Below are 121896 nucleotides of genomic sequence, written 5' to 3'. Positions count from 1 at the left end.
TGATAGTGGCAGAGGGAGACTCTCTGCTTTTAGTTTACAGAATAGGTACAGCTTTCTAATTGTAGGGCAGACAGTAAACTTAATATCTTCCCAGCTGATTCCTGTTCCTGCATCTAATTAGATGGTGTCAGCTCGCAGTGCTCATTGTCAAAGGCTGCAAATGCAGTAAAGGTGTACCTACCTTTAATCACACCCAACACAGGGAATTGGAGCTTTTTCAAAATAATAAAGGGTAATGGCTTTATGAAAAAATTACTTAAGTTTTCTTAGTTTTAAAATTTATTCAACTTTTACAAATATTAATTTGAATTCCTTTTTGGGAATATAAGGGAAAAAAGTTTTCTTCTAGGTGAGATTTAGCCTCATTATGGGGAGGAATGTGATTTTTGTTAAAACAATATTTTTAAATAAAATTTATCTAATGTTATATAGTTTTATCTTTTCAAGACATTAGAGTAGGAAAGATATATAGCTAAATTTTCCCCTGGGGTGAAAAATATGATGCATAAAGTTAATTTTTTTATTATCAAGGTTAATTCCAAAATATATGATCAGTATACAATAGTTTTCATGGCGATTAAAGGAGTGACAATTTCCTTTGTACCTATTTAGATATGAGGCTAAACTACCATGTTTTTGTAAACCTTAATGTAATTATAATGGTTTTAGCTTTCAGGAAAGTTGGTCTGCATTTGCCTTAAACAAGAAAAAAAAGAAACTTTATTTAAAATTGAAAAAACTGGTTTCTTTAATTTGAATTATTAGACTAAATGTAAAATAAAATACTTTTAATGTTGTAGATATGGAAATACCTATAAGAGTTGAAAATCGACACTGCTGCCATTCTTAAATTTGAGTGAACAGGAACCAGCTAAAAATTGGTTTGTATTTGCTTTTGGTTTTCTAATCAATTGATTGACCTAAGCCATTTTCAAAGAGAGATGGCAATGTCTTATCCCTTCTTTAAGGAAGATTCCAGTAATTTAAACTTAGAAATGACACTACATTTGAACTACTGGTGGCTTATGTTCTTGAACAATAAGAAAGACAGCTAAAGATTCCTTCTCTCTAATGCATGAGAAATGAATCAAATGCAAGCACTATTAAATGCTAATAATTTTTCAAAGGGTTTTAAACTTTAAAATGCCAGTAACTTTCTCCATTATAGATACATCACTGCAGTAGCAAAAATAACAACAAATCAAGTTATCTATTTGCAAATTAAAAATGAACATAACTGATTGTAGGACCCTAAAAATTGGATATTAGTTCTTCTTGAGGAATATGAGTGAGAGTACTATTCTAGGTGACATTTATCCCCATATGGAAGAGTGTAGATTTTAAAAAATTATTATTACAATAGCATTTTAAGCCACATTAAATTTGTCTAGTGTTTTCATACTATTAACACTTTAAGATCTTTGATAGTGGGATGTCCAGATAAAATTCCCAGTGTAGTTTTGGATTATACCTAGTAGAGTGTAAACTATCTCTAAGTGTACAAAGTTTAGGAAGAAACTTTGACTCTTGGATATTTTTTTAAAAAATCCATATTGTTTATTTAATCTCAAGTATTTTTAAAAATTACCATCATGCTATTTTCTGCAGTCCTAGCTGATGTTCTTTTGGGAGATGGTACACTGGCCCATTCTTTGAAACAAATATATAATTTAGCAAGGCATGTGTCTTTAGGTTGGAGCCAGGCCTGGAAAATATTTTTCAAATGATTCTATCTCCATCCTTTCAGTCTGAGGTGAAACTATTGAGAGTGTGATGGGAAAATTGCATCGAGTGGGATGTTGGATCCTGTAAGGTTCTACTACTCTCAGATTCTGTGAATAGAAGGGGTGGGAAGATTAGTACAGCCTTCAGGTAGTAGCTATAGGTGCTAAAGCCTCCCATAACCTCCTTCAGTGAGCTTCCTAATGTTAGAGTCCGGCCTCTGCCACCCTCAGGGGCAGCTGGGACCAGGCCTTGCTAGTGATAGCCACAGAGGGCGGTGAGGCTCAGCTGATCATCACTGGGTGAGGAAGTGTCAGGATCACTGTAGATCTGAGTCAGGGCTAAACTCAGGATTTCTTTCTTTTCTTTGTAAAACCGTAGTTCTTGTCCTGCTTTCCTGGCTTCCTCCAACTCCCTCAGGGCCATTCGTAGCTCTTGAGAGAGAATTCCTGGCGACTCCCGCTCCTTCATGATCCAGTCCAGGGCCATGTGGCTGCGCATCTTTTCATCTAGGGAGTACTGGGAATAGTAGGAGATGACTTCCTGGGAGCCAAGAAACAAAGTCCAGAGTGTCAGTAAAGAGCCACAAAGGCACCTGTGCTCATGGCCTTTCAATACCTTGCTTCCTTTGCCTTCACCACTCCTGACATGCATGGGGGTTTTACCAACAACCAAACCTCTCTGATGTTCACAAACTGAAGCCAAATCCCACAACATACCTCTTAAAGGAAATGAAGGGCTAAGCTGGTACACCAAACCAAGGTCACTCCAGGTTGAGTCAAAACAGTACCACCAGGAGTGACTCAGTAATGTTCATATAACAGAGCTCTGACCTCACTAGTGTGGGAGATCAAAATTGGCCACCCTGAAATATGTCTCTTTACCTTGATTATTTTCTCTGACAGACATTTGACCTCCCCCAAACTGCCTAAAGAATTTAACATAGAAGACCTGTTCCAGGAAGGAGCCACTACCATATGATGGCTGTAATATAATGTAAAATAGATGTTACAATAGGAAAGGCACCACAAACCCATCTTATCAAAAATTCTGTCTCTTCCTGGCCACATTCTCTAGGTGGCCCTGTAAAAGGGTTGTCAGACAAATGTTTACATTTGTAAAGGTATCTCCCTCTGTGTACTTGGGAGGGCAGGATGACCTTATCTCTGGAAACTCTTATCAGGACAGAAGGAGAGGACTTAAATCTACATACCCTTGATTGCTATGCTTTCTGGTAATCTCCCATAGCTGTCTCCTTCCCCACCCCCCCAACATCCTCCTTTGTCTTTAGCTGAAGATAGTATTTAAGATGAGAATCTCTGCCATTTTGTTGAGAAACTCAGTTTCCCTGGTTTCTCCCATGTATACATGTTATTAAACTTGGTATTATTTTATTCTGCTAACCTGTCTTTTAATTATTTGGCCAGCCATAAGAACCTTAAGGGAAAGGGCAGAGGGGGATTCTCCCTCTTCCCTGATACTAGAAAATAGGTCTTCCTATTTTGCATTCCTATAACTATTGTTATATATAACTAAATGAGGTATGAGCATTACCTCATTTATTCATTGAACTCTTCTGCCCAGCATTATCTCCTTTGGCAAGGCAGAGAGAGGGAAACAACTATATGGAAGGATTTGGGCAGAACTGGGTTTGATCACACCCATTGCAGAAAACAGGAAGCTTTGAGTCAAGAGAACCTCAGGGCAAGACTTAGAAACCAAGAGAGTCAACTTCCTAACTGCTGTGTTGTTAACATAAGCAAGATGACAGTCCAAATGGCTCACAGAAACTACAGGAAGAACTTTAAAAATGTATTATAGAATGTAGGGATTATTGTTTTTGATATCGTTATGGTACCTTCATGGTACATTGTCTCTTACTTCTGCAAACAATTAAAAATTAGTCACTACCTGTCAATTCTTGTGTGCAAAATTTGCCAATACACTGTAACGTCATGTATAGGTTTGGTGGATACACTTTAAGAATATTGTGTGGAGTGGATGCATTGCTTATTTTTATTTTCAAGGACATAATGGTATTGGGGCCAGCCCCGTGGCTTAGCGGTTAAGTGTGCGTGCTCTGCTGCTGGCGGCCCGGGTTCAGATCTGGCCATGCTGAGGCCGCGTCCCACATACAGCAACTAGAAGGATGTGCACCTATGACATACAACTATCTACTGGGGCTTTGGGGGAAAAATAAATAAATTAAAAAAAAATTAAAAAAAAAAAAAGAACATATGGTATTTATTTATGACCCTAACAAATTAAAAACAATCATGGAAAAGTGTTTATAACCAACCCGGCATATTTCAAAGGCCTTTTATAAAATCAAAGGAAAAGAAAAAAAATAGCCAAAGCCATTGTCAGCTACTCATTTCTTTTCCATCTTCAACATTTTGAAAGCCAGACTTTCTAAGCAAAGAACAACTAAAAACTCTGGGGCTGCAGAGCATGGAGGACTCTAACATCCACCCTCATCTTGCTGACTAGTCGAGGCTTTGATCCTCATACAAATCTCCCCGTTAGCAAATACTGGAAAATAAACTACCATCTTTCAACGTCTCTTGGTGGGTAAAGGAAGGATTAATCTTGGAGGGTAGGAGGTGAAAACCATCAACTACACAGGAGAGGGTTGGCCTTTGCCATTAAACCGGGGAGAGGGTGCTTCTCATAGGTAACAAAGCAATAGTGAGACCCTGTCTCTGAAAAATAAAGAAGAAACTTCCAAGCCAAAAAATTGGGGTGATTGAATGCCAGCTTGCCCACCTTTATAATCATTCCTGTTGTCGGTTAGGCACTTTTGGTGGGGTTGAGAAAAATCCTCCCACTACAACTACCTTTATGTCTTCTCAGTGAGGAGGTCCAGAAGCAATGCATTCTCAGTTTCTTTCTGCACCGGAGAGTGGAAGAGGGCACAAATTCCAGCAGGCAGGGCAGATGCATGGAGTGGATTCAGCGTTTGCCTTAGAAACTAAGTCTGTCTTAATGATCCCTCCATTCTGGCATTGAGTACAGGTGGTATCTAAACCAATCCCATGCCCAGTCAATGTTCTGCTTAGTGTGCATATTGGTCAGTCCTTGACTCAACTGGACTGTTATATATTTTTTTTCATGTGTCCTCTGCTCTTACTCGGTAAATATGGTACCAAATTTAAACAGAGAAAAATCCAATAAAGGAAATCTCCTAGGAAGATGATGAGCCATCTGCTCAGTCCATACAACACAAACCCATTCTTGATTGGAAAATCTCACCTGTCGGGAACACTTTGTTTCACGAAGGGCTTTCAGGCTTCCATTCCAGTGCAATAGTTGGAAAATGGTCATCAGCTCCTACAAAACCCAAAAGGCTGTCATTAGTCTCAAAGCAGAAATGTGAAAGAAAGTGCCTCAATGAGGGCTGAGCAGGGCATAACTCTCATCCCCAAATATATCAGGGGAATAGAATATACCATATTGTCAGAGCACTTTGAGACTTTTCAAAGACCAGAGTCCCCAGACTTCTGGGGCATTCTTCCTCCCCCCAACCCTGGCTGTATCCATACTTGCACAATAAAATGACTAAATGATTGACAAATATCTTAAACATTAAAAATGGATGTGCTCTAACAATTCTACACCCAAGAAGTGATGTAAATATACCAGCACATCTGAGAATAACGTATAGGCAAGGTTATTCATTGCATCACTTTTTGAAATTGCTCAAGACTGGGAATATTTTAAATGTTCATTTTTTTTTAATTGATGTTTTAATAGTTTTTAACATTGTGAAATTTTGGGTTGTACATTTTTGTTTATCCATCACCATATATATGACTCCCTTCACCCCTTGTGCCCACCCCCCACCCCCATTGCCCCTGGTAACCACAATATAGTTTTCTCTGTCCATGTGTTGGTTTCTATTCCACATATGAGTGAGATCATACAGTGTTTGTCTTTCTCCTTCTGGCTTACTTCACTTAACATAGTACCCTCCAGACCCATCCATGTTGTTGCAAATGGGACGATTTTGTCTTTTTTTATGGCTGAGTAGTATTCCATTGTATATATATACCACATTAAATGTTCATTTTTAAAGGCGTGGTTAAATAGAGTCTGATAATGAAGAGTAGCAGAATATGCCACCTCGAAATGTGACTGTGGAAGTTCAGAACATACCACTTCAAACTATGCCACTTTGGGATATTGATTATTTTGAGCTATAGGCACTTGAAAACAACAAATGCAGAGAGAGGCTTTCTCTGAACTCCCCTTTATCTGCCTAAAGACAGATCCTCCAAAAGGAACTCAACTGTCATAATCCCCTCCTGAGGAATTTCATCAACCAGGGAAGAGGGACTCTTTTCACAGGAGAGGGAACTAGAAGTCCACACCACACCTGGACACACTTTGTCACAAACTGTCATACCTCCCATCTATTCTTCTAAGGACTCACTCATCTTTCCTAAAAAATTATTTACCCTCCCCTAAGAGGCCTACACCCTCTCTCCTCTTTCCCTATTAAGATGGTATTTAATCCTGAATTCTAAGCCACCTCAGGGAGTTACTCATTTTCCCGAGTCTCTCTCGTGTATACATAAAGTATACGTTAATAAATTTCTGTTTTTCTCTTATTAATCTGTCTTTTATTACAGATTATTTATGACTGTAGAAGTTCAGGACATGCCACTTCAAACTATGCCACTTTGCGATATAACTCAGAAGAGTAGAGGGAAAATTATTTTTCCTCCCTTACAATACATTTATACTATTGCTGAATACCTTGCAGTCATAAAGAAAGCATGAGAGGGCTCTCTATGTTCTAATATAAAGAATCTCTATGATGTGTTGTTAAAATAAAAGCAAGGTACACAACAGTGTATGCTGTGTGCTACGACTGGATTTAAAAAGGATAGAAGATCACTATAAATATTTACTTGTAAATGCCTAGGATAGTTCTGGCGAGATACAAAAGAATCGGCTAACATTAGTTGCCTCTGGGGACAGAAAAGGAAAGCCTGGGGGGGCAGGAATGGGACATTCTTTTGCACCTTTTGAGTTTTGAATATGTGATAATATTACATATTAAAGAAAACAATTTAAATTACAAAAATTTAAGCCAAAAGATACATATATAAATATAAAACATATAATGGACAAACTACAGAAACGGTAAAATACTCCTAAATTTATATATTCAGTTAAGAAAATGTCTTAAAATGTGGACAATGAGGTTGAATTGACATTAAAACCCACCCATAGTCTCCACATCCAATGGTCTGGGCTGGGCACAGCGTGAAGCCTTTCTATCAGCACCATCCTTTCCTTGCGTGATAGCAAGAGCAGGCTAAGTGTGTCAACATACTGAAGATTTAATTTTCCTAATGTGATTAGAGCTAGCAGTCATCCACTGACATTATCTGCATTTCTTTTTTTTTTTTTTCTTTTTTGGTGAGAGTGAGGTTTATTGTAGATTAATAGCACAAACCACAACCACATATTATTAGAAAATAATACAATTAAGGAAATTCTTGATCATGAAACTAGTTATGAAAACTTAACATTTAGACAAATGTCCTACTGCCCATTCAAAAAAGCTGACTTTTATTAACTGGCTTTACCTCCGCTTGCTCAGAAAAAAGTTTTCATTATGAAAACCAGGAGACTCAAAGTCACTCTGAGTTTTCAGATATCTTAAAATTATTAGGTAAATTTTAAAGCTATAAGATTATCAGAAGAGCAAATGACACTCTTCTCATGTCTAAAATTGCCATTAGAAGGTAATGTTTTTCTTTTTTTCAGTGTGGGATCCACTTTGAGATTCTGTCTGTGTTCTAATGCACAGTAAGCACCCCGAGAGCCCACAGGCACCTCAGTAAAAGCAAAACCATTTGTTTCCACCAATTAAAATAAGACATAGATACCAGCTGAATTACTCTCGCTGCCCCAAATGGAGACCCACCGTCTGCCAAGGGTCCTGGGTCCAGTGCCCAGGGAAGCCACCCCTCTCATGCCCTCTTTCCTCCACTTCTTCCCGCCCTTCCACCCAGATTTGCACTCTCACATCACTATGCTAATTTGGAAAAGTGGAAGTGGTCTGTTCTATAACCAAATCTTGCCTAATCGGCTGTCACCGCTGAGCCCCAGCGGCCTAGGAGGGTAAATTTGTGCTGCGTTTCTCATCATACCCTCAAACCTACCCCATGAACACTTTGCAGCCATAAAAATAAGTAGGAACACTCTTTACAGCCTGATATGAAACAGTCTCTTTGGTGTTTCAGGAGGGCCAATACTTACAAATAAGACATTTCTTTTCGTTTCATATTTTATCTTAAGACCCCACTTGAATTTTGTATTCTATTGTATACGCCCATTTTTTAAAAAAAGAAAATAAATACCACCTCCACTCCTCTACCTGGCCCCTTCTGCCCCCAATCTTCATGCAAAGTTGACAACCAGGAAGATACACTGAGTTTGTTCTGCGGTTTCCAGTAGTCCTCTTGCCATTGTCCTTGTGTCATTGTGGTCCAGTTTGAGAAACAGCCTATTGTTAATGGGGCTCTCAATTCCATCCGCTGACAGTTGTTCCCTTAGCAAAATACTCTTCTTCCTCCAAGGTCTTCTAGGCTCTCATTTTTACCTATACTCTAACCCCCTTCCAGAGCAACTCCTGTCATTCCACCCTGCAACCCCTCTAAGACTTTAGAACTCACATTTCTGCTGTGAACAGAACCAGAAACCTTTCTCATGTCTCCTGGCAACCCACATCTCTCAAAAACATCCCCAGAGAGACTTGAACTGTTTTGGCCCACAGGAGAGGATCATCCTCCTGCCCGCTCTGGTTTGTCTAAATTTCTATTCCATCACCAAGCAGTTTTTTTCTCTGAAGTAACACAACTGCTGCTTCCTCAGTGTTGCTTTTGTTCCTAAAATCTCCCAGGGAAGATGACCTGCTTTCCGCCTTCTTCCATTATGTCCTGGTCTAGTTCTTGCTCTCTTTGGGAGAGATATTAATCTTGCCATCATTATGTAAAGTATATTGAGATATTTCCACATTCTTCCCATCCCACTTGTTTGTTTCCATTCATAAGACTAAATTCCATATCTTCAGATCTTCCTGAAGCTGAATGAACAACTGGCCCAGCCCCAGGAAATCCTGTCAGGCTCTCGCAGATTCCATGGGAAATCCTTGCGTTACTGCAGACCAGACTTCTGTGAGGATTTGCTTCCTAGTTTCACCATGATTCCTCGCTGTCTGGTCTTTCCAGTCCCGTTTTCTCCCTGTCGAAGCCCTGTCGCTTTAATTCCTTAAAGTGAGCTCTCTGTCCTGCTCTCACTAAAGTCCTTGTGCTGGGTTGTTCTGTGGGCTGATCTAAAAGCCTGGGGAGTCTGGCTGGGCTGACAGAAAAACAAGAAGCTGGCCTTACAGGTTGGGCTGGGACTAGGGTGAGGTGAGTGAGGCAAGATTTAAGGTGAGTCATGCAAGTTCAGCATCTTTTATTTCAAGTTCTGTCTTTATTTAAAATTTCAATTTTGATCGTCATGACTTTTTGCACATTAATTTAGAGTTTTAAAAATATTGCATTATAATATTGTTTGTCTTGATTATGGAGTTTTTTGGAGCTCCTTTAAATGTTGTGCCTGAGGTGAAGGCCTAACTCTGCTCACCCTAGTCTCGGGCCTTCTCGTGGGTCTGTCTCAGGGACAAGGTGGCTTCATGAGCTTGTGATCTGTGCAGTCACACAGGGCCCTGTGCTTGGTTAATGCTCTGCTGTCTTGAAACCCTTAGTAATTTTTGAACAAAAAGCCTTGCATATTTTCCTTTTTTTTTTTTTTTTTTGCTGAGGAAGATCAGCCCTGAGCTAACATCAGTGCCCATCTTCCTCTACTTTATATGGGACACTGCCACAGCATGGCTTGACAAGCGGTGCATTGGTGCGCGCCCAGGCTCCTAACCCACGAATACTGGGCCACGGAAGGGGACTGCTTGTCAACCGCTTGTACCACCGGGCAGGCCAAGCCTTGCATTTTCGTTTTGCACCAAATTGTGTAGCCAGTCCCAGTCAGCAAAGTAAATTTAAAATCGAATGGCGAATCGAGCCCTGTGCTTTCTTTCTCTTCAGGAAAAATTGCCGCTGTAGCTTTCATTCTACAGCTCTCCTGGTTCATTTTGCCATTCATTCAATTTAAACCAATAACTGGGAGCCGGCTTCGTGGAGTAGTGGTTAAGTGTGTGCGCTCTGCTGCTGGCAGCCCGGGTTCGGATCCCGGGGGGTGCACTGACGCACCGCTTGTCAGGCCATGCTGTGGCGGTGTCCCACATAAAAGTGGAGGAAGATGGGCACAGACGTTAGCTCAGGGCCAGTCTTCCTTGGCAAAAAGAGGAGGATTGGCATGGATGTTATCTCAGGTCTGATCTTCCTCACAAAAAAAAAAAAACAAAAAACAACCCAACAACTGGGCTCTGTCCTCACGGTGCTTCCTGGTGTTGCCTCCTATTAGAAACAATGTTTGTCCTTTTAGCTACTTTGTGGGGAGAAAATGCACACAGCTTCCCTCTGGAACTATGTCTGGGAGACTGGCTTGGTTGGTTCTGTGATTCATCAGAAATAAGAAAAACAAACACTGTAAACGGAGAACTTGAAAAACAGGTGGGCACCATCTCCCCACCCAAGAGAATGGATTTAAGAGGAAATTTGTTTATGGGACGAGGTTTTAAAAGTCGACCTGGAGAATTTAGCAAAGATGTAAATAAACAACTCTTTCTTGGATTGCATTAGGCTTCAGAATAAATATATTAACCAGCTTCAGTCAAAGTCTGCCTCGAATCTGACCTTGACAAGACCCAGTGGCTAGTGCTGTCGCCATCCCTCCCCCCAAACAGCAGGCAGTTTTCTGTATGGCACCCCAGCTTCCCTCCCACGAAGTGAAGGTAAGCAGAGGCCTATCACATTTCCTCTGAGCGCTGCCTCCTTGACGGCTCCCCTGGAAAGGCTGCGGGCAGTCAGGAGACACCAGCCTTGTTTTTATATGGTATAGTCATCCATAACCAGATACAAACACACATCTACTACCCACCAGGGGTACTCAATTGCTGTGTCGGCTGCAAACAACCCAGGTCTGTGGTCAATTCCCATCATGTGCAAAAACAAGCTGATGCATTTAACCCAGGCCACCAAGGAATGTGCCCAGACCCAGCAGGCAGCCCAGAGCTGGGGGAAGGAAAAGGGATGTGCTCCACAGCCCTCCTCCTGGGTCGCCAGCATCCCTACCGCGAGGAAGGAGTTTGGATTTTTCCTGCCCTCACATCTTCCTCTTCCTTTGTCCACCATCCTGCACTCAGCCTCCATTATGAGAATTTATGAAGCACTTCCACAGTATGATTCAACTATTATTTCACATATATAAATACCTTACTACATACACCACACAGAAAACATACAGCCCATAGCAAGGCAATTAATGTACCACTAAAAGGTGGTTGAATACAGCCTTTCACAGTACTTGAATGGAATTTTAAGAATTTTTTAAAAAAAATCTTGTCCTCCTCATCTTTGACAGACTAACACAATTGCACTCAAAAATCATTTGTAATTTTCTGAAAAAGGCTACTAAATCACATATAAGCTACTATGTATGGGGGCTGGCAATGTTCATTGTATAATAAAAGAAGCACAATATTCTTTTGTTGGGGTTGAGAGGGGAGGAATTAAAATACATGAGGTTCTTGCTTGGAGAAATTGCTGTGCTAGAGGCTTTATAAATGTCATATTATGTAAGTCCCACAAAAGTCCTATACAATGGGCATTATGATTCTTATCTTATAGATGGGAGAACTGAGTCTCAGAATGGTTCCGTTCCCAGGTGGCATTTGGTAGAGCAGGTTTCACGCATGGGTCTGTATGATTTTTTAAAGTTTGTGTTCTTTCTCTTGTGTTATGCTCCTCTCTTTAATTTGTTTTGTCTGTTTGACTTTAGATTGTTATGGAAAAATAAATAAAAGGACCTTTACATTTCCACTCCTTTATGCTACAGCAATAGCCCCGAAGCGTTTAGTGTAGGGAGCTACCATGTCCTCATCTGAAACCTTAGGTTAGATCAAGTTGTCAAGGGAACCCATCCGGTAGCCTCTGGCATTTCAAGTAAAGCCCTTCTTCAGAAATATAGATAATAACAGTTGTTAACATTCACTGAGCATTTACCACATGCCAGGAACTGTTCTGGACTCTTTCTACATTGCCCCGTTTAATCCTCACAATGGCACTGCAAGGGGCGCCACTACAGTGATTCTCCCTGATTTGCATACAAATGAGGAATCGGATTTAGAGGTGAGGAGCAGAGCCAGGATGAAACGGACCAGCCCACTGCAGCCTGGGCTCAGAACCCCGGGCTGAGGCCTGCCCCTGTCCACTCCAGACGGGAGGCTTTAAGGATGCCCGGTCCCTTCCAAACCAAGACACACAACATCAAAGCTCAGAGAGACCACGGCCACTTAAGGAGAAAACCAGATGACCGAGATCTTCCCAGGATAGGGGGAAGAAAGAGTATTTTTGTCTCAATCAAACCAAGGACTGATGAGGAAAAATGTTGATTTTTAAAAATGGGCAGGAGGGACGTATCCACCTGAGAAGGGGCTATGCTATTGCAGTCAGGAAAAGAGTCTGAAAGGTACCAAGAAAGGTATTTGAAAGTTGGTGGCTTCAGGCCTCAGCTGTAACACCATTGTAACTTATACCACGATGAACATTTTTGTCCATAAAACTTTATATGTCTGATTGCTTCTTGGAATCTAACTGTAATCTCCACTTACTTCTTGGAATCTAACCTAAAAAATTGAAATACTGGGGGTAAAGGCTCCTCATTCTAACAATTGATTCTTACTAGCATTCCACATATATGGATGTTCAGGTACATTTCCATTTAGTTTTTTAGAAGGCACACGTTTCATGCCCAATCACTACTGAATTTTCATCTGCCTGACCCAATATAGGATAATAGTCGGGAGTGTGAGCTCAGAGATTAGACTGCCTAATCTGAACCTTGGCTGTGCCGTGTGCTGAGTGATATGGCATACTTCCTCCAGTAAGGACATGGGGATAATGAATACTCATATGTTCACTGTGAGGGTTAAGTTATGATAATATTTGTTAAATGCTTAGCACAGTGCCAGACAAAGTAAGCATCCAGTAAGTGTCAGCTATTATTATTCTTATTGTTATTAACGTAATTATTTAATTTGCAAATAATAGGTAATATAGTTCTTCAGCTGTACTATCGCTTGTCAGCAGCAGATGAAAAAGGGGTTACAGCTTGCTAAATTTTTGGATTTAGTTAACCATAGGAGGTGGCAGATCGTGTTTAACAGAAATACCAGAACTGAGGGGGGCGTTGTTTAACGCACATTGCAGGCACCTTCATCTATGACTTCCGAAAATTAAGAACCAAATGGTCACAACCAATACCTCAAACTGTTTGATTTGGTTTAAAGGGGGATTTTGTACTGAAAAGCGGGTGTAATGTTACAGGATCATAAGACGGTGGTCTTTCCCACTTGTTTCTTAGACTAAGTCTTTTACTTCCCTTTAAGAAAGCACAGATTGTGTCTTATTTGCTTGTTTGCTCTCACCTTCTGAGATGGGGCTAAGACAGAGCTTACCATGCTGGATTCTAAGAGGGTTAAATTAAAATGACCAAAACAAAAAAAGAGTGGATTATTGGGACAGGAGATGTTAGTGATAAGAGTGGCATTCCCCCAGGCCTCTGGATTGTGTAGCAAAATAAACATGTGGCAGGAAGTCGGGTACCTGAAATTCCAGCATGGTCTTCCCCATGTTCGACTCCAACATGTAGTGATAGGCTCCGATGCTGGTGCTGGGGTCGTCCGCGTCATCCAAAGTGCCCTTGGGAAGGAAGCAGAAAAGGAAAATATGACAGATTTTTCCTCCTCTTCTTTGGGTGGTTCCTGAATTGATCCTGTGGCCCCACAGTCAGCCTTCTATAGCTGTGCTAACCCTTCAGGTGTGCATTCTACAACGGAGTCTCCAGTTGATATGGGGTAAAATCCTTAATCTCACCTCAGAGTAAAGAGGATTTTGCAATCAATTTGAATCTAGCTTTTGATTAGAATGTTAACTGATTCTATGCTCACTAAAAGAATAACTATCTCAAAGCAGAAATTCCTGTATCCTTGCACAGGGTTTTTGTTGGTGGTGGCATTAGTGTTTGAGTGGTTGCCCTCTAAGGCTGCCTTCATCTGTCGTTGCAATCTTGAAACGCTGACCTTGCTCCATCCGATTCCAACGATAACCAGGCAAGATTATGTAACTGACAGGGAAAGAATTCCCCAGTTGTATGGAGCATTCATATTTTACTGCCATGACTCTTAATGGGAACTTTTCATCATATGCTGGTGTTCGGCCTGGAGACATGGATCTTAGTTTATATTTTTTCGCTTCTGGACCACTTAATCTTTAGGAAACAAGGTGGGTGGGTGATGGGTAGAAATGAAATACCCCTCCCAGTTGGTTAGGGGGAATGGCAGTAAAAAAGCTAACACAAGCTCTGGAATGGCACTAGGGCCTGCCCTCCCATATCCCGTGGCCTTGGATTCCTGGGAAGGTGGGCAATGGCTTCGTGAGACTGAACAAACAACTGCCAGCATCAGATAGCAGCAAATTTATGGCTTTTGAATGCAATAACATTAACACACTGCTGCTGAAATATTTATGTTGGCTTTGTAAATATCCCAGAGGAAATCCATCCAGAAGCCTGCAAACCATATATATTCTCTTTCCTTAGAAATTTCCATGAAGAAATAATAAATTACATTTACACGGAGGGCCCCTCCCTCCTCCTGAGTAAATTCCACACATATAAATCAGGCATCATTTTCCTAACTTCTCTTCCTCAAATGCACTTGAAATTTACAGGGGAGGAAAATAAAGGCTTCCTTTCATCCTCAGAGCAGATATAGAACAGTCTCCCCGCCAGGTCAAACACTCTCTGTCCCCTGCGCCTTCCCTTATCTCTCCTCTGGGTGATAAGAGCATTTATGAGGGGAAAAGAGGCAAAAAGGCCACTGCTAGCGTGATAATGTCTCCTTCGTTATCAGCATCTTCTCCAGAGTGACAGAACCTTTCTAGTCAGATTAAGGGAATCAGAGAATGAAAATCTCAGATGGGGTTTATCCATGCTATGATGAAGCTGGGAGATGGCTAATCCCTTTGGTGCTGCTACCTTCCCGCCCTTGGAGGTCACACAAGGAGACACCTGCCACAGTGAGGACCCGAGGCTTCCTCCGTGGTTTATAGTTTGGAAGTAACAAGGATCAGGAGCTCCCAATAATTCAGGGGGCATATCATCTACTCCTGGATTGCTGAGGAAATGCCTATGTAAATTTTTAAGCCAGAGGTTTTTGCTTTTAAAGCACTTTGTATTTAATTGTGTCCATTACAGAAATTTTCAAAGCTCTCTGAAAGGAGTAATTGATATTAAGCATGATAATTCTAATAGCTAACAAATATTGGGCATACGGCTTTTCCCATATCTAAGCAGTCAGTGTTGCCTTAAAAATACAGATTGCAGGACCCCAGCCTGGCTGGGGAATTGGCACTTTTAATAAGCCCTTCAGATAATTTTTATGATTAGTCAAGTTCAGGAGAAAATGAATTAGTTTATCTCTAGATTAAAGCAGTATTCAATTTCATGCATTCTCAGGCCCTAAAAGAATCAATGCTCCTCAAACAGCAAACATTCAAATAAACAAATCAAGGTGGATAATTTGATCCACCTTGATGTAAAGCTTGATTAACTGTGATCCAGGGAGGCTAAAGAACATTACTGAGATGTGGAATAGGGAGCCAGCTCCAATTTTGTGATTTCCAATCCGAGTGGTTTTTTTGCTGGAAATTAATGATTTAATAGGTAGAAATTAAACTTGCGATTCTTTAAAAATTTGCTCATTTAGCATCTCCCAAGATTTGAATGCCTCAGTACTCTCATTGCAGCCAGCTCCTCCCTTCCCTGGCGGGTACTCACGCTGGTGGAGGCGACCGCTTCCTGCACACTCTCCACAATGAATTCCTTGGTGATCCTGCGAGAGGGCAGCTCATTGAAAAGGGAGTTGATTAGGGCCACTTTAGCTGCGTCCCGTCTGGCCTCGGCTCTGCTTAAGCAGCACTTCAGAAGGAAAGGAGAAAAGGAGTCATTAAAGGATTCAGCATCTCACCATTTCATCCCTGCCTCAATGGGTCTCTGGACATTTCTGTTCATACATTTATTGTCTGCACCTATTTTCATACCCACTGCTAATCCCCTGCAGATCATGCAGATTTTCTTTCAGCCCTAGAGCCCATGCAAATGTCTTCGTTGGTCTTCAAATGCTTTCTGTCTTATTTCACAGTCGTGGACTATCTACTGTGCACCAGAGGCTTTGCATACTCTGTTCATAAATAATAATGAAAGTAATAAGGGCTACTAGCCTGTGCTAGGTGATTACACTCATTATCAGAGCCTTCCTCAAATCTTTATTTCAGAGAAAAAAAGGTAAGGAAAGAAGGAAAATGGGAGATACTTTTAACACAATAATTAAGAACACAGGTCTGGAGGCAGGCCGCTTGGGTTCAGATCCCAGCTCTGGCGCTTACAATGAAGGACCTTGGGCAAGTTCGTCTTACTGTGCCTCAATTTCCCCCTCTGTGAATGAGAATAATGGTAGTCCCTACGCCATAGGACTGAGGATGGGGTCGATCAGCTAATAGAGACAAAGCCCCGAGAATACCTGGCACAAGGTAACACTGTGAGAACATCCTGGTCTTAGACTTCTCTACCTCCAGGTTAGGACGAGGGGGCTGCTGTCAAAATCTATTGTTTTTGCTTTTCCAGTATTTATCCCCCTTCCTCTAATAAAAGTTCTCTGAGTTGCTTGAGGACCACCCTTCCCACCTTGTTCTCAGTGCACGCAGTTTGGGTGGGACACACTCCACGTGGCCTTCCTGAAGTTAGGGGCCTTCAGCAGCCTACAATCGGTAACTCATAAAAAAATTTCATTTCTTCCAAATGTAATATTGCTCTGCATCCTCCTAGCCTGGCTTTGCTGTGGCTCACACGGGTCTGTTCAGTGTATCCTGATTCTTTTCTGTCCTCTCTGTGTCTTTTCTCATCAGCCACAACTCCTCTTATTCAAGTTCTGACCTGGTGTGGCCCCTGGGGGTCCAGATAGAGGGCTGAAGCCCTATGAGAACTGCGCTGTCCCTGGAGCCACACCTGTTGGAAGACCCCCAGGTGTGATGGTGTCTCTCCTACAGGCTGTTGTGAACTGTCTAGCGTCCTAGACTCTACTCTAGGACTCCTAGTGGGAAAGAAACCCCATGAAGAGAAGCCCAGGCCAGGGTCCTGGTCAACGGGGTGGCCGGGCACCCTGGGCCCTGCCACTCAGTGACTGAGACCTGGGCTGCCCGAACTTTGGGGCTTATTTCCTCACTGGACAAATGGGGAGGCTAGGCTTTCTTATCTCCAAGTCTCCTCCAACATAAAATACATGACTCTCAGAATCAATAGTGCTTGGTGACCAATGTGAAAGAACAGGGAAAGCGCCAAAGATCCCACTTCATTTTGCAGTTTCACACCCTCAATGGCTTGGTAGCACCACTGGGAAAAGCCAAACCCCTTCAGTTTGCTTTCAGCACATCCCTGCCTCTACCTCATCTGTGCCACGCTGACCATCCCTGCACCAACCCAGGAACACTCCAAACTCACTCTTGTGTCCTCCAGAGGCCGGCTTCTCCTCTCCATCTCCACAAACCCAGTCTGAGTCCCCTGAGGTCAGGCCCCAGACTCCTCTCCTTTTCCCTCTGAGACCTCCCTCCTAGAACAGTTGTGACTACTATTGTAATGATCCTGTACTTGACTACAGATTACTTCTTCCTGCCCCCTCCCAACCTCCAGGCCTGAGAAGGGCCCCTTGTATACTTCTTGAGCATCTTCCAGACTCCCAGGGTCAGCTCTTGGTAGTACTCCCACTTTGGTTAGTATGTGGATGAAATAATGACAAGACTTTTGAAATGCTGGGAACATGACACCATGGAGGATGGAAAAACACGTGTCTGGAGCCTACCAAAATAGAACCATCAAAGGCAGCTATTTTCACATACAACACGAGGAGATTTCCCGTATCTCCTTTAAATGAAGAATGGAGCTGAAGTTCTAAAATGTGTGTGAAAAGTAGTTTCGGATTTTTCTCCTTACTGTTGAATGACAAGGAAGAAGGCTTTGGGTGGCTTCAGCCAGCAAAGCATTCAAGGATTAGACTTCTCCCAATGTTTAGGCCACCAGTATTAAACCAGGGGGTCTGGGCAGATAAATTGGCTTTGCATTATGGTCTTGGCTGTGAATTTACAAGACATTGAGTTCTTAGCAGTCTTTCACTGAAGCTTGGGTGCCACCTCTTCCAGGAAGCTTTCCCTGACCACTCCCAAGGCCAGGCTGGGAGGACCACTGTCCATGAGAGGCACTCACCACATTGCCGTGTAATTGTCTACTAGTGTTCTGCCCCCTGACCCCAGGCTGTGAGCAACCTAAGGGCAGAGTCTGTGACTTAGTCATCTTTGTGTCTCTGCACCTGCAACATAATTTGTTGAATGAATACTTGAATGCAGCCTAGGAAGCTCAAACACAAGTCACTAAAGCACCTAATAAAATGCTCAAGAAATCCTCTTGAAGAAGAGAATTAACGATATATACTTACTATTTTAAAAAAGTCCCATTTCAATATACCCTGTATAGTATGCATAACTCAGTAATATGAAATATATTAATACATGAATTTCAAAGGAATAATTGGCCATTAAGTTCAGACATTCTGAGATTACCATTTTGCCTGAGTGCAGGATATGTTTATTATTCTTTGGAAAATCAGTCCTCCATTAAAAAGCAAACAAAGTTTTTGCAGATATTACCTGACATCTGTAGGAGCAGCTCATTTTAATAGGAATTTGCTTCATGAAATCTATGATAGCTCCTTTGCAGTTTCAGAATTGAGAGCATTAGATTCAGATCTGGGCACTGTTAAGACACTGTATATAACTTTGCAGTTTCAGAATTGAGAGCATTAGATTCAGATCCAGGCACTCTTAAGAAACTTTATATAACTTTCTATCTAAATAATAGCAATTTAAACCATCTTTCATAGAGAGAGACCTAGTAAACACTACTTAGATAAAAGAAGCTATCTATTCTCAATAAGACCAGCTAAGTACTAGATCAAAGGCGCCACATACATTTACAACCAAATGGCACCACTTCTGAGATCAAAGTGCTGCGGGGCTGAGGGAACAGCAAGAGCCTTTACCCAGAAAGCATGAAAAAGGACTACGGAGACTTAACCAATATCAAGATTTTAAAGCAGACACATGTCTTTACTTATTTTATTGTTTCAGTGTACAGAATCTTTGGATAAAATGCGGGAGAAAGTGTACCAATTAATAAGTACATAAAATAAAATAAATTCTGAGCCATCAAAGGGCTTTTCTTGCCATTGTTCTTTGCAGTTCTGAAAGACAAGTACTTCAAAATGTCTATAATGTTAACCAGCCGCTTTCTTCTAAATTTTGGAGCTACAAATCCAAGCCAGTAAAAGCTGCATATTTTTCTTTAGGGATTTCTTAATGGGCCCTCTCAAACCATAAGGACCTGTGCTTGGGCAAGAAATTTAGCCAAAAGCAATCTACTTGGCAAATCTAAGTCAGAGTGTGGATTCTGCTGTAAGAACAGGCGCTGTTAGAGTTACCATCAAACAGCGGGAAACACTGCAAGAAAATAAAATATGGTAAGTGACAGGACGTTTTATTGATGTGTCCAAACTGGTCGTCAAAGACATTAGTTGGGAAGTGAATGAAGTATGATGTTATTTCAAAGCAACTTCCTGCTAGAATTAGACTTCCCAGGTTGTGTGGTTTATTCTCGCTGTTTTTCAGCCAGACCCCAACCATAAATACAGATTTGCAAACTGTGCCTTATCCGCTAACCATTCTTACTTGTTAATATAGAGAGACAACTTTCGTCCTTTGCACTTTGTGCAAGTGCAGAGCTGGAATATTTAATAGTGGAGATTTTACTAAAGTCAGCTGTGATTTCTTAGGCATGTGGAGCCACATGCTTTTCAAGTGGCTAGCAGACCCCACTCAGACATTTATATTGATGCTCAGATGCCTTTCATTTGCTGGTAGATTATAAACCACTATAATCATTTCAAAGCCTCCTGGCTCTAATCTAAAATTAAAGCAAAAAAATAAGTGTGTCTGTGGCACTACTCAGGAAAACTACTTAAAGGCAGTGGTAGCCAGCCTCCGAGACAGCCGCCAGTGATCTCTGCCTCCTGGATTCACACCCTTGTGCAGTCCTCTCCACACAGTCCCAGCGTTGGTCCATGTAACCAATAGAATATGGCAGAAATCATGATATGTCACTTTCGCTGTTAGGTTATAAAAGACACTATGGCTTCCGTCTTGGTCACACTTGCTTTCTTTCTTGGATCACTCGCTCTGGGAAAAGTCAGCTGCCATCTTGTGAGCAGTCCTACAGAAAGGCACACATGGAAAGGCCAACAGCCATCTGAGTGAGATTGGGAGCTGATCCGCCAGACCTGATCAAGCCTTCAGATGATGGCAGCTCCACCTGACAGCTTGACTGCAACCCCCTGGGAGACCCTGAGCCAGAACTACCCAGCTAAGCTGCTTCCAAATTTCTGATCCTTAGAAACAGTGTGAGACAATGAATGAGGCTTGAGGAAATTTATTACGTAGCGATAGATAACTAATACAAAGGCTTTACTCACATCAGGTAATTAGGAACTCTCAGTCCACCCTTGAGGGAGAGCTCAATAATAGTGATCTCCATTGCTGACACGATGTGCCGGGCACTGAGATAAGTGCTTCATGTTTATTGTCACATGTAGTTATTACCACAATCCTATGAGGTTGGTTTTGTTGTTATCCTTATTTTGCAGATAAGGAAGCAGAGGTTACATATCCCAAGGTCATACAACTTAAAAAGCAACCAAAACAAGATTCAACCCCAGGTCTGTCTGACTTGAGAGCCTGGAGTTTTGACCACTACACTATTCTGCTTGTCACAGAAATGGTCACTCACCTGGAATAGAGAGGACATATAATTTGACTACAGTCTCACAGCATTTCCTCAAATCAGTACAGTATATTAGCCACAGCTCCGATTTTAATATTCCATGGGTCATTTTGACACAAGATTCTAAGAGTATCTCCTCCCACCCCTGCATGACAAGGTCAACTTCATTTAGAAGAAAAGGGCTTGGAGGAAGCAGTACGCCATGACAAGAAACTGTGCTCAGTGAGGAGGGGAATGTGCTGACAATCATCTTAATATCCTCTTCCCTCCTACTGTGCTTTTGATGTTTTCCTCTACCTGGACTGTAGGGAGAAGGAAAATGGAGAGAGAAGGGCTCTTGTCTATGACTAGACAAGAAAATCAGATGTCATCCCCTGTAGGGATTTTCTCCTGCTGGCTGGAAGTGACCCTTTGATTAAGTATGGGACCAAGAGAATTTGAGATTTTACCACATAAGCTTGCTCAATGATTTTAAGAAGTGTTTGGTAACTCTTCAAGAGCAAAAGTCATTTAAATTAAACTTTCCCAGCTCCACTGGATAAGAAATTCTCCTAAGACCAGCTCATTCTGGCCTTCTATTTTATTTTGGATGTTAAATCACTAACAAGCTACCAGGAAACCACAGGGTACCCTATGAAGATCATTGCTAAGCCTAGGCCAGGAATCCAAACCAATAGTTCAAAAACTTTAGTGTTCATAGTAAGAACGCCTGGGAAACTTGAAACATGCACATTCCGAGGCCCCAATCTGACCAACTGAGTCTTGTCAGATGGATTGCGATGAGGAGTCTGCATTTTAACAACATTTCCAGGTGATTCTGAGGCAGGTGGATTCAGGACTATCCTTAGAGGAATGTCGCTCTAGCTTCTGTCCTTTCTGTGTCTCGTTTCTAATTGACAAGGGCAGAACCAGCTTTTGTGGGGCCTGAAGCTTGCACAATTTGGGGGAACTTGTTTAAGAAAAACAATATGAAATTACAAATAAAAAAAATAGGCGTTATGATTTAGAAGGAGCCTGTGCAGAAGCTTCAGAGGCTTCATGGTTGAAAGGAAAACTCTCTCCTCTGCTGTACTACAACATTCTACACGTCTATGCTTGGTCACCAAATTTGTGGGTTTTTTCCCCCCGACACCAACTAATTCTCTGATACCAGCTGGGTGTCCTACAATTTAACTCCATTCTGAAACTATCTACCTGAAGATAGCATCAGATCCCACAGATTAATGACTCTGTCTTATAAACTGTTCCCACTTCAGATGCTAATCGCAAGGCCAGGTTGTCCCCTGTATTTCTGACCAACTGGCTAAAAATTAGATGTTCCCCCAACCCCCTCCTCTATCATTTGCTAGAATGGCTCACAGAACTCAGGAAAACAGGTTACTTACTAGATTACTGCTTCATTATAAGAGGATATAACTCAGGAACAGCCAGAGGAAGAGATGCATAGGGCAAAGTATATAGGAAGAGGCTCAGAACTTCCATGCTCTTTCTAGGTGCACCACCCTCCCAGCACTTCCAAATGTACACCAACCTAGAAGCTCCCCAGATCCCATCATTTAGGACTTTTATGGAGGCTTCATAACTTAGACATGATTGATTAAATCTTTGGCCATTGGTAATTAAGTCAATCTTCAGCCTCTTGCCCCTCTCAGGAGGTCAGAGGGTGGGGCTGACCCTCTAGTCACATGATTGTTTCCCCTGGCAGCAACCCCCATCTTTAGGGGCTTTGCAAAGGTCATCTCATTAACATAAACTCAGGTGAGGTAAAAAGGCATTTTTATGAATAAAAAAAATTCCCTTATCACTCTTATCACTTGTGAAATTCCAAGGTTTTTAGGAGCCCTGTGCTAGGAACCAAGATGAAGACCAAATATATATCTTATTATTATAAATCACAATATCACAATGGCAAACCCACCTCTGCTAACATCAAAAAGGCTAATTTCTCACTAGAGAAATTGCTTCTACCCAAGAGGCAAGGAAAGCAGTGTTCAGGGTGAAAAAAAAAGTCCTTTAGGGCAGTTTTCCCAAAATTAGGTCCCTAGGAAGTATATAACACTGCTGACTTAACTGAGTGAGGTCTCAACTTTCCTTCTCTGCTCAGCAGTTTTTATTTCTTCCATGATAATTTTCCAAAGTGTTACACTATGCAAAGGCAAATTAATCAACCAGGATTAATTTATGGGCCAATAGGCTGTCCTGAAATAAAATAGTGGCTAGTCAATATTTTAGGATATACAGAAGTTCTTAAATTAATTGAAATAAAATTTTGGTAGTCATGTACCTGTTATAAAAATAGAAATGCCTAAGAAGAAACCAGTTTTATTGGTGATTATTTATTAAATACTTAAAAATTATTGACGTGTGTTACTGTTCATAGAAACACCTTCTAGCCAGGCTGACACAATTTATACTCTGAGCAGTTACCTTCCTGGTAGCCCTCACTTGATTAATAACTTTCTCATGATTTGTTTTAGAAAATAGGCAGGATACATGTGTTTAATAGCTGTTTCTGGACCCCAAGATTTTGCTGTACATACATCCCAACTACATGTGGAAAGACATCAATATAAGTAACTTCTCTCCATCTTAAAAAACAGATTTCTTAGAATTTTTCATATTTGCATTTTAAAGACATCAAGGAAAAAAGGTCTGCAGATCCAAAATGTATAAAACCAAAGTAGGCACACTTTACTCAGTGCCTACCAATGGTAGCCGAGGAGTTGAAAAATGGTCTATAAGGAGCAAGATTTTTGTTAAGAACAGTAATGTAATAGCACATGTGACAGATTGTATCTACATGCAAATTCAAAGCTGAAGATGCTGTCCCCTCTGGGGTCAAGGGCAGGTCAGTGTTATTTAGGTGGCATTCGATCAATAGCACATGGTACCCAAGGGGATCTCCCAAGCTGGGACTTGCAGGTGGCAAAACCAAATAAACTGACTCTGTGAGAGGTGAGAATTCTTGCCCAAATCCTCTAGGCTGTCAAGTCTGTCATTTAGGTGGTTGGAACATTTTGTTTTTGTGACTTGGAGTCCAAGTCTCAGCAAGTGACTTGCAGAGTTTATGTGTTCGGCCTGCCAGCTCTGGTCAGTGTCACTAACACCTCAGTTTCATCCTGACAGCAAACCATCAGCACAAAGAATGCCATAAACCAGGCCCTGCTGCTAATCGTCCCCCTTTTGGTTCTTTAAGACCTTGACTGCCCAGTTCTAAGCATGAACATTTGCATGTGTTCCAATTTATCTAATTGTGGATATATGAGCATTTTTTCCCCTTGCAGATGGTGATGTGAAAAAGGGCAACCGTTGAAACTCAGTCACCCAAGTTAATATCGTGTCTCCTTCTCCGTAGGTCAGGTTGGCTGCAAATTCGTTGGGAACAATTTGGAGCTCTGTGTGTGCTGGGAATGGGGGTCTTTGCTAGGTATGGGGGAGGGGACTGGTCTGGGAGTCCAATTTTCAGAGAAAACTCACCAGTTCCTGTCAACTCAAAGAAACGTTTTATGCACATGGTGGGTCAGAATGTTATTTTTATAATATAAACCACCTGGCCTCCTCCTCATTTACCTCTGCTGCACACATACCTAGACCAAGGTCCCTGGTAACTATTACAAAACCACGTTGTGTTTTGCTCCTTGAGGTTTTTTTCTTTTCCCTTTTTTCTTTTCTTCTTTTTCTTTTTTCAAGTTAAGGTGAAGACAAGATGAATTGATCAGGGCTCAAAGTTTTGGTTTATTTTTATAGTTGCTTTGATGTAAAAGGACTTGGCTCTGACTGCACTGAGAGGGATGGAGGGGAGTTGGAGAAAGGTGGAGTCAGCTTTTCTTCCTCACTCGGCAACTCGTGAGACAGTGAGCATCTTCCTAAAGTTTATCAACTAGGGGCTGGGAGACTGCTGTGGAGATCGTCTCAAGTCTTCATTGACTACGGAGCCTTTTCCCAAGCATTGCTTTCTCTACACTCTGCTGTTCTATTTGAAGGCCAATCATCTCTATTTCACTTTGCTTGATAAGAAAAGACACAGATTTAAGTTAGGAAAGGGGGCTGGGGAATAAATAAAAGGTCTCATTGAAACAATATGCACTCTCAGTTTCATGGGCAAGTCAGTAAAGTCTGATCATTAGCTGACATACCACTTTCAAATAGGAAGGGATTATACCTAACCTTCCTATCTTTGAGTCTCATTTGTTGCAAAACAGGATGCTTTCGTGTGGAGATTTTTACCAGGAAATACTTTCTTTAGAAGTTAAGTTACATGGCATAGTGTATATTGTGCATCTGGGTCAAGGCAGACAACTCTGGAGACAGAGAAGAGGTCATGGCTGATTTCAAATAGAAATACTTGGCCTTAAAATCACATTAGTGCAGGGCAATAGTCTCAATTTTATGGCAGGAACTAAATCTCTCTTTGGGGCATGGAATGTTAGGGGTAGGCCTTATTTAATAGTCAGTAAAAAGAGAGCATTATAATTCCATTTAGTCAAGTCTATGAATTAATCACATTTTCTCTTAGTTCTTGTCTCCTGGGAAAACTTAATTTTATACTTAGTTTATTGTGATTTAAATATACTTTTAATTCCCTGGACTTTGAGTGGAATTATTCAATGCATGAAAGTATAAAACCTGTGTTTTATATCTGATAATCCAGATGAACTGTGCTTACTGTTTTAAGTAACTAAAACAAAACAAAATTAAACACCCCTATCCTTCTTTTGGGCAGTATGCACCTTGGAAAAGTAGTTTTTCTAGGTATCTTCATAGGCAAAGGCTTTGGTTTGAAAACCAAGTGGCATAAAATGAAAGGTCTTCCAGAGACAGATCTTTGCAAGGAGCTCATCTCCTCTGAGTGTTCCATCTCACATCTCCCAACTGTGTGGCCCTGTTAACGCAACACCAACATCGGTTGAAAATGAAAAAAAAAAAAAATCAATCAACAGCTTGCCAATAGAAATATTAAATGTCTCAATTTCATGTGGTGCCTGGCATTATACAAACAGCCTAAGTTCCCAACCCCAGGGTTTAACACTTGTATGTATTTTCCATGAGGCAATTTTAACAAGAACAACAAAATACTTATGTGAACAAGATCGGATACGCCAATGAATTAGTGTCCTACACTTCAAATAAATCACACTATCACATCAACGTTTTAGCCAGGGGGATACATTTTTTATTCAATTGTAACTCACGCATATAATAATCCCATGGTCTAGTACTATACTCAAAGGAATTTTTGCTTTTTATTCCAAATAGGAATGAAATTCCTTAATCCAAATCACTCTAGCAGACTAGATGGAAGACCACGTCACTGGCTTGAAAACAAAACTTGAATCACAAACCTTTTAATCAAAATATAAAATAAGATAACATACTCAATTAACTTCCTCTTTTAGATTTGGAAACAAAAGCAGTTGCTGAAATGAGTGACTTTCCTTCTGAGATCATCACAAGGGGAGCCAGATGTTGATCTGATGGCCCTTGTGTTGCTCTTATCGTAAAAAATGGAAATTACTGCCAGTTTTCATGGTCATGATATGTGGCTAGGAGAGGATTAACTGCCTAGACAAAAATGGCATGAAGAAAATACATCCAAAACGCATAAATTCCTACTTAATGCCTGTAATATTAGAAGATGGTTTCTTTTATAAATGACACAAAAAGTACTAATGTGTTTCAATATAACTTTGTAAAAGAAAAGTAATTTAGTATCAATAGATCATTTTATTTATTGTATAGAAATTCAAAACTGAATCATATTTTCACTTCTCCTTTTCTATACTGCAGTAGCTGATGAAGACATGGTTTAAAGGCAGGGGTGTCGCTGCTTTCTTTCCCTCTGGCTCTCTGTTTTGCAGGTTGTGGTGTCAAGACTAACTATCCTTCTTTAAATTCTTTAATTAGTCTTCTTGGACACAAGCCTCCCATTTACTTGAGTTGGAGGTTTCTTTGCACAAAACCAGTGGTTTGTGTCCATCAGAGCCTTTTGGCTGCTTTCCTTTGATTAATCAGAAAACTAAAGCTCAGTCTGAATACCACGTTTCTAAAGAATGAATGCACACAATCTCTTACAGCTTTCATGAAGCCAGAGGGATTAATCCTGCAATCCAGTCCCATACTCCACTTCAAGTATTTTCAATTACTTGGCACCATTGGAGGTGACGTCCACGGCTCAGTAAGAAGGCTTCTGCTGGCATAATGGTTTCTCCATGTCTCAGCACATGGTCTTGGCATTGATAATCCATCGTGAAATGATTTGCAATGCACAAGGGTGACATTTGATTACGTGAAAGGCATTGCAGGAATGAGCATGTAGGCTCTTACAGGCCAACTGCTGGCAAAAACATAATGAGATGTTACATGGTGAGAGCAGCATTTAAGATGCTTTCTGAATTGACAAAGAAAAGTGTAAGGACATTGCTTTAGGAGAAATTTTCTTTCTTTCTTTTTTCCTTCCCGGTTTTCTTTTCTCAAATCATATTTTGGAGGGCCAAATAGGTTGAGGCCAGATTTGGCAGCCAATCACCCAAACACATTTTAAAAACATATTTGATTCAGGAAATTCTGGATCTTTTAAAGCAAGGATGTTAACAATCCTCTTGAGAACCTTAAAATATGATGATTTAAACATAAGGGAAAGGAAACCCTAAAATGATCAGAGACATCACCAAGAGGCCTCCCTGCTGAAGAGTTCAGTTTTTTCATTTTGTTTTCTATTTCTCAAAGACCACAACGAGGTTGTTGAATGTACTACCTAAGGGAAGTCCTATCATTTTGGGTAAAAATTTATGAGACAATGGGGAAATTCATAATTCTCAAGGTAGCAAAAATAAAAACAAGAACAAGAACATTTGAATTTCTTGGACTCATATCCTCTAGATTCATTCACTGATCTGTCAAACCCATTATATTCTAGATTGATTATAATGAGTGTATTTATTACATATGAACAAATGTAATGTATACCTGGCTGTGAATATGGCCAAGTCTTGGTTATTTGAGGTCATGGGTATAGAGTGGAGGGAAAGTTACTATGCATAAATTAAATTCAGAGAGAATTAGAAGTTTTTTTTTTTTTTCGAGGAAGATTGGCCCTGACCTAACATCTGTTGCCAATACTCCTCCTTTTTTCCTTTTTTCTCCCCAAAGCCCTAGTAGATAGTTGTATGTCATAGTTGTACAGTCTTCTAGTTGCTCTATGTGGGACGCTGCCTCAGCATGGCTTGATGACTTGATGGTCTGCGCCTGGGATCTGAACCGGCAAACCCTGGGCTGCCAAAGCAGAGTGCGTGAACTTAACCACTACGCCACCGGGCCAGCCCCAAGAAGGTTTTTTTTAAAACAATAGTTTCAAATCAATCCACTTTAAAGCTTTAGCCACAGATATGAACATAATAATATCAACTGATTTTAATGTTACTGACTTTTCCTTCCTAGCTTGCCATCTTGCACAGTTAGGTGAAATATTTTAGTTGATATAGTATATTGTATATAATAGTATATACTATTTTATATATCAATTAATAGTGATCATATAAAAAATGGACAAACATAAACTTCACTGATTCTTGGGATTTGTTTCTCATTCACTTAGCTATTCATTCAACAACTTTTATTAGGCACTTAGTATATGCAAAGCACAGTGCTTGGAGGCATAGGGATATAAGGATACAGACCCTGTCCCTGAGGCATTTAGATTTTATTATAGAGACAGACATGCACATAAGTAGTGACAGCATAAGGTACAAAACACTAAATACTAGAAGAGAAATAGAGAGAACTGCTTTGGGAAATCAGAGGAGGTAGATATTTCCAGCAGGGAAATTCAGAGAAAATTTGTGGAGAATGTGACAATTGAGTGGAGACCTGGAAGATGGGCAGGGTTTGGACAGGAGGAGAAGGCAACAGCTCTTCATGAGTAGGTCACAGGGTGAGTGTGGGTGTGGCTAGGAGAGGTCAAGGCGTGGATGAGGAACAGTTAGGATGAAGCACTGAGTGTCAGAAGAGAAGTTCAGGGAGATAAAGCTGGAAGGAAATGTTGGGGCTGGTTGTAGAGTTTTTATTGCCAGAATAAGGAATGTAGACTTTAACAAGAAGGTAATAAGGTAAATGTAAAAGCTTTTTTTTTTTTACTTTTTATTTTGAAATAATTTTAGGTTTATAGAAGACTTGCAAAGATAATGCAGAGAGTTCCCAGAAAGTAGTCAGTATCATCTAAGTTTTCATATTTTTTAATATAATCGTTTATTCAATATTCTTATATTACACTCCTATGATTGTATCCCCTTTCTCATGCTTATTGTAGAATATGTCTTGGTTTTTTCTTATTCAGAAATGCCAAAGATTTGTCTTTTTTATTTATCTTTTCAAAGAAATAGTTTTTGGTTTTGTTGACCAGGTTTTCCAGTTTTTGCCCTATTTCATCAGCTCCTCCAAAGCTATCCTACATATAAATTCAATCTACATTAAGAAAAAAAAAGTGAGATTAATGTACAAATGCAGTATCAAAAAAAGTCCCTTGATCCATCTTTTAAGCAGAATGCTGTCCCTAAGTCCCATACAGCCATGGAGCTGTGTAATTCTTTTGTCATGATCCTGCTTGGCAAATGGTGGACTATTTCAATATGAAAATTTGTGCTTTTCTTTACCTTAAGGAAAATTGCTTCTGTTATTTATTTCCTCTCCTTCATTTCCTTTGTCTCTTTCTAGAGCTCTTATTAGATTACTGTTTACCTCAAGGATTTATCCCCTTGTCTCCCACACTATCTTTTTCCATCTCTTTGTCTTTTTGATCTAAGTTCTAGAAGATGCACTTTGCTATTTACTTTTTATGCTTTACTAATTTGGCTGTGATCTATGTCCACTCATCTGTTTACTCGTTTTTCATTTATTTTTTCTGTTCTAGTTTGGCAATCAAATTTTAAATTTCTTGTTCCCTGCTTGTTTCTTGTTTTAAAGCTGTTTTAGGAATAAATATCCTCCCACAATTTTCTGAGGAAACTCACTGTAATACTCTCTTCTGTCCTCTGCTGCTTTAATTATTTCTGTTCTGTTCTTTGCTTGCCTTGGCCTTTTCTCTTTTGCTTTCAGTTTTCCTCAAATGTTTGGTGATCTTTAGTCCACTGACATTCACAGACAAAGAGATAGATGGGCTTGGGCGGCTGGCAGGACCTTGCTCTGTGGCAGAGCAGGTCTGCTTCCCCGGGAGGTCTCCCTTGAATGGGAAGTCTGACGCGAGCTCCGTGAGAGTGGGCAGACTTCACCTCACGACGCTCCACGATGGACCTGCAGGCTCACGTGGATTAGGGGATCCCTTCCTCTGCTTCTGCCTTTCTTCCCCCTTCCCCAACCCTCATCCTTGTCTAAGTGTCTGGGGTACATCAAGTTCTGTTCTGAGGCTTCTAGACCCACTTCCAAATCATCCTCAGCAGACAATTCACTTTCATTAGTCAGAGGTCAAAATCCTCTGCTGACCACTGTGCAGGGTAAGAGAAGGCAAGACCTCACTGGCTTGCTGGGTCAGATGTTTTAATAGCAGTTCTTTAAAATTACCCCTTGCTATGGCCAGAGTAATCTTTCTGGTTTGAATATGTCACTCTCCTGCTCAGAATCCTTCAGAGCTTCTGATTTTGTATAGAATAAAACCTGTTCTCCTTTGCAAAGCCTGAAGACTCTTTATGGTTTGATGAGCATGCCTGACCATCATCTCCCACCATTTCCCTGCCACAGACGCACTTAGGCTCCCAAAATTCTGCAAGTGCTTGTAGTTTTCTCTTGCTCCATGCCTTTGCACACACTGTTCCCTATGCTGAGAATGTCATCTCCCCCTTACTAACTAGCAAGGACACCCTCCACTGCACATCTCAGCTTGTGATTGTATTCCCCGCAAAACCTTCTTTGACTTCCCTTAGGCAGACATAGGTTTGTGGATCTATTTATTAAACTATAGCCTCCTCTCACTCCACAAAGGGCTTGAAATAACGTAAAACAGATACACGGTAACAGGATAAAAGAAATGAGTGAAGCACACTAAGTTCAAAGGGAGAGTAAAGGTGATAAATAATATGAAGTATGAGGTTAGTCCTAAAAATCACATGATGTCAGGTTCTGCAGACTTACACTACAAAGAGATGTACCGAATACTTGCCTCTGGGCTGCCTAGTTATCAAAGCTAAGAGGGAAACTTGAATCCTTGTGAGTTTTGCATTGTCCATAAACCATAAATAAGGCATTTTTGCCAGTTATTGAAAATTGAGAGAGAGTTTACTGTACTGAAGGGGTACTTATAAAGGTGACTGGTAAACTGAAAAGCTCCTTCCTTTAGGCTTTCATTGACCCTCAAATATAACTCTATGTAATTACTGTAATTTTTTTGTACATTGATTTCTTCAGGGTGTGGGCCATATCCTCATTACTTGGTCCAATGCTTGATATTTCCTAGTCACTCAATGAGTATTTGTTACACACACTGGATAACCAGATGCTAATGGTTAATGTAAGCAAATGTTTTTGTGTGAGTAGGTGTACAACTAGAAATGTATTGTCATTTACACCCATCATAAACATAATAAAGATTTAACCAACAGGAAGAGTCTTTGTAATAATTATCAAAACAATTCTTGGAATACCTACTATGTACCAGATAAACACACTGCATGTATACTTCATATGACTCCTGAGTAACCCCATGGGTATTATTCCCCATCTCAAAGTTGGGGAAATCAAGAAGTTAAATAAATTTCCCACGTGTGTATTCAGTTATTCAGAGGAAGAACTTGGGCTTAGCATGGGTGCCTAAACCCAGCCCTGTGAGTTGCAGCCTTTGCTGTTGGTTCATGCTTTGGTGAGTAATAGATTGATTAGCATTTGATTACAAAATTCATGGAAGTGGAGACTTTCTACCGACGGAAGGGCCCTGATGGAAGGAGTTTGCTGATGTTCTCTTGTTCTTTAAAGTTTATTCCAGAATATTTTGAAGGGAATGGCAGCAGATATCAGGCAAATAAAATGCTATAAAATTCATTTTCCATAAAGAAGTATCAGGGGATACTTCATTTTATATTTTAAAAGATATTATATTTTATATTTTAAAATGAAGTATAAATATAAAACACTTTCATTTTAAAAAAGTGAAACATCTGACCAATTTTTCTGTATATATAATGGAATGTGGCACAACTTTTTCACTATGACCAAGAAAACTTATAATGTTATCATTTTATAAAAGGGCTTACTTTATTTTAACCCAGTTAACTTTCACTGACCAATATATGGTTGCTTCTTACCTGAAAGTTGCCAAAACAGCTTCCTCCTGGGAGGGTCACATAACTCACAAAGGGAGGACCAGGAGAGGGCAGTGACTCATAGACCACCACACCTTCACTTGGGAACGCAGCCCTCTGTTGTTGCTTGCTTTCCCAAAATTCCTGTAACATTGACACAACATTCACTGAAAAAGACAAGAAACACAATTAGTTTTTAAGGACGGTCATACCTTAGCCAAAACAAAATGTTATTTGCGGGCTGGATTGTGTCACATGTCATTTCCAGTTTAAGCAGAACAGGGTATGTATATGGTTGGGTGGGCCGTACCCTCCGTTGTGAAAGAAGCAGATGTGTTTATTTCACAAATGTGTTTATTTCTTCATGAGTATGGTTCAAGCGGTTTAGTATCCTAATTCTAACAACATTGCAGTATATTAAATTTACCTTATAAATTAATTTTTAATATCAAATTAAAAAATCTCACTCTTCCTTCTTTGAAAATTTGCTTTAATAAACTTTGTCCAGAGCTATGATTATCCATGGCCCCCACTCCCATTTCTCATAGATTCTCAAACCTGTAAAGTGAAAGCCAAATTTGGAGGTCACGATGTAAGCAATGTAATTTTAACTGGGACTCACCTATTGTAAGATTTGAGGAGAAAGGCAGAAAGAAGAAAACTCTTTCATGCTCCTCTCCACTCCAGTCTAAAGAATGAAAGGCAATTGTGTAATAAGCAGGAGGCTGGAAAAAGCCATAAGTGAAACGAATAACATGGAGACCTTGTTAAGGACCACGTCTGTTAGATGACTTCAGAAAACATAGCAATGGCTATAGCCATGTGTTTTTGATTAAATGACCTGTGATAGGCTGCAGAAGTTCCAGATCAAATTAGGTTGGTTTGTTTATCCTGTACAGCAAATTGAATTGTGGAAATTAACAAGGATAATAGAATTGTAGAGTCAAAAGAGACCTTACAGGTCATGCAGGCAAAGCTCTGCCTAATGCAGGAATTCCTTGCACAACACTATTGACAGCTGCCCATCTAGCCTGTGGCTGAACACGTGGAAGGATCTGGTACTTGGCACATCTTGAGGCAGCTCTTTTCAACTGCTAATGGTTCTAATTGTGAAAAGGTCCTTTTTGGGAGTGAGCGGAAATCTGCTTTCCTGTAAGGTTTGTGCAAGTGGTCTACTTCTCATTTCTGGGGACTCATAAAATTTTATCCCCTTATCCACATAATAGCCCACCATATACTTGAAGGCAGTGTAGAGATCCATTGTTCTTGCCTGCCTGGCATCTGCTTCCTCTCCTTGTGGGAATAGCACAAAAGTTTTCCTTAAAGAACCACTCTCCTTCAACAATGTCTTCTCCAGGGCTGAGGGGTGTGGATTTGACCAAAGCCAAGTGACTTAGAGCCAATGAGTCCAGGAATTTTGTTGGAAATATTGGAAGACGAGATTCTCCTTTTTCACTAGGGTTGCCTGGGGGATAGGAGGAAAGTGTGGCATTGCCCAAGCAAGGGGGAAACATGGCTGAGAAGAAAGCCAACATAGAGAAGGGTAGAACCAAGAGATGGAGAAAGAAAGACCAAGTCTTGATGACACAATTTGAGCCCCTGAACCAATATATCTGCTTTTTCCTTAAACCATTTTGAACTGGAATCTCTGACTTGCATATAAAAGTATACTAATACAGACAACTCTCAGGTTTCCTCAAGTTCTAGATTAAATAGTTATTGTTCTTTTAAACATTCTTCGTGTAACAAGGTGTCTACGCCCTTTTGCATTCTCCTGAATACATTCCTTGATATGCGTCAAAATGCTGGGCTTCAATATTTTTCAGGGAGTCAGGAGAGTCACAGAGTTTGACCTGGAGTCAGAAACATTGCACAACTACCTTCTAAGCTGTTTACTAGAGCGCCCGGCTCCTTTACCTCATCTCTGGGTCACCGACCAGCTCCACAGTGTATAGTTCAGGCAAATTCTGGAGACACCTAAGGAATTGGATGCCTGTGTATATTTAAAAACTGTGGTGTTTAGTATTTAAGAAGCATTTTGGGAAAAAAACTGGGGAAATGTAATAGTATCAGAGGGGATAATTGAATTAACCAAAAAAATACATGTTGAATTGGTCAAGGTGAGATTGGTCATCACAGAGCTTTTTTGTTCATTCAAATATATTTGAAATAATATTTTCTACCAGTCGATGTAACTCAAAATAGAACTTTCATTTCCTAAACTGTATTTCTGCTCCCCATCCTCCCCTCCCTCTTGTCTCCAAGAAAACAAGCATTTTTGAGCTGGCTGATCCGTGTTTCTACTTGCAGTTGACCTCCAGAATTCAGCAGAGATGTCTTGAAGATTGAAGCCTAAAACCAAAGCCCCTGTGGCCTGTTGCTCTGATAGTCAACAAGGCACGTTAGCCTGCTATTTTAAATTAGTTCATTGTTGAATGATGTTCATCTGAGAATGGGAGTAGGAAGATGACTCATGATTATCCAGGTAAAATGAACACAAGAATTTTGGCATGTAAAGCTATATGGATTAAAGAGTTCAAAGGTATGCACTGAGTAAAATTTCTGCCTGAATAAAAGTAGCATTTTTCAAATTTTTCATTCTGCAACTTTGGAGATTTCTTTGATGGTCTTATGTATGTCATCACCTCTAAAGAGTGCAACATATGTACATGCACACACACAATCCATCTTTCTATCTCTATCTCCTCTTGTCGACTAGCAAACCAGATGAATGGAGTGCAGAGGAAAGAAGGCCAGCTTGCTGTTTGGCATTCTAAAGGTCAGTATATCAGAGGAGGCTCTATTTATGAAACACATGCTCCTTTAGTTTTTTGAAGTAGCAACAACAAGGTTCATGGACAATGTCAAAGAAAATACAATCAGAAGGTCAAGTACTGGTGAAGAAAAACACCCAGTTTGAGCTTAGGCCTCACTACACAGTTTAGTCTTTAGCTGCAGCTGCACTTTTAGTGCCAGCCAATGATCCTGCCTTCCACATTACAGAACTAAGTTGGGCCACCGAGCATATTCAACCCTGCATCTAGCGACCCATCTGCACAAGTGTCCAGCTCCAGCTTATTTCCTCCAGTCTCAAATGAATTTGTGTTGCTTCTCCTGGACATTGTTCTTTTAGTCCTTCTCTTGACCTCCTATTTTTAAATGTTTCCTCTTTAATCATTCCTTAGCAGCCATAAGTATGCTCAAGACAATGAATAAATGAATAAATGAACCAATCAATGAAATGAAACACTCAACCTTGGGACTATTTCTGGCTACTAGTTATTAAAAGTTTCCTATTATAGCCAAGCTTCTAGAAAGAATATTCTACATTACTATCTCTGCTTCCTTATCTTCCATTCATTTTTAACCCTCCACAATCTAGCTTTCCTCTGCGTTATTCCACTGAAACTACTCTGGCAAATATCACCAATTCCTAATTTTCAATCCTTATTTACTTGACCTCTAACCGCATTTGACACTACTGATTAATTTCTTCTAGAAACTCTCATATCCCTAGGCTTTTCTCACAATATTCTTCCTGATTCTGCTTCTCTATTTATAATAATTTCTTCTTAGTCTCTCTTGTGAGTTTCTCTTCCTCTGCTCACCACTCATGTTGATTTGCATGAGAATCTTGTTCTTGTCTTTTCTTGCTTCTCTCTCTGCTGCTCTCCTTGAATGACAGAACCTATCTCCATGACTCCATCTACCATTACATATGCCTACAGTTCCCAAACCATTCTCCTGTAACTCCAACTTTTTTAATAGATACTTCCATTTGGATGTCATGTAAATTCAACATATTCCCAAACTCAACTCATTTTCTTTTCCATAAACTCTTCTCTTCCCCCTGAGTTACTTAGAAAGTGATGTATCATCTACTTAGTCACCTAAATCAGAAACCTGGCAGGAACCTTAAACTTAATTTCCTCTTTTCATAAGTAATAAATGCCCAAGTTGCATCAATTCCATATGCTGATGTCTCCCATAGTCATCACTTTCTCTCAGCTGATACCGCCATTGCTGCATTGGTTCGTGTCTCACCAAGTATACCACAATACCCTCCTGCCTCCAATCGTTCTCCCATCCAACCTATCTTCCAGTTGTTCCAAGGATAATCTTTCTCAATCTCATAGCTGATCAAATCACTCAGATCTTCTTAAAATTTTTCGGTGAGTCCTTCATTACTTACAGGATAAATAACTCCTTGGCAAGGCATAGAAGACCCTATGTCTTGATACTGTCTCTCATTGCAAATTGCTCTCCTCAAGTCACCCTCCAGGCCCCTCATGCCCCCATGCTTCTTATGCTACTGGCAAGCCCTGTACTTCCATTCCTCCTCTTGGAATGCCCTTCTTTCCACCGTCTGTTGTCTTCCTGGATGGCATTTACTCATTTTTTAAGATTCACCTCCAGCATCAGCTCCTTAAAAATAAAAACAAAACCAAAATAATCTCTAAACCCTTGCTACGGAAACTGCAGTCCTTTGAGAAACAGCATGGATACCACTTGGGGACTTGTTAGAAATGGAGGATCTCAGGCCCTACCTCAGAACTACTGAACCAGAATCTGCATTTTTAACAAAATTTTCAGGCAATCTGATGCACATTAAAGTTTAAGAAGGCCTGCTGTAGGAAGACGTTGCTATTCTCACCTCCCTTATCATGTGCCTATTATACGTCAGGCACTGTGCATTGTCTCATTTAATCCTTACAACACCCCCTATAAATAGGTATTATCATCCACAACTTGTAGATAAGAAATAAAAGATGCTCAAGGTACAATCACATAGCTACTAAGTCTTAGACCTGGGATTTTTAACCTAGTACTGAGTGTACAGTCTATGCTCTTTGTTCATCCTGAGACACTCTCTACAGTGGAATTTAAGTTGTTCTCATGTGTGTCTACTGTACTAGAGACAGTGCTCTTTGGAGGAAAAATTGTGTCATTTTTTCCACAATGTCTGGAACACAGTAGGGGCATAATAAATATTAGTTGAGTGTCTGAATGTCGTCAGAGGTATGGACGATGTGATGCATTTGTGAGGCTGTTGGTAGGGGTGGCATAGGAGGCTCTCCACAAAGATTACTTCGCCTACCTTTCCCCAGGGGCCATTTTCTGACATTTTTTCTTGACAAAGTCAAATAAAGCAAAGGCCAATATTTGTATTTCTTCATACAAGTGATATGACATGTTTCCAGCTTGGAATTGTCACACTGAATGAGCAGTCTGTGTTCATGTGAACAGGTTTCCTGACGATCAATCTTCAGCCAACACTTTGCTCTTGTTTAAAGCAATGGTGTAAATACCCACCGACTGTGTGCCTCAGAGGGGACTCTGACTAGACCTCCCATTCTAGTTCCTTCTTTTAAGGAAAGATGGCTAAAGGAGAGACCATAAGAGGAACAGAGGAAACAACAAAAGACTGAGGAGGGAACAGGCTTGGAACATGCTTCTTGGGGAGAGGAGTATGAGCAAAAGGCAAGGTCAAGTCTTTCTGCCTGATTGTGCCCTCCACCTCAGAGTCAGGAGCTATGGTCTGGAACACATCCTTTTTGGCTGTGCATTCTTTCTCCCAAAGTTTGGTGAAGTTCTTTTTGAGAAGTTTCTGCTTTGTTTCAAGGGACACCAAAGGAAAAGGGCTTCATCAACAGCCAGGACAAGATAAATTAGTCATCCATAGTGAATCTGGACACCAGACATGAGAGAGGTAGTGAATTTTCAGCCCGAGACCCAGAGAAAGCAGATGGGTAACAATCTGGCTGACATTGGAGTCAGGAAAAGCTAAGCAGCCCTCCTAGTTCAGGGTTTAACACTCACAGGTCATCTATTGGTCTTGCCTTTGTCAAGGTAACATATTTAAACTGGTAAAATTACTATAAAGAAGCAGAATATCAAATGGCTGAGGATGGGGGTGTGGGAGGGGGTAGAAGGAGAGAGAATTGTTGGAGAGATCCTAGGAACAACAGCACGAAATCCAGTTCATTTTTGTGACTTCTATCAGTTTATAACATCTGAGAGTAAAGAAAGCAATTTAACCTCTGAATTGACTTTGCACATCAAACTTAATCCATTCCATTGCCTCAAATTGCTTTCTTAGACACAAGTGATAGACCCTGTTATGGACTGAATATTTGTGCCTCTCATCACATTCCTATGTTGAAGCCCTAACCCCCAATATGGTGGTATTAGGAGGTGGGGCCTATGGGAGGTAATTTGGTTTAGATGAGGTCATGAGAGTGGACTCCCATGACTGGATTAGTGCCCTTATAAGAACAGAGCTTCTTCTCTCAGTCATGTGAGTATACAGCAAGAAGGCAGCTGTCTGCAAGCCAGGAAGGGCCTAAGCTGAGCCACCTCAGAGGAATGAGATTTAGACTGGGATGGGGGAAAGGAGAAAAGTTGTGTTCCCACAGGAGTAAGGGTGGCATTTGACAAAAAAAGTAAGAAAGACAATAATGCCTCAGCCGAGGAGTTGTGTAAGGGAGTTATAGGAAAGGGTGCCATTAGGAAGGGGGTATGATTTGACAAGAGATAGGGTGAGGGACTTAGCTTCTTTTAATAATTGGAAATCAACCCCATCGTCCTGGTGCCCCAGCTTTACCCAAGTGTGAGAAAAAGGCAGGAGCACAGAGTCCCTTGCGCTTTGTCCTTGCCTAAGGTGTTGTGCTGTCTGTGGTGGCTCCATCAATGAAAAAGAGGGGCCCAGACACTTGGAGAGAATGTGTGGGTGTTCTTGTGCATCTGGGTGAGCCCAAGGAGAATGTTTCTTTGGGAGGAGCTGGGGAAGAAAAGTCTATGAGAAGTGGGTAGGAGCTGAAGCAAGTAAAACAGTGCTCCTTCTGCAGCCTGGAAGGAGCACAAAGCCCCTTTAGAGAAGGACATCAATAACTGGACACTCAAAGGGGTTTTCTCTTAAAAATTCAGAGCTTGTCATTTTCACAGATTGGACATGATGGAGATGCCGATAGGGACACATGATCTATGTTTTCATATGGGAATTCTGAGATGTAGAGGATGTAAATGACCCATGGATTATAGAGAATGTTACAGAAGAGTCCTCAGGTACAGGCACTGGTTCAAACACAATAAAATGTGCACTGCGTCCTGTCTCTCCACCTTTTATCAGCAGGCAGGCAGTTTACTTAGTAGTTAAAAGCATGGACTCTGGAGCCAGCATGCCTGGGTTTGAATCCTGTCTCTACCACTGTAAGACACCTACCTAAGTGTTCTAGTTCTATCTGTAAAATGCAGTACTTACACCACAGGGTTGCTGTAAGGCTTAAAATGGAAGATGCTCAGAATAGAGCTTCACACGTAGAGTGCTAGTATTATTGTGGTTAGAGAAGGGGAAGAAAAAAAGGAAACGGCATGATTATATGCTTGCATATCGCATCTTTGAAACTGACTGTTCCTGGATTGGCAACCATATCATTAAACACTCTAAAAATAGTCTGCGAGTCTGAAAATTCTCTAATTGTACACATTGTGTTATTTAATTTATTTCCAAAATATGTGAAGAGTTCAGCAATGGGAAGGAGAAAGCTCTTTTGATATCATTCCCTGGTAAAGTTGAAGCTTCATAATGGTCAGAAAATAAATGGATGAAATGCTACATGTCTCAAAATCTGGAAATATGGATGTTTGTCCCAATTTTTCACCTCCTAATGGATACTAAAGGCAATATACCTGCTCTTAGCAAAAACTACAGAGAGGAGCTAACTTTTATTTTAAATTAATGTTTAATGACTGCTTATGCTTCAGGAAAGTAGAAGCACTGTGGTCCACTGCCCAGTTCAATTACCTAATATGAGATAAGATCTGCATGGAACAGAGGCATTTGTCAGCAAAAGGGGATCTTAAAAGTACATTATAAATCTATCAGAAAAAATGAACCAATTTCTCTATGCCTTACCTGAGAAAAAATTCTAGCTGGGTAAAATTTCCTTTGCCAAAAACAATTAAAGACAAATTGGAAAGGCTATCATTTAAGAATAAATCGTTAAGAGGCTTTCAAGATGATTAACATATTTTCAAGTTGATTCTCTGCCTCCAAACAGATGGATTTATGTTGTGTAATATTTTAATATAATCTTTAATTAAATTAGCCTTAGCAGGTGATATTTTAAAATAAAGTTAATTAGTATTTTCTATTCTAGCAATTTAATCACGTTCAACTTGTATTGCCAATGTGATTTCCTAGTTTTGTTGAGGAAAAGGACCCCAAATAATTTAAGGGGCAAGCTCAAGGCGTGATATCATTTTGCCATTCATGGAAAATGGGTTGCAAAACGGGGTACCTTTGGGTCTTGTGCTTGGCTTGGTGACCTCCAGGACACTGATAGACAGAGCCAGCTGTCTAGTCATTTTTGACCATCCTCAGGCTTTGCTGAGTTTTGACCAGGCTAATTCAAGAATCTTGCTGACACAGCTTATGTGTAGGTTACAACACGTAGGACTCTTGGGCCCCTTTTTCTTTTGTGTAGACACTCTTTCAAAGGGAGCCACAGCCACACAGCAGGACTGAGGCAGCTTGGAGTCTTGCTTTGTTCCCAGCAGAGGAGCTTTCTTTTAGTAATGCTCCAGAGTCAGCGTCTAGCTCCTTCAGCAGCTAGAAAGCTGGTTGTGTTTCTTCTTTTGTTTGCTTTTTTTTTTTCCTTCTGGTCTCGTCCCCATCCTCCACCCCGAACACTTTTCCTGAGGGAATAATGATCCTTCAGGTTGTTTTACAAAGTTAACCTCTTGGAAGATTCTCCAAAATATGCAAAAAGTGTATCATCCTTTTTGGTTTAATTTTCACCTTTACAATTTAAAATTGCTAAACTGTAAATCATTTAGGGAGAAATTTAATAACATTTATTTTTATATCTGTGGAAGTACAGGGTGATTTTTTTAAGAAGGCGGAGGGCAGAGAATATGAAGGAGCAAGAGGACATCACAAAAATAAATTAAAATAAAAGATCACTATGTATACCTGAATTAAACAGCAGCAGCATCATGCCTGAGTTCCCATGTGGAGTGTGTATATTCAACAGGGGTCAGATGATGTCAGCCAATCACAAGAGCTACATAAAATAAAAACTTGATGTAGTCTATTTAACCAATCAGAAAATATGTATCTTTCTCATGTTCCACTGGGCATTGACATTGCACTGTATTTAAAAGACTTTGTAGGACTGTTGATTTTAGATAATCAACCGAGGATCCAAAAAAAAAAAAAGAGCAAACATTGGCTGCTTTGCTGACCAGTTCTGTTTAGTGAAAATGGTCAAATCTGTGCAAATGTGGCTTTAGGCGTATAACGTACTGTTCCTGGGAAAAGTCAATATAAGAAAGCTCTTCACGACCCTGCCACAGCTATCTAACTAGGGTTTATGTACAAGGCACAGACAGAGTTTGGCCCACAAAAGCATGGTGCATGGCCTTTTGGGACCCACAGTAGAGTGTAGACCCTTAGGATGAACTGGCAATCTAAGTCACTGTGCCAATGTGGTGTGTGGGATGATTCGGGCTGTTCTACCAAGGCCAACCTGAGGCAGTGCTTTGGGGAAGTCACCTGTGGTGGCTGTGTTTATTTTCAGAGCCCCTTCTTCCTCCAAGCTCCCTCCGGTCTCATCTGGCTGTCAACTTAACTCTGCATGAAATTAGGCTGTGATTGGGCTGGCCCCGTGGCTTAGCGCTTAAGTGCGCGCACTCCGCTACTGGCGGCTTGGGTTCAGATCCTGGTCGCGCACTGACGCACTGTTTCTCCGGCCATGCTGAGGCCGCGTCCCACCTACAGCAACTAGAAAGATGTGCAACTATGACATACAACTATCTACTGGGGCTTTGGGGGAAAAAAGGAGGAGGATTGGCAATAGATGTTAGCTCAGAGCTGGTCTTCCTCAGCAAAAAGAGGAGGATTAGCATGGATGTTAGCTCAGGGCTGATCTTCCTCACAAAAAAAAGAAAAAAAGAAATTAGGCTGTGATTAAGGTGTCAGTGGATGATGGTTTAGAAGGCCCCAGTATAGTTTATTTCATCATAAAGGAGAACACTTGACAATGGGAAAAAATCTTCCTCCCATTTCGTGAGGGAAAAAGCCAACCAGTCAGCAATCAAGAAACGTCTGTTGCACACTTACTAGATGCCTATCGCTGTGGGAGGCACCTTGGGGCTTACATAGAAGCACAAGGTATGGCTTTGCCCTCCTGGGACTTCCAACTGAGATGTGGACAAAAACATGCCAGTGAAGCTGTAACCCATAGTGCAGAGCCACGTGAGAGAAATGTAAACTGCATAGGACAGGCCATATGTGCCAAAGGAGTGGTGACTAAATGATGGGTTCCCACAGCTGCCTAAATGGATGAGATCAAAATGGGGATCAACTGATTATCAACGCAGCAGGGAAAAAAAAGAAAAGCAAAACCATAACTCAAACAGCATTCCATGGACACCAGAGAGAGAATATAGAGAACTACAAGGAGTGTAATAATTACCTATTCTGTCAATATTAAACTTTCCATAGGATTCTTTTTTTTCTTTTAAAATAGGATTGTTTTAACTACCTTGATAGACTAAACTTATATGAGCATTTGAACATAAAGGAAAAGAAATAAGAGCCTTTGGGGTTAAAACTTCAATATGAAATGTATTAAATGAAGATTCTTTTACGAAAGGCTTCTAAAGTTGTCTTACATTTCTTAAATCAATCTGTAGCACATAATCAGTAAAACCATATCATTTAAACAGAAAAATCGTAAGTTAAAAACTCACCCTTGTGCAGCTGTATCCTATTACGGGTTGTAACTTAACACATGAGTTTCAGAAGTTGTTAAAGTTGAGTTCAGGCTAACAAATCCTAACTATCAAAAAAAAGCCTATGGTGAGATGAGACAGCAGACCATGAAGAGGCATCAGATTTGATCACAGGATTGGTGTCAATCATATGTTACTTTTATTTTTTAAATCTCATTTATATATTAAGAAATAAATGTATTAGGACAGATATGGCCATTAAGTGATCAAGAAGCCACTTATTTTTTTCCATTTTGAAAAATTTTCCTCTAGGGGCTGAGACTTTCAGTATTTAAACTCTGCTAAATGTATATTTACGGAAAAAAAGAAGAGAACAGTGGTTATGCCACTGATAGCTGAACTGAAGTCTGCATTTTTCTCTTAGTATAAATGCAAATAAAAATAGTTGTATCCTGTAATAAATAAAGTAAAATTAGCATTTGAATAGGCTCCAGTAGAATAGAAGTTTAGATGCTAAAATTATCAGAGTTCAAATTATTGTAATTAAGATGCAATCATTAATCCCAAATGAGCTATCAAGCAGTGGAGGTTCTTGTTTAACCATATTCTTTCAGGTACACTTTACATGATGGAATGCAATGCAATATGTATAGGAATTTTACTGCACAAGTACCTTACATCCTACTCTATTCCTTTCTGTGAAATGCAAAAACCATAAATGTATCATCAAATTTATAGATTTCAGATAACTACACTAAAAAGCATGGAGAAAATACTTGACTCTTGATGATTTTTGCTCTCTTGCATTGCATACAGCCAAATTAATGATAACTAAGATATTTTTAATAGCTCTATAGTCTGGTCCAATATTTCCAAGGGGTAAAATGTACTTTTTGAAGTCAAGTATTCACCTATCTGGTTATGCAGAAAAATGTTTCCCCGAATGGAAGAGTAAATGCTCCTCAAATATGTGAGCAATTTGCTTCTAATTGTGCAATGTTTAGTAAAGATTCCATCTTATTTTTTCATTATAAAATTTGGGGAAACATATTAGTGAAACCTAACATGTCAGTTTATAAGTCAATGCTAGAAACCAACACATTCTCATGGCTTCAGTGACAACTAAGATAGCTTTCTAACAATCTGTTTCAGAAAGTTTGCCTTGATTTTGGTCTTCAGTTAGTAAAAGTGGTTTCTCCTCATAGGCATGTTTACATTCACAAATCTTGCATCTTGCCTGAATGGGCAAAGGGATTCTTGCTGTGAAAAAGCTGCAATACTCCCCAACTTGGTATCAGGAAATGTACCTCCAACAGATGTCAATATAAGCTTTTCCCCAATGCAACATAAGGCCATAAACTTCCAGAACTAATTTAGGATCACTGTTAACTCCAATGGCTGCCTATTGCCTGTACTTCAGCATGACTCCACCTGACTTCTCAGCCTTGCCTTCACCTCCGCCAACGCATTGCTCTTGTATTGCCTGATTTGCCTTTGGACAAGTTGTTCTCTCTCCTCAAAAATGCCCTTCCCCTCTCCGTCTCTTGTCACACTCCTGTTCAGATGTCCCTATTTAATGGGTTCCCTTCACATTCCCAGAAGAGCTAATTTCAATCCCCCGCTCTATTTTCCTAACAGATACTGCCATGACAGCATGAATGACATAGTAATGTAACACCTCCGAGAGGCAATGTCTTCTAGTGGGTACAGGTGAGGAGTTGGAAGATGGAATTTGAATCCTGGCTTTGTCACTCACTAGCTGTGTGACCTTGGGCGAGTCATCTTAACCTCCATAAACCTCAGTTCCTTCATCTATAAATAAAAATAGTACCTGTATTACTGGCTTGTGGTAAAGAATAAACGTTCCTAGCAGAGTGCCTGTCATCAAACGATGAGTACTTGACATCCTCGCATTACTACGAATGGATGAAGGACGAGCCTAAAGACGCAGATAAGCATATTACACTCTCGTAATTTGAAGAGTTAACTCTCAGAGTAGGATCTGAAAGTGCAGCCATCTTGAAATCACGTGGTGATTTCCATTGAGAAAGCATGTGAGAAACTGTCAAACAGTGGCAAACAAATGGTAAGCTCACACACGCACTCTCAAAAGAGCTGCCAGGGCTGCTTTTAAGATAGCTCATCTGTGGTTGTGACACATGACACATGAAAAGAAATTGGATGCTGCACAAAGCCAGGAATGGAAGGCAACATGGAGCTCTGCCTTCCTCTCTCGGCAGAGAGATTCTGTCTGGTGGTGGAGACTCTCAGCGCTACTTGTTACAAAATGGGGATGTTTAGGTAGTGGAGAACAGCCCAGTGTCAGCCTAGAGGAGCACACTTCAAATTAAGAGCCCACCTTATTTAAAATGTCTTTCCATTATATTTTGTTTGAGATGTGAAATAGGTAATAGGGAAAAAAATTGTTATGGAATTCATCTCCTTCCAGGAAAGAAAATAAAAAACAAATCTCAACTATTGCCAGATGAACACCTTGTCTAAAACAAATGAGGGATTTAATGCACTGCAAAATGCCACTTGGAGGGCTTCCTTGGCTGAGAAAAGCATTCAGATGTTATTTTCTTAAATGAATGTAACTATCCCCATGTGCATCGGTCTCAGACCAGAAAACTCTCTGGGTGCGTTTCCTGACCAACTTGAAGAGAAAATTCAATTTATTATTGCTTGCTTTTAAACAAATCAAAAGCTGACTGAGGGCAACAAATTAATCAAATGATCATTTACATCCCCTGTATTATATGTTTTAAAAGAATGAAGAGAGAAAAAACTGCCTTTGCATTTATAGAAGAGAAATTTAGAAAAACACTTTGAGTGTTTTTTTTTAATGTTCCTTTGTTCAACTGTGCTGGGTTTTAAAAATTCTTATATTGGCTTTTCATCTTGCAGGAAAGCAGGGTAGCAATTTTTCTTAAGGAATTGGCAGTGATGTGCTCAAGTGCTGAGCCCTTTCCTCTGTCGGGAAGAGTCTGGACTGAGGTCGGGGAAGAGGAGCCAGGAGTGACTAGGAGGAGAGGAGGCTGATGGCAGCTTTTTACAGGCTCTGTAAAACAGGAGTGTGGTGGCAGCAACTTATGGGCGTGCCAAAGAAAATGAGTCCACGTGCTAAGCTCTGGCACGTGCATGACAGGTTGCCAAGGCATGGCACAGCCCCCAGGCAGACTTTTGATGCCCTGCCCCAGAAAGTAAGCCTGTTCCCATTTATCCCACAAGGATGGTGAGTGGTTGGATGTTTTGATGTTATAAAAACTCCTGGTACAGAAATTTGCCATTTGGCTTACTTTCATTTAGTCATTTTTCCGATTAGAAACATCTGAAGGGAGAGGGTCAGCAGTTTATTATTCACACCTAGTAAGCCAGGAGAACAGATGCAGGGTGGCGGCCCATTCTAGGGTAAGCAGGCAACACTATCTGATCAAATTTAAGTTCTATGTTAATGAGTGAAATACATAAAATAGGACACCTCTTTGTTTTTCCATATAAAAGAGTTCCTGCAAAGGTCTGGTTAAAAGAACATAATGTATGCTTTATTTTAACCTTTTTCTATTTTATTCTCTCTGCTAAACTAGAAACAATTGCTGGGATTTAGTTCAGCTTAAAAAGTGGGCCACATAATTTCGGAGTAAACTTCTTAAATTCATAATGCACTGTGAAAAATTTCCCCTCTATTTCTTTTTACTGCTCCCACTATCCAAACTCTCAGCATAAGACCCCTGGCCCTACACAATTTATCCAAAGCCTTGGGCAGGTCAGGAGCCCTTTTACCCTTCACTAGTGAATTCAGTGCTATTGTAGGAGGGAGACATTCTTTCTTTCCCTTTTCACTTAAAGAAACATACCAAACCTGAATAGACTCCAGGCTAGACTGGGGGAGGGAGTGATTTTTATTAGTTCTAACATAGCTATTGACACACGCTTGAAGACAATATTTGAAGGAAAGAAAGAAAGAGAGAGAGAGAGAAAGAAAGAAAGGGCTTTCATTTTATGCTTAGAGGGCAGATTGGTTACAATTTAATTTCCAAGAAGAAAATTTTATAGAATAAAATGGCCTAACATTACTTTTTCTTCATCATACATATGAGAAATATAAACTAAAAGGACATCTGGAAACTAACATTATTCAGCAATCAGAAAGCAAAAATCCAAACCATTGATGTTTTGATGGAGACAAACATAACGAGATTCACAAAGAAGAAAGCTGTAACTTATTGAAGTGAAAAAAAAATTCCATATGCATTTTACCTTTTGGGCAGTTCCATAGAAAACTTCTATTTCAGAAGCCCTTTGTAATATGAAACCTACTGTAGATAAGATACAACGTGAAGATAGTCTGTTTTGCAGCAGCAGGAAATCAAATTGGTTCCAGAACCGAAGTTACATGACAAATGGTTTAATAGTATTGCTAGAATTGGAAAGCTTGATTGAATTATTTTTCATAATCATTAAAAAAAAGACTTTGAAATAACTTTGCCATAGGCTCTTTCGAGTTTTTTTTGGGGGGAGGGTATTGCAGAGGTGAGAAGATATCTAATTTTATTGGCCTTTTAACTAAAGTGTTATAATTTATCAAAATTTAAGAGCTCAGTGATGATTTATCGTTAACTTGTTTGCAACCAAAATTTTCAGACAAACACAGTACTTAATTTAACATAACTAATATACGTTATGGAGGATTAAACAGGTTAAAAATATAGGTATAGTTTACTATCATATTCAAGTTATTTTTAGTTTTAATCTTAGTACCAATCAGCCTTGCTTTATTTAAGAAAGCATCTGGAAAAGTTCATTAAGTCTTAGACGAGTCTTAGATTTTAAGAAAGACTTTTAAACGGTTAGCAAGATGTATCGCTGACAAAATAACCCAGCGACTAATACCCGTAGGTGAAATGAAATCATTCTCCTGACTGAAGTCAGGAACAAGTTAAATATCACTTAGACTACAGCACACGACTACAGCGATTTAGGAGAAATCATACTTAAATAGGATGTGACTGGATGTTTAGGAGTATTTTCTAAAAAAGTCAAAAAACTTTTTCCCCTTCAGTACTTACAGTCTTTGAAGACTAGAGCCGGGTCTCTGTGAGGCAAGACTTGGGCAATGATGTGTCTCAGGGATTCCAAGGTTCTGTCCATCTTGGGTCTGCCTGTGCGTGCCTGCTGCACAGTGTGTCCTCATGCCTGAATTCTTGCAGTCCTGGACTGAATTTGTGCAGCTCATTGATGCACAGGATTACCAAAGAATCCCTTTTAACATCTGCCAATCAGACATTTCCCAGAATCTAAAGACCCCTCAGGGGGCCCTCCTCCCAGGCTCACTTATCTTTGTTGTATGCTGAGCTAATTAGCTCTAAAGGCTGGCTGACAGGCGGTTCCCACTGCTTCCTTCTGTTAAACACACCCACCTACAGGCTAGCTGGGGAAGCTCGCTAATCATGGGAACAGCTTTCCTCTCCAACCCGATTCTGCCAGAATGGTGTGCAGCTTTCTGACCTGGATATTTCTTTTGGTCTCCCATCTTCAAACGTGCTGTCCTCAGGTATATAAAATCAAGATGGTTATTTCTCAAGGAAATTTCCTTAGCGACAAAGGAGTTTCTAGCTCAGGACTTCAAACTCAGAATCAGTGTAATCTAAATTCTTCTTTGGTAAAGGAGTTCTATAAAGATTGTGGATGTAGCCAGGCACCAGATTACGTCTTCTATTTAGATTCAGGAGCATCTTTTTGGGAGCCAAGTTTGAAACCCCACCTCCCCAACCCCAATTATAGTCACTTTTGATGGGGACTGGCAAATAAAACTTCGTAGACTGTTGCCTGGGAACATTTGTTTCCTGATTTATCTTTCAAGGCAAATCATTCCCCAGATTGACTTTAATGAATTCCGATATCATTCACTTCCTTTCATTTCATGATAATTCTTTCTATTAAAAATTTCAGGAGAAGCAAAAATATATTTTTCAAAAGAATATAGGTAGTTATTAAAAAGATCTTAAGAAAACAGAGACTCTTGTTCTACCTATATCCTGTACCACTCACAGCAGTGTTAAACAGTCTTTCCACAGGAGACATAAAATAAGTCATGGGATTCCACTACAGTCATAAGGATTTATACCAGATATAAAAGAACTGATTTTAATGGTTGTAATCTATGTTAGTCGTTGAAAGCTTGTTGAGGATTTCTTTACTTTTCTTTAAAATATTTTTCCAGGGTAGGCACAAGAGATTGCTTTCCAATTTTCAGATTCCATAATTATGTTGTATTACATGATTAACTGAAACCAGTCCTTTAAAGACTATATAAAAATGAAATGTTTATCATGTGATCAGCTCCTCCAGCTAGTTGGTAGAAGGGTGGGCTTAATAAAGGGAAACAGATTGGGCCTATAATAATAATTCCTATTACAATGACTATCACTTAGCAAATGCCCACAGGGAGTATGTGCCACACACAACAGAGACATGGGGCTGCCCCAGAACGCAAAGATATTATCATAAGAAAGAACTTGAAAGAAGTAGCACTTCATGTTAAGACACTTATTTAGAGTCCCAAAGTGTACTTTACACCAGCTGTACCAAACAGGAAATCGTCAATGTCCTTGCCATCCCGGAATTTATAATTTACAAGAGAAACTAGATGGTGTGTTGACCAAAAAAAACTATTATACACTGATTAGATATTAAGTATAAATGAAAGCAAGTACTTTTAGTGTGATATTTAATTGGAAACCAAGATATTTAAAGTTCTTATTCAAGAAACAGGAAAAATAATATGGAATTCTCAAAGGAGTGAGACTGATAATATAAAAACAGAAAAATTAAAATGATTGATGCTAGGATTTCAATCAATAAATGGACTTTTTATGAGCTTAAATTTAATTCCAGTAGTACATAAAAATATTTTGGCTGTGTAGTGTAGTAGAAGGAACACTGAATTTGGGATTAGTAAGAGCTAGGATTTGATTTTTGTTATCTGTATAACTTGGAAGAGTCCTCATCTAGAAAATTGGGGGATTGAGCTGGATGCTCTCTTTCAGGGCTAACATTTACGATTCTATCTATGGCTGTACTGCAAATGAGCACAAACATTATCACACATTTCCTAGCCTTTTTGAAAAGTCTTATATTTATTTCCTAAAAGCTAGACTGGTCTTTAAATAAATCCCTTCTATTCCCACAATCTCATAGCCATTCGTCAACACGAGACACACAAAGTTAATAGGGTGAATTCAAAGATATCACTAATGCTAACTAAAATGAAAGGTAAGAATTTAAGAAAACTAATCTTCAACCTCTACAAGATTTTTCTAAAGAAGGCAAACTATGAGCACCTGCTTAGAGAACCCCAAAACAGCTTTGCAAAGATAATTTCATAAAAATATCATGATCTTTAATGAATTATATTTTAAGAAACGAAAAAGAATTCCAGAAAGGTGGATTACTCAGCATTCCAGTTGGATTCATAGTATACTGTTCTCTTTCTCATTAGGCCCAATCCTTCAGCAGTTTTCTGAAACCTTTGCTGATGCATTTCTCCCTTGCCCGCCCATAAAGACTTCTCACCTTCAAGTGCTGTTGTGAGACAGTCTAGAAAAACAACCGGCCGGTTTCTCATCACTCTCCCTCTCTTTGAGGTAGAAAGCACCTGATGGAGAGGGAAGAGCCTGAGCAACTCCTGTGCAGTGTGTCTGTGTTTGTAGAATTCTACAGTTCACATGTTAGATTTCACTGTCAATCTCAACCACCTGCAGCCATATGAGAAAAGCAAAATCAAAGTACTGAAACAAGGATAGATGACTCCAGTGAAAACCAAAATGATGCTTTTACAAATGCTGTTAGAGTTACTACTTAGAAATATGAGAAATGGCATCCGACTGACATATTCAGTGATCAAAACTTATCACCCAAGGGGGCCGGCCTGGTGGCGCAAGCAGTTAAGTGCACACGCTCCGCTGCAGCGGCCTGGAGTTCACCAGTTCGGATCCCAGGCGTGCACCAACGCACCGCTTGGCAAGCCATGCTGTGGCGGCATCCCACATAAAGTGGAGGAAGATGGGCACAGATGTTAGCCCAGGGCCAGTCTTCCTCAGCAAAAAAAACAGGAGGATTGGCAGATGTTAGCACAGGGCTGATCTTCCTCACCAAAAAAAAAAAACAAAAAAAAACCTTATCACCCAAAGGTAAAAGAGTAAAGCTAAGTGCAACAGCACGCTTACCAAACTCCCAAGGAGTACCGAACTCTTTGAGAAGACAAGAAATCAAGGTGGTTATTTTGCACCTTTTCATGCACAATGCGATGAAAAAGTCTATGAAAACAATAATTTTGCTGGTAAGGAAAAGAAAATTCATTCCTATCATTCTAGTAATATTTTTGTTGTTAAATAGCACTTTACAGGTACAAAAATGAGAAGGAGGTGGGACTACCAATTGAAATAACAACTGGAATGTTAGAAAACATCATAAATGCATCAAAGGATCGTCTTTAGTTAAAAGCAGGAAGCAATCTCCACTATCCTCCTTGCCTCCCCACTTCCTAATCTGCTTTGCTCTGGAGGAGGAGGCTGGGGTAGCTGAAGCAGGAGAGTGGGCCTGCAGGTGAGGTTGCAGGGAAGTTGGTGAGACTCTGGGTCCTGAAAGATTTCAGTGCAAGGCATGCAGACTCCAGAGACTCGACCTGCAGTAACTGAGCCTGAGCCAACTTATAACTACTCATCTCTAGTGAATCAGGTGACTCAGGGAGGCAGAGGACGCTGATGGAGACTTAGGAAGATTATCTTCCCCGTAATAATTTCCTCACTTACTTGCTAATGTCTTGATTCTTAAAAATTTACAATTTAAGGTGAAGTAAACAAAATGAAAAAGAATTGGAGACGTGCAGTTAAATAAATTAATACAAAGAGCAAATAGTTTACAAAAACAATGGGAAGCGACTGACAGCAGCTCCTTTCAGGTTCCAACGGGAGATGGGTGGAGGGAACTGGAAGGGCCTAAATGCTGGATTGGCAGAAGAGGGTCAGAGCTGTATGCAAGAGTGTTTTTGGGGGTGGTGGGAGGGTGAAGAAGGGCAAGGGCCAGGAAGAAACTGACTTTGCAGAGGTAATGACTGATGACTGTTTAGTGTCAGCTTTGTTTAGCCTCCACTAGGGAGAGACCAGGAGGAGGAATGAATGGCTGGTTAGCATCAACGTTGTTTACTCTGAACTGGGAAGGAACAAGTAAAAGGAATGAAATGGCTGCTCATTGTTAATTTGTTTACTCTCAGCTGGGAAGGGACCAATGAGATATTTGAATCAAGGTATTTATGAGTGGGTTAGTTGGAAAGGCAACTTCAGATTAGTAGACAAAAGTTTAAAAACACAGGCAACATAAAAGAACTGTATCTCAGATATTTGTTCATTGATATTTCACTACACTTAGGAGATCATCAATAAGAACTAATCTGTTGAACTACATGAACAAATAATTAGAAAATTGATTTAACATCCCATCTGCAGATTAAAGGAATGTGCTTTTCCTCATTTTTATAAAAAATTATAAAAAAATGCTTTCCTGAAATCATTTCCCTCCCCACCAGATAAAACCACTAGTGAACAGCCCTTTATCCTTGCCAGGGCAGTCAGAGTCAACGCTCTTAACTAGAAGGCACAATGAAAGTAAATCCCTCATTTATCTGAGCCTTCTGGTTTTTTTATATATACATTTGGGGATCCTAAATGAGCCCATGTCATCTTGATTGTTTTACGTAACCGATTACCCAGGCCTGTCTTGGTATTTGGTCTCCAAAGAAGTAAAATTTATTCTTTAAAGGCCCAAGGTATCATTGGGGGAGGCTTTGCTAGTTCACAGGTTCTAACACCTTCAGGATAAACTCAGTTAGGTGGGAGAATTTGGATGTTCAAATTTACAGGATTGGAGATGATGCCAAGCCCTTGGGTCATGAGATATGAGTTTCCTGAAAACTGAACTGATGAACTTAACTGGGGCTGGGCTGACATCCAGCATAACATATATTTTGAAAAGGATAGTTTAAAAAATTTTGGTTTGTTTTTGGAGTGGATTTCGCCAGTGCCCTTTAAAACAATATTTTCTCTTTCATAAAAGTTTATCCAACTATTGGTTCCTCTCCCTCTCCTCACATTTTCTCACAAGACTGCCTCCCCCACCCCACCATTTCCCACTGTCCAGGACAGGAATTTGTTTTGTTGGGTGTTCAGGAAAACACTTTATACAATTTGTGGCTATAAAGTGATCAGATTGATCCTACAAGAGGTATCTGAACTCCAGTTGAATCTTTGAGCCCCTCCTCAAATGAAAAGACATGAGGTCTTCCACAAGGGGCACGCTGGGGGATGAGACACATGCCCAGTTTACATGGGCTAACTAGAGCTACCTTTGTTTCTTTGCATCAAGGCATGTTTCTGAGGGTCTGAATTGTATGGAATGTTTAAATCTTTACAACAATAATGAGCAAATCATAATGAAAATCTAGACTATGAAAAAATTAGTAATATTAGATTAAAACAAACCTAGGGAGAAAATATTTGTTGGCTATAGACAAATGACTTAAACCTGAGATTAGCTGATAGAGATGTTAGGTTCAAGCAAGCCAGTAATTTCACAGCTCCATATATTTTATAATTTTATAATTTTATTTATTTATTTTTTCCTCCCAAAGCCCCAGTAGATAGCTGTATGTCATAGTCGCACATCCTTCTAGTTGCTGTATGTGGGACGCGGCCTCAGCATGGCCGGAGAAGCGGTGCGTCAGTGCACGCCCGGGATCCGAACCTGGGCTGCCAGCAGCAGAGCGCACGCACTTAACCGCTAAGCCACGGGGCCGGCCCAGCTCCATATATTTCAGATGAAGCTTCCTGTAAAGACTGTATCATTAGTATACTCTTAATTCAATTCAGGCTACACTTACGGATATGCTTACATTAAGATAAAAGACTTGTGCCCATCCATTTCACACTGTAAACTATAATTTCCATTTCATTTCCTATGCAGTCACCAGCAGAGCACTGCACTTAGCGTGCATCCTGCTGACACAGAAGAAACATTATTTCTTTTCAGAATTTGTTTAAAGAAGGAAGAATAGGAAACTGCAGAGAAAGGGGGCCCATTTTTCCACAAATTGAAAACTGGAGCAAGACCAAGTTAGGGAATAATATATTTTTCTGATTCTCTCAAGGTACCTCTGTAGCCCTGAGCTCAAGGAAAAAGAACTACTGCCCCAGCACCACCCTGCCCCCCTCCAACCTTCCCATGAAAAACCAGAAATGTTCCACTCAGGGCTCTGGTCTGTTGAGATAAGTTTTCTTGGGCCTGTGAGAAGATGAAAAGGCTTATTATGGGGAAAAAAACAACTTTGTTTTCTAAAAAGGGAGGAAACTTTGTGGAGGATAGGACTCAAAACCCAGACCTGGTTGTGAGGACTGTTTCGTCTCGTACCTCCACAGCACCAGGAAGACAAGTCAACGTTCCTGGACCTTCGTGACTGTGCAGAAGAGATCCCTGGGCTGGATACAAAGCTCTAAACCGCCTGAGTACAAATAACTCACCAAGTCACTCTGGCCTTGCACTTCTCCACTGCCCTCAGGATTCCCTCAGCACTAGATCAATGGCTCCAGGCTCTTTAGTACAGTTTACTTTGCACTGTCATGTTATTGTTGTATGTTTACTCCTCTCTCCAAATACAGCAGAAGCTTTCTGCCCACAAACATTTTATCTTAAAAATCTGTGTACCCTCTCCCCTGATATCACTTTATACAACACCAAACACCTGGAAAGCTGATGTGTGAAAATACATATTTTTCTTCCTAATGTTGGCCAAACCTCTTCTACCAACAGCAGTGTTATAGTAAGTGGGGTTTCTTTTTTGATTCGTTTATTTCAAGTGGTTACTTTTTTTTTTTGACACGGAAGCATGTAACATTGTGACAAATGCCCCAAATGATATATTTTATTTGTATTATGAGACATGTTCCTATTTATGGAATTAAGCCTACAATAATCTGATTCTAAATGTTATATAAAATATTAATTTTAATGTCATCATTATTTACAAAATTAAGGTAAAAGAAAAACTTAGGATTTTTAAAATGTAACAGCATTAGTCTTTGCAAGTATTGTAGGCTTTGGAGTTATTCCCACACTCCTGGTTGTTACACAACTGTGTAACTCATGGCTGAACTATACCTCAACCCCAGCCTTGTGCAGTTGCATAAGATGGTTCCAGTACGTACTTAATTAAGCAAATCAAGGGCAAACTAAGACATGGCCTGATGCTCTTGAAGATGTTCTGAGGAGGCATGAAAAGCAACGAAGACAGTGAGCCTTAGCCCACCCAGAGTATCGACTCTGTGACACGAAATAAACCTACACCTCAGGGAAGTGCTCTCCCTGAGAACCTAATGAACTCATCCCTCCATCCTGTGGACGTGGCTGATAAACCCGCGAGGCAGCAGGTTTACCTGCTGAGTTCTTTAATTAGACAACAATGTTTTGTCAGAAAACTGAGTACTTAACTAAAAGAATGATTGTCTCAAGCTGTACTCAACTTCCCGTTTGTACCCTTGAAAGATCTTGAAGGTTCTGGATAAAGCTCAAAGCTAGCCAGCTGTGTGCCAAAGAACAGACCAATGGCTACCAATACCACAAAGCTTGCACAAGTATAAACTGCATATCTTGTACGAAAAGCTTATTTAACGGGAACAGCAAGTAGATTATGCAAGGCTACAAGCAAAGCATCTACGTGTCTTGATAAAAACCGAGCACCAAAAGTATCCTTGCTGAAATATCAGTGACCTTGACAATAGGAAAAATTCCTCTGGAATCTTCCTTTGGGTAATCTTAAGTCATTTGACCAATATTTACTACACATATACTATGTATCAGGCACTGTGCTAAGCTCCTTACAGGTGTTATTTAATCTTCACAACAACCCTGAGACAGGCACTATTAAATGTCCTCATTTTATATATCAAAAAAGTGAGGTTAGAGAGGCTACAGAAGGTTTGGGAAGTGTTGGAACCAGGATTTAAACTTTGAACTTGGCCCAGACTCAAAGTATTTTGTTAACAATCATAATACACAGCTTTACTACATCAGTAATATACTTAAATTTTGTTTTTGCTCATTGTTCACTATTGATGTTTTAAAATGTGAGGGTTACCTCTTGTCTGCTAGGGCAAACTCTCTAATTTCCAATCGATGGTTACTCAAAAGCATCTTTTAAAAATAATTGTTGAATTAGGGGCCGGCCTGGTGACGTAGTGATTAAGTTTATGCACCCTGCTTCAGCAGCCTGAGGTTCGCAGGCTTGGATCCTGGGCACGGACCTACGCACCGCTTATCAAGCCACGGGCATGGATATCATCCCATGGCCAATCTTCCTCAGCAAAAAGAAGAGGATTGGCAACAGATGTTAGCTCAGGGCTAATCTTCCTCACCAAAAATAAATAAATAAATTGTTGTGTTAAACCCTGAATAATTTGTTTAGATTTGTGCATTTGACTAATTTGTTCTGTGACCCATAGGAAATCTTGGGCTATTAAAGGTAAGAACTATGTTTATTTGCCTTCTAAATTCCTCAAATAGTAGTAAGTTTTCTATGTAGTAGTTACCCCAAAGGGGCCTGAGTCAACTGAGTAAAGCTGAGCAGGATGAAGTCATAGTTTCATTTCTAATTTGCTTGAGACTCTTAGAAAATGTATCCCCAAATAAACATTCTGTGGTTCTACTGAGCTGTCTCTGACATCTTATTAAAATGCTTTAAAGTAGATAGATTATAAAAAATGAATACCTGAGTTTAAAGACATACCTAAAACTCAAAGCTATGTAAATACTTCCAAAATTAGTATAATTTTCAGGGGAATTGGATTTGACATTTTCTTGCATCTGTATTATTAAAGTGAATTTATTAGATGATAGGTCTTGCAAATAGCCAGTGGAATTAATTTTGCAAAGGTGAAAGGGACTCTAATGTCTTTATCAATCTTGCAAAGAATCTGCTGTTCTTTTGACAGATCATAATCACAGATGCAAGCAATTTAAGGACATAATATCTGCTGACCGTGGGGTGACACTGCCATCTAGTGGCCGTTTCTCAGGCAGGTGATATCCCTCTTCTGGCCTACTGAGCTATGCTGAAGGGACTTGAATATCATCAGGTACATGTACTTAGGCACCCATTCGTATCTCACTGGATTGTGAAGTCTTTGAGGAAGGAACCACGTCTTATGTATTTTCTTTCCTTCCTGCAGTCAGTATTTGTTAACGCTGAAGTGAAAACACGTTCTGGACCCACCCAGCTACGAATATTACAAAGAACGTTTCACTCCTCATATCTTCTACCTCCCGCAACCCCCAACTCTTCTACTTCTGCTCAGGCCTGCATAAAAACTGGCAACTGTAAAAACTGTGATGAGACTATCTCAATCTTCTGTTCCCATGACCACATGACCAATTTAAGTAGCAGAAAATAAAATTACGCATTACTGGCTTATCCTTAATACAGACTCAAAAAATAGACTAAAGACTAAAAAATAGATGGCAGTGAATTCAACCAAGTTGTTAGAAGAATTTCAGAAAGATAAACATAGTTATCATTCTAATAGCTACACTTTACTGAATGCTGATAAAACACTAGGCATTGTTCTAAGTGCTTTCTGTGCATTGTCTTTTGTAATCCTCAAAACAACCCTACAAAGTAGTTATAAATCCAATTTTAACAGTAAGAAAACTGAAGCAGAGAAGGAGAGAAAGAGCAAGAGAGAAATACAACTTGCCTAAGGTTGTTTCCACTAGTAAGTGGGAAAGCTGTGATTTGAAACCAAGCAATCTACCTGTTTTTGGTAGAGAGCAAAAAAACAACAAAAACAGTGATAGATTTTTAAAAATACCTAAATATTCCTAATAAAAATTATTTTGAAAAACAGATTTTGGCAGACTTACCAGTCATCTAAATACTTGAAAGATTAGACTGCGTTAGCACAATTACTATAATGAGTCTTTAGAAGACATGCACTGAATGAGTCAAATTCAGACATAAAAGAAGGTTTATTTATCTATTTATATATCTGCCTTGGTCTGAAGAAGACCTTAGGTGGCCTTAAAAGGGATCACAGTAACTTTCTGAAAAATATTCAAGATCTTAAATATATTACTCTCCCCAAAAGCTAGCTGCTTCCAAGCTTGACTTAATATTTTGCATGTTCTCTCTCCGCTGCTTGGTAAATACACTTGCTTCTCCTCTCTGCAGCCGACGTCTGACAACTGATTTCTGCTGTTTTGTCAACTGACGTCTCACCTTCTGCTTCACCAGTTCCTGGAAAGATTTCATGAATTATTATCACTGATAACTGACCATTTTGACATGGAGTAAACATTCAATAAAACAAAGATTTACATTGCTAATATTTTTCAAATTTCTGTTAAGAGCATGAATTTTTAAAATTCCAAACACTGACAGTACTATATGAAACAGCAATAAAATAAAACACCAAACTAACTGTTATAAAATAGAAGAAATAAATTCCTAAAAGAAATATAAATTACAGCAAAAAGTAGTGTATAGTACAATTCTTTGAATAACAAATCAGCATAGTGCCACCTAGTGTCCATCAGGAAACCTGAACCCCCACCACCACCCCTCCGGCAAAAACAAAAACCACAAGCTAAAAACTGCTTGTTCCTCTGCTTTCTAGGTAAAAGCAAGTATCGCTTTGTAGTGGAAAATCATGTTTGAAAGCATTCACTACTGGTCAAAATATATCCAAGAGCATCTTCATAGCTTCAGGTGTAGAAATGACTGATGGCAGCAGTTAATCATGGAAAAGTCTTCACACAGTTTCTGGGAGATGCAGAATGCTTTCTTATATTGAATGATCATAAATTCAAATTATTTCTTATCACTTAAGACACAGGCTGCCAATGTCATATGACTTACAAGATGAATAAAAAATCTAAATATTCTGTTTGCAGTAACCTTTTCTTTCTCTGAAGCACTATACGGCTTGTTATTTAACTACATATAACCTTGCATCATCCAACTTGTCTCCTAAAAAAAGGAGATAAACACTGCAAGGGTTGAAGCAAGAGTCTCTTCTTAATAGGCGTCACCCTATGCTAGACACAAAGAAGCATTTATTAAAAATCTGTCAAGTTAAAAAATTAAAGAATAATGGATTTCAGAGGTTAAAAGGGGCTAGAAAAATTAGTCTGCCTAATGTACTGTTTCCTGCATTGTATATGTGTAATATAAAACTTTGGATCACATGAGTTAAATGCAGACTTTGGATTATTTTACATAGTTAAGCAGACTATACTCAATTAACAAGCTTTAACAAGTTATCCCTCTTTATTTTAGTCTCATGATTCTCAATGGGAAGAAAGGTAAAAGAGAGGGGAAAAGAGTAGAATTCCTGCAGAGTTCCTGCAGAGCCTGATACCCCATGAAATGCAGTCCCCCAAACCCAGGAAGGCCTGAGACTTAGAAGGACCTGGTCTTTCAGAAGTTTCAGAACTGAAAGCAGTAGGATTGGCTGAAAGTTTAAAATAAGAATGACTGGGGGCTAGGCCAGGTGGGGTAGTGGTTAAGTTTTGCAGGCTCCACTTCGGTGGCCCAGGGTTTGTGGGTTTGGATCCTGGGTGCAGACCTACATACCACTCATCAAGCCATGCTGTGGTGGCCTCCTACATAAAAAATAGAGGAAGATGAGTGCAGATGTCAGCTCAGTGACAATCTTCCTCAAGTACAAAGAGGAGGATTGGCAACAACTGTTAGCTCAGGGCCAATCTTCATCAGCAAAAAAAAAAAAAAAAAAAGAATGACTGGCCTCCAGGATCCTTCCCAGGAAGCCAAGCAACTATCACAGCCTCCCCACCCCAGCAGGAGAACCAGAATCCTGAATCAAAACAGCATCTTCTTAACTACAACAGAGATCAATAGAGCAATACCTTCAGAATTCTAAAGGAAAATTATTTCCAAACCACAACTCTAATACTTAAACTTCCAATCAAATGTGAGGACAGAATAAAAAGACATTTTTAATAATAAAATGTCCCCCCCCAATTCACTCAAATAACTACTGGAAGCTATACTGCCAACTAAAGTAAACTAGGTAAGAAAAAGAGATGAACTAGGAAAGATGGCACCCAACAACAGACAGGAGATGAGAAGTCCCAGGAAGACAACAGTAGAGCGTGCACCGTGTTTAAACCAGAAGAGTTCAGACAGAGGCCTCTAGAATATTTCCAAGAACAAAAAATCAATTTCTTTTCTAAATATTCTGCTTGAATTTCCCTTTGGTTCTTTACTTCGATGAGATGGTAAGATAACCATATCAAATAGCTGAAAAAAATAAGGAGATGATGGATTACTATGCATGTACCTCCCTCTACCTAATCTAGGAGAATTTACAAATCTTACAAGGTTAATTTGCTTCATGTTAAAAAAAGTGGAGAAAGATGTCATTTAGTATTTTTTTTTAAATGATGAAACATGAAATAAAATATTTGTGTATTATTTCAGGGGGTAATAAAAAATTAACAAAAAATCACTTATTTTGTTGTTGTTGTTGATAGTGGCCACATACATATTTATTAAAAAGCAATATATCTTAATGTTTACTTATAATTTTGTTACAGATTAGAAAGAACAGGGTTCATAAATGGCAACTTTGCCAATAAACAGGGAACTAAAAAAGTATTTTAAGGAGGAAAACATCTTACAATGATAATTTCAAAGAACACAGAAAATCTTTTACCTTTGCACAGATATTAAAACAATAATCATCAAATTAATGGAGGTAACAGAATAAACAGTCTGTTTTCTCCTGACCTTTTAACAAAATGAAAAGTGACCTCAAGGAAAATATTGTGTCACCAAATTTCCAAAAGAATGTAGAGTTAAGATGATCAATTTGTTTCCACTAATTAGAGAGAAACCTTTTTGATCAAGTTAGGCTCAAGAGATCTTTTTTCCCCTTAGAAGGCAAATTTGTATTTTATAATGTAATTCATTACAGGCTTGACCCCATTTTAAGCTTTATGTTCATGCTGTTAGCTTAAGGGAAATGGGATAAAGTTAAGAACTAACGACAATGTCAGAGCCATCATCTTTTACACAGCAAAGAGCTTAACTCAGAATTTAAGGAAATAGCATGAATTATAATCTAACTTTTCTTTATAGGCAATTGCCAATTTCACACCACTGTAATTGAATACAAAAGCACTTATGTTTTGAATCTGAGAAAACACAGAAAGAAAGGTAATAGATCTTAATAAGTATAGAAAATATCAAAGCCAAGAACCGGCAGGCAATCAGAAAGTGAGAAATTCTTAGTAAAGACAGGTGATAATACCTAAAGGCAGATTTTATGTTTTACTATAATTAATAGATGTTTCAAAGATTTCATAGATTTAAATTTTATGTCCAAAAGAACCAGCTAAATTATAAGGCCACCAGAAAAGAGGACATAAACTCAATACATTTCTAGAATTTCATTCTTTTATTTTGGTCTGACAAGCTGTAAATGTTTCTATTACCAAGTAAAGGTCCCAGAACTACTAAAAGTGTGCTACCTTATAAAATACAGTACTGTTATTTTTAGCTTGTTCTTGATAATTCAGATTTAATTTTGTAAATATCCCATATTAACCATCACAGAACATCCATTTTAACTTATTGACTATCTCTCTGAACTTGGAAATGGGAGGTTCAGGACAAAACAAAGGTCTTTTCTTTTCAAAAGAAAAAAGTTTCACTTCCCACATAATTTTATTTCCTCCTTTCTACCTTCTAAACTGATTTTCTTCTTTTGCTCATTTTAAGTAAAGTTATCACTAAATAACTTTGGTTTCAATGTTATTTAACTTAATACCTTTAAGCAGAAGCAAAAAACCCAACACATCAATTATGTAAATTTATCTTTCTCCTTAAAATCTACAAAGGAAACAAACGGATTCTTCCTCCTGTATAGCTCAGAGAGAAGGCTGGCAGGCAGAAAAGCTCCTCAGTAGGAAGTGGACTATTATTACCCTGTCCGGAAAATGCCCCTTATGAAATTCTTTTGGACACTGCTGCTGAATGTCCAATAAAACCTCGAGATACCAAAAATTTAGAAATTATCTATTTTTCTCTTTTAAAATTTGAGACTAGCTAGTGAAGCTGGTGCATCTTCACTCTTCAGCTGCAGTGTCAGGTAATCTTGAGCAGTCACGTAACCTATCTGGGCCTCAACTTCCTCACTGTCAAAATGCAGGGACTAGACCATATGGGAATCTACAAAGTCCCCCTTGGATCTAATTTCCACGATTTTATCCTTCATGTTTGAGCTAATTTACATGCTGCCTTTTCCTAAAAGCTTTGATTATTCCAGCTGAAAATGAACTCTCTCTCCTATATTACTAAATCTGTAGTTGTTATAATTTTTTACTATAATGTGAAGTCCAAATGGCTGAGGCTGTTTTATACATCATGTAACCCTCAGAGTGCCTTAGCTCAGTCATCTGTCCACAGTAGTGACCTAATAAATATTTGGAAAACGTTGAATGAATAGTTACCGGAGGAATTGTTGAACAGCTTAAAACACTGCCCGCAGAAGTAACACTCAGAGTTCTTGTTCTATATTGATTAATATCTTCCATATTTTCTTCATCTCTAAAATTAAAATAAAATCACAATTTAGTTAATTTTTTATAGTTAATCACGATTGATTAATTTATATCATTCCCTACATGACAGCAGAACTTAAAGACATAAAACACCTCAGAAAGATCATTATATTTAAAATTTCTGTAAAGGTAAAACTACCTACAATTCAGCCCAATATATTAACAATTTTCATTTTTCAGCATTCTGTTAGTCACTATCAAAATTCCAAAAGGGTAGAATGTTTTGGGCATCAAAATCTATCACTTCCCCACAATTCACGTTTCTTTTCCACTAATCCTCTCCTCCACTTTAACTGAACTATATACACAAATCTGCCTCTTACAATCTAAATCCTTGGGATACTTTCTTGCCATCTTCCCAAACAAAAGTAGGTGTCACAGGAACAGAGAAAGTACTCTGTAAAGTCTGCTCAGCTAAGTCAGAAAAAACTGCAAGGATGGAAACTGTATAACTTGTTTTACACATTGCTCAAAGTTTTAATGTATACAATGTGAAAGAAACTTAAGACAATATTAATTTCTAACAGTCAATATTTTTCAGTAACATCTGTTATCTTATGTTTTTGCTTTGAATAAAAAGTTTGCCCAACATGTGTTCAGTGAGGACAAATTCTGTGCTTAGAAGACTATTTAACCTATGTAGATTTTCTTCTATTACTTTATGCAAAATCCTAAGCCACTGCTACCCTTGATTTTAGTTTAATTTTACATGTTTATTATTCAAGTGGTAATTGCCCGGAGTCTCAAGATAGAGTTATATGGAAAAGGAAGAAAATTATTGTGTTTTGCTTCACAATAAAGCTCTAAATTGAGGCTGATTCATTAGTATTTGTGAGAAAAAAATTCTTAAAAAACAAATAAATAACACTATATAATTTTAAATATACATGAACAAATGAGGACAGCAGGTTCAAAGTATCAGAGAAATTCACTGTAAGTAGGTATTTTATCAAGACAGCATATTTACTGTATGTTTATTGGACTATACGTAAATCAAACATACATCAGATGTATAATTACGAAACTATACAGTTCATCCATCTAAACCTGATCAATTTATCAAGAGATCTGTATTAATTCTTTGAAAGTGATCAGTTTGTATTTTAAGGCAGAACTGCTTAAAACTGAATTAATAGGCTGTCTAGGTCAGGTCAATTATAGAAGATAATCTAAATTTTAACAAAAAAAGGGTTATCTGCTTTCATTTTACACATATTGGTGCAGAATAGAGCTCTGTCACATCATTTTAAAACAACACTCATTTACCAGAATCAAAGAAAGTATAGGTCTCCAGATTAACGTCAAAAATCAATCAACAGAAATCTATACCTGAAAGGCCTGAATTCTTTGTTCAATGACGACAAGGCAATCAGATGAGGGCATTCATCTTCATACTCTTCAGAACCCGTGGGGATTCCTCCATAACCCGTCTTACCATCTTGCCTGGTGTCATTTGCAGTTTTCTTTTTCTCCCCAGAACACTCAGTTACAGAACTGTTTTCAACAACTTGTCCTTTTATTTCTTCTAAAGTTTGACTGAATTCAGTCATTTCAAAATTGTGTGCATCAGCAATCTCCTCTGACAAATTGTCTTCTTTTATTTGTTCAAGATCTCCAGATGATCTGCAACAGCAGTCAACTAATTCTTCTCTAGAATTTTGTTCACTTTCATTTTTTGATCTACAAACCTTTGTTTTTTCTGACACCTCTTCATCAGAAAGTGAGAATTCAGATCCCTCCTCTGTTTCAATATTTTTATCATCTGGACCTAATGGATGAAGCAGTTCATCATCTGCCTGCATTTCCTTGGTGTAGCCGCTGGCAGAAACCTCTACATCAAGAGAGTCCTCCCTCCTAGGAAAAAAAAAAATGTCAAGTATTTAGAGAGGGGAAAAAATCCATCTGACACGGATAAATATTTATTATTCTGACAAATTATGATTCTCAAGTGAGTTTAACAGTTTATATATTTTAAAGACTTTTTCCTTGCCTTAAATGTAATGCTTAAGTTACTTAAGTATACAAATATAAAAGATATACGCTGGTTGTCATTTACAAATAAAATAATATGACTGTGAAAAGCAAGAGATATTAGTAGGTTACAGAAACTTCAGTCAATATTTACCGACTTAATAAATTTAACAAAGGGTGCTAAAGATTTCTTTTTTTAAGCTGTATCAATCATCCCAAATCAGAAAACAATATCTTAACCAAGTGTATAAAATAAATGAGAAAATCTGGATCTGAGAATGTACATATAATTTTGTTCCATAAATCAATTAAAGATAGCTCCTGTTCTGAATAAAGGAAAAACACAAACTTTGATAAACATTTGACTTGATTTCTTACAAATGGGTTACTCACATAGCATCCTAGATTGAGTAAAAGTTCTTGAATGTATAAGAAACTATCTATGTTCTTCCCCCAAACTTAATGAACCAAAGGCAGCTATTTTCTAGCTTTTAAGTTTCATTTATAGACTACACAGCAATGATACTCAACAATGATTATAATGTGTCAAAGGTCACTATTTGGAAATTTTTTAGATGAAAGTGTTAATTTTTAGAACTAAATAAATTAGGTATTTAAACAGAGTTCTATCATTTTAAGCAACGCAGAATACAAACCTGATGTCACTGAAGGCTGGATAAAGCTCACTTTCATAGCTGAAACGTTTCATGAAGAAATCTCTAATGCATTTAACATCTCTGTCAAAATACCTGCAAAAGCAAGAATCATTTTTGTTGCTTATCTTTTTCCTTATTAACCGGTGACAATATCCCTATCATTTGTTATGATACGACTTCTGCTCCTTACATGAAAGAGAAAAGGATGTTACCCGAAAGAAAAAAAAAAAAAAAATCAGTTGCCAGCGTGTTTGAAAAACTAAAACTAAAAGCAGAGGAACTAACAAGGAATATAAGCTGTCAAAGGCACACAGTTCCTATAGTTAGGAAACGCAGTTTTCCCATACTGTAACAGACATACTAAGAAGATAAGAATATGAATCCCAGAAAAGAAGACTAGAGGACTGCAGTTTGGGGACAGGTTTCCACTTTTCCTCTTTAGTCTCTAGTTTGTCTAGTTATTCTTTCTATCAGCTATACCAACTAAAACCCCTAGTCAACTGGGAAAGCTGAATATAAAAACAGATTAGTGACTCTTAAGAAAAAGTTTGGAGACTACTGAATTAAGTTATGTTTATGTACCTTTATTATCCATTAGCTGATTTGCAATAACATCCAAAAGAGATAAATAATGCTGTGCCTTATAAATAATGATCTGAAGACATGTTAATCTGGACTGAGAGTAGAAGGACCTCTGAATATCAGGTTGCTTTCTAGGCCACCATAAAGCAGCAAGAATTGATTAAATTCTCTAGAAGGTTTCTAGGCAAGAGAGAATTAAGAGACAGGGTGACATGGAATTGACTATCTCCTTGAATTTTAACTAAATTATTATTTTAGAGAAAGATGAAGTTTGGAAATAGGAACAAAATGCCAATATTCTTTGCTTTTAGGGCACCCTGGGAAAAACTTCAATAATTATTTAAAATTATCTTTTTATATGTTTATGTCTCACCTACTAGACAATAACTTCTTCAAAAGCAGAGATAGGTCTTATTTATATCTTAATCTCTAGCACTTGCCACAACTCCTTCACCCCAGTACTTGTCATAACATTTCAAGTTAAATCACAATGTCTCCCTATAAAATAATGCAGCCTAAACTTAGAATATCATAATCTGTCATCATTTCCTTCTCCAATTCTGGTGGTTCCTAGATGCTCCTTAATTGTGTGACTATGTTACTCCACATTAATAAAAATGGTGATTAGTCATCATCCAAAGATATCTTAACCACCCAGGTGCCTGGCATTAATCTATTAGTATTGTTTGTTGGCAATATTCTTTAAATTTATTTTTAAATAACATTTCTTTCTCTAGAATAAGTACAGACATTTTCTAAGGGAAATCAGGAGAAAGACGAGCTCCACTGAACACAAACTGGTTCCAGCTCAAACTTTGCAAGAATGAATATATTCTATCATGTAAGCGATAGCAGTTGCTATCTTCGGGAAAAAGAAGTTTCTTTCATTATAACTTGAAACAGGAGGAGAAAAATTAGTCACCCTTAATTTGATTATGTTCAATTGCATCACGGAATACAAAAAAAATATTCTGTCGTATTTCACAACTTGGCTGGTTTAAGAGGTTAAGTAATGTGAGGAATAAGATTATCACAGTATATAAAGTGATTTTGCCCTGTGTCATGGATGAGGTTTTATGTGAATTATTTTCTCATAATAAAATAAAAGCTAAAAATGACAGGAGATATCATTATTCTGGCAACTGAGTACAGCCCCAAACCACAACTTCTATTAAGGACATCAAGATTATCAAATTATGCTTGGTGAAGCCCTCTTGGAGGCAGCCTTGGAGCAGAGAGAAAAGGGGAAGGGCAGAGAGGATGAGGTTCTAGGGTTCCTTTCTCCACGTCCCTATTTCTTCTGAGCAGACTTTTATTTGCTTTAAAAATTGGGCTTTCACCTAAAAGTTTGTTTGAATAAAGGGGTCCATAGCTAAGAAAGTTTGACTTTTGAAAGTCTGTCAGATTACATGAGTAATTCAAATTCTTTTGATGGTTTATAAAAGCGGGCAGCTTCTTCAGGTTTCTAATACACAGCATACACATAATGAAATAGGTTTTAAAAACTGGATCAAACTGCACTTTTTCCCCCTTTAAAATAGTGAGGGATAAGAAAGATTCTCTTAGAGGGAAAATCCTAGCAGTTTGGTAGCCTTTAATAAAAAAAACACATTTTTAGACCATTAACATCAGCCACTTCAAACCAGTTATTCACCCAAATGGCAGTTATTACAAAGTTGAAAAATTATGAATCAAAAAAATGATTGCATCACACATAAACACACCCACATCCAGAATCAATTTCAGCATATACCATTCAGCATTGGGATGAGAAGTTGAAACCATTTGTGGAAAATCAATCATGGTAATGTGGTCATCTTTATCCAAAATGAGATTGAATTCATTGAAATCTCCGTGAATCAGTCCATGATTTGCAAGTTTGACAATTAGTTCCATAGCTTCATCATATACCGATGCAGGATCTTCAACATGGTGTATCTGACATCTGAAAGTATTTTAAGTATGAAAATAGGTTATTTGTACTCATTTATGATTTTAATGAAAGCAAGTGTGTGTATATAGTTTCTATTCCTTGTCTCCCTAGCAGTTTTCTCTTCATCCCATCAGCATACAGACATGATATAACAGCTCCCATTAAAGAAAACCCCCACACCTTGCCACACGTCTTTCCACTGCCACAGCCTTTCTTTGATCTTCTTTACAGCCAAATTCCTCTACATGTGCTTTATTCAATTTTTTCCCTCCCACTCTAATGAACTCATTTCCAACAGGCCTTCATTCACTTTGTTCCAATGAAACAGCTCTTGCCAAGTCTACCAGTGACTTCCATGTTGCTAAATCCAATGCCCAATTCTCCATCTTCATCATATCTGGTCTGTCAGTTAACCTCTTCCACCTACTTGAAACACTTCCTTCACTTGACTCTTGGTACATCAACTCTGCAGGCTGTCCTCTTCCCACACTGATCATTCTTTCTTAGTCTTTTTTGCTAGTTCTTCATCTTCTCCCTGACCTTTAAGTGTTGGATTAACCTCAAAGGTTAATCATAGCACCTGTTGTCTTATTTAGAATCATTCTTGGCAATCTCATCTAGGCTCATATCGTTAAACACCATACATACACTGACTTGATTCTCCTCTGAACTCCTAGGCATCTCAAACTCACCACGTCCCAAACTGAACCTCTGATTCCGCCCCACCCTCTAACTCCAAACCGCTCTTCCTGCAGTCTTTCCCATTCCTGTAAATGGCCACTTTATCCCTCTAATTAATTTGTCATTCAGGCCCAAAACCTTGGTGTTATCCTTGACTTGCCCCTTCCTTCATTATCAATATCCAATTCCAAACAAATCATGTTGGCTCTACCTGCCAAACATATCCAGAATCACATCTACCACTCTGATCTAAACTACTATCATCTCTTGCCTGGAGTATTACAATAATCTCCTAATTTGTCTTCCTAATTCTCTTTGTCTCCTTTTAGTCTATTCTCAATACAGCAGCTAGAGTGATCCTATTAAAACATTAGTCAGATCATGTCTTTTTTCAGTTCAAAGTCCTCCAATGGCTTTCTGTCTCAATCAAAATAAAAAAATCCTTGTGTTAACTATTGCTACAATGGCAATTACATTATAATATATAAATGTATCAAATCAAAATGCTGTACACCTTAAATTTACACAATGTTATACAAATGTCAAATGTCAAATATATTTCACAATGTCAAATATATTTCAATTAAAAAAAAATTTAAAAGTCCTTGCAAGGGCTTACGAACCCTAAATAATCTGGTACCCGCTGCTTCCCTGATCACATTGCTTACAATTTCTCCCCATACTCACTCAGCTCCAGCCACGCTGGCCTCCTCACTGTTCCCTGAACACGCGGGCACACTCCCTCCCAGGACTTATGCACTTGCTGTTCCCTTGGCCTCGAATGTTCCCTTAGATATCTGCATGGTTTCCTCTCACTTTTTTCAGGATTCTGCTCAAAAATCACCCTATAAATAAGACTTTTCCTGACCACCCCATGTAAAATACCAGCCTCCTACACTCACCTCAGTACTTCGTGTCTCCCTTACCCTGCTTTATTTTTATCCATAACATTTACTACCATCTGATAGATATTTCCTTGTTTAACTATTTATTGCATGTCTCCTTCCATCAGAATGTAAGCTCTTTGAGCACAAAGACTTTGTTTTGTTTACTGCTATGCCTAGAACAGTGCTTGGCTATACTAAACTGTTAATAAATACTTGTTGAGTGAATCACAGAGATAATAAAATCCATACTGTCAGAAAAAAACTGAATTTTCAATTTGTCTTTGAGTCTACTGCTTTGTATTAGGTTCTAACCTCCCAGAGGCAATATTCTATTTAATTAAAAAAAATTTTATTTTAAAAAACTAAACTTTATGTTTGTTTATTAGGACTCATGGTTTCAAGAACAATAAATACTCACAGAGGATAGCCATTTATGAGCTCCATGACCACTGCGTGGCGATTATAATCAACTGGCTTTGGAACCGGAAATTTCCTCTCATACAATGCCTAAAATATAGCAAAACAGGAATAAACTAATGAGGAGGTCATTAATTTTTAGGGAACAATAAAAGGAAATGTACCTGCCCACGACTAGAAGAAAAACATATAAGGCTTTACAAAATTCCAGTTAACACGTGATTATTTGTGTATGGCTTACTCATAGCATAGAATGAGCTATACACAAAAACAAAATTTTAAACCAGTTTACTTAATTCACTTTTTCACCGAACATTCATTTATTGAACATTTACTAAATATTATACACTGTGCTAGGGTTACAAAAAATGAGGGTGAAAAAGTTTCTGCCTTCAAGAAGCTTACAGTCTCTTAGGATATATCCTCTTCTATTTTGTAAGTTTCCGTCATTTTTGGAGTGTTTAAAAAATTCAAATGGAAATAAATTATAATTTAGGAAATACTCTGTCTTGTGGCATATTATAAAATGAAATCTTCTAATAGGTTAGGTATTTTATAGAGCTCGGGCCTTTTTCTTCAGACTTCATGATATAAATCTATCATGTGACAAACATACACACTATATTAGTCTGAGTCAAATGTTACTTCACATCATCTGTAAGTCCATCTTTTCCCCTATGCTTAACCTTTTCTATCCTATTGCTTACAAAGTCCTGTTATTACTTCCTTCAAAATATCTTAGATTTATGCCCTCTGCCATTTGGAATGCTACCATTTCTAAGTAGGGCTTTGTCATTAATACTTGCTTACTCCAACAGTGGTTCTAGCTCTTGCCACTATACCTAACATTTATTCTGTGTGCCAATACCAAACTAAGATGCTTATGTCAATGGTCCATTTAAAAAAATCTACAATGGCTATAAATATTGATTTTAGTCTGAACAACTTCTCCTAGTCTTCAAAACTCTCTTTAATCCATTTATCCAGTTTTAGTTCTCCCAATACTCTCTCCAATAAGCATGAGGTGATTGTCACCAATACACACAGAGCTCACACCCAGATTCATGTCTTTGCCCATACTGGCTCCTCTGCAAAGTATACCGTCTCACTGTCTTCTCCTTATAGTCAAATCATATGTATGCTTCATGACTCTACTCAACTCCCACTCACTTCATGAAACCTCCCTCATCAACTACTCTACTCTACAGAATTTTCTCTAAACTTAACATATAATTTGATTTTTACACCATTCTGTTTTACGTGTGTTCGTGTCATCTTCCCAACTTGAAGACACAGACTGGTTGGTTACTCTTTTGGTATCCACCCCTTCAGCCCACCCTATCCCAGTGCTTAATACAGTGGTAGGCACACATCTGATACTTAATATATACTTATTAAGAGGGCTAATTTTAAAAGGTTTTCTATTCTACTTCCTATCTTCCTTGGGCAGGAACTGAACTACTTCCCACTCCCCAAAGATTTTTGCTTGCTCGCCTTTAAAGATTTTTTTTTCAGTGTAAGTGATTTTAAACATGCCTTGGCAGGTCAACAGCAGATAATAACCTTAGCTATTGTCATAGTTGTCTAGCCCTTGTGCCATAGCTTAACCCTTAAGCTACAGCTCAATCTTGTCTTATTCTCTCTTAGAGAATGTATTTAAGAGAGATATATTTAAAGCGCATATTTATGCACAACCACGTTCTACTCCTATACTTTCATATAAAGACCCTGAGAAAACACCTAATACAGTTTTTGGAAAATGTGTAACAATCCCTACCAAACTGCCTACTTACTACTGACTATCACAGGATACAAATCATTAGTTTAAGACAAGAAATACATAACATGTATGGTATCAGTATTACTAATTTATACTGCCTTGAAAATTCTTCCCCTATGATTACTAAAAATTTAAGCATATGAATTAAAATAACCTACTCGAAGAATACTAAACTGAAACTCCCAAGAAACAACTGGTTACACACTGGAGCGACTTTTAACAATTCAAACTAAAAAAAAAAAAGAAGTGTTAATTTTCTGTTTAATTTAAATATTACTGAAGATATTTAATTTGGTTATTATTAAAGATATTTAACAAATCTATGCTGAACTTAATTTTGAAGGTGAAAGTTTTAAAACGAAAGATTTTTACCAATTCTAATATACATACAAATTTGTAAACTGACATTTCTTCCACTATGTGACAAAAAAAACTAGTCCACTTATCTGAGACACTAGGTTTCTACAGATGGTAACTATCTGGTGTTTTCAATTAGAGATAGGCATATGCATAGTTATATACATTGAATAGATATACATTCACACACACACATTCGTGAGGTAATTACATCAATTATTTCAGGCTACTCTCTCTCGTTAATATTGTAGAATACATGTTGTCTTTACAATTTTATAACAATTAAAAAATACCTTCACATAGAACGAAATCACCAGAAAAACAAATAACAAAAATAATGAACAAAGTTAAAAGCGACTATAAGGATTGGGACTGGGGGTAGGGAGATCTAGGGGCACCAAACTGACGCTTGTCACTATGGCCTTTCTGCTACATCTACTATTTGGTTAAAAACTATAAAATTATTTAAAAATTACCTTCATATAGGCAAATTCTTTCATGGCAGAGAGACGAGATAAATAAAGCCAAGACATGTTATGCCTGTGTTTATGGTAATCACGCTTGTTTTTCAGATTTCGAAAGGAGGTTCTTCCCAGTCTGTGAAGCTTTAATGCAAACTGCTGCCCTTCTTCATTTGCAACAATGTAAATATCTAGAGCCAAGATTTTAAAAGGATTATTATTATACTTTTATTCAAATAAGTGGAAAACATTCTAACTTGCTTCCTCTGATTTTATTTGTATCAAATTTTATTTTTCCTAATAACCAGGCATACTTATCATTCAGCAAAAATCCTTTATTTTAATTACAATCCAAAATGATAAGATGACATGCATTAATATCTACTACAAAAGAAAACAGGGATGCAAAGTGTCAAAGGTTATTGTTCCCAAAGGTGCTCAATGCTCAACTCAATTTACTGAGAAACATCTAATTGTTCTTAGCGTCCTACAGCTATGAGAAGTGATTTAATAATATCTTCCTTTTCAACAACATGATGTTCAATTCTTCAACTGTGTCAATGAATAATTGATTCATAACAACTCAGTTGTTAGAATTCTACAATAATCAGAATGAAGCAGATCTTCCCATAAGTATTCCAACTACCAAAACAAGGTGCTATTTGTAAGACTGACATTTAGAACACGTCCTAATTATTCATAAGAAATTTTAATTATATTTCTATTGAGAACAGCCTCTCTCTCACATTGGTGGGATTATAAATTGGTGCAAACTTTTTGGAGGGAAATTTGATAATATTAAAATTTTAAATGTATATAACTTTAGCTCTAATAATTCAATTTCTAAGAATGTATTTACAAATTTATTTGTACATTTGCATAGAGCCATCTCTACAGGAGTGTTCACTTCACTGCTACCTACAAAAAAGGACTGGAAGTAACTTATAATGTCCACAACAATTGGGACTGGTAAAATCAATTACGGAGCACCCATACAATGTAATATTCTGCAACTATGAGAAAGATGTACCTGCTGATATGAAATGATATCAGGGATGCATAAAATGGAAAAAAATCAGGATAGTGCAGAATAGTAAGTACTGTCTGCTTTCACCTATGATTAAAAAGACAGGTGAATGTATATATGTATATTTTCAGTACATTATATACTTGTATCTACACAGACTATTTCTAGAAGGTTATGTAAGTCATCAATAGTGATAGCTTTGGGAAGCAATAACAGGAGATTGAGACCTGGGATAGAAGCAAGATTTACTTTTTATTGTAGTCTCTTTTGTACTATCTATTGTTTTGCATGCAATGAATGTCTTAAAAATAAAAAAAGCCATTTTTTAAATTGAAAAAAAATTGAACATAAAAACATTAAGCAGCAGCATATTTCAAAAGGTGTCTCATTACCTCATTTTATGTACTTTACAAACACACTCCTGTAGTTAGCACTCTTGCATTACTTATTAAATATACACCATAATATTAATGGACATTAATACAGAGGACATACAAACCATACGAAGTACCACACCAACCTCCTTTGGGGTAGGCTTCCTAATAATTCTTTTGCTTCCTCAGTTTAGATAAATAATGTTAACCATATAGGATAAACTTAGACAAAAGCACTGTATAAGAGGGCATGTATAAAGAAAATCATTCCCTGTTCTTTATTTCTGTCTTCTACATAGAAAATAAATGCATAGGTATTTATTCAATTATATTTTAGGATTTTTTTTCTGTGTTTTACACAGACTGAAGTTTGCCTTGTTGATCATATTGCTGTGATGGAAAAATGTGTTTGTGGTTTTTAGATATTCACTGTCCTTCAGTACTTCCTTGTATTAGACATTTTAACTATCACAAATGTCCAATTTGTCAGATATAAAATAAGAATAAATAAAATATCTACCAAAAATTTCAGCTATCAGAGAAAAATTCTCTGTATACTGAATTTTCAGTGATAGATTTATGAAAAAACAATGATGTACTAAACTAAGGATAATTTCATACTCTGTATTGCTTCCAACTAACTTTTCAATTTACCGTTTAGTCGGAAAAATTAAAAGATGAATGCTTTCTTAAGGATAAACCTAAGCAAAGAAAATGCATTCAAGAGTACTGATAGCACTTACCAGATTCTTTGCCAACACCCATTTGGTTTCCAACAGACTCAACTACCTGCCTAGAAGAAAGTGTTTTCAAAGCCAGGTAATCATAGCCTGCGTTTGTCAACCGATAGCCCTGGACAGCTAGACAAAATCAAATGAGAAAAACCATATTTTAGTTACACTGTACCACCAAGTCACATCAATTCAAGTTATGAGAAGAATTTAAACATGGGAAGTCTTAGCTGAAAAGATTAGCTATCCAGTCTTACAAGTTTGGCATTCTTCTTATAATTTGTATTTCTTCTCTAGAGCAGTGTTACTCAAAGTGTGACTCCACTGACTGACACCAGTCTATAAATGTTTACTAGTTTTGTGACAAGATACAGGAACTGAAATGAAGTGGTTAAGTTACAAAATTTTTATATCAATTTGACCAAGTAATTAGTTTTTTATTGTTATTTTATAAAAGTATGGATCTGTGATAGGTTGAAAAAAAGAAACTCATCCCTCACCACTGGTGATTTGAGAAGTAATGCTCTATAGAGTCCTGTGGCAGATTGTATTTTCCAAAGATGGCAGCAACAATATCTCTATTCTACTTGCTCTTCTGCAATTGGAACATGCTAATCCCCTGTCAGGAGGTGGAGACTATTTCTCTACTCTCTTTGATCTGGGTGGGCTCTGTGACTGCTCTGATCAACAGAACATAGTAGAAGTATGCTGTGTCAGTTCTAGGTCTAGCGCTTTCCTGGTCTGGCCACTTCCACTTCCTGCCTTTTTGGAAAGTCTGCTCTGGGCGAAGCCAGTTACATCAAAAATCACAAATGATACCTCAAATACTTACTTTTGGTACGCTCCCAAGCTATGAGTTTATGTTTCACTAATTCTCTTAAAACTTTATTACAGCCACCATGTTTAAGGCTGGCTATAGAAGCAACCAAACTGCAGGGAACTATTTCATGGTTCTTCATGCCCATTTCAACCTGAAATTAAAGGAATCATTATGTAATCATAATCAACACACAGCCGTTGTTTATTAAAACCTTGCTAAGAAATTAACTTCTCCTTCAAACTTCTCTAACCACGCAGTTGCCCAACCAATTCTAAGACATAATTACTACCTTCTCTGGACATAGTTTTAATGACAATTTGATACATAATCACTGATACTCATATTCTGCCTCTCTACTAAACTATACGCACTTCAAAGGATAAGAATTGTGAGTGCTTAACATAGTTACTGACATGGGGTACATACTAAAATATTTACTGACATCTAAATATTTGTCTTTAAAAACTAGATATTCCAGATATTTATTAAAAAGATATTTAATGAGAAAGTACCATATGTTGGCATTGTGGAGGATAAAAAAATGTAAAAACACTCTCTACCCCTGAGAATTTATTATCTAATTGTGGAGATAAGAATGTACAAATCTAACTCTATTAGAAGGTAAGAAATGATAAGTGCTAAAAAAGAGGTGGCCCAGAACAGAACAAGAATATTTCTAGCTGAGGGATCAGTCTTAAGGAAGAAGTAGCACTTGAGACCAACTTCAAGAGATGCAGGAGTATAGAAAAAGCAGACAAGGAAATATCAGGGAAAGAAAAAAAAAAAAAGAGATGTGCACATGGCACACATGCAAGGAAGTACAGAGCACAGGAACAGCCAGTACAGCGGTAGCTCAGATGGGATGGCACACACAGTTCATGAAAAGAAGGCCAGAAAACGCTTTTGAGTAAGATATGGAAGGCCTTGAAATATAGACCAAGGAGTTTTAGATTTTATACTAAGGAAAGTATGAAACCCTTGAAGATGGGATGGCACACAGAGTTCACGAAAAGAAGGCCGGAAAATGCTTTTGAGTAAGATATGGAAGGCCTTGAAATATAGACCAAGGAGTTTTAGATTTTATACTAAGGAAAGTATGAAACCCTTGAAGATGGGATGGCACACAGAGTTCACGAAAAGAAGGCCGGAAAATGCTTTTGAGTAAGATATGGAAGGCCTTGAAATATAGACCAAGGAGTTTTAGATTTTATACTAAGGAAAGTATGAAACGCTTGAAGATGTTTAGGAAGGGAGATAGATGAACGGATTTTTTTTTTTTTTGTGTGAGGAAGATCAGCCCTAAGCTAACATCCATGCTAATCTTCCTCTTTTTGCTGAGGAAGACCAGCCCTGAGGTAACATCTATTGCCAATCCTCCTCCTTTTTTTTTACCCGCCAAAGCCCCAATAGAGAGTTGTATGCCATAGCTGCACATCCTTCTAGTTGCTGTATGTGGGACACCGCCTCAGCGTGGCCGGACAAGTGGTGCATCAGTGCACGCCTGGGATTCGAACCCGGGCCGCCAGCAGCGGAGCGGGCACACCCACCTGCTAAGCCACGGGGCTGGCGCCCAGAGTTTGTTTTAAGGACATTAATCTAGCAGGAATATGCAAAGTGGTTTAGAGAAGGCAAAAACTGGAGGCGGTGTACTAGAGAAGCAAACGACAGTCCAGGCCAGAGGAAACAGAAGCCAGAACAGGGAAGAGGTACTGGTAAAAGTAATTAAAAGATCTTTAGGAAGTAGTATGGGAGGGATAGGCATTGGATATGGGAGGGTAAAGTGAATGAAGAGTCAAAACTGAAGTGAAGAGGAAGAGCAGGTTTTAAAATCATAATAAATAATAATACACAATTATCATAATAATATATGTATATTTATTACATTAGATGTTATGTATATTATTATTTTAATGGAGTTTGGTAAAGGAGGGGGTAGATACAGTCAATGAACTTGATTTGAGCACACTGAGTTTGAGGAGTTGGAAGGTCCTTCAAATGAAGATGTTTGAGGAAAACTGGAAAGGGAGATCTATACTCAGGAATGAAGTCACAATTAGAAGGAGAAAATGGTCGATTATGTGAAAGAGGTAAGAGACGAAGCCGAGAAGTGGATGCGATCATCAAGCAAGAAATAACGGAAGAAAAAGGAGGGTTGAGGGAGAGAATTTGGGGGGAAGTTCACATAGAAAGGTAAGGGCAGTCAGTCAAAGTATGATTACTGATATGGGAGGCATCAGATAAGTAAAGGGAGGAGCGGGTCAAGGAAAGGTGGCCACTGATACCAAGGCTGGTGAGACTCCACTAAGCCTGAAATACCATATTTAATGAGTAGGTCATTCCTTGGTGAGTTTCAAAAAAGAACTGAAATATTGCAGAGACAAAGTTTTGGAAGATAAATCTGGCATCATTTTGATGCCCCAACCAAAACCTCCCACTTTAAACTGCACTCATCTTCCATGCTTTGTTCTGTCTCTTGCAGCCTCTAAGGTTCTTTCTCTTGACTCCTCCAGTTCTGTCAAAGGCGTTACGGAATGAGCAAATAAGCTGAGAAAGCAGCAAAGGAAGGTATCTTTCAGAAGTAACAGTAGGTATTTAGAAAAAGTCTAGCTGAATTGAATCTGTGAGGAGAAAGAAAAGTGTCTTCCAAATTGCACACCGAGTTTGCATTTGATAGTTTAATCCTTAAGTATCGCCTATTTAAGGAAAAGATAATAGCTCCTAAATAAATTTGTTTTATTCTACAAATGCCTAATCTATGTGTTGACCTTCGTTCCATAAGACTAAGACTATAAGATCAGTTTTTGTCACTTTCCTGCATAAAAACACCTAGTGGCTCCCCTATGCTTAGAATATATTCCAAATTCTTTATCAAAGTTCAAGGCTGTATATAGCACATGATCTGGCTCTCACCTTTTCCAGTTACATCTCCAACCACTGAGCCTCTTGCTTATTAAACTCCAGCCACACTGGGCTTTTCATTCTTCAAAAAGTTTTTCCCGCCTCAGGACCTTTGCATTTACTACTGCTGTTTCCTCTGCCACCAACTCTTTCCAAGGATTTCAGTGTGCGGGCTCCTTCTCATTTACCTCCTATTATTCTCCCCCCATTCTTTCGTTTACTTAGCAAAAATTTATTCAGTGCTTACTAAGTGCCAGGAACTTTTTAAAAAGGCCTCAAAACTTTGGTTACAACGGTCAACAGACAAGACTCCTGCACTCAGGCAATCTTCTCTGACCACACAATTTCAAGAGAGCATTCGTGTCCCCGCCCCCACCATGCACGTCGTTTCTAACCCCTTACCCGCTTCTTTTCCTCTTTACCATCTTCATAGTACTTACTGCCTGATATGATCCTTCTTCTTAATCTATTCGTTTACTTGTTGATAACGTCTCCCCCCCCTTGCCTGTCTTGCACCCCGCTGAATTCCCTAACATTGTTACTAAAAATCGGACAATGTGTTGATTGAATGAAACTGTAGGAACGCTATGTGACTGAGCCTGTGAGCGGGGAACTCAATGCCGCCAATTCTCCTCGGGAGCCTTAACCCTCCTCAGCCCGGGGTCAGAGAGCTTCTCAGGCCACAGAGATGCGAGGCGGCTCTGGAGCATAAGGAGAAGGGGGGCAAAAGGAAGGAAACGATTAGAAGAGGGGCCTTTGCTCCATCTGGGGGAAGACAGAAGCTTCTGAACAAAGGCTTCTGAATAATCCGACTCTCCGGTCTTTTCCTCCTTCCCAGCCGCGGCCGGCCGCATCCCGGGTCCGGAGCGCGCTCGGCTGCCGGCAAACTTCGAGAACCAGGAAGAGGACAGGGAAAGGACAGGGGAGAGGCGGAAACGGCGAACTTCTTACCGCGGTCAGGACCCTGAAGTCATCCCGACTCATGTAACGCAACTTGGCCACATTCACCTTCCCCATGGCGGCCCCAGACCGAGCCCAGAAGCCTCTTCCACAACAACCCGAGAGCGCAGAGCAAGCCGGGCCCGGGGCTCTCACGCGACTCGCAGCCGCGGGTGCTCGCGCATGCGCTGCTCCTCACTACAGGTCCTTGTTAATAAGTACAAGTACTATTCTCTGGCACGGGAAACTAAAACGTCTTCTGGGTTATAGGAAGCATACAGCATGGAACAAGGCAAAGTATTTTTTTGCAAAGTGCTTTTGTCATGTAACGGACTTGGCGGACTGTAAGTGTTCGCTACAATATGCCGTTTCATTTTTCATATCTGTCAGGACGGGCTGCCTAAAGGACGCGACCTTCCTCTAAGTGGTAACTTTTATCAAGTTTTATTCCCAAACAGCAACTCCTACTTTAGGCAACGTGAGCTCCACCGAGAGAGGGAAAAGCAACCTGAGCGCGACTCCAGACAACCAAGGCCGTTAAAGATAAAAACAATAGCAGTCACACAAGCAGCCCCCCCCTCTTCTTACTGCGCCTGCTCAGTACGTCTTTAAGTTGGTACTGGAGACTCCGGAGTGCGCTTGCGCCTCCTGGGGGTGGGGTTTAGGGTGACGTGTGGAGGGTGGAGCTGTCGTCGTTGCTTCTCCCGCGCATTTCCGAAGACAGTGGGCATTTTGATGGTTTGGAGCGGACGTACCGCGGGTTTGATATCGCCCAGGAGCGATTTAAGGGCTTTAGGAGGCTACCCACACTGGCCCCGGAACTCTTCTCTACATCCACAAAAATTTTAACCGGAGAAGGACCGTAGCACCCCGACAAAGAGGGCGGGTACTCTTACCATACCTTCCCTACAACAGCAACAAGGATAGGAATACAAGTTTGCGTTTATATCTTGCTTCATGAACTGTATTTTAAACCTTTAAAAGGCAATTATTTTGGTACATCCCTCATGTTAGGTGTGGGTGCTGCATGTGGTCACAGAAGATTGTGGTCCACTCCAGCCTTGACCTCCTTTCCAACCACGGCTGTTTAGCCTCTGTCTGGGTCCAGTCTCAAAACTTTCAGTGCAAACTTTGGACTTCAGTATTTACAGAGTTCCATTTTTTTTTTTTGTTTTCTTTTTGGGGTTCCACTGACTGATGTACTAATTTCCTTTTTTCCAAGCCCTACTCTGTATGTTGGTTCAGATACAGAGCTAGCCCTTGTATAAAATGTGTACTGGAGTTGGAAGGCAGGCAGTTGAATCTGCCATGTCTTTCCAGCCAGAATAGTTAGTACTCTGAAATGATAGAAGACAGAAAGCAGAACACCACTTTATCCCCTCTACATTATAACCTTTGGCTTCTTTTTAACATGAATGCAGTAAATCTTTGATTAACCATACTCAGCTAATGGAACCTCCATGGAAATGGAACTTTTCTTTCTGTCCTTCACATAAGAAGACATAAAAATGAAAAGTTTTTAAGGAAACCAAATGACTAACTTCTGGAGCAAGAATGGGATGGAAACAAGTCATTTGGGTGTCTACTCCTAATCCAATGCTTTAGCAGACATTGCTAATCTATTATGGCACAAACTTTACTTCTCAACTCTGCTCCAGACAACCACACTAATTGATTGGGTTTGGCTAGAATTGCTGTCCTGGTTCTGGAGTATTCCCTGGGGTTAATCACACTGAGCCCAAATCTCTTATACTTTCAATATTAGTATATAAATATATTTTAATAAAATCATCTTAGACCCTTGAAGAGTAAAAGGGATTCAAGTACTATTCAGTATTCTGTTCTACTCTATCATACCATGCTTACTAATGACTAAAACAAAAATGCACAATATTCTTCATTCTCTCATTTGCCATTTATCAAACATATACCCCAGAATTTGTGCTCGGTCCTGGGGAAACTCAATCCCACCTCTTAAGCCTTGTGGTAGAAGGAAATGAATAAAACATTAGAGAATATTATGACAGAGTTATGCAAAAGATTTATCACATTATTATTTTCTCCTCCCAGACCCTCACTCCCTTCACACACATGCAAACACACACACACACACAAACATATAGTTTGTCCTCACAAGCTGTGAAGGATCTTGACTGTCTACAGATTAAAGTTCAAACTTAGGCTGGCATTCAAGATCTTCAATAATCTGTATTATTACTTATTCTCAAGTAGTATATACTCTTGTGTAATTGAACTACTTTGTTTTTTCCTTGTACAGCTCACTTGATTTTCTGTCTCACTGCCTTTTCCCTTCATCTATAATGCTCACCTTCCCTCCCCCTTTTCATTTTTCTTCTTTCCAATCACCATATATGTAAATCCTACCTACCATTCTTCAAATCCTATGTACCTCACAAAGCTTGTCTTTGTTATCCTTGTATTAGTTTCCTAGGGCTGCTGTAACAAATTACCACAAACTTGTTGGCTTAAAACAATAGAAGTTTATTCTTTTACAGTTCTGAACCATGCTCCCTCCGGAGGCTATAAGGGAGAAGCTGTTTCTTGCCTCTTCCAGTTTCGGCCAGCATTTGGTGACTGCTGGCATTTCTTGGCTTGTTGGTGTGTCAGTTCAGTCTCTGCCTCTGTAGTCACATTGCCTTCCTCACTTTTGTGTGTTTCTCCCTCTGTCTCATTCTTACAGAAATACATGTAATTGTGTTTAGGGCTCAATGAGATCCTTAATCACATCTGCAAAATCTTTTTTTTGTTTTGCCCTATAGAGTAAATTCATAGGTTCCATGGATATCTTTTGTGGCGGGGGGGCATTATTCAACCTATTACAATCCCAAAGGAAAGTAAGCTCTCCCTCCTCTAATCTTCTGTAGCCCTTTATCTTTAATGATTCTGTCCACTTTTTAACCTCCAGTAGTCCATAAATTAGATTAATTATGGAAAAATTTGAACGAGATTGAATAAAAAAATTTAGAGTCAAGGAAAAGAAAAATGATCTATTTATGTTTAAGGTATTATACTAGCTAAAACTCAGAAAAATTGTAATAGGCTTTACTGTGCATAGGCTATAGTGCCATACATTTGAGTATTAGAGATATCAGCAGTGAGAAAAGACATAGTATGGAATATATGGTTGTGTGGAATTTATGGCAAATTCTGATGAGAGACTCACGATGCAAACTTGTAGAGTTCTGGAACATGGCAGAATATGCAACAGAGAATGAAATACCTTTTAAAAAAACAGCTCCTGGCGTGCTACAGAGCCCCAAGAGAGCTAAAGTGCCTGACATTGAGGTACAGGTGATATTGTAGCCACAACTGGCCTTAATGAACTGGTTTCTGTTGGATCAACCATCTTATATAAAGTTGAGCAAGTTTAGCAACAATCCATCATAAGGTGAAAGTGGTGCCTTCAGGATTGAACACAAGCAGGACCAGAGGGCACAACAAGTTGCGTGAGTATGTAGCCTAGACTCCATGTCATGCACTACTGTTGTCCAGATGCCTCTTCCTCAGCTCATACCTCCATGGTTGATCTCTTATGATCAGCTAGTAAAGGAAAAAAAAGCCCACATTTGGTTCATGGGTGAGTCAGTTTGAAATTGTGGTTGAACTCTTGCCCCACTTGGGTGGCCTTGAAAGAGAAGTGATCAGAGAATATCCTTCCAATGGGCAGAGCCTTGGGAGGTGCACCTGGTCCTCCACTTTGTGTAGCAAGAGAAATAGCCCAACGTTAGAATATACATGGATTCAGGGGCAGGGGTGAATAGCTTGGTTGGTTGCTCAAGGGCCTGGAAGAAGAAAAATGGTTATATTAGGGACAAGGAATTCTGAGATAGAGGCATGAGAATGGGTATATGAGAGTGGACAAGAAGTATGAGAATCTTTGGATTGCATATTAATACCCACCGGAAAGCATCTAACATAGAAAAGGCACTAAACAACCAGGTAGACTAAAACCCTGTCTGGGTGACAGTCAGCCTTTGTCATTGCAATCTGCCACCCTAATGAAGGCACAATTGGTACACAAGTGAATTAGTTATGGTAGCAGGGATGGAGGAGGACATGCATGGGCCTGACAACATGGGATCCAAATTACCAACGCTACAAGAGCTACTGCTGCTCCTGAACACTCAGTCCGCCTTCAGCAGACAGCAATGCTGAGTTCCCAGTGTGATGCCATCCCTTGAAGAGACTAATCAGTCAGTTGGTGTCAAATTGACTACATTGGGCCTCTTCTACCATACAAGAGCCAGAGCCAGAGATTCGTATTGATAGTAGTATACGTGAACATGGACTTGCTTTTCCTGTCTGCAGGGCCTCAGCTTGCACCAGGATTGTGAGGCTTACAGAATATTTGCTCTAACAGCATGGGACTGCACTTTACTTCAAAGGAGATACAACAGTATGCATATGACCATGGGATCCCTGCTCATATCACATACGACACCATTCAGAAACTGCTGGTTTGATGGAATGATGGGAAAGTCTACTGAAGGAACAGCCTGTTAGAGGCACTGCTGAAGTGTCAGCTCAGAGGTGATACCCTGTGATTTTGGGTTTCCATCCTCTAAGAGATTGATAACTTTTATGTGGTCCCCAAGAGGTAGAATACATAGGTCCAAGAATCAAGGGGTGGAAATAGTATCGGCTCCACCTACTGTCATTCTCAATAATCCACTTATGAAATTTCCATCTCAGCAACTCTGGGCTCTGAGAGTTTGGAAGTTTTGGTTTTCAAAGGGGAATATTTCCACCAAGGGACACAGCCAGAGTTCAACTGAAAGATAAGCTGTGGCTGCTACCTGTTCTTCAGACTACTTGTTTCAAGGAGACATGGCATAAGAGGGCATAGAGACCTTAGGATGAGGATCTGAATTATGTCACCAGACAAGTCATAGAGATTAGCATGCATGCCAGCGGAGGGTGAGAGGAATCTAGAATGGATAGTAAATGAAGGTAATGATGAGGATCACTTATAGCTCAAGATTAGCTGCAGTGATGGGGGCTGTATACTCTTCCCCATTTACCTTCCTCTTCTAAGATTCTCTCAGGAAGAGAGGCTCACTGGAATCCTGAAGGAGCTGCTTCTAGACCTTAAACAAAGAAGTAGCTCCAGGCAGACAAGGGTTGGACTGTGGTGGATGCTGTGGTGTGCCACCCAGCTATCGGCCTTCAGGAATGAAGGACTTACTCCTCCAGCTACTGGGAATGCTGCCTGCAGAAAGTGCTCAGCTGTCAGCCTCCACTTAGATTGCATAGGCTGAATGGAGCCACCTCACTCAAGGTCACACTTCCTTTCTGGATTTGCCCAGATCAAATGACTGATCGACATGAACGTCTAATGGCTCAACCTCTTTGCCCCAACTCAGCATAACTCTGATCTGAAAATGCTGATCATCTTATCTTCAGAACTCCCTAGAGTCAACTGAGGCCTCCTTTAGTACTGTGTCACAGTTCAACCTCTTTCTTTGCTTAATCCTGTTTCTTTCCCTGCTTTCCTCCAGGGGTTGATCATAAGAGCACTCCCTGTTAATACTCCTAATACGGTACAGGGTCTGCTTCCTGGGGAAGTCAAAAAGGTTAATATTTTTCTGGGCTCTCAGCTTAGCGTTAATGGGGCCCTGCCATAAAAGTGGGATAGGCAGTATAAGGCCTCCAACTGAGAGATATGTCATTGGCTTAATTTTGCCATCAACTAGTTTTTTGACCTTGGGTAAACTCTTAACTTCTCTCATTCATACAAGTTTTTATTTTGAATGTTTACTATACAATACATTTTGGTAGACAAAACTCAATTCCTTTCCTCAAGGAGCTTATAGGTCTAATAGATCTTAGGTTCTTTATTTATATTATGAAGGGGTTGGACTTGAACTGGTGTTTCTAAACCTTTTGTTAATTTAAGTCCTCATGTCAGGCCCCATAACCTCCATTTCACTCTGGTTGAGAATCACTCTCTTCTGGTGTATGCCTGGGAACGAAGAATATTTGGTTAAGATTTGTTTTATGAAAATAATATTTTTCATTTTGCAAAAAGAAAATTACATAGTAGATATGCTGTTTCAAACTGTACGTCCGAAGACCTTGGTGATTTTGGTAGCACCATTCAGGATCAGTCAGGCTGGGTTCAGTCAGGGGACAGAAACCATATTAGTTACTTAAACAGGGAATTTAATATTAAGAATTAGGAATTTGGCATAAAGCTAACTAGAAAACTGAAAAGGAGAAAGGAGAATACTAAGGCACAAGCAACAAAAATAAGAGATTGAAATGACTAGAATTTAGGAGCTTAGAAAAGAGGCCTCATACACCTGAGTCCCAGAACTCTGAGGAGGGGGCACTGCCATGTTGGTGCTGATAGCCCTGGGGCAGGAGGACAGGATAAGACTGGTTTGGCAAGTGTTGGGAAAGTGGCATACTAGAATTAGCTGTTGCTATAGAAGGGCAATGCTGCTGCTGGCCTCAAGAAGTGTTGGGACGATGCTAACAAAAATGGCACACCCAGAAAGCCTGGAGGAAGCAAACAGGAAGCAGACAGAAGGAACAGGTTGATTATGGCTCCTTCTAGGATTCCTTTTCCACAGAATTCAACATGGAGCCAGCTTGGCAAAGCAGAAATGTGGTTTACAAGGTCCCAGCCAGCCCTAGCATCAGAAAGTGGAGTGTACAAGTCTGTTTTAGGACTAAGAGACAATAGCTAAATAACTGACACAATCTTTAAGATATTTTTGAGCTTTAAGATTCTGTTTATCTGCCTGTTAGACCTGCACAGGGTCATAAGTAAGAATCTTTATGGTTTGCCTTTTTTTGAGATGTTTTCTTTTTATGTACCTTGATTCAGAGAGTAAATAACTTATTTCAGATTTTTGGTCTTCTACTTCATTGCCTTGCTTGAATTAATGAATGTACCTGTTTTACTTCTGTGTTTTTTTTTTTTTTATTGTTGTTATATTTGTTATTTACAACAGTTAAAAATAATCCCATTTTTTTTTGTTAGAGATTTTTATTAAATAAGGGCTTTTGAATTACCTAAAATAGTGTGTTTAATTGTCTTGGTTACAAATTAAAACACTTTACATATTATTCCAAGTTACTCTTTCAAATGCTGGAATTTCAAATGTTTCCACACATTAAATTTTACATAGTTTTATGATTTTTTTTCTTTGAATAATAAATCTGGGCTTTAAAAATATTCTCCAGACTATGGGGTATTTAACTGGCCCTCTGTTAGAACAGCTTTTTTTAGTCTAAGCTACTGCCTGACTTCCAAACTTGGTTAAACATTCGTATTATTCTCCTTTTAACATGGCTTAATATGCTGCTCTTTAACGCGAAAATATTATTTGCTCGCAAGGAGTTCTCATGAAAGTAGACTTTATATAAAATGTGGTATTAAACTTTCAGTAGGAAATGGTCAAATAAATAGAGAATATTAAAAGTGAGGTGTTCAAAGAGGAATGGTGGTTTAATTAGCTAAAGAGTACTTAAAAATGTCTATTGACATAAACTAACAAACATATGAAAATGTAGTTAGTCACTGGTGTTTATCAGTTGAAACTTTATTATAAAGAAAAATCTATGAAAAAACTTTTATATTCTATATAAATGTATGCAGTAGTCCAAAAACATTCTCTAAGATCCAAATTGTGAAAATGGGTTCTAGTTAAGCTTAATGAAAGGCAGTAACTGTGCCAGACCCCCAAATACAGCAAATTCTTTTCCATAGGTAAATTTATAAATCCCTTAACACACTTGCTGAAAGTCCAACCTGAACCGAACAGTTGGTATACTGGGTTCTTTTATCCCAGTTTTGGGAACCCGCTGTTCTTGAGACATGTTTAAATGGTTCTACTGTTATTACTGCAGGTGTCCCTTTTCAAACAGGTCTCTCAACAATTAGATTGTTTAGTTTTTTAAGAATTCTCAACTTTGTTAAGATGCCACCTGTAGTCAGAGGACATCTGGAAACATTGGAATTAGCTTTTAAAAAAGTAATTGCGGTTACCATAATCACTAATACTCTGATACTCCAAACTCATCTATTAACCTACTAGGGAGTTCTCGTCCAGGAAGTCAGAAGTTGCCTTTAATTGATCTGTGGTTGCCACCTGAATATTCATGTTGAACTGATTTGTTTTTCTAAACGTGTCTAACACATGTCCAGCCTGTATGGAATAAAGCTCACACAGTGTAGTTTAGCCAAAAATAACCTGTTGGCTGGTAATTTTTAGAACTTTTACTATTTCTATAAATATTAAAGGCAGTGTCCTCTAGTACTTAATATGTGGCCTCTTTCCAGTCACTGGAGGAATAATTTAGTTGGTGAATAAACTGAACCCCTGTCTTGGGTTTTTCCTCATGGTTCCTGCTCTAAGCATTTTCCTACCTGTTTAACTCAGGGTAGGTGGATAAAAGAAAGTAACATAAAATGAAAACTATGCTGTTTTTATTGTTGTTTTTATTTTATTGGCTCTGATAAAATGTTTCTTAAGAGTTTGAAGGCATTACATTGAGGGTCCTAGCTCATCAAACGATCTTTTTTCCCATTGTTTTCACTATTTGTCTAGATCACTGAAAGTAGATTTCAATGATCTCAACTTTAGTTTCCTAAATGTCAAGATAAATTATAGTTTATGCATGTTTAAGATATTTTAGGACTAAAATTTTGTTTTACTTTATTTTATTTATTTTTTGGTGAGGAAGATCAGCCCTGAGCTAACATCCATGCCAATCCTCCTCTTTTCCTGAGGAAGACTGGTCCTGGGCTAACATCTGTGCCCATCTTCCTTCACTTTATATGAGACACTGCCACAGCATGGCTTGACAAGCGGTGCATTGGTGCGTGCCAGGGATCCCAACCCGGGTCACCAGCAGCTGAGCGTGCTCACTTAACCACTACACCATGGGGCTGGCTTGGGACTAAAATTTTAAAGAAAACCATTTTTAATTTTAAAAGTGTGTTCTGAATGTAGCATTTCATGTTAAACTTTTTCAGTAATTTCTTTTTCAATATTCATTTGAAATTTTGAACTTATTTATAAGTGATTGTTAGCAGAATCTGCTAATTATCCCCAATGTCCGTTCTTTCTTTTTAGCAATAGAAACTGTTGATCTCCAGCTGGGAACATGGCCCCTAAGCTAGAGACTAAATTTCTCAGCCTTGTTAGAGCTAGATGTTTTTACATGTCTAAGTTTCTACCTATAGCATGTGAATAGAAATTACAAATGCACCTTCTGGGTCTTGCCTTTAACAAAATTTGGTGTACAGATCCCTCTATTTCATTCCATTATCCTGTAGGCTGGCCCTTGACCATTGTGGTAGTGAGCCAGCTTCAACCACGCAGATGAGGGCAATACTCTGAGGGGATGTCTGAAAAACAAGAGGGAAGGGCCCTGGTTCCTGGATGACCCCATGGAGCAGGCTGCCTTCCATTCCTCTCCACTTGCCTACCTCTGAATGGTGAGGGAGCAATAAAATTCTACCTTATTTGAGCTACTGTATATTTGGGTCTTTTGTTACAAAAGATTAGTTTATACTCTAACTAATACAGATAGGATTTTAAGAGAAAATTTTTTTGATGACTTGGAATTTCAAAGAAGGCTCTAGAGGCCAAGGCTCATAGATGCTAAGTATCTACATTCTAAACTTAAGCACTAGCCCATCTGTGCAAGGTTGGAAAAGGGGGCTTTCAAAACTGAGTTCTTCTCTCGTTAACCTATTGCCTACCTTCCTCCTATGTAAAAGAAGGCTGGGGATTACTGAAGATTGAAAGATGGAGGCCTGTATTGAGTATTTTTTGAGAGAGAGAGGTCAGTGTTGTATGATGTTTCCTCTCCCACCTTTCCCACGAAGAGGAGAGTGGAGCTGGCCTCTACCTCAAGTCAAGTGATGAGGCCTTGAAGAGAACCATTTAGAGAACTTCACATGTGGCACTGGGAATTTAGGGGATATAGGGCCTGGCAACTGCCTCACTCCTAAGAGCCTTAAGTCAAAGGCTGGCTGAAGGGGCCTACTGGTAAAAAACAAAAAGAGAGGGATGTATTGAGGTCATCCTGTGTTCCAGAGTTTTGTTGGGCAACTCTCAAAGGGTTAAAGAAGTTTTCCCATTTATAGCAAGTAACTGAGTGTGAAGCCTTTATGGACACCTGTATGACGCCAGGTGGATCTCTTTGTGGTCACCCCTGGTTGAGCATCAGTTTCAGGATAAATTTACAGTGTCATATTCATGGGCTATGCATTAGGTTTTATTGAGGACAGTGAAACATAAGGTGAATCAGTCAGAGTCTAGTCAAGAAACAGGAAACTATTTATTTATTTTTTGTGAGGAAGATTGGCCCTGAGCTAACATCTGTTGCCAATCCTCTTCTTTTAGCTGAGGAAGATTGGCCTTGGGCTAACATCCGTGCTCATCTTCCTCTAGTTTGTGTGTGGGACGCCTGCCACAGCATGGCTTGGTAAGCAATGCGTAGGTCCATGTCTGGGATTTGAACCTGTGAACTCCGGGCCACAGAAGCAGAGCACGTGAACTTAACCACTATGCCACTGCTTCTGCCCCCAGGAACCCAATATTTTAACAGAGAATTTTATGTAAAGAATTCTTAACCAGATACCCCACTTTAAGTCTTGGGGTACAAAAGGGAAGAGGGTGGTATTTTTAAATGTTAGAGGCTTGGAGGAGGGATCCTGAGCTGAGACAGACTTCAGAGGAGGGGTCATTGCCTGATTTGTGCTGGTACTACAGGAATATGGGGACTGGGCTGAGAACTCTGGGGAAGGGCACTGGCTGGCTGATACTGGTATCTCTGAGGGACACAGTGAAGGTGGTTTTGGGAGTGAAATTGCAACCCACTGCTGTGTTAGGATCAGCTATCTCTGCTGGGGGTAAAGTGTCATTGCTGGGTGATGCTGACAGAAATAGGAAGCATGCAGGAAGAAATAGGTTCTTTTCCCCTCTTCCTTTCCTCTAGTCTTTGAGTGATCCTATTGACAGAATACAGCAAGGAGCCAGGTATTCCTTTTGGATAGGATCCTGGTTTGAATGATCCCAGGCCACCATACCTACAAAGAGTTCCATATTTTGTCTTTAAGATTCACATATTTCAGTTAGCCATTGGAGGGGGAATGCAATTTCTTCTCAGATGCAGCCCTGTCTATTCTGCTGCCATATCTGCTTTAGTTTTCTCAGGAGCAAGTCATTCCGTATATGATTGTGTCCTCCAGTTACAGGGACTATGTGAGAAGTTTTCCAGGTGGCTTTTGTTAAGTCCTTCTCTCAAGGCTTAGGGTGAACTGAAGATGTCACCCACACTTTCTCTAGAGTGGGCTGGAATTACAGCTTTCTTTATGGAAATCCTTTTTACAAATACTTTCATAATCCCCATCAATGAAATCCTTTATAGCCTTGATAAAGATGAATTATCTGTCCATTTGTTAGCCACCTATTTTGAAATTTCGTCATGGTGTGAATGGCTCTGGCAATGGTGAAGAACCAGATGTTGAAGATACATGTGAAGAGTTTGAATAAAATTGTTCAAATGCTTAACTGGAACAAAGCAATATTTCTAGATTACTATGTAGTCTTATATGTGATTTAACTATATAACTAAATTAATATTATAAATAGGCATGTGGCAATTCCATCTAATACATAAAAGTTTATATATTCACTTTGGAAAAAAAACTTTTTAAATGGGTTTTCCAGTGAGAAAATAGATCACTTTATATTAAGGGTAGCCTTATATCTAGGCGTACATGTTGGCACATAAATGTGTCATAAACCACAGCTTAATTAGGCAAAAAGCCATAAATCAATATTTTCCTCTCCTCTTTATATTTAAATACACCAAATAATATAAAACTGAAGTCCCTGCCACCATTTTTCATACTTCTGATGAAGAATCTGTATCACAAATATATGGTTAACATTTCAACAATTCTTACCCACTGAGTTTCTTCCTAATGGTGGATTATATATTTCTGGGATTTAAATACCTGGCATTTAAAATTTAATTTTGATGGAACACTTTTTATTTTTGGATATCATATTGCTGATACTAGTTTATTAGCCTTTAAAATGTTTCTTGAATAATGACCTTTCTAATTTAACTTGCACTGAGACATTAGCTTACTAATCTGAATCTTTTATTATTTGACTCTGATTTAATCTCTAAGAATTTTAACATTAATAATAATTTAGAAATATATTAAAATCTTTATTATTACAGTATCCTTTTAGAACTTCCAGTGGAATCTTTTTTAAATAGTTTCTGTTTCTCTGCAGACTTTCCCCATCTGTTTACTTATCACATCTATTTTTTTCTTAGGTAGTTGAACATATTTATAACAGCCTCTTTAAAGTCTTTTCTGCTACTTCCAACATCTGAGACATTTCAGAACCTTTTTCTATTGGCTCCTTTTTATTTTGATATGGGTCAGGCTTTATGTCTTTTCTCAAAAAATTAAAATATTTTTTAATTTTATACTGGACATTGTGTAGGGTAGGTTGTAGTGACTTTATATTATATTGTCTTCCTTTGAGTATTGAGTTTCTTTTTTCTGGTAGGCAGTTAAATTACTAGAAGATCCTTTTGACCTGTCAGAATTAGAATGATTTGTTAGTATGTGTCTATTTCAGATTTGTCCCTAGTCCTAGGGTTTGTCTCTTCTTTTAGGTTGTGATTCTTACCGTTAAGACATACCCTTTTGAGAGTTACAGCTGAGTATTTGAGGAGCTCAGCAAGATCTTTCCATTCCCTTTTGCCAGAACACGACATTTTTCAGCTTTGTGCAACTTTTCTTTTTTTCCATTCAGTTCCGAGCAGCTGTTGTCTGCCAGGCCTCGGAGTCTCAGTTTGAAATGCATGGGTCTGGTCTTGGCAAAAGCCCTGAGGGGAACTCCTATGCATGCTTCTATGTCATCCCTTCATCACAACTCCCTCCTCTGTGAATTCTGCCATAAATTTCAGCTGCCTCAGTACTCCAAACTCCAGTCTTTGCCTTGTCAGCTCAGTGAGACTGACACTTTCTACTTGAGCTCCCGCTCACTGCGCCATCATATATAAAGAGCCCTAGGGGCTCACCTGATGTGTTTCTCTTTTATAGTACTGGCTGTCCAATTTATAAAAGCAGTAAATCATATATTTTGTCCAGGTTTGTAATTGTTTATAGCAGAGGGTAAGTCTAATATGAGATACTGTACCATGGCCAAAAGCAGATGTCTATGCTCCTCCAAATCCTTTCTATAATTATCTGTTTTTCCACTCAAAATCTGAATGCTAAATGACTGTAAAATCTTTTAAAGCTTATTACTATTTTTTTTTTTGTGAGGAAGATTGGCCCTAAGCTAACATCTGCCAATCCTCCTCATTTTTTGCTGAGGAAGACTGGCCCTGGGCTAACACCCATGCCCATCTTCCTCCACTTTATATGGGACACTGCCACAACATGGCTTGACAAGTGGTGCGTTGGTGGGCGCCCGAGATCCGACCGGCGAACCCCGGCCCGCCACAGCGGAGCACGCGCACTTAACCACTTGCGCCACCAGGCCGGCCCCAAAGCTTATTTTTAAAATAGTTGCTCTGCTTTTACACACTTCCCAAATTATTCTATGAAGCCAGTATTACTCTGATACCAAAACCAGATAAAGACATTACAAGAAAAGAAAACTACAGGCCCATATCCTGTGAATGTAGAACCAAAAATTTCTCATCAAAATATTAACAAACTGAATCCAGCAAACATATAAAAAGGATTATACACTATGATCAAGTGGGGTTTACCCTAGATATACAAAGTGGATTCAGTATACAAAAACCAATCAATATAATAGACCATCTTAACAGAATAAAGATAAAAACCTATGATCATCTCCAAAGATACAGAAAAAGCATTTAAAGCAAATCCAACACTTTTTCGTGATAAAAACACTTGACATACTAGGAATACAGGGAACTTTCTCAACCTTACAAAGGGCATGTATGAAAAACCCAAGGCTAACATCTCACTTAATGGTGAAAGACTGTTAGTTTTACCCCTAAGATTAGAAACGACAAAAATGTCCACTCTAATTATTTCTATTCAACATTGACTGAAAGATCAAGCTAGGGCAATTAGACAAGAAGAGGCAATATAAGGCGTTCAGATTGGAAAGAAAGCTGTAAAACTATCTGTATTCACAGATGACATGATCTTGTATGTAGAAAATCCTAAGGAATGCACATACACAAAAATTATCAAACAAATGAATTCAGCAAGGTTGCAATATATGTGATCAATATGCAAAACTCTATGTTACGTCTATTCACTAGCAATAAATAATCCAAAAATGAAATTAGAAGATAATTCTATTTATAGTAACATCTAAAAGGATAAAATACTTAGGAATAAATTTAACAAAAGAAGTGTGATATTTGTATACTGAAAAGTACAAAACATCATTAAAAAAATGAAAGAAGACCTAAATAAATGGAAATACATGAATTGGAGAACTTAATATTGTTAAGATGGAAATCGTCTCCAGATTGACCTACAGATTCAATGCAATTCCTTTCAAAATCTCAGATGCCTTTTTTGCTGGAATTGACAAGCTGATCTTGATATTCATACAGAAAGGCAAAGGACCCAGAATAGCCAAAGAATCTTGAAAAAGAACAAAGTTGGAGCATAGACCCTGCTTAATTTCAAAACTTATCTCAAAGCAACAGTAGTCAAAACAGCATGGGATTGGCATAAGGATAAATATCTAGATCAATGGAGTAGAATGAAGAATCAAGAAATGTGCTGAGACAACTGGATATTGTTAAAAAACAAAATTCAACCGCGTAAACGTGAAGACCTAACTGGCTTTCTTAAGCAATTCATGAATCAGGCAGCATCCCATCTACCAAGAAGGGAGGGTGTTGGGAGGGGTTGTACAATATGGAAGGTTTTATAGGAAGAAAGGTGGGGCTAGACAGCTATTAGCAAAAGAAGAAAAAGGATTATTTGAAGGCCAGACCACCTCCTCTTGGGGGAAGGGAATGGCAGGGGTCTTTGTTATGCAGATTGCCTCTTCTTCTTCTGGGAGGTTTGAGAGGACCCACGTGACAGATCACCTTACTGCTGCTTGACCGGAAAATTCCAAACTGGTCAATTAAGATTACATTTCTGGGAGAGGTTGAAGTTGCAATTAGATCAGGTATTAAATCTCGGTTTAGTATCAGGGGCTTTAGCATGAGTGATGCCATCTGGGGCCTGTGGTTTTCTTTTTAGCAACATCTATATGCAAATAAATGAAGTTGGACCCCTGCCTCATGTCATATACAAAAATTAACTCAAAATGGATTGAAGACCTAGATGTAAGAGCTCAAATTATAAAATTCTTATAAGAAAACATAAGCATAAGTCTTTGAGACCTTGAATTAGGTAATTGTCTCTTAGGTGTGCCACTAAAAGCACAAGTGTAAAAGGAGAAAAATACATAAATTGGATTTTATTAAAACTTTTACCCTAATATTCATAGTTGCATTTCTTATAATAGCCAAAAGGTGGAAACAATCCCAATGTTCATCAACTGATGATTGGATAAACAAAAGGTGGTATATCCATATATGAAATAATATTTTGCCATAAAAATGAATGAAGTACTGATACATGCTACATCATGGATGAACTTTGAAAACATTACACTAAGTGAAAGAAGCACATATAAGAGGTCACATATTGTATGATTACATTTGTGAAAAATGTCCAAAATATGCAAATGCATAGAAAATATAGATTAGCAGTTCCCAGAGGATAGGAGAGGGGGGATGTGGAATTACTTCTAACTGGTATGGGGTTTTGTGGTATAATAAAAAATAAATATTTGGTGTTTGTCTCTGTTTCTGGCACAGAGCTCCTAAAAGTCTTGGAATTTACTGTTGTCAAAAGAAAAATTCAGAGAGCTTTACTTGATATGATTATGCTATTGAGTAAGAAAGAAACTGTGAACAGCGAGACTTCAAACCTGAACGTGACATGAAGCTCCGAGGCTTGATATTACAGGATGGCTTACAAAGTGAAAATGATTAAGTTGTTTAACCTTTACAATGATTGGTTATTACTATGGAGATTTCCAGATGGCAGGAGATTGGTTAAAAGTGATTATTTTTCACTATTTTTGAAGTTGACCTAAGTTTCATTTATGATTGTCAGAGGCATTCACAAAGAATGCCTAAGTTAAATTTTGCTTACATTCATGGAATAAACTAGATTAAGTTTTACTTATGTGACTTAACTAGTTTTATCTGCTTGGAGGATCTTGAAGCCTAGTCTCCATTTTATTTTATTTAAACACTGTTTGTGTAACATCATAATGAAGTGACTCATGGGGGAATCCTAGATGGCTTCAGGATGGGAGCTGGTTGCCAGAGGGTTAGAACTTTCAGCCCCACCCACTGACCTCCAAGGAGGGGAGAGGGGCTGGAGATTGAAATCAATCAACAATGGGCAATGATTTAATCAATCATTCCTACAATATGAAATCTCCATAAAAACCCCTAAATGAATAGGATTTGGAGAGCTTCTGGGTTGGTAAACACATTGTCATGCTGGGAGGGTGGCACCCCTTGAGAGGGCCTGGAAGCTCTGTGCCAGCCCTCCTCCTCCATACCTTGTTGTATATCTCTTCCATTTGGATGTTCCTGAGTTGTATCCTTTATAATAAACCAGAAAATGTAAGTAACATGTTTTCCAGAGTTCTGTGAGCCATTCTAGCTAATTATTGAACATGATGGGGGTTGTGAGAACCTCTGAATTTGTAGTTGGCTGGGCAGAAGTGTGGGTAGCCTGTGATGAATAAATGAAAATCAATAGGATATATTGGAGTATATAAGGAAGCCATTTGGTTTAAAACTAATTTGGCCTAACCTTGTTTTTCCAAAAGGGTCTGATGAGGCCTGTTGAGCATGCATTGTATATCTGTTTTAAATGTTTACTATGTCCCAAAGACAAAAATGATACCATTAAAGATAGAGATGTAGCTTCCCCCCATATCAGCATTTCCTTAAGGATAAGCATCTCTTCCTAGAAACTAAGGATTAATTACTGACCTGCTGTGCTCACTTTGTGACCACTGACCTGCTGTGCCAGCTAGCATCTCGTGACAGTAATAAAAGGGACATTCCTGTCACATGTGGTGTACGCTCTTTGTTCCAAGATGGTATATAATCACTCTGTGTACCCCACTTCTTGGGGAAGGAAGCTTCCCTGGGCTATAGTCCTCAGACCTCGTTTATAATAAACTCACCTCAAATTTTAATTTATAGATTGATTATGAATTATTTGCATTTACACCTGGGCACCCCATTTGCAGCTGGCAGCTGAAGTAGGGGCAGTCTCTTGGGACTGAGCTCAGAACCTGTGGGGTCTGTGCTAACTTTGGGAATTAGTGTTGGAGTTGAATTGAATTGTTGGACACCAAGCTGGTGTCAGAGAATTGGTTGTTGGTGTGAAAAAAACTCCACATAGTTGGTATCAGAAGAAGTGTCAGAAGGAAAAAATCACACAGGTTTCTTTTTGAGATGATGAAAATGTCCTGTAATTAGATAGTGGTGATGGTTGCACAACTTTGAGAATATACTAAAAGACACTAAATTGTACACTTAAAAAAATTATTCTGCTTTGAGGATGCAGGAGCCAGCCTGAAAGAACAAATAGCCAATGCTGGATTCATTTGAGCAACAAAATAAATAACAATAGTATTGGATTATAACTCAAGGAGTAAAATATATATCTATGAGTCCATACTGATATAAATAAATAATTGAGTAAACAAATAAATGGAGAAGGGACAAATCTTCCTTACAAAATAATTCCAAATGATACATGTAAAATGAATGTGGGAAATAGAATATCAAAATTAGCACACTACAGTAATAATTGCTGCAGGCAAATTTCCTGATGAATGCTAAAATTAGTGGGCAACATGTTAAGGAGAAACAGGATATTTGCAGAGCCTGAAAGGATCTCCCCTCCAAATATTTATTAATTACTGTGATGATTTAACATATGTCCACAAATTCTTTGATACTCCTCCCTCTAGGAGGTAGTGTTTAATTTTTCCCCCTTCAGGGTGGTCTGGATTTCAGTGACTCATTTCTAATGAATAGAGTATGGAAAGGGAAAAATAGTAATTTTGTAGTAAGAAGACTGGCTGACATTACCTTAGTGAAGTGATTAAGGTTACCATCACTAGGCAAGTCATATTGATATCATATACCTTGGGATATGACGCAATGAAAGGTACTTCACCTCTATGACATTCTTCTCAAAAATTCCTGACCTTGGTACAATCATGAGAAAACATCAAGCAAGCTGAAATTGAGGAACATTCTACAAAATACCACACCAGTACTCTTCAAAAGTGTCAAGGTCGTGAAAAACAAGGAAAGACTGAGAAATTAATAGACATTGGAGGAGACGAAGTAGATGGCTAGATTAAGTGTAACATGGTATCCTGGTTTGGATCCTGGAACAGAAAAAGAGCATTTCTAGAAAAACTGGTGAAATCTGAATTTTAGTTAATAGTGTTGCATCAATTTTAATTACTTAGTTTTGATAAATGTACCATTTTTATGTAAGATGTTAAGATTGAGAGATTAAAGGAAGCTGTACCTTCTTTACAACACTTCTGTAAATCCAAAATTATTTCAAAATAAAAAAGTTTTAAATATTACTATAATTCGCATGCTCTTATTTCTTTTTTTTCTTCTTGTGGGTAGGTTATGATCGTCCTCCTCTTAAAGAATCCACTCAAAAATAATATGTGATTGGTCCTGAATTCTGTGGGCTATTTATTTATTAATTTAAAAGAAAGTCTTTATAATTCTCATCAATATACTCATTATATTTTAATACCAGTAACAATATACTGTTGTTACCATGATTCCAGAATATCGTATTGTTTAGTTGAAAAATCTGAATGTTACAGAGTTCTTTTTTTTTCTTTCTTTCTTTGTTTTTTGTGAGGAAGATTAGCCCTGAGCTAACATCTGATGCCAATCCTCCTCTTTTCACTGAGGAAGATTGGCCCTGGGCTAACATCCGTGCCCATCTTCTTCTACTTTATATGGGACACTGCCAGAGCAGTCTTGACAAGCGGCGTATCGGTGCGTGCCCAGGATCTGAACCCGAGAACCCTGGGCCGCTGAAGCGGAGTGTGCGCACTTAACTGCTACACCACCGGGCTGGCACCCAGAGTTCTTGATATGTTGAACATTTATTTAAGTTTGTGTCATATTTCAATTTATTTTAATTTACAATATAATTTATATTATTTTATCTTTCAATAATGATAAAAATCAGATTAAACTGATACGCTATGAGGGTTAATATTTATTTATATTTTATATTCTACCAATTTCCAAAATGTTCTTGAGTTAGGTTACAGTCAAAGCACACGTATAAAAAGCCATTTTTTAGAAAAATATTTAAGGACATGAAAAGGTAATTGTTACATTAAAAAAAGTTACACAGACTTTCTACAATAGTTTCCTAGTTTTGTAAAAGAGATTAAATATGTAGCCTGGAAGAACTTACGCCAAAATTTTAACAAGAGTAATCATCTTTAAATTGTGGTATTTAAAAATTTTCTTTTCTCTTTTCTGCATTTTCAAAAGTATGTACAATGTGTGTCGTTACTTTTGCAATCAGAAAAACATGGTAAATATTAAAAACATACATGCATACCTACAATAGAATAGTTAAAGAGAGATTGGAAATAGCACAGAGAAAAGAAAGTCAAAATATTTTGTTCTCCTAAATAAATTAAAACTTACGGGATTTGTCCTGAGGCTTATAAAACAGCTATAAATTGTTCATGTTTAGTGTTTTAATTTATACATACACATTCAAACAGAGATGTAAACCTCATATGTGTCTCCAATAGGACAATAGATTCATGCCCTGTATTTAGGGCAGTGAATTCTCAATTTTCAAAGAAATTATACATTAATATTTTAATAGATGGCTGGTCATTATATTGTACAATAACACCCCATTTAGCCAGTATCATAAGGATAGTATAGAATTTTTAAAATAACTGAAGCTTAAATCTGTAAGTATCAAAACTTTTGTTCTAGTTATTTAGAATGAAAATATTTGTACAATGTTTGACTTCCCTGACTTAAACAAATCCTATTTGAATCTCAAATATTGAACTAAACTGGGATGTATTGACACATCATTGAGTATGCTGTTACCATTCATTAAAATTGAATGCCTTCAGATTGTATAGAAGAACCAAAATGAAGACAAGATCTGGTCTACTCTTTCTAAATTGTCGACTAGCTCCTATTTTTCACTGGCATTGTTTCCATGTATAATTTCCCATGAAATGGTTTACTTAATTGTTGGTCTACATGTGACTCCGCTTGTCGTGTCATATAAAGTTCCTGGGTTTCATGATAGACCCTTCAGCCTTTTTTTTTTTTTTTAAAAACCAACTTCTAGTACAAGGCTAGAGTTTATCAGAGGTCTGAGCTGAGTTAAGTGGGGGCATTAGTGTATTTTTATAGCTAACAATTTTTAAAAATATATACCAAATAACTTGAGAGTAGTGTTTGCTTGTAATCTAAAAACAAATTTCTTACATTTTTTGGCAGGTCTTTATTGAGAAGGCTTTAGTTGAAGTACATGTAGTGAAGCCTTTTATTAGGCACCATACTTGGCTCTTTCACGGCAAGGTACTTACTTCTCTTGTGGAGATGATAACTGTACCTATCCTACAAGGTTTTGAGGGGATTAAATGAAACGTATGTGTAAAGTGCTTAACACAGTGCCTAGGGCATAACAAGTGCACAATGATTTTCATCTGAGAAAGGAAGAGAAACTGAAAGAAGTCCAGTGTGGATGGAGAGTGTGGCAGAATGCTGCGCTATTAGAGGAGGAAAAGAAGGCAAGGGCCAGGTCAGGCTGTGTTAGGATTTTGGATTTTACTCTGGAGTAATGTGGGAATCACTGAAGGGTTTTAAGAAGATGTAAATGATCTGATGATCAGATTTACATTTTGAAAAGAACATACGGGCTGCTGTTCGGAGACTGGAAACTCGAGGAGCCAGGGTGCATCTTCTTTCCTTTGGACTGTCTGTTTTTAAGGTGAGCATCTTTGAGTACACGGCTAGAAGCTTAGCTTCTTACTTTTATTTTGACACAGTCATAGCACACTTGCAAGTCATTCAGCTCTTATGTTGTTGGTATTTTTCGAACTAACTTGTAGGGCCACCCACATTTAGTAGAGAATGGGCAGGATTCCAAGGAGCAGACCAGCCTTTCATGAGGCTCTGCAATATGATGCATGCTACTTTTAACTTCCTTCTTCTGGCTCATGGAGTCTCGGGTAATGCCTGCCTTTTACATGGAAACTTTGTTTCCTCTCTAGGTTTTATTACTTTAGCTCTCAGACAAGAAATGACAAGCCTGTGGCATAGGTGCTACCATTTCTCTGTTCCCCACCCATCTTGAATTTTTTCCTCTCCTTGGAGTGCCAGCATCCTTGTAAGAGTACTCCAGGTAGCTCTCAAATTGTTAGAGTTGGCAAGAGCATTGGGAGTTATTAATATTCCTGATGCAGACATTCGGTTCATTGCTGGCATCTGTGTGATGTCATATCACTGCTGCCTTACTCTACATACAGGTCCTAACTATTGGATCTGTGCCTGAGTGCAGCTACCATAAACGTTTTTGCTTTTACCATCTTTTGGTATGCAGCCCTTGGCTCACTTCTCATAGCCATGAGGGGCTTGCCCTACTTCACGTCTAGATCTGGGATGTCTGCTCAGGTCCCCCCGTTCTCTCCTCACTTTATCTAATTAATCTCATTCTATTGTTGTCCACTTTTCAGGTTGATCACTTCCAGTTCATCCTGAATATCTTTCTTCAGGTGTAAATATATAGGGAGAAACTGAAATATTAATTGCTGAAATAATATATTGTCTAAGATTTACTGATATATACCCAAGCAAAACCATTAAACAAAAGAGTGGTAGAACCAAAGATGAAAATGATGAGACAAAAATGACAGAATGTTGATACTTGTGAAAGCTGAGTGATAGCTAATTTATAATATTCTATTTTGTGTATGTATGGATTTTCCACAATAAAAAGTGAAAAAGAAAGACATATGGAGGATCTGATCATATGAACTTTCAGCCAAGGAGAGGTCATGGAGAGGTGGGACAGAGGTGTGAGAAGCAGCTGGGTGATGGCCAAAAAGAAGGTGCTCTGTGTTTCTTGACATATTAGGTCAATCACGTTGTCTTCTAATACATTGCCCTTTTCTGAGGGATTCTTTATGGAGATCACTATCCTTTGTTCCACTTGACCCCGCTATCCTGGTCATAACTGATTGACCTAGGGAGGGAGTGTTAATCAAAGGCATCTACCTGAATAGCAGGGTGTCTCAACCTGGGTGCTATGGACATTTTGGACTGGATAACTCTTTTATGTGGGGTGCTGTCTTGTACATTGAGGATGTTTAGTAGCATTCCTGACCTGTACGGCCCTCTCTCCACGTCCCAACCCTGTTGTGATAACCAAATATTCCTGGGCGGCAAAATCGCCCCCATTTGTGAACAACTGAAATACATGGATGTGAATTTTTAGCTAGGCTCTATCCTTGTGGGTACTGGCCTACTTGATTTGGGTATTTAGTTGCCATAATTTTTCCATGCTATAGTAAAAGGGTGATTGTAAGTATTATAAATAAATAATAATTTAAAAATAGAAAATTTCAGGTCTCCCTATGTGTTTGTTATAATAATATAAGCTTTTAAAAGCCAAGGCCCCCTGGTTTTTCATCTTTATCATGCATAGTCTTGGTTTTTTTGCATAAAATGTTCTTAAGATCATTATTTCCCCAATTTCTACATAAGATGCTTTATTTTACAAATTTTTTAATTCATTATTCTTTTCATCATTTACAGAATACTATTTTTTTTTTTTTTGGTTTTTAGATACAATTATGTGGTGTTAATCTTTAGTTTTTAAATTAATCTGAATTTTACAGTGTCTTTGGAAATGTAGCGTTTACTTGGATGGGAGAGTCTGGAAATTTATTTGATAAATTTTGTGGTTCTGGGCACAGTGTAAATGAAACATTTTCAGGTGCTACAGTATATAAATAAATGAATGTTTTTCCTGGCTCAGTTCTGTAACGTAACTAGCCAACAACTCTTGTATTAACTTCTTCAACTGAATGGAAGCGCGCTAGTGCTTACTTCTGATTTAATAAAATCCTCAAAATAGGTTTTTGTGCTAAAATATTTATAAGACGCAGGTGTTTGACACAGAAACATAAATTATATGTACATAAAATTGGTTCAGGGAAATACCGAAATGTGCTGGGAAGGATATTAAAATATATGTTTGAACATTTATTCTATTATTCAGCTTGAACATTTTTCAGAACTGTTAGAGAGTTCACAGTTCTATTATATGATTCATTTTTCTCTGTTAAACATTTCTAATCTTGTATGGTTTTTATCGTTTCTCTATTTTTCTTGAAGTGATTTTTTTAGTTAGTCTGGTTGTATTATTTCTTCTTTTTGGAGCACACACAGAGATCTGAGTACTGAAAAATCCACGTAATTATTCCCAAGAATCTTATTTATCAGCTCTTTTTATTATGCTTTCCTATAGAAACGTGTATAGTTTATGGTTATCTTGTTCCACAAGAACCACAAGTCTGCTGGTCTACTTAGAATGACAGTCATATTTGTATGCTGTGCTAAAAAATATTGGTCACATTTTTAAGTGATTTTAGAGAGAACATTATTAAATGCATTATTTTAAAAAGATATTTAAACTGGGTGAGAGTCATCTCTGAAATTTAAACATGCTAATTTAATTTGCTTCTTCAAAGATATTTATTTAAAATATGTTTATTGAGTGCTCACTAAATGACAGTGTTCTTTTTGATCTTTCCTTTTGATCATTATTTCTCACCAGTTACCTGAAAGGGATTTTTAAAGTATGAAAAAGTAAGAAAAAATTGATATGATTAAAAAGAGAATTAATAATTAGAGATTAATTAGAATATTTAGAGAATTAATAATTTATAAATTAAGAAAATTATTGATTATGCATCAGTTTTTAGAATGATATCCACATAGCCAAGTTCCTCCCCTCCCTCAAATCTTCCCCTAAATATCCTTTTCCCAATGAGACCTGCTCTGACCACCCAGTTTGAAATTATAATCTCATCCCCATCCACCCTATACTCCCAATCTTCTCAGAGTCTGCTCTCTCTCTTTTAATAGCACTTGTCACTTGTTGGCATACCATCATTATTAATCATCTGTCAGTTCCTTGTCCCCATTCCCCCAACCCCCACTGAATATAAACTCTTTAACGAGTTTTTGTCTGTTTCATATGCTTGTCATGCAGATGCCTGGTGCATAGTAGTTCAGTGCGTTAGAAGAATCTTTAATTATCTGGAATTCTAGCAGTTAGATCTCTGCTAACTGCCAATTCTGCTACTGTTTTGTTGTTATTGTTATTTCAATTCAAACTAAGAACTCTGCTCTTGAAGTATGATCCAAACAAACAAAAAACACCCAAAACTCTGTTTAGTATGATTTTCACTGTTTAGTTTTTTAAAAAAAGTTATTTATTCAAAATGGTAATAACTGCCCATTTTGGCCAAATGCTATGCCATGTACTTCCCATGTTCTTTTCGTTGGTCCTCCTACCATCTTTAATGAGGTACACAGTGTTAATCCCATTTGATAGATGAGGAAACTGAAACTCAGGTTAAGTAATTCTAAGTGGCGGATCTAGAAATTAAACTCAAGTTAGCTTTAATTCAAAGTCTGTGTTTCTTTTTTTAAAGCTGTCTCTAATTCAAAGGGATCTTCTCTATTAACAATATTATTTAATTAATCAGACATCCCATTTCCATGACCATATTAAATAAAATATTTAGCTAAGCTTACAGTGTAATTATTAGACAGCACACTATATACTTATTTCACTCATTTATTAAAATACTTGTTTTGTGCTACTATGGGCTAGGTGCTGTGATGAATAAAACAGACATGACTCCTGCCCTTAAGGAACTTGCAATCTCCTGGGGAAGAGAGATGTATCATCAAAGATTCAGAACTCCTCCCCACCCCCCACATTATCACTGAAAGTAGAAAATATTCTGATAGCATCTAGATTTTATTCTATTTTTCCAGAATACATGGTTAAATTGTTGTTTTATCAAGAGCTATCATCAGGGTTATATGGTCTGTTGACACAGAAAATTCTTTCTTCTCACTTTCTTGAAACTTCACAACACCCTGGATCTGCAAAAGAAATTCCAAGCAATAGAAGGAGTAGTTTGTTTTTAATGCTTTCTTTTACTCTATTATGATGAGAGCAAAGTTCGTTTTATTATAATGTGTTTCTGAAAATATCTTGAATTCTGAAATACTAGGTTGAACAAAGAATGGACATGCTCGTCATTTTTAGGTGATTCACAAACTGGTCTGTTCAAATTGTGATAAATTAATTTATTAGTAATTTGATTTTGAATATGTTTAATTTTTATCTATTATTTAATTTGCCTTCATTAAATATTTCAAGGTCAATATTTTCATTCTTACTGGATTGTGACCAAGTCCTATACGTAGATGAATTCTGAGTAATATGGAAAATTAATCATGAAATGCAGGATTTAATAAAGAATTCTTGATTTTTCATTGCAACGTAGTATCCCAAGTTGCAATGTACCAAATGATATCATTAGTTTTAGGATGCCTTAGGTGTCTCTTCATTTCATAAATATCCCATCTGTTTATTTTTCTTATGAATGAAAGATAAGAAGCAGGAATTAAAACCAAGGCATTCATCATCATCTCTCAACTGAGATATTTGGCCACTTTTCTCTTTCTCCTTCTGTTTGCGTAATCATAATCTTTTCAAAGCTTCATTTGCTTTAGAGATTATGGTTTTTAAAAGGACTTTTAAATAATCTCTTATTAATGGAATGTAGATCTTAAAACTGGATTTTTTTTTTTTTTTCTGGTGAGGAAGATTAGCCCTGAGCTAGCATCTGTTGCCAATCCTCCTCTTTTTGCTCAGGAAGACTGGCCCTGGGCTAACATCCGTGCCCATCTTCCTCCACTTTATATGGGACGCCTGCCACAGCATGGCCTGACAAGCAGTGTGTGGGTGCGTGCCCTAGATCCGAACCCCGGCCACTGCAGGGGAGCGTGCGCACTTCACCGCTACGCCACCGGCCGGCCCCAAAACTAGAATATTTCGAGCATTTGAACTTTGACATCATCCAAGTACACAATTCTGATTGAATGTTCTAGTAGAATGTTCTAGATTGAATGTTCTAGTAGAATGCTCTTTTAGTATAGTTTAAGATTGGAATTCCTTCTAGTTTAATGTTCCTTAAGAACCACTGAAATAATAAGGGGAAACGCATATAAGGAGGCATGAGAGCTTTTTTGTGCATGCATCAAGGTTCTCCAAACTAGGAAAGTCAAGGGTTAGGAAAAAATGCAGTTATACATCTCAGTGGTTTTGAGAAGTTGTATGACCCTGAATGCTTGGATCCTGAATTCCTGAATTTCTAGTTCAGGGGTCAGAGAGAACTATAGGGTGGAGATTTTAAATAGCCAGTTGGTGTGCTGAATCTGGCCTACAGATATATTCTGTTTGGCTTGCAGGGTGTTTGTTAAAAGTGTGAATTAATGGCAAGTATTTAACAGTCGAGAATTTTCACACAAAAATTCAGATTTCTAACCTTTGGAAAATTGGAATATCTGACCATAGTGAATCTGCTTCCCACATAGTAACAATTAGCTGAGTTGGGTGGTGACACCCTTTGAACCATGCTTCAGTTTGCCATAGTTCCCACTACTCCCTCTTCTTCCTGCACACTGACGTATAGAGTCAACTACCACTTATCATTGTGCATGCACTGTCACTTTTTCTGGGGTGGTTTTAATAATTGATTTTTCTCCTCTTTGTGGCTTGTAGTTTTCTGCTTCTTTGCCTGCCCATTAATTTTTGATTATATGCCAGATATTGTGATTTTAGTTTGTTAGATGCCATATATTTCTTCATTCCTAAAAATAGTCTTGAGCTTTGTTCTGAGACTCAGTTAAGTTTCTTATAAATAGGTTCATTTTTTTCCGGGTAATATGAACATTTAAGGAGGTGAATGGAAAGGAAGGAGACATCAGGGAATAAAGCTATAGAATTAGAATTGTCTTGAAAGCCAAGGGGATAGTTTTAAGAAATAGAGAAAGTAAAGAAGTCACATGCAGCTGACAGTTCAAGTAGGATAAGAACTGAGAACAAGCTACTGAATAAGGTTGTTTATTTGATGCAGAGAATATTCTGTAGTCTTGTGAGCAGAAATCAGATTATAAAGGTTTGAGGAGTGAGTGAGGGGATGAAGTGGGGCAGAGAGTAGATTTTTCTTCTTCTTTGCTAAAATCTTATAGATTCTTTTTCTTCTTATATTTTTCTTAATTCCCTTAACAAATAGATTAACAATCTTATGATGGAATATACCCTATTTAAAAAACATATATATATTTTTCTATGTAGACATTATTCAGAGGGTGAAATACCTTTACTTTAGGATGTTGGCTTGTACCTACCAACCTTTATTTACTTGGGTGTATTTTTAGGGTTTGGAAGAATAGATGTCTTTAGCTTTGGGTTTCAAACTATAGAGGAAAATTCTAAATAAATTTCTCATTGTTACTGATTTGGTGTTACTGTGTGCAGAGTCTCCTAGTTCAGGTCCAAAATACTGGCCTCAGTTCCTTTCTATATAACACACTGTTTGTTATAACCTCATATGTACCATCAGCTTTCATTGTTAGCAGTAATATAGGGATTGGCAACAGCCAGAGAAGACCAAAGTATCCCTTTACAGCTTTCCTCAATACAAAATAAAACAGATATGTTCTCTATCTAGAAAAATATATAAGTAATACAAGTGAAATTTCCAAATTTTTAAGAGAGTTCATCAGATGGCTGTATCATCTTTTGATAAAGAAACAGTAAAGAAGATTTGAGCATGGTCTTGAGCACGGTGTATCCCCACAATAGTGCTTTATTGAGAGCTTATTTAGTAATAAATAAATTGTGAAATTAAATCTAAGGAAATGGATTCACCAGTGGTAGAAATAGTCCTGAAAGCACCATTAACAGATTTGGCTTCTGTCTCTCTTGTATTACTTACTAGCCATATGACCTTAAGCAGGTTGCTTAAATTCTCTGATCTTCAGTTTTCCTATTTGTAAACTGTAGTAAACTTTGCCTTCCCAGTCTTATAGGCTAGTCATGCAGAGCGAATGGTAAACAGACGTGTGATATATCATAAAGTACTAGATGTAGTCATGGTATTTCAAGCATTAAATGTCACCAGTCATCACTGAAACTCATTGGGTTCTAATTGTTTTATTAACTTATTTACCCTGAATAAACATTCAGTTATTGATTTTCTCCCCTAAAAGTATAGGACAGGGTTATTTTAAGATAACAGTTCTACTTGAGGGAACTATGGGCAATATAGGGCTGTTCTGGCATGTAATATTATTGAGGAACATATGGGGACATATTTGAGCTTTGGCCACATTCTTGAGATCCTTGTGATCAGCCACTTACAAAATAGAATGATAGTCTCCACACTGCATGTACTGCTGAGAGAGAGTAAAGGATATATTAGTGGAATAGTAATGTTGATTGTCTTTGCTTTGTTGCCTGTGTACATTCTGTGAAGAAAGGAGAAACAAAGAAGTTAAGCGATGAAATTAGAGTGTTTTCCTGGCAAATACTTTATACTTATGCTGCATTTTGTAGCAGAGGGTATTCACTTTATGCTAATTTTCTATTTTATGTTGTGTGCTTTCTTTTTTTTTTTTTTAATAAACACCTAAAGCATCTTTTAATTTTATTTATTTATTTTATTTTTCCCCCCAAAGCCCCAGCAGATAGTTGTACGTCATAGTTGCTCATCCTTCTAGTTGCTGTATGTGGGACGCGGCCCCAGCATGGCCGGAGAAGCGGTGCGTCGGTGCTCGCCCGGGATCCGAACCCGGGCCGCCAGCAGTGGAGTGTGCGCACCCAACCGCTAAGCCACGGGGCCGGCCCTGTTGTGTGCTTTCGAAAGCCCATTTGTTCCTAGTATTTTGCAAAGTTGCAAAGAATATTGACTAAAAATGTAAATGATGAATTCATGTATTATAAGAAATTGAGAAATTAATGTTACAGAAAAACTATAGGATTGCAGAATTTGTGAGGATATGTTTAGACTAGAAAACAACATTGGGATCACGTTTATAGAGCAGACCTCAAGTATGTTGATTTATAGTAAATAAAAAAGATAGATACTGTTACAGATAATGTGAATGGTCTATTTTTTACTTAAAGCTTTTCTGGGAAAAATATCCATAATCTTTACAAGAAATACAAGCTTTTCTGTTGATCTGGCAGGCAAAGTGTGACTCTCATTTGAGTTTTTACATGATAAGGGCAAAAGTGTCAGGAAAGCTTTTACAAGCCTATCATGGTGCCTTGGAAGTCAGGAATAGCATAAATTCACAAGTCAGATGAGATAGAGACCATAGTGTCAATATTTGTGTACTGATAAATGTAAGTTGTGAAACTTGGCTCCAGTTGCCAGATGCTTTAGAGCCTTGCAATTTAAAATTACATTAGTAACGAAAACTAATGAACACAGAATTTCCATTTATAAAGAACGGTCCTACCCAACTTGCACAGTTTTTGAGAAAAATAACTTTAGATAGTTTTGGCAACTGCTGATTAAATATTTGAATCTGGTTTTGTTCACATAGAGTACATTTTATTCATTACATTAACCACACAGTAAACAAACGAATACCACAGTCATTTACTTTGCTCAGTATAACTAAAAAGCTAAGTATTAAGTGTACAATAAATATGGAGAAATGGAAAAGTAATGAGGAATACTATGCACAAAAACACAATGTTCTTGTATCTGACCATTACATTTTTCTTGAAATTTAACTGGAATAATTCTAATTTTATTTCTCTTATAATTATATAAAATGTTTTGATTTCAAGTATTATCTTGACTTATTGCTTCATTTCCTTGAACTATTTGTTTATGTAGTCCTTTAATTCCTCAGTCAAAACTTGTGCTTAATTGTCCTTGTTGATAAGAACACTTTTAAATAACATTGAGAGAAACTTTAATTGGCTGTCAGTGACTTCAGATCTTTTTCCTTCTGACATAAAGCTATCCTAGATATTATTACAAATTTGAAAATTATTACAAATAGGTAAATCAAAGTTATAATTGTTACATAAAAACTATGTATCACCCAAGCTTTAGTCAAGTGGCACCTATCTCAGAATTGTTTTTCCTCTTTTGAGTATTTTTACATCTTTTTAGTGGGTACAGATTGAAAAGAATGAGAAGTGTGCCTTTGACAGACAGCTAGGCATAGACAGGTTCCTTAAGTCTTCCATTAAAACTGAAAAATTAGGGGGCTGCCCTGGTGGTGTAGCAGTTAAGTTTGTGTGTTCTGCTTCGTTGGCCTGGGGTTCGCTGGTTCAGATCCTGGGTGCGGACCTATTCACTGCTCATCAAGCCATGCTGAGGCGGCATCCCATATAGCAGAGCTACAAATCTACAACTATGTACTGGGGCTTTGGGGGGATGGAAGAAAAAGGAGGAAGTTTGGCAACAGATGTTAGCGCAGGGCCAATCTCCCTCAAAAAAAAAAAACTGAAAAAATTAGGATTTAAGTTGACATTTTCAATGATAACAAAATTTCATATTTTCTGCCTTAAATAAATTTATGCATATTTCTGACATTAAAAATGGGGAAGTGTGGGCTGGCCCCGTGGCTTAGCGGTTAAGTGCAGGCGCTCCGCTGCTGGCAGCCCGGCTTCGGATCCCGGGTGTGCACTGACGCACCACTTCTCCGGCCATACTGAGGCCGCGTCCCACATACAGCAACTAGAAGGATGTTAAACTATGATGTACAACTACCTACTGGGGCTTTGGGGGAAAATAAATAAATAAATAAAAACTATAAAAAATAAAATGGGGAAGTGAGTTATTTGGAGGGAAGATTGGTAGCTATAATTACTGAATGCAAATAAAATAGATGTAAAATTAAATCATGTAAGCACAAATAACATAAATCTAAAATTAAGTTGATGATAGCAACATATTCAAGAGCTCTAAACAAATTTGCATGTAATATTTTAACTTTGTTTAGCAACCACAGATGGTAAACTTTCCTTTAGGTTCATCATATAAGTAAAAGACCTGTCATGACCTCGATGCTTAGAGAAAAGACTAAAACTAGACACATTTTCTTATCTATTTTCACTGGTAATCGTTATGGGAATATAACACAGTATATGGTATGTACCTTTTCCACAGTAAAGAGCTGTGGTTCAGTAGGCCTTTTTATTTCAAGTATTATTTCAAGTATTATTCTTTTAGGAAAGGGTGAAGGAAAAAAGCATCATCTTTGCTTTTCCTTTTAGGATAAGAGTTGGAAATCTGGCCTCATATGAGGTTAATGATCAGAATACACTAATTTTTAAAAATTTTCCAAGGAATGGAAATGGAAACGATTTAGTATGAAAAACTTGAATCTGGAGTTGAGCTTTTAAGGCAAGAAGAAATTTGTTTGAAAAATATTTGAAGGGATTCTCAATTAAAAATCAAAATCAGGGGCCAGCCTGGTGGCACAGTGGTTAAGAGCGCGCTCCACTTCGGCGGCCCAGGGTTCCCAGGTTTGGATCCCTGGCGCGCACTGACGCACAGCTTGTCAGGCCATGCTGTGGTAGCGTCCCATATAAAGTAGAGGAAGATGGACACAGACGTTAGCCCAGGGCCAGTCTTCCTCAGCAAAAAGAGGAGGATTGGCTTCGGATGTTAGCTCAGGGCTGAGCTTCCTCGCATTAAAAAAAAAAAATCATAGCAAGAAGCTGTTTGTAGTTTCTATCACATTTAAATTAAATGTATATATATTTCAAAGCCATTTGACAACATATATCCAAAGCAGAGGTGAATTTACGACGAAAATACTGAAACTTAAACTTTAGGGCCCCTCACTTTAATGGGTCTTTTTAAAGGCTGACATGCTGGAAAAAAGACTAAATTAGCTTTCTTGTCTCTATAGGGAATGATATTTCAAAAAATTGATATTTTAAGAAATAGTGAGAGAGTTATGCAGCTAAAAACATTGGAGACCACGGCAATTATGACACAGATATGGATATTATTTGTCCTGATTTTCATGAAGTTTTTGTCATATTTTTCAGCTTTTTAAAATCTATAATGTCTTTTGATTTCTTTTATAATTATAAACACATGTTCACTTTTGTACAAAATTCTATGTTTGTTACTTTTTTTCCCTCAAAGAGGGGCCCCGATATTGTAAAACTTCAGGCCTCCCAAAGCCATCAGACAAAAGAAAGCTCTTTGCTATTAATTGATAGATTTGAGGATAATGTAATTTCCAAAGTCAAATTCTCATAAAGGATGTTACGATTATTTTTAAATAGTTTATGTGGATTTTAGTTGTCCAGTGTAGTGCCAGATGTGCCATTTTAAATCAATCTCTAAGATATCATCATGAAACGTACCCTTTTTTAGACAAATAAGCAGAATGAATCATTTCAACTGCAGCTTCAGATTGTGTACTATCTTTCCTAACATGGATATGTTTGTTTTTCCAAAGGTAAGATTTTTATTTTGCTAATTTATGGTGATAGTTTCTATGTTTTCCCATCAAGTTAAGTTTCTTCACATTTTAATGCTCCCTATTTTACTTTTTCCATTGTTTGAATTTTTAAGAAATTTTTAGGAAAGAAAAACTTACTTTAGGAGCACCAAAGGTTTTCACAAAATGCAGAGGAACTAGATTCACCTTGAAAAGACAGAGTTCTTCATCAAGTTCCAAGTATAAGAATCCTTTCTCTATTTTGAAACGTCTATTAAGAATATTCATGGACAATTAATCTATAACCTTCAAATGTTCCTTCTTTTTTTTTGCTGTCGGATTAGCCCTGGGCTAACATCTATAGCCAATCTTTCTCTTTTTGTGCTTGAGGAAGATTAGCCCTGGGCTAACATCTGTGCCAGTCTTCCTCTACTTTATGCGTTAGTTGCCACCACAGCATGGCTGACGAGTGGCGTAGGTCTGCACCTGGGATCCGAACCCGCGAACCTGGGCCGCTGAAGTGGATGGTGCTGAACTTAACCACTAGGCACGGGGCCGGCCCCCAAATATTCCTTTTTTCATGTTGTTAGTCAAAGAATTTCTAACTATAGCATTTTGCCTGTATCTTTTCTCATGTCTTTAAATAACATATTTATTCTAAAGAACGCTAGTCTGGTGGTGTACAATTCTTAGGATAGCTTGCTAGGAGGGGGAAACCTCTGCAGTATCCTTGGGGTCTAGGCACACCACATTTTCTTCCTAGACTTTTGGAGGCATTTCAGGGTGGTTGGGGCCTGTAGCCAGATTGCCTGGGTTCAAATCTCAGCTTTGCCACCATTAGCTGGTGAATTTAGGCAGATCATTTAAACTGTGCTTTTCTTCTTTGTCTGTGAAAATGTCAATAATAATCATACTCTGAAGATTGGTTAATATATAAAAAAGTGCTTTTAGAGTGTGTGACACATAGTAAATACAATAGATGTGAGTTATTATAATGGTGCAAGAATATTAGATAATTTGGGGACCTTTAGTTCTCAACAAGCGATAGTATCAGGTCTCCTTTCTCTTCAGGAAGCTTCAAGTATTTTTAGAGCATCGATATCCATTCTGTACATTTTTTCACCTGTCATTCACTCAGACACACATAAAGGATTTGATTATATTTAGGGAGACCTATAAAAGGCATGATTATACTATGAAAATAACTTATTAAAGATAGTGATAATGTTATTTTGTCTTCCGAGGCTGTGTGAAAGAAAATCATGAATAGGATTTGGATTGAGAGCTGGGTTGTGACACTGATTATTGACTAATTTTAAACATCTCTGTTCTGAATTTTTTTTTGTAGAAGTTTCTGTGGTAAAATCTTATTCTTCTCTAATTTTGTATATTCTAAATGTGTTTCTGCTTAGTCATATCAGACATTTTCTTAAGTGAAAGAGTTGTTTTTAAATCCTAGTATATGAAGACAAATTATTTGGCAGTAGACAAAGATGAGGTGACTGAGTTCAGGGGAAGAAAGGATTTAGGGCCTACCAGGTGGGTTTGGAGGAGAGGCTGGGAGAGGCTGGAGGCGGAGCAGCGATAGAAGAATTTGGCTCAACTGGTAGGGCAAGGGAATAGAAGCGCTTCTGAAATGCTTGCTGATGGCAAGGTCAGGGTCGTAAGCAACCGCTGCGAATGTCAGGAAAAAGTGGAAGAGATGTTCTGAGACTTGTTCAAGAAGAGTTTCATTTCTTCTGTGGTGGCGCTGTCACATGTGGTAACTGCCTTGTGGAGAGGGGATGAAAACAAGCCAGGATTGTGTGGGAAGCCTGGCCAATTTGGATTCCATGACTAAATGAATACAAGTAGTTTGTATCCTAAAACCCCTCATGCCCTGGTCAAAGAATCTTTGCATTCAAAACAAGTGACTGGGAATTTTACAATATGGTTGAATCTCAAGATGCAAAAAGACTGTGGTCTCCAGATCCTATTCTATTTGTTTGTGGAAAAACGACAGAGCAAACCAGGAACTTCTGTTGGCAATTTTCCTTAATAGTTCCTTAAAACCTCTCATCCTGCTATATTTTGTGACATTTGTAGTTCTGTAAATAAACTGTGGTGCTTTGGAGTGAGACAGGAAGGAAGAGGGGCATATCTAATCATGAAAGTCAATGTGAGATGGCTGGCAGATATGCGCTGAGGAAGAAAAATGCCATGTCATGCAAATAAATCTTCTGCATCATATAATGTGCTTAGACCCCCATTGTAAAATGCTCTTCCGTTGTGTATTTTTTGCAAGAGTCTCCTACAGTGTAGACTCTGTGCTAAGAACATATAATGCCTTACCCTGTTTTCATCCCTTTGCTTCAGGCTTGGGTTTGTACCTGATCTCTCATTTTAGGAACTAGCCTGAAGCAACCAGACCCTTGATGTTGCCACCCCTAGAAAGAGAAAACCAAAGTAAATAGAGTTATACAATCCAGGAAGGGAATTGAAAGAGACCTTCTATGCCAACAGTTTTCAAGCTGCTTTTTCTTCTCTCCTTCCCTTCGTCTCTCCCTTCCATCTTTCCTTCTTCCTTTCTTCCCTCCCCTTCCCTCCCCTCCCTTCTCTTTCCTGGAACCATTTAAGTTTACATGGAACTCTGACAAGAGAAAGGCTGCTCTGGCGGAAGCATGGATGAGGCAGTGCCCATAACTCTTGCTGGTTGTAGATCTGGGGAGAATAATTTGAAAACAACTGATTAATTTTATTAAAAGCAAAGACCCAAATGTTTAAATGACTTGCTTCAGTTTCTGATTTTGACTTCTGGGACAATGTGAACCTACTGAAAATTATTCTGGTAATGGAGAAATTCTTGACGTGGATGATGAAATCTAGCTATTGAAATTTTAAATTCTCCTCTATTTCTTACTTGCTTTTGAACTCTCTAAATATTGACTTTGAATATCGTAGTAAAATTATATGGGTCAATTATGTTACCTACTTTTCTTTAGAATATAGTAGAATATAAGATCATATGTATTGTACACATGGTTCTATTGTTGTAGTAACTGGGGAAAAATCTGGCACATTTAAATCTACACATTTTAAGAAAAGTAAAAAACTTTCTGTTTTCTAAGACAAATCTTTACTGCACAGTTGCAGTGCAGATACATTCTCCGAACATTTATAAATTCATGTACCAAAAAACTGAAATGTTTACCAAACTCTGGAAAAATTCTAAATTCATTACGAAAATTTTTTAGTACTTCCTACACTGAAGCTATTTTCTATATCTTTTCTATACCCTAACGAATAACATAAACCTGAAATCAGTAGGACAGTATGTCTATAGAAACGTTACATTGTCATGAAATAGTGGCCTGCTCTAGAAAGCCCTTGTTCCTCTAGAGGGCAATGCTTCACTTTTACATCACTAATCCTGTCAAAAATTTAAACAGTCTTCCTTCCTAAGACACTAGAGATGGTTCATTCTGCTCATTCTCTCTCTCTCTTTTTAAAAATATATTGTATAGCTGAGATGCTTAACAAGACAGGCTTTTAACCAGAAAGTATCCAAAATAATTAGAACCTACATAAACTAATATTTGATTTGGATTTTTAGGGAAGATTTCTTTGGCCTTCTCTCTTTATTTTTTTTTTTTATTTTTTTTTTTTTTAAAGATTTTATTTTTATTTATTTTTTTTTTTATTTATTTATTTTTTTAATTTATTTTTTCCCCCCAAAGCCCCAGTAGATAGTTGTGTGTCATAGCTGCACATCCTTCTAGTTTCTGTACGTGGGACGCGGCCTCAGCATGGCCAGAGAAGCAGCGCGTCGGTGCGAGCCCGGGATCCGAACCCGGGTCGCCAGCAGTGGAGCGCGCTCACTTAACCACTAAGCCACGGGGCCGGCCCAAGCCTTCTCTCTTTATTTTCTAAGAAAGCACAGAGAGAGCTTGACCTGTGCTCTAAAATTAGTTATAATTGAATTCTCTTTCTGAAAGATAAACTTTGTTTTCCTCCTAAAAAACATTTTGATTTAAGGCTCCAGATTTGTCACTTGACTTGCTGAAAAACAAAACAAAATAAAAACAAAAATCCAAAATGAGAACCAAAAAGCCCAGCCCGTCCTCTTTGTCCTGCTTTTCTGTTTGTGTTTTTCACATTATTTTAAATTTTAGACCATAACCCCTTGTGCCACAGCCTTTTTTGTGGTATTTCCACAAAACAGGTGGATTTGTTAAGAAAGCAAAAGGCTTCTCCATTGCCTTCAGCCTGCTCTTCCCCCATCTTCCTTAAAGCAAAACCAAAATATATTAGTGTGGTAGGCAGAACTCTAAGATGGTTCCCAAGGTTTCTGGCCCCTGGTGTACACACACCTTCACCCAGTTATTCAATCATTCACTAATATAGGTACTGCTGTGAAGGGATTTTACAGATGTAATTAAGATCCCAAACAGTTAACCTTAAAATAGGGAGATTATCTAGGTGGGCCTGACCTAATCACAGGAGCCCTTTAAATATATGTTTAGAAGTCAGAGACAAGTTAGACAGATTTGAAACGTGAGAGAGATTCAGCTGGAGACAGGTTCTCCATTGGTGGTTTTGAATGGAGGGGGCCATGGTGCAGGACCTGAGAGTGGCCTCTCGTTGCTGAAAATGGTCTCTAGTTGACAGCCAGCAAGAAAACCAGGACCTCAGTCCTATAACCACAAGAAACTGAATTCTGCCACAACCACATGAGCTTGGAAGTGGACCCTGAGCTCTGGATGAGAATGAAACCCAGACAACACCTTGATTTTAACTTTGTGAAACCCTGAGTAGAGAACTCAATCAAGGTGTGCCCAGACTTCTGACCTACAGAGCTGTAAGATAATAAAGGGGTATGGTTTTAACCCTCTAAGTTTGTGTTAATTTGTTATGCAGCAATAGAAAACTAATACAATCAAGGTAAGTAATTCCTTTTTGTTCCTTAATGTTTAAAGTGTTGGCTTGAAGAATGGAAGCTGTCATGTGATCTGATAATGAAACAGTAATGTTCAACATTTGGGGATTTGCCATACCCTGTTATACTGGTGGTTTCCTGGCCAATATCCATGCTGCCTTTTGTCTGGCAACATACCCTGTTGGGTTGATATCCTCCCCAACTTCAGAAGTGAAATTCAGTTAAGCTCAAGCGATTTAGAGTACACCACCTGAAGATACGGCGTGTGACCTACCTAGCCCAATCAGAATAAACCTCAGTAGGATTTTGGCAGGACACATACTCTCTTTTCTCCTCTGAGTTTGGTGATGTGAGTATTGAGGTTTATAGGTAATGAAGCTTCAAGGGAGATTCTGGAGTTTGTTGGCGGCTGCCATGTATAGCCTGGAAATTAAACAAATTAAAGGAAGCAAAGCTAAGAAAAGGATTCTGGTTATGTTTGAGTCTGGGATCAAGCTCCATGTGAATATAAATCTACTCTTTGACTGTTCAGTTATATGGACCAATAAATCTTCGCCTTCCCTTAAATTTTTTTTTGTTTAAGCCTTTGTGAATTTCTTGCAACTGAAAAAAATCTGAACTAATAAACCAGTCATTATCTCTTTGGTTTTCATGATACCTTTCTCCATCTTTCCATAGAATATGTTCTACGCTGTAAACTCTTGTCATCTGGACATATTTTCTTTTATCTTTGTCTAGCCTTTTAGGTCTAGAGATAGAAATTGGTGAAAAAATTATAATAAAATGTTTTAAATGTATTGTTTTTATATTATAATCTAATTGAAAAATTCAGCAAAATAAGTATTATGCCGTCTATAATATTCCTATCCTGACACATATTTGAAGAGTATTAACTTATTATTGGCTTTGTCTAAAATTTGTGCTTTTAGAAATTATGTCAATAAGGTAGAATCCATTTTGTTTAAAGATTTTGTTCCAAGCTAATGAAAATATAGACCATACAATTCTCATTAATTGCCATTATAATTGCCTATAATTCTGTTGACAAAAACATGTTGGAGATAGTTGCACACGAAAAAAAATTTAATATTTGTCCTATGTAAAGATGAAAACAATTGGTTTGTATTGCTAAAATTATTATTCAGTGCCTTCTCATAATAATAATTTTATTAGCAGAAGTGAATAGACTATGTGATACAAAATGTGATATTGCAAGCATAATAGTCCCTTTTAATAATTTAAAGTCCCTTTGAAATGTATATATTTTAAATGTGTGTGTGTGTATTGAAAGCTTTGTGGATTTTTATTTGTTTATTTGCTTTTTATGCTTTAAGGTCTTTTCTTTTACTTGCAACATAATTTTCCCAGAATGTAGTTGTGATAACAACCCTCACCAGTCTTATGCTTTTTCTAGCTGAGCTAACCCTTCTCTGAGGGTATCTTAGATATTAGTATCTTAGCAAGTTAGAGTTGACTCAGAGTACAGAAAAAAATACTTCCATTTCTATAAACACCTAAAAGTAATTTTAGGATGAATAAAATCTACATAAGACATTTCAGGTATTTTTAAAATTTCTTAAGGAAAGACCACAGAGGGAATTTCCAGCATAAGAGATACATATTTTCAACACATGAATTTCACAATGAAATTTGGCTATTCTTATGAAGGAAGTAGAATACAAGTTGAGTGAGAAAAATCAATTATTGATGTAGGAATTGGGAGGAGCCAAATAGTTTTCTTTCTTTCTTTTTTTTAATTGCAAAAAAGGCATTATAGAAGAAGCTTTAATTTAAAGAGAGAATCTAGGGTGAACTGATTTAGAGCAGCATGACTCAGGGGGAGCATCTGCAAAAAGATCCCTGAGGTAATGGATATAATTGAAGACATGGAAAGGAAGGGCAGAGGAGCAGAAGGAATGACACCTAACGTGTGTCTTTCAGATTAGAGAAATTGCATAAAGAGATAAAAAACCATAACCAAGAGAAAAACATGTTAAATATTTACTGTGGTCTGAGAATAAGGGGTCATTGGCTAAGTTAACAGATCAAATAATGAGATGGATGTTGTATTAGTTTGCGAGAGCTGCCATAACCAAGTACCACAGACTGAGTGGCTTAAACAACAAAAATTTATTTCCTCAAAGTTCTGGAGGCTAGAAGTATGAGATCAAGGTGTTGGCAAGGTTGGTTTCTTCTGTGGGCCTCTCTTTTTGGCTGTCTTTTTCCAGTATCTTCACATGGTCTTCCCTTTGTGTGTGTCTGTGTCCTAATCTCCTCTTTACATAAAGACACCAGTCGTGGGTCATTAGGGCCCACCTATATGACCTCATTTTACCTTGATCACTCTTTAAAGGCCTTACCCTTAATACAGCCACAGTCTGAGGTACTAGGAGTGAGGACTTCAACATATGAATTTTCGCGGTGGAGGGATACAATTCAGCTCATAACAGGCATGTTTACTTCAAGTTTGCTACGAACCTAGCCTAATATGGTGGCTGTGGGAATAGATTAGCCAATAAAAGGAAAAATCATTAAGATGGATTATTTAGAATGCAGGATAGATGCATTTTTTAAAAAAAATTTTTGTTTTTATTTAGACCTTAGAAAAAAAGGAAAAACCTTGTTTTGAATAGGAAGATGTATTTGAACCTGTTACCTTTGAGCAATGGAAGGACGTGAAGATGTTCTATTGGTAAATGGCATTGGAGGCCTGCAAAAATGGATCTAGGACAGGCCTAAACCCAGGGCCTCCTGAGGAATGTTATACCTTTGTTTATTCTAGACCCACAGTGAGCATTCAGGATTGTGCTGGGATTGTTCAACCCCAGCCACAGGCCTGAATGAGCAAGTAAGCACAGAGAGAAGTCATGTGAGGCGATGATGAGGATGGCCAGGTTGAACCGCCCACCTTTGGTGGAACCCTTACTGCGCTATTTGCTTTTATGGGGACTTGGAGGTATGGGAAGCCTGTTCCTTTACTGGGAATATGCTGTGTTATTTCTTGCTTTGTGTAACTATTGCTGTAAGTTTCCATATTCTTTGCTGGTTAAAAGATTTTATATTTGTTAACTTTGTCTATTGGCATATTTTTTAGTCAACATCTCATAATCCCACATCACAAGCACAACAGGCTTGATGATAGGCCATAATAGGAATCATTCATTCAGCAAACACTCACTGAGCATCAAAATGGCACCTGGCATCTACTAGGTAAAATATAAGAATGTGTGAGTTGTCAACAGAAATGAAAGAAAAAGAACAAAAGAGAAAAGTTAGCTCCCTGGGATGACTTCAGTGAGAAGTGGTATGAAATATCTCAGAAGGTCTGTTTATAAAAGCAGGAGAATATCTAGGGTTGTGGAGTGCCACCTAAACTAAGAGAGCAGAACTCATGAAGTGCTGGCCGAAGAATGAAAAGAGGGTTTGGCAAGAAGGAGGTCATTGATGTCTTCAAGGCAGTGCCTTTTTTTGTGGTGAGAATGGGGGTGATGGTGGGGGTCGCAGTCTGCACATGTTGTAATGGAGAGGTGTTGTAATTAGGGAGCAGAGGTTCAATTCACCCCTCCCAAAACTCATCACAATCTTTTCTAAATTGCCTCACACACTCATTTGTTATCTACAGCTTACCAAACATTTTCCTTTCTCCTTATATTTCAGTAAGCTACAGCTTATATTTTAAATAATATTTAATGATCAAATTGTGATTAAACGAAAAACTACAGTTGTGCTTTTCAGTGGTTACCTCAAAATTCAATGCTTGGATAAGCAGAGAGAACATAGAAATCCTTATAGTCTCAATCCATGTCTAATTTTTTGGCTCCAAGCCTTATTCAAATCTGTTTCCAGGACCTTGGGGCTAAACATTTTATCCATGTTTATTCCCTTGAATAAATGGAAGTATAAATTTTAAGGTACGATCAGTTCAGATGGAAAGTACCAGAGCCAGGTATGGGATTACTGCCCTGAGAGTGGTGAACTAGGGCCAAGGTCTGCAGGGCGGGAAGACCCACCCATGTGCTAAGACTTGTTCACCATGGAGAGGCATTTCTCCACCTGAGGGTGACACTGGAGGGCCTGGTTGTGTGGTACCTTTTCCTTGATGAGAACAGACTAACTCCCTGGAGATTATTTTAAAAATTAATATCTGATACTGTTGTAGTATAAAGTGTTTTCAGTGGAATTTTCTTTCTTTTAATTTTTACTTTTATATTTTAGTTATTCATTTCACAATTTTCGTGGAATGTGCCAGGCACTGTTCTACATGCTTGGTGAAAAACTACAAAAATCTCTGCCAGAGTGGAGCTTACATTCTAGCAGAGGAAATATTACATTAATAAAGTATAGCTATATTAGTTACTATATAATTATTTAAATATTATTTATAAAGTTAATAAATAAGAAAACAATATGGTCAGCTAGAAGGCGATAAGTGGTATCACCTTCTTTGGTCACAAATAGGTGCACTTTATATTTTCCAGATATAAACCTTGATTTAGAAGACAATGTTGGCAAGCAAATATGGTATAAAGATATAACAGCCAATTTCATAACCATGAGCAATTAAAACCTTGTGATGCTCTTCAATGTTTATATTTGCTCCCTACAAACAATTAGTTTTCAAATTTACTAACTTTCTTCCAAATAATGTAGCTTGCATCCATTAGTATCTCTTTTAAAGTGCCTAAGTCATTTGTTCAACCTTCTAATGAACCTGAACCTCTGTTCCATGAGATCTTTGAACACTGAGGCCAGCTGGAAGGCTGGGGGCACTTTTGAACATTCACCAGGGTGTAATTCTCCCTTCACCTGACAAGAGATGGGGCAGATAAAGTGCCTTTGCTTTTCCTGGAGTCACAGTACAGCAGAGCCTTTACTACTTTGCCCCCAAGAGAAAATTGTGGCCTGTTGCAAAAAGGAAAGAAAAAGGAAATGAGGATAGCTCTACAAAAATCTTATATTTCTCCCTCTCCCTCTCTGGAGTCTATGTATGCATGCTATTTTGAAATATTTCTGTTAGAGAAAACAAAAACCTCGATTCTCAGTGTCCTGATTGGGAAAACGAGTATACAATTTGCAATCCCTCAATTCCCTAAAGCTGAAATCTGGGGGGGTGGCGGTATTTCAGAATTCAAAATGTTTTTTTGCCTTTTAGAAAGGTCATACAGTACCTATACTAGATATTTGTTTTGCAATGCTTTTTCTTTAA

The 121896-nt window shown here is 38.3% G+C and overlaps 2 protein-coding genes across 3 annotated transcripts; both read right to left on the bottom strand.

Moving 5' to 3' along the window:
* Positions 1-215: 215 nt before the first annotated feature.
* LIX1 (limb and CNS expressed 1) lies at positions 216-49153 on the bottom strand. Of its 2 annotated transcripts, none has more exons than XM_004420346.3 (6): positions 47927-49153; positions 32124-32287; positions 15736-15876; positions 13503-13598; positions 4975-5052; positions 216-2265 (listed from the first exon to the last, which is right to left on the bottom strand). In XM_004420346.3, exons 1-6 carry the CDS (start codon positions 48006-48008, stop codon positions 1978-1980), a joined length of 849 nt encoding a protein of 282 aa, XP_004420403.1. In that variant the 5' UTR covers positions 48009-49153; the 3' UTR covers positions 216-1977. The 2 variants fall into 2 exon arrangements, with proteins under 2 accessions (XP_004420403.1, XP_087286130.1); XM_087430004.1 differs by lacking the exon at positions 47927-49153 and adding an exon at positions 41095-42609.
* Positions 49154-57910: 8757 nt separating this feature from the next.
* Positions 57911-79239, bottom strand: RIOK2 (RIO kinase 2). Its single transcript, XM_004420345.3, has 10 exons — positions 79073-79239; positions 75236-75374; positions 74416-74532; positions 72287-72462; positions 69675-69763; positions 67509-67700; positions 65174-65266; positions 63876-64400; positions 62436-62532; positions 57911-58197 (listed from the first exon to the last, which is right to left on the bottom strand). The coding sequence occupies exons 1-10, from the start codon at positions 79136-79138 to the stop codon at positions 58033-58035; spliced, it is 1659 nt and encodes a 552-aa protein (XP_004420402.1). The 5' UTR covers positions 79139-79239; the 3' UTR covers positions 57911-58032.
* Between the last annotated feature and the right edge of the window lie 42657 nt (positions 79240-121896).

This window comes from Ceratotherium simum, chromosome 4 (assembly GCF_057802395.1).
Source record: "Ceratotherium simum simum isolate JZ-2026a chromosome 4, ASM5780239v1, whole genome shotgun sequence".
Taxonomy (NCBI): Eukaryota; Metazoa; Chordata; class Mammalia; order Perissodactyla; family Rhinocerotidae; genus Ceratotherium; species Ceratotherium simum.
This window is presented reverse-complemented; position numbering and strand designations above follow the sequence as displayed.

Excerpts from the sequence above, each read along its gene's own strand:
- LIX1 (XM_004420346.3), bottom strand. The coding sequence starts at position 48,008 with ATGGACAGAACCTTGGAATCCCTGAGACACATCATTGCCCAAGTCTTG. Across the intron at positions 15,877-32,123 it reads GCTGTTTTGGCAACTTTCAG|TGCTGCTTAAGCAGAGCCGA; the intron begins GTAAGAAGCAAC and ends TTCCTTCTGAAG. Across the intron at positions 13,599-15,735 it reads AAGCGGTCGCCTCCACCAGC|GGCACTTTGGATGACGCGGA; the intron begins GTGAGTACCCGC and ends TTCCTTCCCAAG.
- RIOK2 (XM_004420345.3), bottom strand. The coding sequence starts at position 79,138 with ATGGGGAAGGTGAATGTGGCCAAGTTGCGTTACATGAGTCGGGATGAC. Across the intron at positions 64,401-65,173 it reads CCAGCCTTCAGTGACATCAG|GAGGGAGGACTCTCTTGATG; the intron begins GTTTGTATTCTG and ends TTTTTTTCCTAG. Across the intron at positions 58,198-62,435 it reads GCTGTTCAACAATTCCTCCG|GAACTGGTGAAGCAGAAGGT; the intron begins GTAACTATTCAT and ends AAATCTTTCCAG.